Source organism: Anoplolepis gracilipes, chromosome 17 (genome assembly GCF_047496725.1).
Source record: "Anoplolepis gracilipes chromosome 17, ASM4749672v1, whole genome shotgun sequence".
NCBI classification, from domain to species: domain Eukaryota; kingdom Metazoa; phylum Arthropoda; class Insecta; order Hymenoptera; family Formicidae; genus Anoplolepis; species Anoplolepis gracilipes.
In genome coordinates, this window is record NC_132986.1 from 4,662,327 (window position 1) to 4,801,266 (window position 138,940).

Consider the following 138,940-nt stretch of genomic DNA (forward strand, 5'->3'; position numbering starts at 1 on the left):
CATCAGTGAGAGACTCAACTCTAGAGAAAATATTTGCCAGGAAGTAATATTCATCGTCCATATGTATAATATTTCAAACAACACAAATCGACAAATCTTTGAGAATGATGGTATTGTCCTGATCATTAATACCGATACAAAAATCAGGAGTTTTGTACATAGAAAATTGTAAAACATTAACAGGCAATTGAGAAAGTAAGGGGCCATTTTTGTGTCTACCAGAGAGTTTGACTGCAGCATTATCATTTTTTCTGGTCGCATTTCGTCGAAGGAATTCCATCCGTCGATTAGCAATTTGCTGTAAGTGCTGATAAGGTTTTCTACAACACCGACGAAAATATGTCATATTGTTTTCGTATGAAAAAGCAGAGAATGAATATAGTGGACCGAAATGTTTTACATCTTCGACAAGATGCAAAAGGCAATGCGTATTATATGTCATAAAGTTACTCCCATAAATATTTTCAGCGTGATTTACAAAAATGGATAATGCTGAATGAGCTACGGATAAATCCGAGGCTGACATTGAAGATCTACATAAAATGCGAATACTTAAGTTTAGAAACATAAAATGCGAAAAAACTAATGGATAGACAATACCCGCAAAAACTGCCGGACCACTGTAACATAAAATTTGCCGTTGCTCAGTGGCCTTAAATTTTTTAAATTTTATAATCAAAGTAGGTTTTCGTGAAAATTCGCGAGGACACCAATTCTTTACTTTTTCTAAACGCTCAGACAGCAATTTCTTCTCTCAAGAACTCAGTTTTATAAAACTAGAATATTTACCATCAATGAGACTAGACTCAATTTTTTCCATAACACCTAATAATACTGAATGCATATAACTCAAATGGTACTTGAGTTGGAATTTGCATTGGGAGACGAGAAAATGGATTATCACCTTCTTTATGATGTTCCCCATCGAGATATTGAGTATACTCTTCAACAGTTCTAAGTCTATGATTTACTCTGTGTAAAGCCATAACGCCCGGACGAATACATACACCTACTACCCAACATTTTAAACAAGGTACTCGTGTATTATGTGCTGTGTGATTCAACATTAATGCACGAGCAGGTGCATCCGCGATAAAACATCTAGCTCAATCGTTTTCCTCACACCATTGAATTCAATTCTATTGTCTACAGTTTGAAGAAATTTATTGATAAAATGTTGGAAAAAATGTAATGGATTAATAGGTTTGCTTGAACCTCTCCAAATACCTACAATTTCTGGCTTAGATTTAAGAATATTTGCTATTCTAATTTGAATTGGCCACATCTGAATTTTACCGAAATTATCTAATGTTGCTCCATCAGTGTTAAAATCAATTAGAAGATGATTTGGAATGTGTACTGCACAAGTTTCACGAAGAATGGAAAAAAGACCTGTTACAAGTCCTAGATGAAGATATTCGCCTCCAGATATTTGTTGAAGTTCACAACGCATTCGAGGAGTTTGAAGAAGTGATCTAACATCAACTTTCAAATTAGAAAAGCAAGCATGAGACCTGAGAACTTTTAAAAACTGCATTTCCTTGCACATGAGACATATTGGTGGATAAAAAGACTTCAGCAAGTTTGGATTGAAAATTTTGTAAAGTATCAAAATCTTCTTTCTCGTCACTTTCTATCCTATCGGTGTCTGATTGTGAGTCAACTGTATCTCTATCTCTATCATCATAAATTTCAGAAAACGTGTCATGAATAACGTTTTCATCAACCGGATTTGCATTGACATTATCTTGAACATTTAGTATAGAAGATACCTCAAAAATAACTTCATTGTCACTATCTAAACTATTTTCAGCTTGGAAATATTCATTATTACTGTCATCTTTATTTGTCGCACACATAGCGGCTGTAAAACGAGAACGCTGCCATTCAGATAAATCATAAAAAACTTTTCTACATCTTGTTACTTTACCACGATAAATTTTCTTTTCATTACTTTCTTTTCTTCTTTCGTTCATGGAAGTTGACGCCTTAGAACTGCACGACATACTGACTATTTTATTTATCTTACAGAAATAAAAAAATTGGGAAATTATTCCACAACCAAAAAAAAATTAAAAATTGTAATATATTTCCACCCAGAAATAATTATAGACAACAAGGAAATCTCACACAATAATAATGAATATAATAGAAGAAACAGGTGACAAAAGATTGTCAAAAGAAAAATAGAAAACAATAAAATAATTAGCAATTATGAGAATTAACAAGATCAAAAGTAAGAATTTATTTAAGCAAGAAAAATATATATTAATGAAAGCGATTTTTTGTTAAATTTTTTGTGTTAATATTTAATACTTTTTTGATAAATTAAATGTTTATAATAATAAACAGTAGAAATAAAACACGCAATTATAAAATATTTTAGTAAAAAAGATGAAAATAATAAAAAATAGGAAAATCTCACTGTTAAGAAAATTATTTTGGAATATTCAGTAAAGTAGAAAATGATAGTCAAATATTGTGAAAATAAAAAAGTACACAATATAAACAATGTTGAAAAAATGCAAAAAAATATATATTAATGCATGACAAATTGATCAATTTTGTTACGTAACACCATAACTGTGAAAAAAATTTTTTTAATGTCATTAGAATGCAGTATAACAAATAAAAAGTGCATTTGCTTATTTAACATTCCAAAAAAACATACAAAAATACAATTAAATGAATTTTTCTTCTTCTTACTTAATTATTCTTCAATACTTACCACAAAAATTTATTAAATCATTATAAGAAAATCCAATTAAATATAAACAAAATTCAACAAAAAAAATACTAATGTATAATATACAAATTTAGATGTGACATGTGCAACAAATTAATTACAAATTATTATTAATATTAATTATATTGTATAAAAGTTACTGTGAGGAGATTAATTTGATTAATTTGAAAGTAAAAAGTAAGTAATTTTTAATTTTATAATTTTGATAGTAAAAAAACAGAGTTATACAGTTAAAATTTTTACATTTTTTTTCTTCTTAAATAGGGTGATTCAGGGTATCAATCATGTAATTTTTTCTCCGTAAAAAGTGAAAAATTTCTTTGTCCTAATTAGTTAATTTTTTAAATTAGCCAATCAGGACAAAGACATTTTTCACTTTTCACGGAGAAGAAATAACATGATCGATTCCCTGAACGACCAAGGTGTGCTTGCACAGACGTATTCCTGAAGTTAACTCTGAGACGATTTTTCCTTTACGAATTTTTTGTCCGAAAAATATCTAAATGCTAGCCCAGATATAATGAGATATAATTGAAAATAGTTAGCTAATCATAAACCGGGTACAATGTACGAAGACAATAGACGGTAGTGTGTTCCGCTGTGCCTGTCGGTTGTATCCGGCTCGTAATTAGCAACTATTTTCAATAATATCTCAAAAACTAAGCTTTAAACAAAAATTCTGGATCGTTCGGAATCACTCGTACCCCGACAAATAACATTATATGTATATTATATTAAATTAAATATATTATACTTATTTTAGAAAAGTAATCACAATCGTTGAAGATAAATAAAAATATTATATAAGCAATTATTCACTCCGTCCGTCTTCATAAAAAGCACACTATAATAGCACTATAATCGCAACAATGGCTTATTTCTTCTTTCTTTTCTTCTTCGTTCTCCAATAGTGGTCGAATCCAATATGGCAACAATAATCTGACGGGATGATAATGATATGACCTCTATATATAGAGGTCACGTGATATACACTCACTGAGGACACGGTAAAGGCACAGTGAACCATATATGTAATACTACTATATTGCTAACGGAAGTCGAGAAACTGTAGCCAACATTACGGTGCGGACAATACTTCGTGTTTCGCTCTAGCAAGGAATATTGTGCGATGTGCGCATGTGCTGATATATATATATGTGCCTATTCATATTTCTCGAACAAGCCGCGTATAATAAGCCACGCCTCTATAGACGTCACGCATGCGCAGCACGGCAGAAATTCCTGCTATACTTGTCTCTTTTCAGCGTATCTTTTTTCTCTTTTCCTCTTATGGGTGTTAGCAATATAGTAGTATTACATATATGCAGTGAACGCACGCAGTGCTGCCTCCTCCACTACACGACGTGCCGTCTAGTACCGTCACCGTGCAGTCGCTGCATGCGCTTTCATTTGGTGAAAACACGGTGGCAGCACAGGGATCGCACATAGTGACAGCACTGCGTGCATTATCTGTGCATCGCACGTTTGGCTATCTGGGTATATATATATATATAATATATTTATCTTTTATATATATATATATATATATATATATATATATATATATATATACAGGGTGTAACTAAAAAAACATATATGACATATAATGATTCTCTGACCAATTTGGAGACGATTTTTCCTCAGCAAAAATGTCAAAAAAGGTCATTATTTTTTGCACATTTCCAATTTTTGTCATTACATATCTTTTTAACTAAGCCTCAAATTAAAATTTTATTTAGGTAAACTATACCTGAAATTAACTGAAGAATGTAAATATGTTAGTCTTTTAACTTTAAAATGTTTAATTTGCGAGAAACCCATTTTTTTAAATAACTTATAACTCTAAAATTATTGACTTCTCAACATTTTTGCTAAGAAAAAATCGTCTTCAAATTGTCCAAAAAATCCGTCATTATATGCCATATATGTTTTTTTAGTTACACCTTGTATATATATATATATATATATATATATATATATATATATATATATATATATTGTTACGGCCCTGCCATTGATACGCTAAAGTTGTCTTCATATGAAGTTGGATAAGAAAAGTCTCCATCGTCAAGAGATAATTAATCAATAACGATAGTTGTTGTGAGAGCTGTCAAACACAACGGACGTGCTTTTGAACGGCTTCGTGATTCTTTTGCTAATATACTCACAAATTATTTGTACATAACTTGTTGTTCATTAAAACATTCTTGTGTTCATTAAATAAGTGTCTTAATTACTTTGCGGCTCGCGAGTGTTGGTGTTGTTCTGTGCGTGTGATACGATTATTATTGAATCGGTGCCACGGACGTAACAATATATTATATATATACAGGGTGTCTCAAAATGACCGTATCACCTCTCGGGTGCAGGTAGAGCAGGTTAAATAGAAAAGTCCTGTACCATTTTGCGATTTTCGGAATAATTATTGAGAAATTAATTTACAAAGATCGGCAAATCTGGCGCGAGTATCAGCCCGCTGCAAGAAAGATGGCGAGAAAGACGACCCACCGCTAGGCCGGTCGCTAAATAATAATCGCTAATCTATGGTTCTTATCAACGCTTCTCGTCTATACCTCTGGTAACCGCGAGGCAATGGCGCCTATTTACGCCGCGCGCGCTTAGCGACCGTCCTTAGGATCGTCCTTCTCGCCATCTTTTTTGCAGCGACCTGATACTCGTGCCGAATTTGCCGATCTTTGTAAATTAATTTCTGAATAATTATTCCGAAAATCGCAAAATGGTACAGGACTTTTCTATTCCATTTAACCCACTCTACCTGCACTCGAGAGGTGATACGGTCATTCTGAGACATCCTGTATATATATGATACTCGCACCGGATTTGCCGATCTTTGTAAATTAATTTCTCAATAATTATTCTGAAAATCGCAAAATGGTACAGGACTTTTCTATTCCATTTAACCCGCTCTACCCGCTCACGAGCGTTGGCTCGTTAGTTATGAGACACCTTGTATAATATATATGTATATGTTAATATTAATAAATTAATGTTAATAAACAGATTGAAGAGGTCATTTGGAGACGAGTTTTTTTCAACGAAAACGTCAAGGCATCAATAATGGTTTACAAGCAAAACGAATTGACATACAATCTGCATCCATTTTATGAGAGTGACATATTTAAGACTTTGTTTATGACTCAAGAAGGAAAATAATAGTGCAGATTCTGTCTGAAGATAGAACAGGAAAAAAGAACTGGAAAAAAGCGGCGATATATCTTTGTATATGAATAGTGAATTAGAAGACTTACATATAATATGGTGCGAAAAGGATTACGGAGGCCTGTATAAAACTGTTGACAGTTGTTGCTGCTTTATTTTAACATATTTCACTGATATTAATATTTTGTTTTAGTTAACAGGCAAGACAAATTTACATACACAATCTGCATCCATTTTATGAGAGTGACATATTTCAGACAAACAATTTTGTTTACGACTCAATGAGGAAAATAATAGTGCAGACTGTCTAAATATTGAATTGGAAAAAAGCGACGTTATACTTTTGATTATACGTATGAATGCAAATTGTGTATGTCAATTTGTTTTGCCATAAACCACAAAATATTAATATCTGTAAAATATGTTAAAATAAAGCAACAACAAAAACTGTTAATAATTTTATACAGGCCTCCGTAATCCTTTTCGCACCATATTATATGTAAGTTTTCTAATTCACTATTCATATGCAAAAATATAATTCACTATACATATGCATATATATAATTAATTCAAGCTTCAGGCAGAATCTGCACTATTACTTTTCTCCTTGAGTCATAAACAAATTTGTCTGTACAGGATGTCCCAGAACAACCTTCCGTCCCTAAAATGACGTATTCCTGACACAATTCTAAAACAATTTTTCCTTTACCAAAATTTGATCTGAAGCGTAGTTTTTGTGTTATAAGCAAAAATAGTTAGCAAATCACGCGTCGAGTAAAGAAAGCAGGCAGGAGCGGCGCGGCGCACCGCAAGCGCGAGCGCAGCTGACCGTCCGACGGGTGATTACCGCCGCATGAGTCGCTAACTATTTTATCTTATAGCATAAAATTATGCTTTAAATAAAATTTTGGTAAAGAAGAAAATGTCTTATAATTACATCAGGAATAAGTGTTAAAATAACGTTACTTTAATGACCAAAAGTTGTTCCGGATCGCCGGCCGTCGAACGCTGCAATCAGCTGATTGCTACACGCAATGTGTCTCTCAGCTGAGCCGGAAAATCAATATATCGATCGGTCTGAAGTCGTCGACGACAATGTCGATGACAATCGAAGGAGCATCTCCGTCGCGGAGACGGTTATTTCTCTCTCGCTCTCTCTCACTTACTCTGTCCCTTTCTTTTACGCACACACTCAGACATACACGCATCGAGTGTAGCAATCAGCTGATTGCAGCGTCCGACGGCAATCCGGAACAACTTTTAGTCATTAAATTAACGTTATTTTAAGGAACACTTATTTCTGACATATTATAGGACATTTTCTTCTTTACCAAAATTTTATTTAAAGCATAATTTTATGTTATAAGATAAAATAGTTAGAGATTCATGCGGCGGTAATCACCCGTCGGACAGTCAGCTGCGCTCACGTCGCGTTTCGCCGCGCCGCTCCTGCCTTCTGTACTCGACGCGTGATTTGCTAACTATTTTTGCTTATAACTAAAAAATTACGCTTCAAATCAAATTTTGGTAAAGGAAAAATTGTCTTAAAATTGTGTCAGGAATACGACATTTTACGGACGGAAGGTTGTTCTGGGACACCCTGTATGTCACTCTCATAAAATGGATGCAGATTATATGTGAATTCGTTTTGCCTGTAAACCACAAAGCATATTACTGATTACATATTATCAGTGTGAAAAAGTCTAGGATACTATATAGTAATAGTATCCTAGACAACATGTATATCAAAATATAATGAATTCGAGATATGTGTACTTACCAATTTAACCTTGTCAAAAGTTGTCAAATAAACATTTCCATCAGGGATGCCAGATCAAGATTACTCCGCAACCAGCACACAGCGTGTGAGGAGATACACACACTAAGCTATGTGTACATGGACATGGCCCGTGTTCATGTGCATATAGTTTAGTGTGTGTATATCCTCCCACGCTGCCGCGTGCTGTCACTGCTGTCAGCGGTGCGACTGACATCCTTGAGCTCCATCTGTTGTAATTTCAGCGAAATAATCTATCGCTCTGTCTCTCTCTCTTGCCTCGATCTCACACACACATAATACACGAAAATTTCAACTACATTTATCTTTTTTATTAGACTTCCGAATTCATTTTTAAAAGCTCACTAATACTTTTTATGTTATCCCGAGCGTGTCAGCTACATCTGCATGAACAAGCTGCAGAACTTTTATATTAAATAAATATTCTTGTGACCTGACGCAAGAAAGTCATAACAAAATTGTAAATGTTTGATTTTTTATTCGAAATATAGCTCTCACGTATTGTTATTAAAAGTACTTCAATCGTAAAAAAGAATTTATCAATCATTTTAATTAACAAAGATATCGGTGAGTTTAAAAAATATTAGCGTTTTATCAGTAAGGTAGGACAGTACGGCATCCCCTTAAATACAATACTGTTTTTTCCACATCTTGCCATTGTAATAAATCGTTTAGGCTCATCCACGAAAATATGTCAAACTTGGAGAGTGGGATAGTCCATTGTTGTAAATATTCTAGTCCTGTCATGTAGTAATTCTCGATTTCGTTGTCAAATATTTTTATAGCATCTAAACATTTGGATTCATTTTTCAATTTATCAATTCTGTTTTAGTCTGTATGCCCATGAAATTTAACCGAGCTCGCTCTGATAGAGATTTTTCTAAATTTTTGATTAAATCTTTTACCTCTGTTATTGTTATATTAGATTTTTCTATCTTCTTTATGTATTTTTCGAATTAAAAAGACTGACTGTGCAGAAATAAAAAGTATATTTGAGATAAAGGATGCGTAAAGAAATCAACTAATGTCTTAGGCGGTTTTTTTCCTGTAAGGAAGAAGTTTTTCAACGGTTCCCATAATTTGAAAATGCGTTCAAGAGCTGGCAACAACGATAACCATTTAGTTCTTGAATGAGACTGCAAGTTAGCATATGTAACACCAACATCCTCACAAAATTCTTTTAAGCGTTCGTTATGGACTGTATACATATATGTGCATTGCATATTAATATTGCACTTTAATTGTTTTTATTCAATGAATTCACATAACCCTCTGTATTATATACGATTTAACGATTAAGATCCTTATGAAGCATTTAGGCAATTAATTAAAATTCAGAATGGCATATTCGACCCGTTCATATGGTACTGCTGAGGAACTCGAATTAGACAAAAACATCTTGAAGAACGCGAAAAGCAATTACGTGAGCAGCAACAAGCTATGCAACGCGAACGTAACGAAATGGAAAAACAATTACGCGAGCAGCATCAAGCTATGCAACGCGAATGTAACGAAATGGAAAAACAATTACGCGAGCAGCATCAAGCTATGCAACGCGAATGTAACGAAATGGAAAAACAATTACGGGAACGCGCCGGAAATTGTGGCGAAGCTATAGAGGCAGAATCTCTTATACAGCTACTTTCACAAATTCAAAACGAGCTTTCTCAATTACGAAATCTGCCAGATCAAATAAACCAATTAGAACAACGTGTAAATAATGCGTCGCGAGTAACCTCTCACCTTGAGGAAACCTCAGAATTACCAGATTTAGAGGACGTTTCGGCGTCCTTACCTACCTTAAAGTTAAAAGATGTTGTTGCTAACATCCCCGCGTATGATGGTTATAAAATATCAATATTTCAGTTCGCTCGTGCCTGCGAACGTGCACGTGATTTAATATCCTTAGTTCAAGAACCACAGCTGGTTCAATTCATCATTAACAAATTAGAGGGGGATGCATACCAAGTAGTTGAAGGAAGTATATATACTCGAGTCGTCGATCTTTTGGATAGACTAAAGGCTATTTTTGCACTGAATAAATCAACCGCGCAGTATAGAGGCGAACTCGCTAATATCTATAAATCGCCAAATGAAACAATTTTAAAATACGCTGGAAGAATTAAAAATCTGAAACTCGCTATATTAAACGGACATAAACGCCAGGGAAAGAATTTAAGTTATACTTTTACGGACGAAATAGACAAAGAGGTCTTAGAAGCATTTATTAACGGATTGCCATCTAGCATAATAACGCGCATGGAACACAGGCAAATATTAAATTTGGACGAAGCCATCGAGTGGGCTGTAAAAATTTCAAAGAATTTAGAAGCGGAAAAATTACGCGAACGACAATCTTTCCAAAAAGCCGCCCCTTTATTACGCTCGGACGTACGAAGTGTAGAGCCACCACCCCGAACCACCGAAATCAATCCTAAAAAATCCAAGTGCTCCACAACCATGGATTAAACCTTTGATTCCGGGCCAACCGGGTCCAAACTCCTCCAATGTATGTAGATATTGTAAATTCCCGGAACATGAAATATCTGCTTGTAAAAAACTAGCCTTTCAAAACGCCATGCAACATTAGGGAAACTCTAAAAGCCGCCCGGAGACGAGCGCGGCCCGAGATACGGCTCAAGCCATGGCGCATTTAATCTCTGCGGAGACAGAACCGATAATAGTCGAGGGATGAAGGAAATAACTGTAAATAATCAGGATCTAAGTTGCATTAAAACACACTTCTATAAGAGAATGAAATCCAATATTATTATTTGTCCAAGATGCTATAATAAATACTTTTTAGAGGCAACTAAAAAAAATTATAAAGAAGAAACTTCACATTACTGGACTGATGAAACTAGCTATAACCTGAGCTAATGTTGGGTTTGTTACAATTCTTTAGAAGCCAACGTCCTATATATCTCTGCGATTTCTGTCTTGACCAATATATAAACTCCCAATTCAAGGCTGAAAAGACAAATAACGATGAGGATTTCATTGACTTAATAATAGTAATACTGTCTTATATACACAACGGTACATTGAGAGCATACACGTATATGGATATTGAACACCACATATTAGTCTATCATTTAAATTTTGTCTTAAGTAACTATATGATATGAATACTGATTATTAATTATACTAATTAAAACATTTTACTCATAGACAATTGTCGCCATCATAACCATTTCAACCTTGCTCTACGGCGCAAAAACTATTATTGCGTACGACTGTGGAGGAACATACCTCAATGTAACCATAGTCTCATTACTTAGATCAGGCGAATGCGACTTAAACCTAGAGGCACCAATAACCTCAAGTACGTACATACAGCTACTACAACTGTCGAGCTACACACACACTGAAGTAACCCACTGCAAAGTAGAAATTATGCGAACTATATACCATTGCGGTATGCACTCTCATGGGAGCGTCCCGTTTGACCACGTCACGATTGACCACAGCTACTTATATCGACCGATGCCTGGGGTCATCAGCAACGATTAATCAATCAGAGAGCCTCATTTTAAACTGGCCAATTGGCCACGTGGTCAATAGACTCCCACCCACTCTCATATCTCGGTAGTACATAATGGATACGCAAATTATTTACAAGAAACATCACGCAACCGATGCATCCAAATGCACAAAGAAGGACTTCTGAAAGTAGGAGACTCAAATATAATAGACGGACTAAAGCCAAATAATACATCTATCGCTACTATCGTAGCGTTATCTTAGCAGGGAAAATCCAAGTAGATGGGATCTGCAAAGATGTCCAATACTCTGACTATTACGGCACATGGGATGACGTAATTGTACAAGCTACCGTAAAGATAACCTTGAAAACGTCCTATGTGCTAGTAAAATTAAGTACAGGAAGAATAATGTTAAAGTCGGGCACTGTTTGTAATCTAAATGAAGAATCCTGCGTAGACTCGGACAATAGGTATACTTTTTGGCGGAGTGTGCCGATGACAGCTTGCAGGTTTGAAGCCTATGATGTCTTATTTGAAGGAACTGCTATTAAACTACAAAGACTGTTAGAAACACAATACACCACAATATTCACTCTAGAAACACAAGATACTACTTTCGCCCTGACACAGACACGTAAAAACGAGTGAGTATAAAATGGCCACGTATCTGATTGGCCAATTCAAAATAGGACTCTCTGATTGACTAATCGTTGCTGGTGACCTTAAGCATCGGTCGATATGATTGGTGATGTCCATTCCGAACGTGGCCCTTTCGGACGCTCCCCGTAAAAACACCGTTTGCGGATACACTCTAATTGGGACAGAGCACCCTAAATTATTTATTTTCGAGACTCAGGAAGGAAACATCTTTAAGACAGCCTCGAAAACTGCTGTAACAAATCTAGATATGTTTACCTATGTAAACTCAAAATGTGTAACTGCTAGTTGCAAATTCAGATTTTTACTTTAACATAATTATGTGTTTTAATTATGCCAATTGATTCGTCTCGTTATTCTGTGCATAAAAGTATTAGAGTAAGATAATCAAAAAATGAATATTTTACGAGATATCTTGTATTTTATGTCAAAATACTGCAACTTTGAAGCCTTATAACTCAAAAAATACTTAATGAAAAATACTTTGTCATAAGTGTTTTGGAAAGCTCTCGAGATGAGCTACAAGAATATGTAAAAATATATAGGGTGTTCAATTTAAAAAACTTGAAGTAACCTTCACATGACCTTCAAATGACTTTTTAAGGTCAAACCAATGGTACCATCTTATGGCCCCCTCGAAACCAAACAACTTTTGTCTGAAACATTTTTCTCTCCCGGGCTTGGTTTTCAAGATATTCGACTGGATGGATTAAAATGGTCCACTCTATATATATATTATTACACATATATGTATATATAAATATACATATATATATTAGTCATAAGAATTTTAATATTAATAACAAATAATGTAAGGAATAAGCAAATTTTATTTCATATATAATTACGACTCATTATAATTATGACTTACACCGACCGGCAACCGACTCACTAATAACTTTGTTCATTAAACTCTAAGAAAAGAAAAATCTATCTGACTACCAAAATTGTACGCTGAATATTATATGAAGCTATAAGGCGCTCTTAAACCGAGCAGGAGCGCTCGTCTTATCAACCAACAGCCGAATCTTCTATAAACGAAATTGGAGAATCGTATACTGGACCACCAGAACAATCGGTATTACACGAGCGAGAGAGAGAGAGCAACAGCATTCCATGGGAGGGTCCCGATAGCACACAACCATACATATTGACCGATGCCTAGGGTAACCAGCACGGTTAGCCAATCAGAAGGTTCTAATGTTCATTGGCCAATTAGCATTGTGCGCTATCGGATCCCGTTCCATTCCATAGGCCAAAATCCCCACCTTGTTAGGCAAAGAAAGGGCTATCGAAACTATCGCAGCAGAAAAAGCGGTAGTCTTATTCTCGCCGTCATCTATTTAACACTGACTTATTACTAATTTCGCTGTATTCACTACATTACTCAAGTATCTTATACTCGTTAGTTTAGCGCGTGTCTCTTTTAGATGTATATTCGTGTATCTTTATAATAAATACACGGACATACTGTAATAAGGGAGAAGATTATTATTCCATCAAGATATCTATATCCTATATATTATATATACATACGACATACGCATATAATTTCTTCGACTATCTCAAATGACTTTGTGGGCTTTATCTCAGATCCACTCGACAACGAAAGACGGCCCTCAGGAGTAAAATTGAAGATATGAAATAAGTTTGTACTTTATTAAAAAGTTGGGTGAGTAATGAATTATTAGATTTATAGAAATTACCACGATAGATCACTAATTCCTGGATCCCAGTAAACCCAATGAACGCAGGACAAAAAACAGGAGAAAATATATATTTATATGTGTTACGCATCAGAGACTCTTAAAGAAGAAATTCTCATTGCTTTTATTATAGAACATCATATAATCATTATTAATATATGAATTTAAATATAATAATTAAACATAAGCATAAATAATAAAATATAAAGTATAGTAAGTACTAAGAATATCAAAAATAAGTTTTTTCAGATTTTACATTACCCAATCTTAGACTTGTCATGCATGTCGTATAGGCATAAGGTGGTTCACAGCGAGTGACACACTATAGCGATAAAGAAATTCTTTCGATCGACAGACAAAGCAAAAGCGATAAGACAATTCTTGCGATGAACAGACAAAGCAGGGCGAGCATTCATTCTCGCTGAGGCAACGGGCCAAGTAGCATTAATCGTAACTAGTAATTTTTATCATAGTAAATAATTTTTATTGTAGTGAATAATTCTGATAAAATAAATGATTTTTAAAAGAGATTCTTATTCTAATGTCCACAACATAAATTGGTGGCAGCGGTGCGGGATTCTAAACTGTGTCTCGTATTGAACTCACATCAGAAAAGTGAATTGTGAAGTGCAGTGCATTCTACAAAATCTTAACTGAATTCCGAAGCACCCTACACACAGTTCACAGTTTTTGGTGAGAGTTAGTCTGGGATCCGCGTAACCGTGAGGCTTAGACAAAACTGAGGTGAAGGACCAATCAGACAACCTGGATTCACAGTGGCATTGGAGAGAAACTCGAACCAACATAAGTCTAACAGAATCTTCATTAAATTCAATTCTGGTACAAGACTACGTGACAGCACCCAATAACATGTCGCGAACTCAATCACCCATACGTCAACCAAGCGCTCCTAATGAAATAACAACAGCAGTGAATGTTATGATGGATAAAATGATAAAATTAGGAAAGAAAATCGAACAATTTGAAGCGCGAATAGAAGGAAGACCAGCTTATCATACACCTCAAAATCTGTATCCAAGACTGCCAGAAGAAAATTTAACAGAAACAGCATCAATTGACCGAATTGAGAAATATGAAAAGTGCATCCCCATGATACCAGAGTTTGACGGACAAAATGCGAAACAATTTATTAACATGATCATGCGTGTTCGAACGATACTAGTTGAACATCAGCATCAATATTTACTGCTGGCTACACTATCGCAAAAATTAAAAGGCAAAGCAGCAACAGCCATTAGAGCGGACACTATTCCTTCGTTGGACAAACTAATTGAAAAGGTACGATTTCTATATGGTAAAACAATAGATGTCTCTGCTTTAGCTACAAAAAAAAACCTATGCAAACAGAAACTAAACGAAAGTGTGGATGAATTTATAGAACGATTTTCAAAAATTCATGATGAAGTGATAACTGCTATTAATAATGATCCCTCGATGATCGAAACAAGAGAAATACTAGCTACTGAAGAATCTGTGAGAATTTAAACGTAACGCCAGAAGGGATATATCAATATTCTTACTTGGACAAAGAACGACTGATTTACAGAGTACTTTCGAAGCAGCCAGAATGTTTGACAGGAATGATAATAAAGACTTCAAAAGGGATAAACGAGATGTAAAACCAAAAGTAAGGTTCTGCAATTACTGTAAACGGAACGGACACGTTGAGGAAGACTGCCGCACTAAGAAGTATCATCAAGAGAAGAAGGATTTTCACCGAGACCACAAAACAGCCAACCCACCTGGAACAACTACGGTGATTCAAGAGAAAGGGGAAGGATCAACCACGTTACCGAAGCCCCTCCTGGAAGAAAATTGGTCAGAACGAGACCTGTCGTACGACTAAAAATTAATCCATTCGACGAGGCAAAATTTCTGATAGATACAGGTAGTAAAATAACAATGATATCTGAAAGTAAACTTAAGAATAAAAATGTAACGCGAGATAAAGGAATAGAAATAGTAGGCATAAATCAAACCGTATGTAATAGCCTTTATTCAGTAAACAAAATTTCAAAATAAACTACATAAAATACAGGTAGTAGAAGACAATTTTATAAAAGATGTCGATGGCATTTTAGGAACAGATTTATTATACGCGCATAAATTTGAACTAACAAATAATTGCTTTAAGTTAGGCAATATATTAAAGAAAGTAAAATATGAATTAAGTAAAGATCAAAAATCTGTATTAGTTATATTTGATAATGATATTGGGGTTATCACTAGGCTTAACCAAGAAAACAATCCAATTCTTCCATATCATTTAACAAATAAAATATCCGAAATAATACCGTACAATGAATCACTTGTTTTTACATTAAACAAATGCGAGATTGATTTACAGAGATTAAAATTATTAAAGAATAATATTAGGCTTAATCACATAAATGAATTACATAAAGAAATTGAAGATATAATTTTATCGTATCACGGCATATTCACTCTTCCTAACGATCCACTTTCTTTATCCCCTATACTTGAGCATGAAATAAAAACAACCGATGAAATACCAATATAAACCAAACAGTACAGATATCCACCGATTCATCAAGAAGAGATTAAACGACAAATAAAAGAGATGCTTGCTAAAGGAATAATTCGTGATAGCAACTCACCTTATAACTCACCGCTTTGAATAGTTCCAAAAAAACAAGGAAAAAGAAAGTGGAGATTAGTAATAGATTATCGGAAACTAAATGATAAAACCATTCAAGATAATTACCTACTACCTAATATTGATGAAATAATTGATAAACTCGGGAACGCTCGTTATTTTAGCGCATTTGACTTAACATCCGGGTTTCACCAGATCGGTATGAAACAAGAGGACATTAAAAAGACTGCGTTTTCTACTCAGGATGGCCATTACGAATATACGCGTATGCCATTCGAGTTAAGAAACGCGCTCCCTACCTTTCAAAGAATGATGAATAAAGAACTAAAAGGTTTGATCGGAAATAACTTGTGACAAAGTCACCAGGGGCCAAACATCCGCCCCTGAAACAATCGGCGCCCCTAGACGTTGCGACGTTGGAGCGCTCGGTCTCCCCACTCAGCCGCCTCCCTACTCAATTCGCAACCGGCTGCCGGGTTTATAAGCCGGCTCGGCCGGAGAGCCGGCACCTAGTCCTGTCCTGATCCCGCCTCGAGAGAGTTCTCCGAGGATCCAGACACCAGCGACTACTCCTGAGCGACCACTCCGGCTCCTTCACCGCGATCCTCCAGACAACGGATGTACTCGTTGACTCGACCGGGCGTTTCCGGCCTCCGGCTCTTTTACTGCGATCCTCCGGACAACGGGTGTACTCGTTGACTCGACCGGGCGTTCCAGGCCTCCGGCTCTTTCACCACGATCCTCCGGACAACGGGGGTGCTCGTTGTCTCGACCGGGCGTTCCCGGCCTCCGGCTCGTTCACCACGATCCTCCGGGCAACGGGGGTGCTCGTTGTCTCGACCGGGCGTTCCCGGCCTCCGCAAAAACTAACCGTCCGTTTCCGGACGCCAGCAAACCAACCGCCCGTTTCCGGGCGTAAAACGTTGACATCCGTCCATCTCCGGACGCCAGCGAAACACTCGCCCGTCACCGGGCGAGCCCGAAGGCCGAGCCGCCGCCAAGGACTGTCCGCGGCAACAGGATCCGTCGAGCCCTCGCACGACACACGAGGCGCACCGAACCTCCGTCAGACAACCGGATCCACCGCTCCACCGCCCGACACTCGGACGCGTCGAAATCATCGCTCCTCCGGACGCACCCTACACGCCACAGGCCGAGTAGAGACCTCTTTGTATAAATACATATCGCCCTCCACTGTAAATACATTCCCCATCGTATTACAAGAATAAACGAATCTAACCGCAACATCGCAGGAGAGTCACTATCTTCCTCTCTCCCGTGCCCAGCCTTGTCCCGAACCCTGGTCGATGGAGCGACATCCGCGGCGACGGAAAAGGTGTAGCGTTACAAACTGTTTTGTCTACATCGACGATATAATAGTATACGGACATACAATTGAAGAACATAATAAAAACTTAAAAATACTATTTGAACGTTTAAGACAATGCGGCCTAAAACTTCAACCTGACAAATGCGAGTATTTAAAACCTGAATTAGCCTATCTCGGACACTTAATATCTGCTAAAGGTATAAAACCGAATTCAAAACGAGTCAATAAAACTTAAAAATACTATTTGAACGTTTAAGACAATGCGGCCTAAAACTTCAACCTGACAAATGCGAGTATTTAAAACCTGAATTAGCCTATCTCGGACACTTAATATCTGCTAAAGGTATAAAACCGAATTCAAAACGAGTCAATAAAATTAAAAATTATCCTAAACCAAAGAACGAAAAAGAAATTAAACAATTTTTAGGATTTTGCTCTTATTATAGAAAATTCATACCAAAATTTAGTGAAATCGCAAAACAAATAAATAAGCTATTAAAGAAAGATCAAACATTTAAATGGACAAACGAACAAGACGACGCTTTTTTAAAACTTAAACAAATGCTAATTGAAGATCCTGTATTACAATATCCTAACTGGAAAGAGCCATTTATACTCACTACGGACGCCAGCAATTCTACACTAGGAGCCGTGCTTTCCCAAGGAAAAATTGCTAATGATCGACCATTAGCATATGCATCCAGAACATTAAACAAGGCGGAAGCCCGGTATACGACAACAGAAAAGGAACTACTAGCAATTGTATGGGCGACACGACACTTTCACCAATATCTTTATGGACGAAAATTTACAATCGTGACAGATCATCGACCATTAATATGGCTAATGAATGTAAAAGATCCGAACTCTCGACTGATGCGATGGAGACTAAAACTTTTATAGTATGACTATGAAATTATCTACAAACCAGGAAAAATCAACACTAACGCTGATGCTCTTTCCACAATGAATGTAAACACTATTGAAGACTTTCACAGAGAATTAGATGAATACTTGAAATTTTATGGAAATGTTTCGGAAGACGATATACAAGACGAGTTTACTACCTATCTAATAGAACAAGTAAAATCAATACCTTCGAAAAACTCGAGAGATGAACCAACACGTCAAGCATTCCCAAAACAAAAAAAAATAAGGATAAAAAAATCAAGGAACAATTAAACATGGAACTAATAAAGGTTCTCCTACTATCATGTATTTATGGAGACCACCAGAACTGATAAAGAAAAATATAATATTTCTAGATCCGGGTGAGACAAGAAAGTACAAACAGAAAATAATAAATTCTTTGATAGGGGACGACAAAATTATAAATGTAATTACAGAAAAGAAACACGAAATCGAATTTGCTGATATAGCATTGGAAATGAAGCTAACAATATATGTTTCAAGACCAGAACTATCAAATAAAGAAAGAATAATTCAGGAAGCACATAGCTCAGAGCTTGGAGGACATTTTGGCATAGAAAAAACAGTATTAAAAATACAAAAAGACTACACTTGAAAAGGAATTTATCAAGACGTCAAAAAATTCATCGAAAACTGCGAATCCTGTCAAAGAAATAAAAACACAGAAAAACAACCATATAAACAGCAAAGAGTGGATGTCCCAACAAAACCTAGTGAAAAGGTGTCGCTCGACATTGTAAGACCTCTGCAGCAAACAGAACAAGGAAATTAATACATCCTTGTTATTCAAGATTATTTAACTCGATACATGATTTGCGAAGCATTAATCGACAAATCAACAGCTGCAATAATAAAAGCATTTTGGAGTTCATGGCTTTAGAATATTTGGAAAACCAAAAGAAATCCTAACAGACAATGCAAAGGAGGGTATAAAATTTACATAAGGTCACCCCTTTCAGAAGTCAATGACCTTGACATATGTTGTCAAGATCATCACCCTCAGTAACGCTTAAAAGATTTTCGCTCGTTGTTTACTAAAAAGTTACATACAAAAATTGTTAAAAATTGATGTTTTTTTCAATTATTTTATCAAATACTGGAAATTTTAAAAAATGTTTCAAATAAAAGTTGTAAGTCTCTTCAAAATACACGTTTTATATCCTATCCATTTTTATTATACGAGTGATAGTTTTCGAAAAAAACAACGATAAAGACTATAAACCTCATACAATATTAATTATAATATCATATATAATATAGTCCCTCTGTATCCACGCATACACTTTTCTACCCACACAACAAATGGGTTGGGTTAAGTTATTTTTTTTGGAAGTGGAGCCCCCCGCAGGGGAGCGGAACCCACTATGCCCGCGCATAGACTTTTTATGCGTGAAAAGTGTATGCGTGGATACAGTGAGTTCCGCCCCCTGCGGGGGGCTCCACTTCCAAAAAAAATAACCTAACCCAACCCATTTGTTGTGTGGGTAAAGTATATGTGTAGGAAAGTATATGTGACAACATATGTCAAGGTCATTGACTTCTGAAAGGGCTGACCTTATGTAAATATTTACCCAAAGGAGTTTATGAGTCAAGAGTTCAATGAATTTTGTAGAAGAATGAAGACAAAACAAACCCTTACCTCCACATATCACCCTCAATCAAATGGAAAAAACGAAAGAAGTCACACAATATTAAAAGAATATCTTAAGCATTACTCCACTCCTGAAAATCCTTGGGATCTACTACTACCAAAAGCAATGCTAGCATACAATACTACTCAAAACAGAATGACCAGTTAAACACCTTTTGAATTGCAAATGGGATACAAAGCTAACTCCATTTTAGAAGAAATAAATGAAGAAGAAGAAATACAACATTGACAGGAGAGAAGAAAGTTTGAACAAGAAAACAAATTAAAAGAAGAGAAAAATTAGAACACAACCAACCCTCTACTTCCTATGATAACCTAGAACCAATCCTTCCAAAAATGAAAGTCTTAACAAAAAATTACATAGTCACAGGTTTACAACCTCGTTGGAAAGGACTTTACGAGGTCATTAAAACTCTACCAAATAACTCAGTGATAGTAAATGAAAATGGAAAACAAGTGACTCATCATCGGACAAACGTAAAGGTATTTAAACATAAGATCTAATTATTACAGAAAGCAGCGATGATGAAGGAGAAAATTAAACTCATTATTATTATACTACTCATTTTGACGACCACGGCATACGTTAACGGACTTGAATAAGAAGGCGACAATAAATATCGTGTAACAAGACTTGATAATAATGAAAATATAGTCCTAGAAGGATTAGGTCAAGCTCGACTCTACCATGAAGAATGGAAACTCATAATAGGCTTTGATTTTTCACATATAGAAATCGACTTAAACGCGATCGATACAGTATAGAGATACGTACTAAATAATCTATGCATGAAAAACACTAGAAATAGAGAAAAATTTGTATGTTCTTCCTTTCAACGAATCTCAAAACGAATTAATACTTTTAATAAAGTTCGGGGAGAGCTAAGAAATACCTTCCATCTTACAGGATTAGACAGCAACTCCTCGCGAATCAAAAGAGGTCTATTCGATTTTATCGGAGAAGTTAGCAAAACCCTGTTTGGTACGCTAGATGCATCAGATGCGACGTACTATAATAACGAAAGAGACAAATTGTATAATGATCAAAAAGAAATATTACACTATATAAGAAACCAAACAAGTATTATATTAAACTCGATAGGTTCCAGTATAACCAAACTAAATAAATCCCAAGAACAGATAAATGATATAAACAATAAGTTTAATAAAGTACGCGATTTAAGTAGAAGTAATGAAATGAATATTCAAATAAACGAATTAATATTTGACATAGAATTAGATATAATGGAATTAAAAGATAAAATAAAGCGTATAGAAGAACTTGCTTACAATGCCAAACATGGCACTATTAAACCTTATATTTTAATACCTGAAAGATTGTTTGAAATACTCAGAACACACGAACATGTAAGGAATTTTCCGGTAAAACTAGAAGAAAAAAATTATTTAACATTAATTAATATTTGCGAAATAAATGCAATCCTAAATGGAAAAAGAATACTAATAGAAATGAAAATTCCATTGTTAGAAGAAGTAAAATTAAACGTAAAACGAGTAATAACTTTACCTGCTCATGGATGGCTATTTCAATCAATAATTGATACCAAGAATAGATTTATATTGTTAGACGAGATGCAAATGTACTTTATTCCCGTAACTAGAGTTAGAAAAAGGAAGAAAATTAAGAGACATAAAATTAATAAAAAGAAATAAACCAGTTTATTCAATAAGACAAGATAACGATTGTCTATTAAATATACTTATTAAGCGTTCAAGTGAAGAATGTGAAAGTTAAATATGCTATTATTAAAGAATCGTATTGGATATAATCTTACACGGAAAACAAATGGATAGACATTATTCCTAAAGAAGAACAAATTAACATATTATGTACAAATAATAAAAACAAGGCGACCGAAATTAAAAGAAAATGTAATGATTGATTTAGTGCCAGATTGTATTGGAATATCTAACTCAGCGACACTAAGACCTAATAATCTAATCAAAGAAAACATTACAGTTGACATATTTGACACAAAAATCAAACTGCCAAACATAACATTGACTGAGTCTGACATTCCAAAAGATCTATTAAGTGTAAAATTAAATAATAATAACTTACAAGGAATAGGAAAATCATTAGATGAAATAGAAAATATAGCGTATAAGATAATGCAACATCAAAGACAAAAACCATGGAAGGAAAAATTAATGCAATACCCAAACTATATAAGATATGTAGCAATAGGAGGACTTACTTTTGTATTTCTAGCAAAGATAGGATTCTTTAAACTATTAATTTAAACTATTAGAATGATGTGCGGAAATTGTTATAATAATTGCAGTTTCGGAGAAAATACTAATATAGGCGATAAAGCACAAAATATAACTTATGTATCAGCCATCCCAATCATGGACAAGAATCGTTTTAACAAAATAAGAAAACTATAAACGATTCTTAAAAACGCAGGGAGGTGTCGTGCATGTCGTATAGGCATAAGGTGGTTCACAGCGAGTGACACACTATAGCGATAAGGAAATTCTTTCGATCGACAGACAAAGCAAAAGCGATAAGACAATTCTTGCGATGAACGGACAAAGCAGGGCGAGCATTCATTCTCGCTGAGGCAACGGGCCAAATAGCATTAATCGTAACTAGTAATTTTTATCATAGTAAATAATTTTTATTGTAGTGAATAATTCTGATAAAATAAATGATTTTTAAAAGAGATTCTTATTCTAATGTCCACAACAGACTTATAGAGAATTTTACAGATTTCTGGTCTAAAGTTATCATCAGACGTAACAAATAGTATCTCGTCAGTGATACCGGCCATGGCGTCTCTCAGGTTTCTCTCTGATGGAACTATGTGACAAGCAATTGCGCTTGACGAAAAATTACGTAATGCCATCTTGTGACGTATTCTGAACAGACATATCTGAGGGCTGTCGATAATTTTGATAACCAAGAAAACATTGTTGTTGGAAAATTTTCTTTTGAATTTTTTGTATGTAACACAAAATATATATATAATATTATATATATATATATATATATATATATATATATATATATATATATATATATAGTTTTATTTTGTATTACAAATAAATTATTATGTAATTAATAATAGGAAGCACATATTATACGTATGTTCAAATGTATATAAGAATTATTGTATATATTGAAGCTCTCTTTTTAATTATTTTTTGAATGTGTAGTTCTTTTGTAAACTGTAATTAAATCTAAATATCATAATCTAAGATCAAAATGTATTGAAAAGAAATAAGACTTCATAGATTTACCTAAAAAATTAATTAAATTATCTGAATTTAATACATATTAAATTTACTTGAGACTATACTAAACATAATGAAACATAAATTAAAATAGTGATATTAGATTATCGTTTTAATTATATAATCAGAATAAAGCAGAACATGAAAAAATATCAATTATTCTATAAACATAATAACCAAGTAATTTCATGGTTATATGTATGAATAATGTTATCTATTGTTATTATGCTCATAACTAAATTATTTATATTGTACAATTGAAAGATAAGATGTAATTGGATTGTTTCATTTGCATTTGTCTTTTACGCTTTTGACACTTTTGTATTTGTGTCAGTGGGATTGTGTGAAGGTATTAGAGATATAATGCCAATATTTTTTACCCAGTTTTACACATTTACATTTTTGTTAATGCCATCAATTCAGGCAATTCAACAAATAATGCAATTAGATTTTTCTTGTACATTTCCATTGGCTTTTTCGATCTCCATCAGCAATGTGTGAAAAATATCTGCAACAGACTATATAAATCGCATTTAATAAGAAATTCACAGCTTACTTTAAAAAAATGGAGAATCCATTATTTTAAAATAAATTGTGAATTTCTTATTAAATAAAGATACCTCATTTTGTTTTGCACTGGTTTCTAGAAATGCTGCATTCCAGGAATTAGCTAAGCGTTTTCCTTGGTCTGTTGTGATCATACGGTCAACATACAAATCTGTTTTGTTGCCCACTAATACGATTGGAACACTGCAAATATCACAATTTTATAATCATAGTTTGAATGAGAGCAAAAATGTGACCATTTGAAAATCAATATCTTACTGAAGCTTTCCAGTGATGTCAAGTAGTTTGTCATAAATAATTTGTACAATTTCAAAACTCTTTGCACTGGTTATGCTGTATACCAGGACATAACCATGGATGTCCATGGAATACTGAGTAGGAAATATGCTATATTCATCTTGACCAGCTGTGTCTACTAATTTAAGTTCATAATCTTGACTATTTACTCGTGTACTTTTTGTAAATGCTACAATACATAAAAAAATATTAGTATAGTATTCAATCATTCAAAAAGATACAATTTAAACTTTTATAAATTACAAGTTGAAATATAAAATAAACAAATGAAATATTTCTTACTATTTTCTATTGTAGGATCGTACGAGTCCACAAATTGTCCCTCGACAAACTGTATACTAAGGGATGATTTACCTATTAAAAATTAAATATATGCCATTTAAACATTACATACATTTGGAAATAATTAATATAATATGTTGATAAATGTATAACATTATATAATAAAGCAACTGCTGGTGCTTATGTTTCATTATAGAAATTACATGTTGTAAATATCTATAAAAATATGTAATATCTATTATTCAGATTTTACCTACGGATCTATAGCCCATAATAGCTATTTTCCTCTGTTTGGGTGGCATGTTGTAGCATTTACAAACTGAAAAGCAGCAAGAATGTTTGGTAAAAGCTGGTGCATAATCCAGCTATAACCTGTAAATAAAAGGAAATTTTGCAACTACTAAGGTATCTTTATTATATATTTATATTAAAACATATCTATATCTATATTGCAATAATAAATCTATACCCTATTTTTTTTTACATCAGAGCAATACTGCAATAAAGAACATGGTTTTTTTTAAAGGAAACATTATTAGCTGGAAAAGCAGCAGAAGATATTGTACGAACGGCGTCGTTTATACGTCATATTTATATAATAAAAACTCGCATCGCAAACATCTTTTATTTAAATTTACAGGCAATCTGTCTTTGACCATGACATGTTTTATTGACGATGCAAACTTACTTCAGCGAAATAGTAAACAATTAATGAACGACATTGTTATCGACAATAAGCGTATGTAGTACTGTCCAAAGGTTTAACGATTGACGGTGAATTAACAATTACTGCGTGGCGATCTCGTGAAAAATACTACGACAGAAAAAGAAAAGAAAAAGAGAAAAGAAAAACTGAACTATATACGCATACACGATGGAAGTGTCTCTTACATCGGTGCGTAACGCCCCTGGATATAGTGACGTTTCCCAGAAATCACAACATGAATCGACAACACAAATTTGCAAGTCGCACTTTGTCAGAAGAAAAAAAACAAATAACGTTCCCAACTACGCACTGTTTAACGTACGTATGTACTACGGACGCACGCGTACGTGCAATGCACGAAGCGGGAGCACAAGAGAAAGAGAGAGAAGAGAGAAAGAGAGGGAGGGAAAGAAGACAGAGAAAAGGAGAGAGAAAGAGAAAGAGAGGGAGGAAGAGAAGACAGAGAAAAGGAGAGAGAAAGAGGAAGAGAGAAAAAGATGACGCCAATGACGTGTATACAGTCTATGTCATATATGCCTTCATGTCTAAAGTCACTACCAGATGATTCTCGTTTAGGAGAAAAGAGAATGCGCGAGAGAAATCAACGAGAAGTTAGGATTAAATTTAATTATAGTGTTATAACATTATTATAAATAGTATATACTCTCTTTTGATGGCTTTAATTAAGAAGTGAAACATTGCGAAAAGGCAAAACGTTTAATAGTACGTTGCATGTAATATGAAATTAGCAACACGTAGAGACAGTTTATTAGTATTTTTTTAATCTATATTCGTGACGTAAATCTATATACTATGGACGCGTTCGGGGAGACGCTATTAATGCTAACAGCATCGTTCTATCGTTCTTCAACTTTTAATGAGTAACAAAGACAGAACGATACTATTAGCGCTAATAGTATCTCCCCGAACGCACCCTATCTCTTCATATAGATGCAATCCGGAAATACGTAATCAAGGGGAAAAGTATGGCGAATTGTAGATAAACCAAATGATGTCGAGCAATTGATAGTTGTTATTGACAGTTGCTAGATCGATTAAGGGTCTACCGGACCGACGTGAAAATTCCAGCGTCACTGTCACCAACATTGAGAAATGAATTCTTATTCAATGTATTGGTGTATGTCTGTATACGTACAAACATCATTACATTTCAAGAGAGACAAAGACGACTTATTGTCTTTCATTGTCTCTCCTTAGCAAACGGTGCTACCAACATTGATTCGTTAGCTGTATTTTAGATACAGATAGCCATATTCTAATTTTTCGTTTTCAGCTTTGAAAAAGTTATATTTCTTTATGAATTTTTTTTAATATATTTTTTATAAAAATTAGAAGGTTCGTAAAGAGCCGGATTTTGCAATTTGATTCTTAAAAATTTATAATAAATTTAATTCAAATTCAAGGAGCAGCTACACTTGATCCGCGGGTAGCAGCATATTTTTGAAAATTTTATTTCGACTTTTTTTCCAAAAAATCGCTCTTTACGAACCTGCGGACAATGTTGCTGATTAAAAATATCACAATTTTATTGCGATTTTCTCTAAATTTTAGCTGTAATACGACAAAAACGAATCCGTAGTTCGCAGCCGGCCGATAGGAGTCTTCACAGTGCCTCCGATAGACCCTTAAATCAACTTTGTAAGTCTATGGCCGGTATTTATAGTCCGTTCTTATATGTATATAAGGCCGGGAACACACAAAAAAACTTAAGACGTAACAATTTCAACCATACGGAATTTTCAGCGCTGCTGACGTTTTAAAATGGCTGCTTAAGGTCTCGACCGTGATTGATCCATTCGCTTATGCTTTAAGTCTACGGCTTAAGTTTTTTTGTGTGTCCTGGCCTAAAGCCTCGTCTACAATAGCCGTAGAACGTAAGGTCACAAATAAATTGACCAATGACAGTCAAGCATTTTCGAAAATGCTTGACTGTCATTGGTCAATTTGCTTGCGATCTTGCGTTCTACGGCCATTGTAGATGACCCATAAGATCATCTTAAGACATGTTTTTAGTCGATTTAAGACTACGTTCAGCCAATCAGATGGCCGAATAGAATTTTAAGACCTTACTTAAGACGAGGTTGAATATAAGAACCATAGATATATTAAATATAGAACAGGCTTTATTTATCTACTGCACGTCAAGATAAGTGGGGTAAAGAGGGAAAATTTTCCTCCTTTGCGCATGTGCAATAACGCATTTCTCCCGGCGGCTCATTTTGACAGCGCGAAAATAACTCACTTTGAGGCCGGTATTCATAGTCCGATCTTATATTTAAGGTCGTCTTAAGATCTCATTCAACCAATAAAATGATGCTATGCGGCTACTTCATTGATTGAACGGAATCTTAAGACGTTCTTAAATATAAGATCGGACTATGAATACCGGTCTAAAAGTTAAATGTCAATTGTCATGTGTCATATATCTATCGTTCACTGAAAGAAATATACAAATGCGCATGCGCAAGGGAGGAAAATTTGTTATCTATTGACAGTTATCTTGACGCATGGGGATCTAAGGTAGAAATGGGACAAAGCCCGATCTATATTTAATATATCTATGATAAGAACGGACTATGAATACCGGCTTATATCATTCTTTTTAAGGGTCGACAGGAGGCACTGTGGAGACTCGGGAGTGTCCCGTTTGACCACAGCCACTTATATCGACCGATGCCTAGGGTCATCAGCAACGATTAACCAATCAGAGAGCCTCATTTTAAACTGGTCAATTGGCGACGTGATCAATAGACTCCCATCCGGAGACTCCTATCGGCCGGCTGCGAACTACTGTTTCGCAAAAACAGTATTACAGCCAAAATATAAAGAGAATCTTAATAAAATTGTGATATTCGTAATTAGTAGGATATTTCGCAGGTCGCTACAGAGCGATTTTTTAAGAAAAAGATCGAAATAAAATTTCTAAAAATGTGCTGCTGATCGCGAGAGTTACCGCGGTCAGGTGTAGCTGCGCCTTGAATTCGAAATCAATTTATTATAAATTTTTTAGAGTCAAAAATGCAAAATCTGGCTTTGTAGTGACCTGCGTTATTATATAAAGAATATATAAAAAAAGTTTCACGAAGAAATATAACTTCTTTATGAGCTAAATATTGTAAAAGCGGATATCGCTATTTGCACCTAAGGTACAGCTAACGAATCGATATTGGTAGCACCGCTTGCTAAGGAAAGACAATGAAAGACAATAACGTCGTCTTTGTCTCTCTTGAAATGCAATAATGTTTGTACGTATACAGACATACACCAATCATTGAATAAGAATTCATTTCTCAATGTTGGTGACAGTGACGCTGGATTTTTCTTGCCGGTTCTGTCGACCTTTAATTATTTTCATAATTACAATATTTTTCTCTTACAGATTCTTACAGTCTTTATTTCTTTTTTTATTCTTTTTTTTCTTTATCAAATTATGAGACTTTACTTGTTTTGTTATAAATAGAAACAAATAGCTTCAATAGAATTCTTAAAGAAAAGGAAGTATAATTTACGCCGCCATTATATTTGATTCCTAATGATAAGGATATTGATTTTAGAAAAACAAATCATTACTTTTAAAATTTGATATATTAAGTGATGTGTTAATAATTATTGTGTGACAATCGTATTTCACAATGCTTTTATTTTGCATAATTATAGCAATTAATATATTTAAAATTATTTCATAAAAGTCAAATAATATTTTTTCCATTTAATAAATTTCTTATTATTAGATAGCAGTAAAAAGAGAAGAGTTTAATAAATAAAAGAATAATATTTGTATGAAAAAAATTTATATATGTATATGTATATAAAATGCCAAAAGTCTCTCCTTTTATTATTACAATCTTTTGGCGTCAAATGTGAACATACTAATTAATCGTTCGGTAGAGTTCTCAGATAGCGTCCCGATTGCGTACATGTTAGAGACCCTCTAATCGCCATAAGGCAATCTGGGCAAAATTCTGCGAGAGAGAAAGATATATATTCACTATCCTTCTCTCTCTTACCTAACCTAACCATAACTTCTTTTAACGCGCTGACCACTGATGTTATGTTTGTGATATTAGTTTATGTTTTTTCATGAGATACACAAATATTATATATTTTAGGTTTTTATAATGCTTGTAATAACAGTTTGTTTTCTCATGAAAATAAAGCAATTTATTATTTCATGTTTTATGTGTTTATTTTTTTTATTTTTATTTTATTTTATTAATTTTTATGCAATTAATAAGAATTAAATTTAATTAAGGATTTTATTTAATTACTAAAAATTAAATATAAACAGTTTTTTATTATATATTATTTTGATGTTTAACATAAAAAGATTATAATATTTAGTTCTAAAACGTTTATTTTTTATTTATGTTACTGAAATATAATGTTTATGCTAATAGTAAGATTAATATGATTCAAATATGAGCGGAAATTGCCCAGATATAGAGAACCAATCAAAACTGGATATCATATGGCGAGACTCTTATTAGAGGGTCTGTACCCTTAAACTAGTCTCTACCCTTAACCTAGAGATGTAGAAGCCGAACTAGAAAAAAATAGTCTATGGTGTAGCAGTTGACCAATAAGATACTCTGATTTTAACAAGTCTTTATAATCCATGACAGTCTTGAATATTTTAGATCATGCAAGATCATGTCGAATCTGAGTTGATAAGAAGCCGATTCACACTTAGTTGGATTTTTGTTAATAATTCTCGTGTTTAAAACATACATATTTATATATGCGTATATATGGGCCGCGTTTCGTCCGAAAATCGTAATTTCATTTTTCTGGTATTATTTTATTATTTTGTCGCTCGTTCGTCTGCTCACTTAACGTGCTCCGATTTGCTCGTTACTTGACGATATGATGCCAAACACGGACGTTTATGACAGTTTGTATCTGTAAGTAGAATATTATCATGGTAAATCTACGTCTTGTTATTTGAAAATATAAAAAATATAAAATTTGTAAAATATCAAAAAATTTATATCTATTATCAGTTTTATTTTTTTTTTTGCATCTTTGATTGTTAATTTTGTTATTTTGTCAAGGTATGCGACTCCAGAGAAGTTTTTTGTGGAACCGGTCGGGACCAAAGTCCTGCTAGTGGTTGATAGAGTGAGTCAGCAAATCTATACGCAAGGTAATTTGCAACTAATTTCATATGTTTTCTTAAATTTATTTGGCAAGTTAATGATATATTTTTGCTTCTTTTCTCAGTTGGTACAGCTAGTCAAATTCCAACAACTGCCAGTCGTAGGAAGATATGGGGACTGGTAGGGACCATACGCCTTTTGGCGTGTCGTTATCTCATTGTCATTACGGATGCTCAAATGTGTGGTACTATAGCTGGACATAACATCTACAAAATATCATCGACAGAGGTGATACCTTATACGAGATCATCTTTACATTTGACTGAGAAACAGGTGCAAAATAATGCCATATACTTGGAGATGATGAAGTCTGTTTTGAATACACCATACTTTTACTTCAGTTATACCTATGACCTCAGTCATACTATGCAGAGGCTGCATAATACACCACCTGAATTCTTGCAAGTAAATATATTATTATATATTTTTATCAATGTGTTTACATAATGCTAAGCAGTTTTACAATAAAAGTATGTTGTTATTTAGATGCCCCTTCATGATAGGGCAGATCCCAGGTTTGTATGGAATGCCTACCTCCTGCAGGACTTAAGTGCAAGACCGGAACAGTACAAATTCTGTTTGCCCATCATTCATGGCTGTATCCTTTGACATATTATTCTTCATATCAGCTGCGACATTGTACTTTTCTATAATGACCTTAATAATTAATTTATACAGTTGTTTCGCTAAACACGGTGGTTGTAAACGGTATCGCATTCAATTGGGGCGTCGTTTCTAGACGTGGTGTGCATCGTGCTGGCACGAGATTATTTTCGCGCGGTATAGATACCACAGGGAACGTTTCCAATTATGTGGAGACGGAGCAACTGGTCGAAGTAAATGGCGATCGCAGTTCCTTTGTGCAAACGCGCGGATCCATTCCTCTGTTTTGGTATCAAGCACCAAACTTAAAGTACAAGCCAAAGCCACAAATCAGTCCACATGAAGATCATCAAAGTGCTTGTGCACGACACTTTGATGTTCAGATCTTTCACTATGGAAAACAAATCTTAGTGAATTTGGTAAGTTATCTTTTTTTTAAACTATAATATTTGAATATTGTAAAATTATATATATAAAATATAAATTTGAATAATATATCAAACAAGAATTAATTAAGAAATATCTAAAAACCATAATTTTTTTATTTGCTTATAAAACTTTTTTTTGTTTTCAATATTTTGAACAGATCAATCAACATGGACCAGAAGCACTGCTTGAAAATGCATATCGCAATTTAGTTCAAAGAATCAACAATTACAATATTCGATATGAGGCTTTTGACTTTCATGCAGAATGTAGAAGAATGAAATGGGACAAATTGAACACTTTAATGGATAGACTAGCCCATGATCAGGAACAGATGGGATATTTTCTTTTAATGAGAGATGGAGCATTGCTTTCAGCTCAGGACGGTGTTTTCCGTACAAATTGTATTGATTGCCTGGATCGAACGAATGTTGTACAAAGTATGCTGGCAAAACGAGTTCTCAATGAAGTATTAAGCAAGCTAGAAATACTTAGAAAAGTGGAAGATCATCCCGCGTTTGAAAATCTTTTTAAACAGGTACATATTAAATTACCTTTTTTAATAATAGAAACTTAATTTTTAAAACATTTAAGAGATTAAATAAAATATAATAATATTCATAACTAATATAATAATTATAACATTAATTAAAAAGTTTTAGTATAGAAGGTTAAATGACAGTATACATAGTACACACATATACATTTATGCAATAATAAAAAGAATATTGTTAATTAAAAAAAAAATTTATTAATGTTTTTAGGTTTGGGCCGATAATGCGGACGTGATAAGTATCCAATATTCCGGCACGGGAGCATTGAAGACAGATTTCACGCGAACTGGAAAACGTACTAAGTTGGGCGCGATGAAAGACGGTCTAAATTCGCTAACGAGATATTACAAGAACAATTTCGCCGATGGATATAGACAGGTCAGTTGAATTTTGAAAACTTTTTTACATCTCTTTTTCGGCGATATAACAATCTTTACGTTATAGGATTCGCTGGAGCTTTTTCTGGGTCGCTATATTATACAGGACGGCGAATGTACTTCCATTCAATGTCCTTTGGAAACCGAACGAAATTGGCGTTACGCTACATTCCCGCTCGTTCTCTTAGTCGCGTCCTCGATGTTAGTCGCTCATATAATATTACCATCGCGATATACAACGGAAATATTACTTTACATGTTATTCTGGGGTGCCATGGTGGCTGGTACTTTTGCCACTATTATCCACCATGGCAAGCAATATGTCGATAAGCCAAAATTACTTTAGAATTAATTAATAATTCTATGAAATTTTAAATTATATATATATATATATATATATTGTACAATGTTGATAATCGATGGAGATATGCGACTGTAGAATTCTATTAGTTTTGCACAATTATCAGTTGAGTAATTAATCGATATTTCAATTTTTCTATCGCGACACATAGATCTCATCGTGTGACGTAAAAACAAGGCCTACCTCTGTGAAGAATTAACATTTTCATCTTCGGCGATACTATTCGCGTTTCACTGTAAGATAATTGGAGGTGGCCGTATTTGTTGAATGCATTTTTATTAGAGGTACAAGGTATATGTTGGGTCATAGTATCTCTTATATAAATTGTCATTATGGTAATTCTTATACTTTCTACATGATAGGAAGTGGAGTATACAGTTCTCGATTCTCGTTCCTTAGGGTTCGCTTGACATCTTGACGAGCTCTTGTAAAGTAATATGTTGTAAAGAGTTAGGTCTTTGTTGTAAAGAATTTGGTCTCCGGCAATATTTACACGAGTAGGGCTAACCGCAGATTGTGCTCAGCACCTACCGTCCATAAATAATCTGCAGCTGGTTTCCGATTCGTGACATAAAAGGATTTAAGGAACCTTTTTCAATTTTTCTTTCTTTTGACAAATACATTAGAATTTTTTCGTGAAAATTTGCATCTGTTTGAAGTTACTCTTCTATAGTAAATATATTTTTCAATTCAGGAAAATAAATATTTCTTATATATATGTAATAAAAGCTTTTATCTTATAATTGTTTTTATTACAATGAATATATCCTCGAAAATTTTAGAGTCATTAAAAGAAATATAATTTTAAACAATCTTCTTTCCTAAGTGTTCCTTTTGTCATTGTAATAAAATGATTGATTCTTATGAGAAGCAACTAAAAATAATTGCATGACAATGCTGAAATTTTACTTTATTCAGTTTTTTAAATAAAAAATTTGAATAAGTTTTATTCGTTTTTTATGTAATGTTTAAAGAGAAAGGTTTCATTATATCGCTTTCACACAATGGAATCTTTTTTTATAAATCCGTTTTTCCTCTCTCCTACACATATATACACACATATACACATGGACGTGCGTGTGCGTGCAAACAGGAATAAAACCAATTTTCTATAGTTTTCAACAAAATAATTAAGATCATACGGGATAAATAAAGATTCCATAAGAACCCTTTTGTAATAAAGATAACTCTTTTATTTAATTACGCCTTTATCGAACAAAATATGAAACAGATGAGATATGTATTAAGAACTCGAAAGGTTCTTGAAAGAAATCTAGATAATTAAAATCGAAACTCGTATAAACGAACCAAATGCATCGCTAACGATTTGTTTGTACGAGCATTCGTGATTCGCAAAGTGCTTCATGAAATAGGATTAACGTTATAAATCAAGAGTCAAACGCGAGGACATACGAATTTCCGTAGGCAAGGAATCTTGAGCCAAAGTACATACTGGTTTTAGGACGTACATATATGTATATTGTATTTTATTGTACATCTGCACACGATTACGAATTATATCATCTATTTAAATGTAGACAAAAATGTCACGATGAGAGAGTATTTTTTAATATTTCAAAGACAGATCGCCGTGTTAAGAAAAAAAATCTTAAGTAGACGGCGGAGTTCATTCGTCGATAAATATTACTAATATATCTTTCTTGTGGATTTTTGGACTGTAACGTTAATTACAAATAGATGAATTATACAAACATATATCGTGTACAAAATGCTGTATCAATATATAATGTTGCTCTTATTTATTTTTATTTTATAATGAGTTTAAGTTTCTTTTTTTCTAAAAGAAGAATATTATTTAGAAAATCCACTAGAAATCCTATCCATCTAAAAATAGAATAGAAATGAGAAATCCTTCCATTTTCCTCTTGATATCAAGCAATGAGAGCGTTGTCATCCGCTTGTCTCATCGGACATGTAATCGAACGTGCATTCCGGTATCCCACTCAGCGCAATTGTTCGTAATCCATGTCGTGATACTCGCAATTCGACCAACCATGCGACCTGCAAAATGTACGCTCCGCCGTTTATCACCTCGCTATTCTTCTGTCTCGTTTTCTCTCTTTTCCATAAATCTGCGCTATAATTTCGGGTTTACAGTAATGCGCGTCCTCGCGTGTCCTTGCGCGAGCGCGAAAAGGAAGATGTAATCGTTTATTATCTCGGCGACGAGAATTCGCGGGATATTTTTGCGCGGGTGTAAAAACGGTGCCGCGGGGGTGGAAGAAGAGTTACGTGGGTCATTTACCATTTGTATTAAAGTAGATCGGTCGACATGAGAGCGCGAGCCTTTGTCTCGAAACGTCCTTTATGTGGCTTATATTTTAGACATGTAATATTCGACTATTGTGTGCGATAATTGTGTGGGATTACCATCGTGTATCCAAAGGTATAATTAAACGAAATAGCACGTACGTGATCTCTTATCACGTATTCCAGTGTTAAAATATTTTCTAATATAAGAAAGAGAGAGAATGTATGTTTGTATGTGTATGTATCTTGACAAAATTCTCTCTGTTTAATCATGTTTAAATTAAATTTGTCAGGTATTTCAGAGTCTATTGTCTTCTTTTTTTAGAAAAAATTATTATAATCATAAAAATTATTTTTAAAGATTTTTATTATTTAAATATAAATGATTATAATAATAAAAATTATTTATCTTTTATATGTAAATAATAAACATTTTTCTTTAACTGTATTAAAAATTCTAGAATTTTTTGGAAAAGGAGAGAGAAAAAGTCAGAGAATTTTAGCAATTATTTGAAATTCTGAGAAGTCTGAAATTTGGACAGAAATATACGGTAGAAATAGCCAGCATGTTGCGGTTTGTTCGATCGTAGATTTCGCAATGAAACTGCGGCTGTTCAAAACAGACGGTCAAGAAAACCCGCTTATTGAACGCTGAAAGCAAATTGTGCCGATTGTAATTTACTTTGTTCAGAACGAAATGTGCGCTTTTATATATGGAAGCTTTTATATTTAGACAAAATGACGTGATACTTCTTCACTGCATTTTCTATGTTTTCGGACAAGCACAAGGTCTTGTTAGTCTCAATTGTTTTACAATTTTATTTTTATTTCCTGAGATAATGCTTATAAGAAACGAAGGAAATCCAGATGTTAAGTGAATAAGATTATAGAGAGTTAATCGAATTGTTTTTATGAAGAACTTAGTCATTGATTAATTGCAGTTCAACTTATCTTCGTAGTATTTCCTGTTTTTCTCTCATACTTTTTTATGTCATACTATATCTTTTATACACTTGTTGAATTTTACGCCAATATTTGTATTTCATGAATTATCCAATTTAATTTTTAATTTAATTAATGTAATTCAATTATTAATCAGGGTATCTACTCCCTGGAAAAACATGAAAAACTAAGAAAAAATAAGAATAATCAAGGATTTCTTTTGTATCTGGAAAAATCAGGGAAGTCTCATGGAATTTTATTGAGATTCAAGGAATTTTTTCGAAATTTATTTTTTTTATAATTTTGCTTTTATCCTGTAAATAGTCAGCCGTGTGTGTGACTGGCATCTCACGTCGTAGAAACTCATTAATTGTTGAGAGTTTTGGCTTTATTTTTAATAAAATATTTCTCTAGAGTTCTTGATAAAATTAAACAAATAGTTCTGACTATTAAACAAAAAAAAATGACTCGAGACAAACTGAGATGTCAAGTTTACTACGTCTTGCTTTATTTGTTGACGATTTTTTTAGCATTTTTTATCAGATTTTAAGCGCTTGAAAATTCTACAATAGTTTTACAAAAAGTTCTATAGGTAAAAAATTATTAGAATATTATATTAAATAATTATATAAATTAGATCGCCCGAGACACTGGACGTAAATGAGAGCTTCATGTTATATTGGCGTTTTGATATCTAATTTGTTTGATAAATATTTTAACAATTTTTATGCATATTTATAATAGAACTTTGTTCAGAAAATATAAGTGATTGCAAAACGACACGAAAAAAAAATAACACAAAATCTCATTTAAAGTCGATAGAATTCGAAATATTCGAAATATGACCAACGTCTCATCTCACAATCAGTACTTGTACGTTTGGCATTTCAGCCAATCTAATTTCTTTAATAAATATATTGTAATAATTTTGATATATAAAATTCTCTTTCTCTCTTTCTCTGAAAATTAAAAGGAATTGCAGAATAAGACGAAGTCTCATTAATCGGTAGAATTATTGAAATATGACTAGCGTTTAATTTGTTTCATTAATATTCTAATAATTTTTACACATATATATAGAACTTTTTGTATAATTATTGTGAAACTCTTAAGCGCTTAAAGTCTAGCAAAAAATGCTTAAAAAATTGTCGGATAAAGTAAGACAACGTAAACTTAGTGTCTCAGTTTGTTCCGTATGAATATATATATATATATTTATATTATTGTCAGTTACATTTAACGAAATTATAGTTATTCTTTGTATATTGTATAGTTTGTATATTTTATTAAGATAAAAAAGCTATTGCTAATTTCTTAATTATTTATTAATATTTAATTAATTAATACTAATACTGAAAATTAATAGAAAATTTAACTCTAGGATTTATTCATGTAGTAGATGATAACTATTAAAGAGATGAAATTAACTACAACTCCGAATAAACGAGGTTAGTAAAAACTAAGAGTAAAAAGTCACCACAAAACTTAAGAGTAAAAGGTATAGGAAATCGGTTAGATTTGTCAACAAGTAAGTCAGTGCTAACGCTTTGTCGTTGCGAAATAAACCAATAACATATTGTTGTAAAGTCGAAATCTGGGACGATTGGATGCCTCCCCCCCTCAGTCGGATTCTTGTAAAACATTCCTCTAATTGGTTTGAAATAAGAATTAATTGATTATGGATGTAATATGGTATCGAACCAAAACAACAGTATACTCTTCTTCTGTAAAATTAGATATATTTGAAAAATTTATTTATAATTGTGAGACTTTTCTACATCTGTTATAAAGAATTCTAGATACGTTTTTTATTGTTTAAAAGATGCATTAAGAAAATTCTAATGATTAAGGGTATAAAAGATAAGAGACTGCAGATATATATATGTATGGAATGCCAGTCTCACGTTTTCGTTATACGTTAATGTCTAATAATTTTTTATTTCTATCTACTTGTTTTATCGATTTGAATGATATTTAACCAATTTAAATATATATACGATATTTCTAATTGCAAAGATCATAATAGTATAAATTTTAATCTTTGATCAAAAGAGAATAAAATATTAGCATTGATCGAGAGACATATTAGCAACGATATTATAAAGTTGTTGCAAATAACAGTGAACCTTATTCGCTATTATTATAATTTTTTAGTCTTTACTCATAAATGGCTGCAAATGCGCCGCATAATGAGGAAAAATATTGACACGTGAAATATTAATATAACAAAGAAAATGAATGGTACAAGTAAACTTTACAAAAACAAACTCAACATATATGATTCTTTAAAGTATAATATAATATTTATATATCTCTATATCTCTTAGAGAAATGTATATCATATTAAGTATATATCTATATTAAAAGAAAAATCAAATTATTTTCTTATTTTAATTGATCTTAATACTCATATTTACTTATGTACGTGACATTTATTTCAATTTTCTTTTATGTTTCAACAATAAATAATTAGATTTAGAATTAGATTTAGTATTCTTGCATTTTTCTGTATGCAAAATTTTAATTAGAATAAAAAATTCAAATTTTAATGTCTCAATAAATTTGATGCTTATTGTAATTGATTCTCCAGTTTTTTCAAATTATTATTAAAGAATGTTAACTTGACAGACCATCATTTTTTTAACAGTTCATTAATTTTTAAAATAATTAAAAGTCAAAGTTAACAATCTTTAATGTTAATACATAATGGAAGATAAATTGCATGAGGGTTATTTAAAAAAAATCTATAGATATTACATGTGCTAAGGAATTGATGTACTGTGGTCATAAAATTAGAAAATTAAGAATTCGTAAATAATGTTAATGGAATAATTGTATTTTGTCACTACTAATGCAACTAAAATATAATAAATCAATATGATTACAAATTCGCGGTCTACTTTACGCGGAACCGAAGTTTATTCAGTGAGAATAGTCAAATATCTTTTCCGATTTTCCATAAGCCTTTTTTTCTTCTTTTGTTAAATCTTTTCCTGCTTTTTTAATTCAGTCTTTTTCTACTTTGTCTTGCGCTTGCGATAAAAATAGGCAATTATTATGTACATACATAATACAGTATGAATCTATAAAATAGTCTCGGAACATTTGTATTGGATTATTAATAGTATTAATCACACATTATATATATATGAAATTACATCCGGTATAAGATTCAAATCGAATATAATCTCATGTATCAGATGCACATGTCGGAATGGTTTTATAAAAAACATAAGATAAACATATAATTAATGTACATAATTAATGCGGTATTGTTGTTTTCAGATAAGGTTTGTAATTGTCGAGTGTATATCGTCATAATTTTGCGATAACATGTGTACCAAGCTAGAGCACGATGCGCTTCATATTTCATCTAGTCGACATATATGTATATGCTTCCATGTTTGCTCGAAAAAATTCGCGTTTAGAGGCTTAAATTAAAAAGCGTGGAATTCTGCTCTGTGCATGCGTTATTACTTTCAGCGGCGAATTTTGGTAGATATTTCGAGCAGGATCGAAAAAAAACATGGCTTGTCTAAATTTCAAATTTTTTATATAAAATATATTAAAATAATAAATAATAAAATATATATACGCCAATTTTTTTCGAACAAGCATGGAAGCCTGGTATGTGTCTGTATATGATTCAGTGAAATATGATGCTTTGTGTTTTAGATCGATTGACATATTGTTGCAAAATTATGACGGCGATACACTCGACAATTATAAACTTTATCTAAAAAATGGCGAAGCAATAAATAATTAATTTGTCATCTAAATTCATCTGGGCTTAATTTTCGCGAAACGCGATTTTATACGCAATTTCATTCGCGATTTTCGCCGTGTGTCAATCTATGTGATCGCAGTTTCGCTGGTTTTTTATCCATTTATTTTGACCATTGACAGCAAATTGCAAAAATATACGAGGCGAACAACATCATTTTCACGAGCGAAACTTTTTGGTAGCTTTGAGTCTTTGACAAACGGCCGTCGGTAATTGGATTCGTTTTGTAAAGTTCCAACGAAACGTCGAGATGACCCTCCACACCCGCGTCCCGTTCATCCCCTTTTACCCCGGCCGTTCTCCAGTCGCTCGCTATTAATTGGAGATGGCGGTGGATGAGTCGACAGTCTGCGGGGTACAGACTCGAGGTCGGCCGAGGTGATTAATTTAATTCAATTACAAATCGGAGCAGATCCGGGGCATCGATTTTATTACCATTTTGCTAGTATATTCGTTCTTCCGTCCGCGGTATGTCGATTCTTCTCACCGAAAAAAAGGGGATGACGGCGGGATTGACTTTGAGAAATATTATCTGGATTTCGCGGTTATTAAGCGAATGTGTTACATCTAACGCATAATATCAATCTTGAGGCGTCATCAAGTTATTTTATACTTTTTTTAAATATAATTTATTTTACGAAAAAGTGTATATGAAAAAATGTATGTAATCTTTTTTTATTAATATCTCCAGGTCTGTTGATGCCTCATTTTTTTAAAAATTATTTTTTGTTTAAGTTTTGAATGCACGAAGAGTCAAAGTTCTTTATTAATTTTAAAAATACTTCTGACAAATTAAGCTAAAGAATTTATTCATAAAATTTATGCTTTACAACACGAAATCTCATTAAATCGGACATAATATTATAAGCGTTGAAAATAATTAATTTTAGAATTAGGATTTTTTTAGAATTTTCGAGGCACTATTTAAAACTCTTAACAGAAATGTCGAAATTAAAAAAATTGGTCTATCATCTAATATATGAAATACGAAAACAATTTTTTTAAGTTTTAGTTCAATTTCGTGATTTTGTTTTGTCAAATGAGTATCTTTTAAAGATTCGTGAATACCTAAATGTGTTAGCTTAATTTGCCAAAATTGCTTTTAAAATTAATAAGAAACTTTTCGGGATATATTCGAAATTTTAATAAAAAATTAATTTTTTAAAAAGTTAAATGTCAACTTTGCAAAGGTAGAATCTTCTATGTTTGGATTCGAGAGCTTAAAAAAGAATACACGCCAAATATTTTATCAAACATAATTTTTTCATTTTTCTTCTCTAAAATAATATTTGAAAAAATTATTGTAGGTTCTTTTTTTTTAAATTATATGCGAACTTGCAGAGAGTGGATTTGAAGAAAATATCTACCTTTCATCGCAATCTTTCAGAAAAATAACACGCGTGTCCCCCGCTTGAGCCGTGTGGCACGCGCGTTTGTTCACGCGCGCACCAGCACGTATGTGGCGTACGTACGTCGGTTAGGTACCTACTTACGGAAGCTTCTGTGATACATGGAGGTCGCACCTAAATTTCCCCGGGGAGTCGTACGTCTCTTGGCGGCCTTATCCTCCGTCTCTCTTTCTCTCTCGGCAACCCTCCGTATTTTCTCCCCGTCTAGCTCTTGCTCTTTCGACTTTCGCGTTCTCTCCTCTCTGACCTGCCTCTTCATCCCTGCCGTTTTCCAGCCAACCATCTCGCGTTCTCGCGAGCGTTCGCGCGTTCATTTGGCCGACGTGTTTCCGCATTCGGCGGTGATTCTGGCTCGTTCGCCGCACTCCTGAGCCGAGTCCACGTGGAATTATCAAGATTGCGGTCCGCGGAGACGGTGCTAATGGATTTCGAGATATTACTCCGGCTAAACTATACACACGAAATAACGTAATGTAAACACGTATGTGCAGGACTTTGTGTTTGTGTGGACGTATACCTCACATGTATTTGTGAATAGATGTACGTAGCCGTGACTCGTTAGAGAGTCAAGACTGCAGTTTCCGAGATTACCAATTATGTCCTTTTATAATTTGTGAGTTAATTGTTAATTATTTAGACTGATATATAGAAGTCGTACCACAAGAGAGTGCAAAAAATAGATTTAAAAAATTAGATTTAATACGTCAATATTTTTTATTAAGGAATAAAATAAATTTTTTGTAACCTTTTCTTCAATATATTTTTCTACTCGTCTGCCTGTGAATATCCGTTTTTACTTCTCTTCCTTTATTCTTTCGATCGATTCTTTTTCAATTCTGTGGTTACTATTCACTCTAAGATGTGACACATCTACATATGTTTCTTTGTTAAGAATACATTTTGTTTTCAAAATTTTGTGTATATATTTTTTCATAAAAAGAAGAAGAGGAAAAATCTAATTAGTAATATCTTTACATATTCACTAGTGTTGATATATAGTATATGTTCCGGTATTAAAACAAAATAAAATAAAATATTTCTTATATTATTAGCAACTAGCTGAAGGTTAAATCCTCCATAAATGAACATAACAGCGGAAGTGACATGTAACACCTTTCTCCCAAGATGATCACAGAAGTGGATTTAGAGCAGAGGGTAGTTTTACGCGCGTCATCCTTTCGCTACGCGCAAATAAACGTAGGTCATTGTGTGCGTGTATGTCTACGTGTATATGTGTGTATATAGATACCTGACTCGTAACATCGAATTCGGAATGACGGTATAAAAGCCCGGTGTAAAGGGCACGGTGGTCCGCCACAATTTCCTCGGGATTGACGCGCAGCCAGTTCTTCAGCTTATTAAGTTTTACGAAGAGGTCTGTTGAAGCTGAAAAAAGGGAGGAAATGTTAGACTCGCTTGTCTACATTTACCAAGATATAGGGCACAGCGTGATTTTGTTAGTCTAAGATAAAAACGCTCATCTCTCTTCTTGTCTCTTTAATTAATTCTCTTATTTCGAGAGTAAAATCGTAAAATAATATTAGGAAAATAAATTGATGCTTCATTAATCTCTATTCTTTTTTGTAACATCAATTATGTGTGAAATACATATTTTTATAGTTTTTGTTATTAAAGAAATAATCTTCATTTTCTCAATATGAAAAGATCCTTTACGATTTATGGTTTTTGATCCAATATCGAGAAAATTTATTTTTGATATGGTTTTATATATATATATATATATATATATATATCGATTGATTCACGTGGAGCTCCCCACACGACGAATAAAGACTTAAAGTTAACATACCCTCGAAACAACCTCGAACCTCGAACCCTCGAACAAACGTTGGGTTCGAATTATCCCCATAGAGAATCGGTACGGTTAAACGAAGCAATTTGTAGACCATCTTTCACGCGATTCCGCTGATTCATGAATTAAACAGCGCCTGCTATGGGTGCGTGTGCGAGAATATGCAAAGGGATTATTCGTATACGCGTATATCTGTGTGTGCGTGCGATATGCGTTACTGCTACTCTATGTTTTCTGACCACTATAAACGGCGAAAAATGATCGAGGTTAACATGGAGGAAAATAGAGTCGAGCCAATTACCGACGATCCGATGGTAGTTTCAGCATTGCACTTTTCTCCGTAGTTAGACCCTTCGTGGCCTCTAAAGAAGTCAGAAGGTAAGAGACAAAATATATTTGTGAAAATGTCACAAAAATTTTTTACCATTTTTTTTATCGAGAAGAGGTCTATGCATCATTTATGACGAGAATTTAATACATATTTTTGTGAGCGAAATATACGAATTCTGCTTTCTTTATTTTGTATCTATAGCAGAAATAAATATTTATAGACATTTTAAAAATAATATAATTTCCATTACCGAATATATCAATTATTATCAATTTAGTAATTAAATATAGCATCAATTTCTAATAACAATACATTTAAATAATACATCTAAATGTCGGTTTATATACATATATTTTCTTGTTGCAAAGTTATTGCATAGATGAGACTATACATTTCATTTATACAAAATAAGAACGATATGTGTTTCACGTTTTATACATTTTTATATACAATATTTTTATTATTAATTAAATCAAATTTTTTACGTCATGTGCTTTGTACACGATGATATATATTACGTTAATGGCGATGCGCAATTTATTTGTCATTTGTACTCGATGGATGCCATAAGGCAAGTATAACGGCGAAGAGCGATATTTTTTCAAAAATATAACAGCTCATACCGTGGAGAAATGCTGAAACAATTGATAAAAAAATATTTAGCAATCGAATCAAGCGCTCGACGAACGCGTGCTTATATAAACCGACAGCGTTATACCGACTCGAAATATTTGTTGTTCTTCAATAAAACGTTACCAACACTACTGCACCAACACTGCCTAGCTGGCTATTTTTTATCCATACCAGCAACGTGTTAGTAGTAACGCCGACGTTATTACGATAATATTATTTGCATGCGAGTGCGGCGAGAGTAAGCAAACGGGGTTTATAGAACGTCGAATGGAAACGAAAGCGAGCGCACGGCCCGCTGATTACAAAATGCAATTAATTAATGATTACTCACCGGAGAACTCGGTGCACGGTCGCTGGATATCACTGCCGGTGCAAAGTTTCCGGTGAGCTGACCGTGCTTATCTAACCGGAGTAGTGGACACAACCAGCGGGCGAATAGCCACCGCCGTATAACTTGGCCAGGACTTTGTCGCGAGACATGTCGACCATTTCGACCAACACTCGTCACATTGTACACTGTATGTACACCGGCTACCCACACTGCATCTCGTCAATTTACTCGAAGTCGCAGCAATGTACACCAGTACCAGCAAGGATAGCAATTCGACCGCAAAGATAGTATCTCGTTCGTTGGTGATACCTTCAAGGACGCTCCGTCCGCCAACTTGAGCATTGAGTTAACTCGAGGGATTATACGTGAAATTTTACAGCCAACACGTATTGAGATTTGATAAGATTAATTTATAGAATTTATAATTTAATTAATATGATATCGGTTACAAATGTGATTATAATATTATAATTTAATTTATTTAATCATTAATCATGTGAAAAGTGGGATTAGTCTCTTGTGTAAAGACTTGAGATATAAAAATTTAGAAACTTATCTAATATTAATATAATATTTCATACATTTTATAGTTGACGATTATTTTTTTTAGAAATTTTTGAGATATTGTTATTTATAGCATTTTACATTTAAATAAAAATTTTTCATGTCATAGGACGCGTAAAAATGATGTAAACAATATGCATGCGGTTAAAAATCTTTTCTGTAACAAACCTCTCGTGTCGGTTTGAAAGCGAAGGAGAGAAAGAGAGGGAGAGAGAGAGAGAAAGAAAAATACGCATTGCAGACAAAACAGATTTTTCGTAAAATCTTCGCATGCAAAATGACGCATGTGGGATGGGAGAGACAGCAAGGGGATTGTATAGTAATTACTTTAATGACGCTGCGGGGCGATGTCGCGTTTATTTTCTTCTCTCATCGTCGTTCTCTCACATGTAGAAGTAGAATGCGCTCAAGTTTGTTGCTTCAACATTCCTGCGGTATTCGACGATTGTTGCTCTCGCTTTAGCTATGTGTCGATCTTCCAGATACAATTAAGGTCACAATTGCGCGTGACGGCAATTCTCTCTTGGATTTCCTTTCTCTCTTTAGAAGATACCCGTTGCTGTAATCGTATTAATTCGTCAGGACAAAATAAAAGGAAGACAGAAAAAGAGAGAAAGAGAGAGAGAGAGAGAGAGAGAGAGAGAGAGAGAGAGAGAGAGAGAGAGAGAGAGAGAGAGGGAGGGAGGGAGGGAGAGAGGGAGACAGAGGCGAGGAGGGAAGAAGAGAAAGAAAAAAGAAAGAGAAGAATGCATAAATATCTCGACTCAATTATTATATGTATAAGCATTACGTGTATAGCATACGTAAAAGCACGTAATACGAGATTTCTATATGTTATATGCACTGTTTTAATATAATATATTAGTAAATGTTAAGAGAGAAAATAGAACTATAAACAACTTATATAACATCTTATATAACTCAAAGTCTTCATATTAATTATTGAATGACTTGCATAGTATACGACTTCTTCGAAGACTCACTACATCTAATAACTTAAACAATTTTTTTCAAGACTTTCAGATAAATTAAGTGATATGTTATCACAAACTAGGAAACACTATTACAATATGATTATTCGTAGTTTGTGATAGCATATCACTTAATTTATCTGAAAAAGTCTTCTAGAAAATTTTCTAAATTATTAGGTTAATTACTTTAAATATATATAATAATTACTTTAAAACAATGACAGTTTCTTACAAAAGATAATAAAAAAATATTTATTTACAATTTAAATCGAAAGCTGAATAAATATTTTTTGGTTTACTCATTAAAAAACAATTTTGTTTGTAAATATGTTAATACACATATTTTAATATATTTATAATATATATATATATATATATATATATATACATATATAATTTATATATATTTTAATATATTTATATATAATTTATATATAATATTTCATCTTTCTCTCTTCTTTCTACAGCGAACAAATATGTATTTAATGCTTATCAAGTAACGTTTTTAATTTTGAGAAAACACTGCATTTTAATGTAATTTTTATTGATAGTATAATTTGACTCAGTTAAAGTAAAGATTTATTACTCCCAATGAAAATTTGTTTACAACAAAATCTGCGCGATACTTCCTTAGATTGTTTATTGTGTGGACGCAGCGTGCATTAAAAATATAATTTCTAATTTTAATTTTCATACACAGTTACCATTGCTTATGCAACACGCCAGCCTCTTCAATAACGTCAGGGACGTAATAAGTAAATCAATCAAATTCTCTTGTAATATTTTACTAAAAAAATAAATATTAATTTTATCAATAAATAATAATCTAATAAAAAAAATAAAAGTTGCACAAATAAATAAATAAATTTTTTAAATAATATATAAATATAATAAGTAAAAAAAAAATTCTCGTTATTTATTAGACAGAATAAATAATTTTTAACTTTTTTATCGATTGATATTAATTTTGATAATTTTATTAATATTTCATCACTAAAGTTATTAGTTATTTCAACTTATTAATTCAGACAACATACAATCTTAAAAAAATATTCAAAGTTTTCATAATTTCAGCAGCAAGAAATTAACAATCCATTTTTTCCATTGAGTTGGCATCATTATTATTCAATCACAATGATTTAGCGAACATTTTATCACGATCTGTCATTGTCATATGGAATGTTATTTTGTAAAAGAGTTCGCGGGGAACTCGAATTTCTATCGCCGGCATATTAACACGTGACCATCATCGAATACACACTAAACTCAAGCAGTCAGTGGAAATATTCATCGGACGAACAGGCAGATAGATCGATTGCGTGTCAGTTGGTATAAGCTCGCGGTAAAGGTCGATCATTGCCTAATGTAATTATTGACTTATGTTTATCGCGTCTACTCACTGTGAATTAGATCTATTTCGTTATGTATATTCGTGATATGTGGCGGATATACTCGTTCACTGTTCTTTTTCTGATCGTGGTATTCTCAACCTACTGTTCAGCTGTCAATGAGACTCAATTTGTGAATACAACCAAATCAAAACTCAAGATATTGGGAGTCTTCGGACATCTCGGCAAAAGTCATTTCGACGTATTTGAGCCGCTTTTGAAGGAACTAGCTCGCCGAGGTCATGAAATTACTGTGATTTCGTATTTTCCCCGAACCGATAATGCCAAAGCGAAGGAACCGTTGCCTAATTATAAGGACATCAATCTGACAGATCCTAAAGTCGGCGTCTATTTGGACATCATAGATCTTAATCAACTCAAGCCATCATTCTTTCATGTAATAAACGATCTTCATTTGTTGAGAAGTATGGCTGATTTCGCGTGCAATACTGGTTTACGACATCCACTAATCACGGAACTCCTTCGATCGGACGAAAAATTTGACGTGATCCTCACGGAGAACTTCAACACCGATTGTTTTCTGGGTTTCGTTCATCATTTTAAAGTGCCTTACTTGTTCCTCTCGTCGCATCAAATTATGCCATGGACCAATAATGACATGAGTAATGAAGACAATCCCAGCTATATTCCAACTATATTTATGGGTCTAACCAGGCCGCTAGATTTTCTAGACAGACTAACGAATGCTTTGATAGTGCCCTTTCTCAAGGTGGTCTATGAATATTGGTTCCGATCCGCCGATCAAGTCATAGCCAACGAAGTATTCGGTTCTAATCTTCCCAAGTTACGAAAAATTGCTGAACAGTCGAGTGCGTTACTGGTGAACACTCATAGCAGTCTTCACGGTAGTAGACCTCAGCTGCCGAACGTAGTCGAGATTGGCGGACTTCACATTCCGCCCAGGATTAATCCGTTGTCGAAGGATATAGCTGAATTCCTCGATAACGCGCACGATGGAGTGCTCTTCTTTAGCCTCGGCTCCATGATTAAAATGACGACTATGCCGCAAGAAAAGCTGGATGCGATATTGAAAGTGCTTGACTCGATCCCGCGAAAAGTGATCTGGAAATGGGAGACTGACGAGCTACCACACAAAATGGACAACGTCATGACCAGGAAATGGTTGCCTCAGTTTGACGTGATGAGTAAGTGAGCGAACGTTTTATTTTCTCTTTCCCAGAAGATGGTTCGTATTCACAGTCGAGTCGCTGTTTGATATTGATTAAACCTTGACTTCTATGAATGTGATTATAATTATATTTATACATATTTTGTGTATGTGTATATGAGATCGACCATAAATTATTATAAGATTAAATTTTAGTCTAATCATGTTTTATAAAATTATTTTATCAAAAAGAATAAGAAAAATTTTTAGCTTATTTTTAGCATTTTAATATATTTAGCATGTTAATAAAACTTTATGAATATTTTTTTATTCATTTCGAAAGTTATAGTTATAGTAAAAATGTATGCTGTTTTTTTCTTATTTTTTATTGTATATGACGTCATTTGTTGACACTTTGCATTGATTGTTAGTAATTAAAATAAGTATTAAAATAATTATGAGTTAAAATGTTGTAAGATATATGAAATATATAATAATTTAGAATTAAAGACTAAATAAATTTAGAAATAAAAACTAAATAAGTAGTGTGTACGATGTTATTTATTGATTGCGACATTTTTCATTGGTTATTAATTAAATATAAGTAAGTATTATATTATAATTACTTATTTTAATTATTAATAACCAATACGAAATGTCGCAATCAACAAATAACATCATATATACATACTTATTTTGTTTTTAGTTCTAAATTAATTGATGTAGAACTTTAATTATTAAATTTAAAAAAAATATGAGTTGAAAATGACGAATATGAATGAAAAACATTGTAAAATGATACATGCAACATATACTAGTTTAGAATTGAAGACTAAATAAATTTAAAACTAAAAGCTAAATAAGTAGTGTTTAAAAATAAAGAGAGGATAAGAAGATTATGTTTGTTTTTATTTGCAACTTCGCTGGGCTATTATTAGGTCATGTTTATTTTCTGCTGTTGATATATAGTCATCCTACATACCTATGTATATAGCCATTAACCATTATTTAAAATGTAAGTTGTACGTTAAATGCTAGGTTTTATTATATTTATTTATTATTTTAGTTTATTATAGAATAGTAAATAACATGTGGCTTACAAAATTCGGAAACAGCAAACAATGAATACTGAATAACGCGAGAACGTACTGATAATTATGTCTAACTCTTTAAAAAAGATTATAGAATCAGTGAAAAGAACAAATTCAAAGCTAAATTATATACATATAATAAACTTGATTATACATGGTGTTTCAGAATTTCCAATCATTTTATTAACGAAGAATTTTTTCAAGATGTACATATTTGAGCCAATTTAACAGTTTACTTTAAGACAAAATATATTTATATTACTTCTTGTTAAATATGTTGCATATTTTTTTATATTTAAAATATTACTATTTTTATTTTACTAATTCGTCGATATTATGTGCTTTTAGATAATTTTTGCGTTTAGCTACGTTTAACGTACTTAGAAAGATATGTATGCGTGTAACTTTAATATTAGAATTGAGAACTAAATTAAAAACTAAATTCCCAACATCAAAATGTGCGCGTGGAACTGTAACTATGAAAGTTTGATCATCACGAGTTTATAATTTCGTTGAGTTATCCAATCTCCTTGGACATAAGAAACGGCAATTTCTTTTTAAAGTCTTAAAATGTTACATTACTTGGATATAAATAGCTACATACTTGACGATTATCAGATCACAGCTGCGAGATAAAATAAGAGTATCAATTTTATAGATTCACTCATCATCGTTACTATCAATATTTATCGTATAATTAACTATCGATAAGAAGAAACAACGATTGAATAAGATATTTCCAACTACAATGTAATTTCTTAGTTGCATTTTAAAAAATCTAGTTTTAATCTGAAAAGACATATCAAGTATTCATTGTCATCAATAATCACATTTTAATATTTTCTCTCTCCCTCCCCCTCTCTCTCCCCCTCCCCCATCTCCCCTACCCCTCTCTCACCCTTTCCCTCTCTTCCCTCCCCATCCCCTCCCTCTCCCTCTCTCGCCCTTTCCCTCTCCCTTTCCCTCTCCCTTTCTCTCTCCCTTTCCCTCTCCCTTTCCCTCCCCTTTCCCTCTCCCTCTTTCCCTCTCTCTCTCCCTCTCTCCCTTTCCTTCTCTCCCTCTCTTCCTCTCCCTCTTTCCCTCTCTTTCCCCCTCTCCCCCCTCTCCCCCTTCCCCCCTTTCTCTCTCTATCTGATGATATTATAATAGCATTATAATAATATTTTCTTTTAATAGTTATTTTTTAACAAATTTTAACCATGCACATGACGTTTACTATCATTATCATTTAATTATTATTATCAATAATTAAATTAAAATATATCTTAATTATATTCAGCCATAAGAAAAATTCATTAGAATTATATATATATATATATATATATATATATATATATATATATGTAACATATATAATATTAAATATTATATACATATACATATACGTATACATTTTTTTGCACATTAATTAACTAATGCAAAGGAATATGCATTAATTTTCTTTATTTGTGTGCTGTTTAAAATTAAATATCAGAATATGTAATATCAAATATTAACATTTGTAGATCGAAAAATAACATTTGTAGATAGAAAAATATATATATAAATACGAGATAATTTTTTCCTAGAAATTATATGCGATAATTTTGCGATAATATTTTGAATGACTTAAAAGTAATTGAAGTTTATACGCAGTTTTATAAAACATTAAGTCATTAACTACTGTAACCGATAACCTTTCTTGTGCTAACAAACGCAATATCAGTTGATAAATTCGCGTAACGTCGATTTTGGTTGCACATAAGTAACTGATGCAATATCAGTTGATAAATTCGCGTAACGTCGATTTTGTTTGCACATTAGTTAACTGATGCAAAGGAATATGTATATTTTTTTCTTATTTTTGTGCTGCTTAAAATTAAATATTAAATCATGTAAATCGAGTAATATAAAAACGAGAGAAATTTTTTCAACTAGTCAGTCGCAATTGTAATTTTTGCGATATTTTGAGTGACTGAAGTTTAATACGCAGTTATATATAAATGCATATGAGTTATTAACTACCATAATTGGTAATCTTTCTTGCGCTAACAAACGCAATATCAATCGCATGACAAATTCGCGTGGCGTTGATCGCGGTCGCGGATAATTCCGCTTCGCGACAGTCGTTTCCGCGAGTCGCGCTCTTTTATAGTACAGCAAGCCGTGCGCATGGATTTGCAATGGTAATGCCTTGCTAAAAATTTCACCGGGTCGTTTTAGATACCTTTTGACATATTTTATTGCCCTCGCACTACGCGCACACGCTCGATGATCGACGGCTGCACCTGCAACGCGCGATTTTATTTTTCCCCTTATTTTTTTGTCATTTTTTGCCTTTTTATCGCGTTGTTCGCGGTTAAACTGTACTGACGGCGGAACGGGATGGAAACATCCCGTTTGTCCGCTCCTTCCGGTCTCACTCTGTTTTCTGTTAATAATAATGCTCTCTTTTATCCTCGAGCCGGCTTTACGCGCTTTCATGAAACACGGTTTCGACAGTAAAGTTATTTTTTCAAAGGCCTTTGTAATCGATAATCCTCTTATTGCGTCTTTTTCATCTTTTTATCTCTGCTGTTCTGGTTACATTGATTAATAGTCAATAAACGATAAACATATTTGAAAAATATTTGCTTGTTAATAACAGATTGTATCAATTTTTTATAAATATTTACAACTGGTTTTACAATAATTTGACAATTCAATTTGCATGATATAAAATTTTCTCTATTATAATAATCATATCGAATATGTCATTTTCTCATGGATTATTGCGGCTTTTTATTTGGTTGCGTAATACAATCACCATCGTAATACTATACTGAATTGGATTGCCTTTACAATCTGTGAACGTATTTCTGTCGATGATACTATTACGGATATATACACTCACGTGTATTCTAATGTAACAATACGCGATTGTTGAAATCACAACTGTGCGTGTGTCAACAATATATAACTATCTGATAATAAGAAGAATATTTTTCGAAAGATTATCATCTTTTTTTATTACCATTATTATAACTTGAAAAGTGTAATGTTTCTTCTTTTTTAATATATATATATATATATATATATATGTATATATAAATGCATATATAAAATAAATAATATAATAAGCAAAGATTCTGAAAAAATAATACGAAGAGCTGGTGAAGTCTATCTAATATTAACCCTTTGAGTCACGAATTTTTCTAATTCTCAGTATTTTATAAAATTTGGTATATAAGAGTTTTGGAGTCGCTGATTACGAATCCGTTGTCAGGTTTTCAAAATTCAAAATGGCGGATCCAATATGGCAGACGAAATTTTACTTCCGCCATATTGGATCCTTATATTAAATTTTGGAAATTAAATTTTTTTTCCTTTAGATTCAGATTTTGCGATCTAAAAAAATCTTCAGAGAAAAAATTTAAAAAAGAATACGACTGTTACTTTTAATTTAGAACAGAAAATATTGTTTTTTTATATATTTTTTATCAAAAAAAGGAGGATTTAACAAAAACAACACGGTGGAAAATTCTAAAAAAATTCTGAAAAATACTTTAGAGTGTACTAAGATTATAAAAAAATTGCCGTATTTATTGTCATAACAGATTAGTAGAAAATGTATTTTTTCGTAAAAAAGTACTAATTTTGACTGTTTGTTTATATATGGTATTTTTGCATTTAACAATTAATGACTGTTCATATTTTTTTACACTTACTGATGTTCTAGAAACTCTGTAGAAACAAAAAATCTGGTATTTGTTGATAAAAAAGTAGTTAAAACAATAAAAAACTACGAAAAAAAAGGTGGGTCTCTGAGTGGCCCGCTGTGACTCAAAGAGTTAATATATGTATTATTATTTTAAGATAATATAAAAAATTATATAAAAAATTGAATAAAATAAATGATAGGTATTGATGATAGTGAATAAGAATGATAGTAATAAATGAAAGAAAAAGCAGCTGTTTAAAGTTTCACACAGTCATGAAATATTTTCAAATCATTAAGATCTGAGATCTAAAAAACAGAAAGTTAAAGAGACACGTGATCTTGTGTCAAGCTCTTTAAATGCAAGAATTATGCAAATTTATGAAAGTTAATGAAAGAGGACCATAATCTCTACTGCAGATTATCTTTGTGTATGTATGTGTGTTTTGGTATGTGTTATTCGATCCGCAAGCGTGCCGAATAAACATGTTTATCGGCCATGACCGCGAGAAATTGGAATACTTCCGGAAAGAGCTCGGATTCTCCGGCTAAGCGAGCGCGATGAAACTAATCGTGTCGAATCGCGGCGAAATCGACGCGCGCGAAACATTGAAAGCAGCTTTCGAATCCTCGAAATCGTACGGTAACTACGGTATGTGCTATTTGGCCCGGGCTACGCGGGGAGGAGGGGGGAGCGTCAAATAGTTTTGAACGTCCGAACCGGGAAAGCCGGCATCGGCATATTTGAGGAGCTTTTGGTGCTTCTGGAAATGATTTGCGCCAATCTCGAATAGTGATACGGTCGAATGTCGGGATAATTGGCAGCGAACTTGACGTTGGAAATTAACGAAGATATCGATATGATTATGTGCTTTTGCATAAAAGAAAATTAGTGCTTTTATAAATGAAAAATGAAATCCCTTCTAGAATTCTGTCGAGAAAGAAGAGAAAGAGAGAGAGAGAGAGAGAGAGAGAGAGAGAGAGAGAGAGAAAATTTGTATTACAATACATATATAATATTTTTTATGTTATAATAATAAAAATAATTTATGTAGATACTATAATTTATATAAACAATTTATAGAAGAAATAAAGATTAATTTATAGCATATAGTAATGTTTGTTTATAGAATAAACATTGGGAAAGTTTTATTTTAATTAATAAATATATACATGGATAATATTATTCATCTGAATATAGTTATTATCTGCACTTAGAGTACGCAAGTCAAATAATGGTATTATGTAAAAGAGTTATTATCTAAGAAGTTGTTACATAAAACATTTTTAGAGATATGATAATAATTTATCTTAATATATTATCAATATTTCTTATATTTCAAGTACAATTATATCTTGTTATATATTAAATGAATTATAAATTAAATTGAAATTATTTCTGTCTTGGATATAATCTGTGATTTGTCTACTTGGTTTACAGGTCATGATAACAATTACATAACGATAATGATATAGCGTCGTGATTTATTATAAAGTTATATCAATCTCTTATTGATTAATTACTCTATATATAATATATACTATATAAATATCAACATAGTGTTGGATTTTTTTATTAAACTTTATTTAATTAAATTTTATAAGTTAAGTTTTTAGCAAAAAATTATAACAGCTGAGAGAGAGAAGGGGGAAGGGGGGGGGAAAGACTACAAACGAAAAGTCTTTTCAATGTAAAGAGTTAATGAAAAAATTATTAATAGATAACAGAGTAACAAACTCCCAGGAAAAATATGGAAAATCTGGGACTCTTAAGAATTTCTTTTCTGAAAAAATCAGGGAAGTCTTTTGGAATTTTATTGCAATTCAGGGAATTTTTTCAAAAATTCTCTTTTTTGGTAATTGTTGCTCTGATATTGTAAACAGTCAGCCGTATGTATAAAACTCTCTCTCTCTCTGTGACATCTCACATGGAAACTCATTAACTGTTAAAAGTTCTATTTTTATTGTTAATAGTTTTAGAATGTTTGATAAGATTAAACAAATAGGTCTATTAAACAAAAAAATAGCTCGGAAATTAAAATGTGAAGATCTTATGTTAAACGCTGTGTCTCACTTTGTTCTCTGACGATTTTTTTAGCATTTCTTACCAAATTTTAACCACTTAATTCTACAATAGTTCTACGACAAGTTCAATGCGTAAAAATTATTAGAATATTAATTAAATCATCCAAGACGGACATAAAAGTACCGAAGTAAGACACTCGTATCTCTGTTGGTCTATAATAAAATAATTATACATTAATACCTTTAGAAATGAATTTATGCACATATCAATACATTTATATACAAAATATAAATAAATAGTTCTGTTAACATTTCAAGGAGTATTCAAATGTCAACGGATATCCGCGAGTATCAAGGAATGTATTTAACAATCGCGGATTTGAAAACGGTGATTTTGGAATGCGGGAAGCACGTGGACGAGTGTTAAGAGTATCGAATTGAAGGACGTTCGTTTCAATATACGTATATTAATCCGAATTATCCGAAAAGGTCCATTTTAATCCGAAAAGGTACACATCAAATTATTTTATATATATAACGCACTGTACACGATTTTATCATTCGTGCAGCGACATGTAAGAGGGAAGCTATCGGTTTGACATAGATTTCGTGTATTAATAAATATAATACGTATCGAAATCGAGAATGTTGTGGAAAATGTTACGCGAGTGCTTTTAAAGATTAAGAATTAAAAGATGAGTAGGTCTGAGATGATATCGGGCTTTGTGGAAACAATCAAATAATTTATTACGTGTTATTCACGGAATTAATTTTTTTGTTGCAATTATTGCATAACGTATTTCGTGCAATTCCATTTGAGTGTGAATGAAGCTAACTTACTTTGTGGAAATTCATTAATTGTTGAGTTTTGGCTTTATTTTTAATAATTTAAGAATTTTTGATAAATTAAACAAATAGTGTTGGTCATTAAAAGAATGACCCGAGAAAAATTGAGACAAACTGAGACGTGAAAGTACTGCAATGATCCTACAAAAAGTTCTATGCATCAAAATTATTACAATATTAATTAAACAAATTGGATCGCCCGAGACGCCGGACGTAAATGAGATTTCGTATTATACGGTGTCTGGATCTAATTTGTTTAATAAATATTCTAATAATTTTTATGTATAATGTATATCTCTCTCTCTCTCTCTTTCTATGAAAGTTAAAAACTGATTGCAGAATAATACGAAATTTCATTAATCGATAAAACTATCGAAATATGACTAGCATTTAATTTACCAATTAAATTTGTTTAATTAATATTGTAATAATTTTTTGACATATAACTGTTTGTAGAATTATTGTAAAATTCTCAAGAGCTTAAAATATGGCAAAAAATGTTTAAAAAATTGTCGGCAGATAAAGTGAAACGTAGTGGAAACTTGGCATCTCAGTTTGTCCTGAGCAATTTTTTTTATTTAATGATCAAAACTATTTGTTTGATTTGTGAAGAACTATTAAAAATAAAATCGAAACTCTCTCAACAATTAGTGAGTTTTCACGAAATGAGACGCAAACACACACTAGTCAGCCAATCAAACAAATTATGAGTTTAAAATGTATTATAAATAAATAAATATAAGTATATATATATATATATTTAATGTTTTAATATTGAATATATATGAAGTACATATTCTTTGTAATTTTTAATGATAAAAAAATGAAAATTTTATACTAATGAAAATGCTTATGAAAGTTATTCAGTTTTATATAGTATATTTACAAATCTAGTACTTGAAACTTAAGAAGCTCTATGTTTTTTTTCATATGAATGAAAAAGATTAGAAAATGAATGTAATAAAAAAATTTAGTTTAGAGAAAGTTGTATTAAAAAATCTTGAAAATATTCTCTTGGAATTTTGTACAAAAATATTTGGAAAATTAGAGAAAAAATTCAGGAAATTTTTTTACAAGATTTAAGTAGACTCCTTGGATAATTTTTCTTACTATGTGTGTGTCTACTCGTTTTTGATTCTTAAGTCTTGTTTATTCCAAAATGCGCTTCAATTAGTAAAGATTTATTTTTAATCAGTTTTCCTCGATGAAAAAGCTCACTTCTGGATAAGCATCATATAAATTTATATTGTATCCGATAACGCGTCTCGAATATTTTGGCAGTTTTAGTGCCTAGATCATTTTCTTGTGCGGGAAGAGACGGACTGTGTCCGCGGAGATGGCGAGAAAGAAGGTAAAAACCGACAAGAACGCGAAGTAGAAGGCGAGGAGACTGCCGCGAGAATTTTCGCGTAAGCACTTTTGCAGCTCGGCCTCTGTCGAGTGAAACGACTTTAATTAGGCAACTCGCTAACGACCCCACGGCAACATAAATCACCGTTAAAGCTCCCTCGGCTACGCCGGGAACCACCCTCATTCTCGTCGTCTTGATCTTCCTCTCTCTCTTTCTGTCTCGGTTTCTCTTACGTTTGCCACCATGTCATTTCTGCCCCTTCTGCTCGTTGCGACGGTCCATCATCTATATAGTGAGTGTAACGCTCCGTTACTTTATTCCGGGATGTGTCCACCAATGAATAATTTCTTCAGAAATATTATAAAATAATAATTCGGACCGTTTTTTTAAACTAGAAATCCCATTTGCCGTTATTGTTTTTATCAGATATTTACTATTTAAATATTACTAATTCAGATTCGGGAATTTATTATACAATATTTTGAATATGAAAAAATAATAGTTTAAAATTAAAAAAAGAATAGTTTCCTACGTAATATATAATACATGTAGATATTCTAAAAATATTTTCTTTATATTTGAGACATTCTGTATTTCTCTTCTTTGCAACTAAGATAATTAGCTTCTTTTTTGCACTTTGTTCTAAGATCTAGGTATGCTTTTTAAATCGATGGCAGTGCAACGCTGTCACGCACGCATGCATGTACAAGTTACTTGTGCAACGATTATACTGTATCCTAAGGCCATTGGTAACTTGTTCTTTAGATATTTTTTTAGAATTCCTTTCTTTAGAATTTTCATAATGAATACAAATAGCTACGCCTGCTATTTTCTGCTCAGCAATTATGTAATCACAAACTTTTCCTGCACCGGCTATTAGGTCGCAATTTACATAAGACAATGTTTTCTTCTTTCTTTTTTTCTCTTTCTCTTTCTCTCTCTCTCTCTCTCTCTCTCTCTCTCTCTCTCTCTCTCTCTCTCTCTCTCGGTTATTTGTTATTGTTAAACATTTACAATTGAGATTCTTTATTTAATTACGTATACATTTGTTGTAATTGAATTATCCTAATTATTATATCTACTTATTGCCATCAAGTTTATGAATAATTTTAAATGTAATAGTCAATATTGCTCGTACTCAAAGCACGCAGCTTAAATAGAAAAAAATTGAGTTTAGATAATTTACCAGAAAATTTGATAAGCACTTAAAGTAAGTCTTTTTTAACACAAAGCACAAATTTATGAGATTAAAAATGTGTCTTTCCTTCATACACATACTCCTCTTTATTTATACCTTTATATTATTCGTAAGCTGTGTATGGGTATGTAATAAAAATTACATTTTCGCAATATATTACTCGGGATAAAAAATGAGCTTATCTTTATTAAGTCCAGAATTACAACTGCAAAATTCATATGTGCCTTCAGATTACGACTAGATTATTTTTTTCTTTCTTGTTTTTTTCATCTTATTCTTTTTTCTTAACTATTCGTTTATCTCATTCTTATGTTTTTAATATGTTAATTAAAGTTGAAAGAATTCTCTTTATTTCTCTTATCTTTAGTACGAGAAGTCACGAATCGAGAGTAAACACAAACAAAATTTGCAATCAAGGTCTTCGCATACGCGACTTCTAATCTTATCGTATTCTCTCTTTTCGAACGCGTTCTACATTCACATCGCCAAAAAATTGCTTGCGTATCCTGGGGCGGACCCGAAATGAGTTTCAGGATCGCTCATCGCGTCTTCGATTTCGATGTGATGCGTATTTCCATGCACGTTCGAGCGTAAACAGTGATTTCGCGAACGGAGGAGATATCACTGTCTTCTTATCGGACTTCTGCACATATACTTTGCGAATATGTATTCGATACGGATTCTGCAAGGATGAGACTCCGGAGGAAAGATTGATAAGTGGAATATTTGGAATAAGAGAAACTTTTTCCAAATATTTCTTTTTTAAGAACTTCACATCGTTATATTCGCTCGCACATTTGTAACTAATAATTGTAACGTTCAATTTACATTGCGTTCGCTATTAATCGCACTCGGGCAGCTATATTTAATAACGTAATATTACTATACGGTTTGTTACGATATTAATAAAATCACGCGACGAAATAATCTCATACTTTTGAAATTGGTATCGTTGTGTAATACTGATTTTTACTATTAATAATACACGCACTAATAATTTTTTAAATAATATTTATTACATATATATCTATAGTATTTTTAATATAATTATATAAATATATATTTATATACGTAAAGAGATTCAAATTATGTAACATATATATATTTATATTATTATAATTATATGATAAAAATAATAATTCTTTATTAATATGCGTATTGCTTAATTTATTTGCGTGTATATATCATATGTTGATATACATATTACAATAATGTAATAATAATCTTTATCTTAATTCTCTTTTCTTGGCTATACTTAGAGACATTCCTGTATTTCGGTAGATAATCTTGCTAAAACTATGTCGTAAGTTGGTCAGACACTACGATCGATCGCTTTAATTTTATTATCTCACTTCGTGACTGCTGTACCTTGATCTCTTCTCTGTCCTACTTCTTTTGCTTTTGCTCACTCTTGCCTGCTCGAAGCTACTTCCGTATTTTTCGTGCTCTTTCCTCCCTTATTTTCGCGAATCCTTCGAGATCGCGTTACGTTCTCTCACAGTTTCTTTTTTCTTGCTATCTTTTATGCAATAGAGGTACATTATATCCCGAAGTTAGAAAATTCTTGAATGAGAAGAATTATCTTTAACTTATGTTTTAATTGGAATATCGATCGCATTAAGAAATATGTAAAGTACTTTTTTTTTCATAGATATACATAAATTTGTTATCTTAACAACTGCTTCAAAACAGAAAGTATAGGAGAAATAATTAAATAAAAATGCATTAATATCACGTTGTTAATGATATTTTTTTTTTTATCCTTAGCTATGATATTGAAAATCTTGTACAAAAGCTGTTTGATTCTTGTTAATATTATCTTTTCGAGCCGAGCATCGCATGACTACGGATAGCATCCATTCGCGTGCAACGCGGCGCACGGAGATGCACGATGGATTTTATATCGCGCGTGATTTACCACGCGAAGGGGATGGAGGAAATCTCGGAGCGCGAATCTTACACAGCGAGAATTCTCTCTCTCTCTCTCTCTCTCTCTCTCTCTCTCTCTCTCTCTCTCTCTCTCTCTCTCTCTCTCTCTTTCCCTCTCCTTTCCGATTTTTCGTTACCGGCATATTTCACGCGCGCGCGTCGCTGGCAAAAATTCAGGCCAGACCGATAGATATCCCTTGTCACGTATCGACGTGCGCCGGGAGAGATGATACGGATGCATCGAGAGCGATGCGAAACCTCGAGATGAGGCGCATCTTTCTCCTCGACGTGGTGCGTGAAAATATATTCGTGCGCGATGTACGGATGTGTAATGTAAATCCTCACAAATACCGCGTACGTCCCTTCCCAAGCCCCGTGTTGTGGCAGGCGTTGGCGGTAATGGAATTTGACATTAGGATCGACGCAGCCGCTACGGAAAGAGGAAATATAGGCAGCTATGTGGGAGAGAAAGAGAGAGAGAGAGAGAGAGAGAGAGAGAGAGAGAGAGAGAGAGAGAGAGAGAGAGAGAGAGAGAGAAAGAGAGCGAACGGAACTTTTATCGCGAATACGGTGGTCGTCGAAAATTCCAACCGCGAGTGTTCGACATTGTGAATGCGAGATAACATCACACATGTGTGTATTTACACGCAGAAAGAGAGAAAGAGAAAAAGAAAAAGAGAGAGAGAGAAAATAAAAAGAAAAGAAAATATAAAAGAGATATGATATCTCTTTCGTGTGTACGAAATTACTCTAGAAAAATGCCTAAATTGTTAAGAAAATATTAATTTGTCAATTAATTATTTAATAATAGTATACATTTGCATTTGCAGATTTTAATATTTTGTTTTCTTTTCAGAAAGAAATTTTGATGGGAGGTTTAATAAAAGATTATTGCAAAAATCTCAGGATATTAGTGAACACTAATTAAGTTTTCTGAGCTTAGCGGAAAGCGTTAGCTCTTTGTCCATTAATTATGCATAGTTATATTAGCATTTATTGTAAATGTAACTTTAATGGACACAAAATACAATGGTGTATGTACAAGGATTATATTAGCAAATATTTAGATTTAGATGGCATGTAGATTATAAAAATATTTATTCTATTTTTAATTACCATATTACTTTTGCATATTTCCAATCTCTTTTTTTATATTCTTGAAGTATAATCTTTTTTGACATACACATTGATTATGTACATACAATATATGGTTTAATTTATGTATCAGATTGCAGAAAACAGTAATTGCAAATTTCCCTCCTGAGTATTTGATATTATCTGCGAAATATAGTGATCGTGAAGGAATATTCTTCTTTGTCTCAACATCTCTAATGCTCCAATCGCGAATTAGTATCGATACAATACGCGATTATAAATGAATTAAACTCATAATTTGCGTCACAATCAATTACGAATTATCGAGTCGCACCCATTTGTCAGTTAATTGCATTGTTAATTATAGATTTTTTGGTATAAGTGCACGCACGCGACAGTGAATGCATGCGTAATTAATCAATTAAGAGCTGTCGCGCGAGCGGAAGATTACGTGCTCTTGGCAATTCCATTTAGGGTCAGAGTCATTTGTAACGGTCCGTTACGTGCGTTACGCGTGGCTCTCTGTAACCCTGACATTTTTAGTGCAAATTGCGATTTGAATATTTTGTATTCGGCTTTGTAAATTGAACCGTTGTTTACAATGTCATTGAAAAAGCTATTACATAGTCTACTGCAATATCAATAGTATCGCTATTAAGTTAAAACAACATTTTAATTGATTCAAAAGCAATAAACAAGATTAATTATTTTTATTTTCTTTTATTTACTTCAACTTTGACATTTTTTTAAATATCTTTTATCAGGCCTCGCTTTTTCTCTCCTCAGAGATTTTTTCTGATTTGTTTAGACTCTTTCATTAGAGTATATCTTAACTTATTAATTATAATTAATAATTAATATTTATTAATACTAATATATAATTATTGTCTTATTGTATTTTTAGATCATCCAAATATCAAGTGTTATTTGGGTCATGGTGGACTTCTTGGACTCTCGGAGGCTGTCTACGTAGGATTGCCGATGATCTTGGTACCGATGTTCGGTGATCAGTTTCACAATGCGGCTGCAGCGAAGACTAGAGGTGCCGCGATAACAATCTCATTCAATGATTTGAACGAACAATCATTGAGACATGCTGTGGACGCTTGTTTTAATGATACCAGGTACGTTGCTTTCAATTTTAGAATGAGAAATTTGTTGTTTTTTGTAGCTTTTTTATAATTCGATAAATATATTAGATATATATGTATATTAGAGAAAAAGAAGCTAACTATATTTTTTTCTAAATCTTATTGCCAGCATGTATATGTATATTTTATTTTACATTGACGAGTTATATAAATCCGCGACAGTCTTAATCCATTTCACGACAAGTTTTTTTATTATGGATAAACGCAAAAAAAAGTTATTGCAATGAACAATTTAAATTCGCGATTATTATTATTCGGAATATATCCGAAATTAATTTTTTCGCTAGACACGTTACATATCCGATAAATGCAAACTTTCTAAAAATTTGCCGATATATTTCCGACGGAAGGTTACTTATTACAGCAAGTTTCCATGCCACTGATATCGATTACGTTAAAATTTCTCACGCGCGAGATGTCGTGGCGGAACGGAAAGCATGGAAAAGGATCGCGGTGAAAAAAAAAAAAAAGAAGAATCGTATAATCTGTGCGGATATTCGCTCCGTTGAATATCTCACGAGCCGTCCGGATATACCGGATATCCGGCAAGTGCATCGTCGTTGCTGCAGCGCGGAGCCGAGGCGCCTCGTTAATCCGTAGCGCGGCTCACTGGCGTCCCAACCCCCATTTCTATTCTCTATTCTCGTCTACTTTTCTCTCTCCTATCTTCTGGATTTTCAATTCCCTTCATTGGCATCCCTTTCTTTTTATTTGACACTGTATACCGCTGTCTCGTTCGTTCTTCAAGAAGATAGACAGCATTGGGAGAGGCTAAAAAGAAAGAAAAGGATCAGTGTGCGGAGGGCATGGTGTATCCAGTACTCTTGGCGTAGCCCTTTGGTAGGAAATTTTTTTTCTTCTCTTTCGGCACACCGTCACTCCCCTGCTCGTTACAAATTCGAGGCACGAATCGCGGAAAGAGCGAACGTGTTCCCCGGATGCTTCTCCGGTACTCTTCACCCTCCCCCTTAATTTTTTTCTTCTTCGTCGATCGACGAACAAGCGAGTGAGTGAACGAACACAGCCGCTTCGCGCGCACGCGCACGCGCGCGCTCGCGCGTATCCGGCGTGGGAAATCGCATGGGAAATTTCGCGAGCATTAAATGTTTCACGGGGGCACCGAATCAACGGCGCGCCGTCGATGACGACGACGGGACGAGACCGAAATGAAATTTTACATTATTCAACGCTGCCTCCCCGTACTCATCCTCTTTCTCTCGCGCCCATCTCACTCTCTCTCTCTCTCTCTCTCTCTCTCTCTCTCTCTCTCTCTCTCTCTCTCTCTCTCTCTCTCCTCTCGCCAAGTACGGTCAACTTGTTAACCGCACGCGTCCTCGTTACTGAGTCAGCCGCGAACTATAACCATTCTCCGCGGTATACTCAGGGGTGTCGAATGTGCGAAAGATCGGAGGGTAACGTGTCCCGTGTCTCATGGGATAAAACGGAGGAATTATATCTTTTTTATTCGACATAAGCAACTTTTTTACAAATTTATGACGATGGTATAATAGTGTTCCTATTTTATAGAAAGCCCAGAAGAGATATTGTTTGATAACTGGATTACAATTCTGAAAGGATAAATAGTAAATGCTTATAAGTTAAACGCATTAAACACAAAGAAATTAGATAGTTTCATTTTCTTTTTTTTTTTTTTTTTGATATCTTAATTATTTAGTAAAATTTAATTTCTGAGATTATATACAACTAGAAAGTTTCCGCGCGTTTTGATCTTAATTATTAAAAAATGATAAAATTAATTATTAAAAAAGGAAATTAGCATTTTCATTAAATGCTAATTTCCTTTAACTTAAATATATATTTTAATAAATGACATTTCGCGCTATTTTATTTTATTTTCATATCTTATTCAACGTTTCTCAAATTTAAAAACGTAATATCCCATGAGAGCGATATTCTGCTAAATATGTCGCAACTTAAAATCAGATGTGGAAAGAACATACAATTTTAAAAATTTAGCACTCGTAGTTATACTTTGAAATTTCTATCCATCTGTCTTCGTGATTCTAAAAACGCTGGTTTGTTATCACAACTTGTGTGTATGCGGTTTCTATTTCTCTTAACATGAGAATTGCATTTTGCGAAATGCGTCAAAGAACGGCATTATATAATAATTATGCACGCATACGCGGTGTTTAAAGCAATTTTAATTCCAGCAGCAACAAAGACTAGATTTGCAAAGCAACATATTTTTTTTTTTCAAAATTATTATATTTTGCTATTTTGCTACATCATTAGAAAAAATATTAAATATGTTGTTTAGAAGATGAACTAATATCCTCACACAACTTGACATTTCTATTTTAATTAAAACTACATTTGTCAGTTACTCATAAGAATCCATTGCTAATTGTTAGGGCGTGTTGAGGAGAAAGAGAAAAACTGAGCCCTAACGGAAACTTAATCCTAACAAAAACTTAACCCTATTTGTATCGTGGTTATTGAGATGAGGGTCAAAAAAGTTACTCACAATCCCATGCTATATTCTCCTTTTGTCTTATTTAGGATTCTTTGTTGCATGATTAAGTGTTTCACGATACGTCTGAATAAATTTATTCTACATTGCGTAATAAATATAAATGTCTATTCATCTATTAATGTAAATTCATCTATCAATTGTAGACATTAATGTAGACAGCGAAGTATAATTATATAGGAAATCACAAAACTAATAATCGTAACTTGATACCACAGAATTATTATTTACGATATCCCATAGTTTGTCCGTGGCAATCGTTTTTTACAATACTCTTGTGAATTCTCATTGTGAGATCGTTATGAAATACGGTACGTTTAATTTAGCGAAACGAGGTAGCGCCGATGTATATCATCGTGCAAAAATTCGCGAACCACTAATTACCCTGGAATGGCCAACAATTGTGAGTTTATAAGGAAATTACATTCTTTCATCCTCTTTTAGGTAACGCGTTTATACAGAAATTAATTGCAAGATACTATTTACATTAACAATTATCAAGCAAAATATAATTATCAACGTTATATATTATTGTAATTATAAAAAAATAATTAAAAAGATATTATATTATATTAAGATCGCATATCTCCTTGTGTCCTCATAATTTGTAGATGGTACTGTGCGAGACTAATTAAAGGTGTGGCAATGAATTTATCATACCCACGCGCAATTTAAAATGTGATAACAAATTTGCCATTGCGATGCTAAAACGTGCCTAATATCGTGACGGCAATCGATTTTTTTCGTGCAAATTTTTTTCGCGCGATACAAGCTACGGTGATGCGTGAATAATCTGGTCGAGCGAGATAAAGCTGGTTTAATAAATCAAAGCGGATATGAAATTGTTGCGCCCGGCTGCTCGTTTTCGCGTCGTACGACACTCCTTAACGTCAGTGTAATCACGATGTCACCGGATTTACGAGCCCGCGCGCCTTGGACCTTTAACTAAGGATTCGCTAAAGTTGGGGTGTATATATATATATATATATATATATATATATATATATACCCCAACTTTAGCGAATATATATATATATATATACACACGAGTTCACTTTCATTATAATACCGTCCGCAGACAAGAGTTTATCCACTTGACCTCTAGAAGATGATCCTCTAATATAACCCTTTTTTTTTCTTTTATATTTCTGTCTTTTAAGATTATGAATATATGAAAATTATAATAAAATTATAAAATTTGTATTTTCTTTGTATAGAGAGATATAATGGAAAAAAGGGAAAAAGATATAATTAACTAAATAAAGATAAATATATAAAGAATGTTAGTTATAATTCTTTAAATTGTATTAATTTATTTATCACGGAAGATCTCATTTAATCATACTCAATCATACTTAAGCTGATTGCTTTGAATGAATTATTGGAAACTTTTCTAAATTTTTTGCAAATAAATTATTCCTCTGATCTGACTGTGAGTTAATTATTGATATTATGTTAAAGAGATAATTTAATTTTTTCATACTTATCACGACTAAAATATGGATTTCCATTTTCGTAATGTTCGCGTGGAAAGACAGTTTCTAATTAATACAGCGATTCTAACCAGACATGCGTTTCAATGTTTCACATGTCGACAATGCGAAAATGATTATTGAAATGGATCAGATTTGCGTCATGCCATTCAACACGCTATAGTGAATCCGCATTGTTTTAGAAAATACGGTACAATTATTTGAATGCGATATAATATGAGCGAAGAGAATACTGAATTATCGAACGGTTTGAAAGCGTCGCTAACATCATTTCGCCAATGATGTCGGTGTCATACGGATCCATAACGTGGTAATCACCGTACATTTATGAGTATGGGGCGCATATTATAGTAAAATTGCGATACATGATCGGATACAGCTTTTCTACAAACCACCCTTTTTGTCCTCTTTGTCGCCATTAAAAAAAATGTGTTGCACGGTTTATTTCAATAAATCCTGCATAACGTAATAATACACACGTATACCTTTAACAGATCCATCAATTAAGTATGACAGAAATAGGTTCTTTTTTTCTTTTTAAATATAAAATCACATTATTTTGTTTTCTTTCTCTTGTGTTTTACTAATTTAGATTAATAAATAAATTTCTATAAATAAGTGCCTGATCTCTCTCATATATACGTAAGGAGAAATAAGTTATAAAATACAAAGATGCAATGACGTTGTTACTTTGAAATTATAATATGTGAAATATATTATTAAATAAATACACACGAGTGATATGGTTGATAATATAGGATATTTTGTGAAAAGGTGAGCGTGGTTTTAATATTACAATTTTGCGTTACAATGACATTCTTTTTGCATGCAGCTAAAATAATAGAAAATTGTATGTGCATGATATAGCCTCGATAATGAAAGGAATTAATTAACAGTAGAACGTTCAGTAAAAAGTAAATGTTTGATGGGAGAGCGCAATTCGTGGATTGAAATATTTACATTTTCCACCAACTTACAAAATAGTCTGCCAAACCGATGTAATAATGAACGGAGTAAATCGATAGAGTACGATTTTCCTCGATTTGTTTAAACATGTGGGTTATTTGTGGAGGAGGTCAATTAATTGAAGTTGCGAGAGATTGTTACGCACGTAATTATTCGATCCCTTAGCTGATATGGAGTTTCGGATTTACCACAAAATATTTGATAGGCAGATTTTTTTTAAAAATTTAAATTGATGTATTTTTTCATCACAAAAATTTAATTGAACTCTATTTCTTTCTTTTTTTCGATATTTCTTTCTTTCATCATCTGTAATAACTTTTTTTTATAACAATGAGAATGTTTTCTCTATACATTTTTTTATTAAATTTTTCTTTATGCCGACACAATATATTATAATTGAAAAATATTTTAAATTTCTTGTAAAATCTACGAACAAGATAAAATATGGAAAGGGAGTCTGCAAGACACTGTACGTTCAAAGTGAAACGTTTGTCGTAATTCAAAGAAGTTGCTCTCGATTTTAGATAAACGAATCACGAGTGTATTATCAGTAGCACAGAAGTTGGAAAGTATAGCGCAGACTCGTCTCAGGGAAATAAATTAACGATACCGAGTGTGTCCAATTATTTTGCCTTGGCCATCCGCCCGGCCGGAAGAAGGGGTTGTTACGCGACGCTGCATTTCCTCGTTTTCCGCGAAGCGATTCTCCTCTTTTTTTTCCCTCCCCACCCTTTTCCGCCAGCTTCTTGGTCTACCTTTGTCGACCATTACATCTCTTACGAGCGAGCAGGTGCGCCGAAGTACTCGTAGGACCCGCACAGTTCTCATTTCTGCCTTCAACAGAAAGAGTTCTCTTTCCTCTCTCTTTCTCCCCTTCTTTTCACTCTCTATTTCTCTCTCTCTCTCCCCCCCCCTCTCTCTCTCTCCCCCCCTCTCTCTCTCTCTCTCTCTCTCTTTCTCTTGCTTCAGCAAAGAATAAGAGTCCCTAGCACATTTTGCCTCTCGAATAAATCCGGAAGAGAGCCATGGGTGAGCAAAGGCGGAAATGTCGGAGGAATAGCGGCAGGGAGAAGAAAGAGGGGATTGGGAGATGCTAGGTCGTTGGAAGTGGAACTCGTCGAGCGAAAGGGTTACTTGCTCACGAGAAGGAGTAAGAACGAAAACAACAGGGCAATAAAATAGACGAGGTGAAACTCGTAGCGAGGACAGAGAGCGAGAAAGATGACTGCAAAACGAAAGGAGTTGTGTGGGAGAAAGAGGAAGGAGGAAGGATTGGGGACGAGGGGTGTCGGGCTAACTCGACGACGGAGCCGTACTATGTTATCCCTCAGCCGTAACCAAAGAAGAAGCATATATATATATATATATATATATATATATATATATATATATATATATATATAGAGAGAGAGAGAGAGAGAGAGAGAAAGAGAGAGAGAGAAAGAGAGAGAGAGAGAGAGAGAGAGAGAGAGAGAGAGAGAGAGAGAGAGAGAGACACTCTGAGGATAGGCAAGAGGGTGGACACGAAAGAAGGGAAAGGGCAAAAGCGGGGAGAGGCTGAAGGTGCCTTACCTCCTTACAAACTGCCGAAACTTTGACTACCGCCGCCCTTACGTGCCAGCTTGCGCTCCTAAGTACATACTATTCCCATGGCTTGCGGTGTGCGTATGTGTGTATGTGTGTTTCTGTATGTGCGTGCGCATTAAGTTAGGTCGAGCGAGATGTATATGCGCGAACGTATGTGTATGTACGCGCGCGCGCACGCGCCACCCGGTACAGTGCGCTTAAGTAACGCCTGCGAGTTATCGCGCGAGCTCTACCTTCGTGAATGGGAGTAGTTTGGAGTCGAATTTGATTATGGGTCCAAAGTACTTTCGTACTTCGTGATAGGAGGAAGTAGTGAGGCAAAGAGAAAGAGAAAGAGGGAGATAGCGATGTTAAGGGACTAGTCTCGTATCTCGCGATACACATATTCAACCCCTCATACGTTATGGTTGCGCGAGGTTGGTCTAGTTGGGTTGCCATCGTGTCGAAACTCGTTCTTTCCAATGGCAAATCATAAGTTAACCGGAAAACTTAGGAAAGAAAGTCTGTTACGGTTTTACGTTTCCCATCTTTCCTCTCCATAAAATTGAATAAAATAGCTGTGCTGATTATGTTCGGAATGTTGATCCTATTTTAGCGGAGTTAGACCAAATTTGAAATTCAAATAAGAATCGACGGTAAAGTTCCGGAAAATCGGTCTGTGATTGTTTGGAATTTTGTTAGATCTGAGATATATATGTGTGTGTGAAGAAAAGTCTAACAATAAGAAAAATTTTTGCCGACCTGGCTTCGACCATTCATTAATTTGGTATATAAGCTTTTCTTTCATAGAGCATTTCAGCGCAATTTTCGAAGAATTCTCAGCGAGTTTAACACTAGTTTGTCTTACTATACTTCAATCTTCTCTTTGGTTTTTAATTTAAGTTTATTTTTAAAACATAAAGACTTGTAATCATCTTTGCAAAAATATTGAAAATTTAATGAATTTATATATTATAATTTTGCAATATCCTCAATATTTTAAAATACTTTGATGATATCTGCAATGTGCTATAATATGAAAAATCATTTTCAAATTCTTGTTTGTAAAATATAATCAAAGAATTTTTGGCAAGAAAATAACGACCTTGTCTTTTTCATAATTTTGATAATATAAAATAAAAGTATTTCGCAACTTAACTTAATATTGCTTTTCTTCAACATTATTTAAGCATATCATTTTTTTACAAGCAAAATTATGATTTCGCAAATCTTCTTTAAGAATACAAAATTACATGTTGTGGTAAAAATATATCACTCTATCGCTGTACTATTACAGACTGTAAGCCCAAGTTGGCTTATAAGCGCAATCACGCAGTGATCTTCGAGGATTGAATGGCCACTTCGCGTCTCCCGCATTTGCAGAGGAGTGAGACGCAAAGGGCAAAGGAGAAGTCGGAGTTACATGGCGCTAGCACGGGTCACGGCTCTTTCGAGAAGTCGTAAACCGTACTCGAGAGCGTATTACTGTAATACGGTCTTAAGATCGTGCTGATTATATTTATCACTTGTGGAAATGCGCGGATACGTTACTTCCAAGAGTAACGTTGTATTCCGATAACTACCTTTTGATCAGGATTCTTGCAGACGCTGCACGGAAAACATTTTTAAGGAATAGTGATAATATCTGCAATTGATATATAATTAGTCTTTTTGATAAATATAAGTGTATGATATTCGACATAATTAATTTGTTTAATTACATTTTGTCATTACATTAATGCTTTTGGATATTGTGAATATTTTTAGATAAAATAAAATGTCTCGTTTGTTTATTGAATTATTTTTAAATGTCTGTACGTGAAATATTTTAAATTTTAATAAATTTAAAATTTTTTTGGCATTTTTCAATATAACTAATTTAGAACTAGAAATGTTTTTTTTTGTTTTGCGAGAAAAAAATAGACAAATGGAGATATGGAAAAGCGGGAAATACTCACTATTGTTCGAGGCATATAAATCATCTGCACGCGATACAAATCACCTGTTTACGCGCGTGACGCAATTGTTTCCGAACACGAGAATGCCCGCGCTAAAATCCAGCTTATCCAGTTATTTTCTTGAAAAGAATATTGAACCAGAATATTGACAGCTATCTAATAACAAAATATTAAGCATTCAATTTTAAGAAATCGCAGTAAAAAATGTCAATATTATTAAAGAAAATACTATTTTATCACATCGATATTATAAAATTAATATTTATCATATGATTTCTTATGAATTAAATTACAATCCCGTCACACTAATATTACATTAACGCTTTAATATTATGAATGTCACTTGTTGATGTCATACTAAAATATAAATACCACAAACGTCACAATAAAATATAAATATTATTACGCCACGATATTATTCAAGCGATGTTCATAAGAATTGATTCGAGATTGAATTGAAATGTGCGTTTCGCACCGATACCATATCCAGTACTTTGATAGTAAACGTTCGAAAGAAAACGTGCCTACGTGTCGGGCCGTAGAGGCAACGCTCGTAAATCAACACCGAGCGGCAATTAAGGTGGTGCGCGGCACGGAAACGAGAAAAAAAAAACGAGGGAGAGAGCGGCGCTTTCGAATCGCTCGGCAATTTTACATTACTCATGCATGTAACGTTGTTGCGTTCGACAATTGGGGTGGCTCACGCGACGTTAAAACGACTGCGTGAATGTCAGCAGTGTTAGCGGAGAGAAGGGGGGGGGGAGAGAGAGAGAGAGAGAGAGAGAGAGAGAGAGAAAAAGAAAGAAGGAGAAAAAAGAGAGGATACCGGAGCCGTCTCGCTTCGCTCATTATTTTACTCGCAACGACTGGGGCTGATAATTTTTCGCTCACGTGTTTGCATCGCCATCGTGATCCTCCCTTGGCGTATTATAATCCTCTTTTTTTTTTTTTTTTTTTTTTTTTTTTATATAACATTCTGTAATAAAGTCGAGACAATGTGTTCCCAGACAAATGCCAGAGAAATGTCGCGTGTTCATAAGCGACGATTAGCGTTACAAGAACGCGGCTTACACATATCAATATTATATATATAATCTTTCAATCATAATATATTCAGTAATAATATATACATTATTATCATTAAAATATATATATATATATATATATATTATTATAGATTATATGAGATTATATGTAGAGTCAATCGGTTTTAATCGCCAACTGACTCACTGATCAATGTCTGATCATTACAATGGTTGCTTCATTGTATAAATTTCCCTTTAACATATATATCCTCAATAATCTGGCTATATTGTAAACTCATTAAAGAATCTATCATTAAAATTATGCGATTTAATATACGCTGTTATCATATTTATATTTACAATATATGTAATAAAAGCTATCTATATATATATATATATTTGATTTTGGCATGCAGTCATCTATTTTGCTAAAGCTTAACGTATTTAATCGTTTTTTATCGTTTAATCGTCGCGAATATTCTTCATTTTAATCTGACTATAAAAAGATACATCCAAACAAATTTTTCAGAAGCATCGTAGTTATAAAGATGAATTTGAACGGGACCGATTAAACGATGATTGCAGACACGTTCGCCGATAATTTCGCATTACTAATGCCATCAACGGACCGCTCATTCGTTTTCCTCCATTATTTCACGTGATATGTTTATTTTTGTCTGTCCCTGCCTGCCGATTTGTATTCATGTCTGTTTCGCGAATTTGTTGGAATATCGAATACCCACTTGATCGCATGTGTGTCCGTAATTATATCGGTCGGCTAGTTGCGACAACGAAGAGGAAACATTGGCAGTGCGCGAGGCTGCATTGTTTAAATAATTTTATAATACTAGTACACATACGTTATTCCCGATGTACAACAATAGACATACAACCCCAGTGCGATTGTGGAATATCCTGAACGGTAGACACCTGCGTCTCGTGTACCTTGTTATTTAATCCTAAATGCATTTCGCGTTATCGTTGCAAGTTAAATGTTGTTTAATCGTCTGGTGCTTTAGTGAAACTAAAGAAATTAATTTAAATTTATGTTAAAGACTGAAGATAGAAATTAGATTATATTGATTAAAAATGTAAAAACAAATAGAATAAATATTATAAGGGAATAAGAAGTGTCTGCGTATTTATTTCTTTATTATAAAGTTGCGAAAATACATATTTATACATCGTTTAAATGAAAAAAATATCTTTATGTAACATTTTTCAAACATTTTATTTACTGTATTTTTATTTAGATCAATTTATTAGGTAATTCTATCGTGCAAAAAATTACAACATGATTTATAGCTAACACATGTTAAAAATTTATATTGAAGACATTTTTGTTCGTTTTGGACACGATTGCGAACTGTGTATGTATATCGCGATAATTAATTCTTTTCTTCGTGTAATAAACCACAACAATAATGTTAAATATATATATATATAAATATATATATATATATATATATATATATATATATATATATAGAGAGAGAGAGAGAGAGGGGAGAAAGAAGGACAGTGCTGTTTCATATGTAAAATCAGTGAATATTTCGCAGCAAGAACTGCATGTCATGCATGGAACATCAAGGATCTCCTCCAGTGACGCTTGGTGTACGTGGAATCAGTAATTTTTTCTGTTTCTCTTTTTGGAATACCATAGAAATTTTACGTTCGACGAATAATATCCTATATCGAACCACCACGGTGCGCCCAATATCGCCGGAATACCCGTTTAGAGAATCCCGACAAATTTGTGACACGCATCAAAATTCGTCGTTTCATTTCGCTGTCCACTGATCTCACTAAAATTTTTTCTTTTACCCGTGCAATCTGACCTTATTTCGCTATAAACAATGACGTATTTGCGTAGTGTTGTAAGACATGATACGTGTACATATATAGTATATTATATATAGTGCTTGTTTTTTATCAATATGTCAAAATAAGTTCGGTTTTTTTTTTTTTTACGATTGATCACTCTTCTAATTTTGAGATATAAAAGAGATTAATGGAGCATGCGGTAAAAAAAGTTAACCGTATAAAGTTTAATTATATATGATTGATGTAATATAAATGCTCTCTTTTGCAACAATTCAATTTCCTTTATTTATTATTCAAATTTTTTTATTAAAAAATGATCCATATTGCAAGCATAAATAAAAGATAATATTAGTTTATTTATAAATGACTGGAATAAAACATTATAGAATATAAATAAAATTATAACTGAACATTCCATGTTCAATATTGATTATACATATGTCGAAAAGTAAAACAGAATAGTTTTAAAAAAGTAGAAATAGAGCAGTTTTATTATATTCTTTATTCTACTATTAATCAAATAATTTTTATATACAAGTCACGTAAAATTTTTTTAAATCTTTTGATTTGGAAAATTTGAGAGTAAGACCAATAATATTCTATTCAGCTTTTCGACATATAATCAACATAGCTACATGTTTATCGTCAATAATTTGCGCCGAATTTGCAGACGAAACGCGTCGCAAACTTTGCGGCATGCGACAGGTAGATAGAGAGAGAGAGAGAGAGAGAGAGAGAGAGAGAGAGAGAGAGAGAGAGAACGCGTCCTCGCAAATAGTAGCACACCCGCGGTTGTTTAGCGGACATTGTGCGGCGTAATTGCTTGATCGAAATGATTTCGCGCGGTCCTGACGAAATTCCATATGCTGCTACGGCCGTAATTCGGTAACCCCGTTATTACCGTGCCGAACGCGGGTTCCGAACAAGCTGCACATCGCCGAACATCCCTCTCTCTCTCCGTCTCTCTGTCTCTCTCTCTCTCTCTCTCTCGGGATTGTACTGGTGATTTTACGTCGAACGAGCATGTTACATCCAGCAGCGTTTTAACTGATTTACGAACCCTCAAAACATGTTGTGTTAAAATATGAATCTTCAACGTCCATTAATCAACATAAACATAAACGCTCATTTTATTAAATTAATATGCCTCTTTACAAAATATAACCTTTGACATTAATATTATGTATTATTATTAAAGTGTGCCATTTTTAATTAAGCACTCTGGTTTAAAAGATCTATTTAAATATGGATGCGATATAAAGAAATTGCTTGCAAAATTCATTGAATTGTTAAAGTAGATAAAGACAGATACATGTGCAAATCGCGCATATTCTTTTTAAGAAAATTAATCAATGGAATCTTTTATAATGAATTATGGGTTCTGAAGCGTACTTTCATATGCGTGGGCAATAAAATTAGTGGTTACATCGGACATGTTCGATATAACGCGCAATTCGATTTGCTCTCAAATACGTTCACTGCATTCGCGTGGGCGACTCTCAAAGGCATTCATTTTCCTTTTGTACTTTCAGGGCTTGCTTTCTTCCTTTATTTCGCTAAAAAGATCATGCGAGTTTTATCTTCGGAAGAATATTCATCTTCTTTTTTTCTTTGTTTTTTTGTCTTCGCCGAAAGATTGTGCGGATTTCATCTTCTAAAAGACATATTCATTTCCGCTCTGTATAGAGACTTGCGTTCTTTATCCTTTGCTTTTTGCCACATTTTTGATAAAAGATTGCGCAGATTTAATCCGCGAATCACTAGTAAAGGCGGATGTTAACTCTTTTCAGAATTTTTAAGCTAAAAAAAATCACGCGTCTCTAACTCGATTTAAGATAAAGATCTAATAAATGTTTTAAGATATACTTGTAAGCTTCTATATTTATAATACAAAATAATAAAGAAATATCATTATATATGTATAATATTTATATAAAACGGGATTAAGAAGCCTAAATTTCGTTGGTTTTCATATACATTCGCTTCAGGATTATTACATGTATGTACGCCATACGAAGAGAACTGTGAACTGCGAGAGATTAGCGTCGTTTTACTTGCGGATTTATCCATTCGATTACGTGCGAGAGCGAAACCACGCTATCTGCCTCGGCATCGAAATGGCGTACGTCCGCGTGATTACCGAGCTACGAGCAGATTAATACGAATAGAAATAGGAAGATGCAACCTGCGCAATAGCTAATGCATAATATGTGGAAAACATTATAAACCAAATTTTGCAATTTTATGCCTTATGAGATTATCATTATAATATATAAATACAATTATATTTGAGGAATAGTTTGAATTATTTGGGATTTTATTTATTATAGATGTGGATTATTAATATCGGTTCAGATTATTAAATATTGATGTTCTACATATAATTATAGTAAATATTAAAATTTTATTCCTCATTTCCCAACATATCGCGGAAACCTTATAATCAAAATTTAATTATATCAAATACAAAACAAAATATAAAAAAGATATATATTACGAAGAGTACTAAAAATTATATAGATATTTATGATTACCTACATTATTATCTACATTAATTTACATCATTAATTATAGAGGTAGCATTATTTATTTATATCTATGATATTGCATTAATGAGGCTACTCTGAAAATATTGGTTTAATATAAGATGTAATGATTAAAATTATAAAACGCATTCATTTTTAAGATATATTTTTTTAGAATAAAATTTATGCGATTTTCTAAAATTATATTAATTTAAACAATCATATATTTACATTACAGAAAATTTTTCTCCTTTTTCTTTTTCTTTATAATAATTTGAAAATTTATCCGTACGTCAGTTGATGAAATTCTGCCTTCTAACAGTGAAAATAGTTGATGTTAGGTGTTAATGCAATAAAATTTATTGAAGGTTGCCTATCAGCCATGATAATAGGATGGTAGCTCGGGTACTTCGGGTTTGCTAAGCCCGTACTCACGATGTGAGCCCCTGAGGATCGCGTTGCAGAGACGTAGAGCGAATCTGCAAGGTGATATAAGATACATATTTTAGGATTTTGTGATTTTCCATCTCCCATATAACATCATGCGTTCGAGGACAGTCACGCGTCGTGCCGAAACGATTCCGCGACGAAATTTCCTCCGGCCCACTCTTGGCCGCATTACCCGGGCGACTTATCGAGTTACAAAGACGTATATCGTCGGGAACCGATTGGATTTTCCCGGCTACCGTCTAGCACCCGACGAAGAAGAAGCCTCCAGGGAAAGAGATCGGTTATACATATACATATATATATACATATATACATATATATATATATATATATATATATATATATATATATATATATATATATGTGTGTGTGCATGCGAGTGTGTACCGGGTGTCCTGATCTTCTCTTAAACCTATCGAATAAAAATGTAATTTCAAATAAAAATGCAATGAGAAATGTATTCTGAATTATTAGAAATAATATATTTTTCAAATTTTACATCTATAAAAATATTATTTATTTTAATTTTATGCTTTATATTTGAAAGAAGATATTTTTCAGTTTTGTTAAGTAGATTAATAATCTGTTAATATTTATTAATTTAAAAAAATATATCTTTAATAAACAGTCTTTTTTCCTACAAGATTTTTATTTCCATTTTACTTACAACCGCTTTCACGTCAAGTCTTTGTAAAAATGTCTTACATACTTCTCTCGACATGTTTAAAGATAGATACTTGAACGAAACGAATAGCTTCCGGGACACCCAGTGTGCACCCGACTGACGTATACGTAGATCTTAAACCCCTGCAAGTCTCGGTATGTGATAATTTAGGATAGTATCAGTGCGATGTTCGATCTTTATGCATCGGAACGATTGCCAAGTGTCCCTCCCAACCTTCCAAATGGAAATACTTATTTGGAGAAGAGACCCCCGTACACACCGACTGTCTCCGGTGAATGAATCGCCGATAAAGATTGCCGCGCCATTGGCAGCGCCTGTGAACACGGTGGTCGCCAAGCCACGGGTGTTCGAGAAGAAACGCGCAATGGCGCGTTTTCTGGGAGCCAGAGAATTGATCGAGATTGTGGTTACTTTAGATGATAGATTTTAAAAGAATTAAAAAAAATTATACCTGTTTCATCGCACTTCAAGTTGACATTTTCTTAGCAAATTGGGAAAGAGACAGAGAATTTATTGATAAATATATTGAGTATTGAATCCTTATTATCCTTTTGAGGATTAAAATAATAATTACACATATATTCTCTTGACGAATTTAGTGGAATTCGACAGAATTATTGTAGCTCAATCCATTTAATTCGATAATTATACGCACCGCGAGCATCTCGATTAATTAGCGTTCAATCATAATTATCAGCGGCTGCATGTCGAATCGCCAACGAACCGTCAGCGATACGATTTCGTTCGGTCGCCGATGATCGTGCATTGTTATACTATTTATCAAAATCGCGATAACGCGCCAGCTGGATCAGATCCGGTCAAATGATCGAGCAATTATCGCCTGACCGCCGTTAATCAGGAGCTTTCGGCTCTCGGTTAATTCAACTGCGCATACATACCAATTGGAAGGTCGACAAAATAAACAATAGTGCAAGTATAAACAATAAACTAAATTTATCAGTAAAGAAAGTATAATATCCCTTTCTAAGATATAATTAGGAAATATTACTCTCCAGTGCGATAAAACAGAAATTAAACGTTATAAGAAAAAAAAAAATTCGCTGACATACCACGTACATCAAAGAGATATTATTATCGCAGTAATGTTGATGATAAAATTATTGTGTGATAATATCGACTAGTGCAACGGGACAGCTTTGCACTGCGACGCAGTCTGCGAAAAGAGTCTTTTAACCTGGCTTTTAATCCGATGGGAAAGACATTCGGTTGGTGTCAAAAGGTTGGTTACTCCAAGGGGAAACCAGTTAATCTTTTTCTCAGCCCGTAGGGACGGACGCCAGTACGTGACTTGCGACGAGACGGGTAAACTTTTATTAAAAATCTAATTGGATCGGAACTCGGGCCTGGGGAGCTACTCCGTTATCGTAGTGTGCATGCGTGTGAAGAAGAAAGTGTGCGTGCATCGTCGCTTTGGTTGCTCTTAGCTTTGCTTGCCTATATTATGTAAACTAATCTAAAAAGTATAGCTAGATTTTAAATAAAATCCGAATATTCCGATATGATGAGAATTTTTAAAAAAGGTAAAATAAATTTTTATCTACAAAAATAAAAGTAATTCTCGCGTACAACTTCTATCGTGGTAATGAGTTAATTTTAAAAAGTTTAAGAAAATAAAAATTAGTCTTCCTTTCCCTTGTTTTGATAACAAATTAATAATATAAAGCAGATAAATTTCTCTCTCTCTCTCTCTCTCTCTCTCTCTCTCTCTCTCTCTCTCTCTCTCTCTTTGTGCAAGCAAAAATAATACTTAAAATATGAATATAAGAGAAATTAATATTTGATAAAAATTGCATATACTATAAATTTATCATTTACTTATTTTTCCATTATTATCTTATTGTTAGTCTTTCGATAAACGAAAAGGTATGCCCTTATCTCAAAGACAGATTCTCATGCGCGCGAGTATTTGATACGAAAAAATCTACATAAGATCTCGCGGAGTATTCGCTCCAAACATGTCACTGGACAGAGAGAATCTATTTGTTCTCGTCTGAAAGACAAGGAGGACATAGCAATGTATATAAATAGATTTGTTACAGCTTTTTTAACCATATCAGCCGATTCTTCATACTCTTTAATAGTAGCTTGTTTTTGTTATTCTCTGCAATTCATTTCGATCTCCATTGTTGAACCTGTAAAATATTCGATACAATATCTGTTGTAATGTTCCTCCGCAAGATCAAAATCTAAACTGTCTCGCCAGTATTTTCGTTACTATTTCTGTCATTAAACAATTATTTTTTCATACATTATAAAATTATCTATCTGGTAAAGACATGTTATACTAATGTATATATCTTATAAACTTTTTTTGTGCTAAATTGTAATACATTGTGATAAATTATAGTATAGACAAGTCTCATAAATATCGAATATATAAACAAATACATTTTTTGGATACTATATAATGTTTTGTTTAATTCGCTCGGCATGTTACTGTTGCATAACATGGTTCAATCGATATAAATTGGCAGGTAACTGTCGCGCAAAATTTAAGTGAATTGGCGTAAAACAAACGCGAAAGAATATCGTAAATATTTGTCGTTAACAACATGACAACACATCCGTTTTTAATCGTTTCGTAACACGAGGCTAATGAAAGGGTGGTTCAATATTGTATAAAAACATTTTTCCTCCTTCAATACGTTTAAACGATTGATTAATCATGCATGCATTTTCCGTTTCGGAAAAAAAGTCCATTTGATTTCTGTGTACATAATTGTTAATATATCAAAGTTCGCATTTCGAAATAACGTGTAACAATAAAATTCAAAATATATGTATCTTGAATCATTAGAAAACAGGACAAATTGATCAAAATTAATAATTTGAACAATACAAAATTACAAAAATCTTAGAATTGACATTTAATCATCTCATATAGCAATTAATTAAGAAAATATTAAAACATTTTTTCAAATTCTTCACATAAAAAATATATTAAATACATTATTAGTTTCAATTTAAAGCCTGTAGAATTTATTAAAGCCTATTACATATAATTTATTAAAACCTATACGATAAACGTATAATAACTTTATTTGAACAATAATATTTAATTCTTAATAGTTTTGATGCAACAACTTTTATAGAAAATATTTGTCCAACGCATAAATGCACGCGCAATGTGAGCGTACCTATGTCAAACGAAGATCTCGCGCTGTTAGCACGATATTTTAATCGCGGATTTGAACGTTGTTTGCATCAGTTGCAAAAACATAACATATTCGCGTAGGTCTTTTCTATTTTTGGTCCTTCAATTAGTTGGACGCGCTGCCGCCGGCTATGCACGCGCGAATTTTCGCGAGTGTTTTGCGAAAGCGGCCTGTTACAGCGATTCGTGAGTAATATCGATACACGAGCGAATGGTCGAAAACGAACGAAAATACAACCGGTTAACCCTCTCGTTGAAAAACGATTTGTGTTATTTTTATGCACGGCAGAAAAGAAATTGCAGAATTATTTTCTGCGAAAAGTTTCTGTGAATATTTCCATACACTCAAACTTTTATTTTCGTTTAAAATTTTGTAGTTAGCCACATATTCAGCTGCAGAAATAAAACAATTACTTTATTTTTAAGTGGTTATAATTGACAAAGTAATTTTTTGAATTTGAGTAAAAATTAATTTCAAACTCGTCAAATTTGTTACCAAAGTTAAAATGAAAAACTTTTCGAGAAATATATACTTTGAATATGTGTTGCTTGTAACAAAAGAATTAATATATTGTTTACATTGCGTGTTTATTTAATTTCTTTTTTTCTCACTCGATAAATTTAATGTTTACGTTTGTTTTTTATAAAGCACGAATTAAATTTTATTATATAAATCGTTTTAAAATTACTTTCCATTTTCGCTTCATGAGATAATTTTTACTTCCACTATATTGCTGTTTAAACTTTAAACCGCATTAATATTATACAAAATTAAGAAGTTAGGATAGATAACATAATTTCGAAATTATTTGCCTATTTTGTTTTAATTTTCTATCGGAAAATTTATTTTTACAATTAAACGCGCGATCTTTTGCATAAAAAACATTAAAAATTTAAAAAAAATTATAGAACGAGATATGCAGTATCGCGTTCTCTTGCTTCCTAGGGTGGTGATACCGCGCTGAATCAATCTCATCGGATCACTCGGCAACGTATTTCCGGCGGAAATCAAAGATCGATCATCCGGCCGGTCGGTTTTTGCTATTTTCGCCGCCAGCTGTTCATGGTTTGCGCGCTCGCGCGCATGTCTGATTGCGAGAATGAACGATGTCGTTTCCCGGCCACGTGATGGTATTGTAATAATGTCGTGTACACGCTGAAAAGTAATTTCGTAATACGATCCGTCGGACGAGGCCGCGAGCCGCGAGCCGCGAGGCGATATAACGTGTACACGGGGAAATTGTTATCGGCCGGAAGTACAACTGACGTTTGGCACCGTTACGACTGTTATTTAATGCGCTGCACGGAATTCCGCGTCAACTGCTCGCGCGGCCTGCGAGTGATAAATATAATTAACGCACGCTATTCGGGAGGCCCACTCGTATAACCGCCATGCGAGAGAGAGCTTGCCGCGTTACAATTATACATAATTCGCCAGATTCGGTCGTTAACCCTGTAATGCACAATGTAACATAGAGAGATTGTACAAGTACCGTAGAAATATTAGAAATATTAGAAATTGAAATGAGGAAAAAATATATTTATCAATTGAAAGTGATTAAGTATTTCAGAATTTCACAAATAAAATTTTGAAAATATACAACGTATAAACAGCAACACAGTATAGAAAAGATATTTTTTTATTCAGCTTCGTGGAAATTCTGGCTTAAATCAACAGAATTTTACGAGAGCGAAGAGTGTAAGCGAGTTCATTATTGTTGTAAATACATTTGATGTATCGTGCTTCGTTGCTTGTTAAAAAATTCTCTCCCGCTCGCCTATAACTTATATTTAATATTCATCAGAGGTTAAATCTTTGCGAAAGGGATGCGACGTGAACAAGGTCGATCGCGTTAGTAAGCGTAATGCATTGCTGACTAAAACAGTAATTTGTAACACGCCGGCGGCTATTTTGTACGCAAAGTATGAGAATGTGTCAGACTTATGAGACTTCGTAACGTTTTGACTAGTTTCTATTACGTCAATTCGAAGTTATAGGGAAAACTATTTTCAGCGCAATAGAAAACTTCGCCTACTTTCCCTGCGTTGTAACAGCGAGTTATACGTCCGATGCAAGGGGATGAATTTGTCACGCGGTATACGGCTCACATCGATAAAAGTTAACACGCTTTTGCTTGATAAAATATGACATCCATATTCATCGTCATTGAATGTACAGTTTGAAAGCACCACGAATTGCATACAGTTCTTGCAATCGAATAAAATTATATTATTATCAATGTTGTAAAATAAATTAAAAGAGCCTCGTCATATTTTTATTATTTATGTATGTACTTATTAAATTTACTTGCTAAATTCAGTTACCAAAAACTGACATGCGCAATAAACACTTTTCAGCGCTGTCTCATCTTTTCAAAATTTATGAACTCACCGAGTCAAACGAACAGTTTAATCTCCAAAAAATTTCAATCAATTTTGGATGCCTTCCTAACAAAGTGCAAAACGATTTGCACACATTTAAGATTACACGTGAGCCTATAATCTCGCGTCTATAAGAATGGCGAGCGAGGGAATAGCGGAATAAGGGCTTCTTCCTGATAACGTTACAAGTCGAAAAGTAAGTTCGCGTCGCAGCAGCAGACGATGAGAAAGATCCGAGCGAGATATCGTAGGAATTATGATCCCCCGGAGATACGAGTCGGCCTCTAGAAACCGCTGGTATGACGGTGTAACTTCGCGACATCTGCTTCAGGACTTTTCTGACTAAATAATTCGTTCGGTTTCCGATAACGGGCCTGCTACGGTTCGGACAGGCCGCGGTATATCTATCGCGAAAAATTGCTTCTCGGCAATTACCAACGACATATATCGGCCGCCCCGGTTTGCGCATTCCTATATTCTCCGCATTATATCCGTGAGATGTACAGGGTGTCCCTGATACGCTGCATTTTTTTCATAATTATAGTTTAGATTTTCGCTCAACAAAAAGCAACTTTCCCAGCTTCCATGCTTGTGAATAAGAGCTTGCGAAATAATATTTTGTATTAAAGTTATTTTTGACATATAATGTGCTCATTAAATATATATATATATATATATATATATATATATATATATATTAATGTAAATGAGATCCTTCTTTAATAAATTATCGTGTAAAGTTATGCGAAGACAATTTTAATTAAAATCCTTCAGTTTACGACTTATTAACGTCTTAATTTGTAACGAGATAATATAATTAGTTATAATTACAGGAAGGTACGTACTAGACACTGTGTATATGATCCTCGTGAATCATATCCTCTCTTTCCTTCTAATCGGGCCAAAGATAACGCTGCCGTTTTCCGCCGTCTATCGTCTATTACGGCGTGTCCCGATTGTAATAGCTCCTCGGGATACTCAGATCGCCGTAATTTGATTCCCGTTTTAAGATAAGGGTAGATCGTATTAACTGCGCGATGGCGTAAGCTGCTCCCATCCCTTCTCTAGCGCGATTTACTTTTCGTTGTAAGTATGCGGTTGGACAGAGGGTGATGGGATAGCGCGATTTGACCGCATCACCGACGTTATTAACATTCTGATCACTCGCACAATGTCGTTCGACGCTAATTATACTTATCTACATTTCCTTTCCTATCTATACTGTAATTAGGATTATTATTTGTGAATGAAGAGGCAATTTTTGACTAAAGTTATTATAGTTAATTCCTGATTGTAAATCAAACTATATACATATTGTGTATACATACATTATAATAGATATAAAATTAAAAAATGGTATATTAATTTTACAAAAGCAATCTGTAAACCTTAGATTCAGATTGAGGTCGTTAATTAAAATTTATTTCATTTTATTCTACATTTTATTGAGATTTTTATATTTTATTTAATCTTCAAAAATTTTCTATATTTTTTCTTTTTTATTTTTCTATATATAAATTTATAAATATATATATTCTTCTTGTTAAAATCATAAAATTAAAAAACAGAATTTATTTAAAAATTGCAAAACTTGTAAAATATACATTATATAAAAATTGTTGAATTGTGAAAGCTCCTGCAGGTAATCAACTTTGTCGGACTGACTTCCAGATGCGCGAGCCACGCAGTTACACGTATGTGCATCTGCTGTGTCGCGTAACGCGAAGCCGTGGTTAACGTATTCAATATTGATGCGGCGCTCGGTGGCTGGCCAGTGTCCGACATACTTGCGGATAATTTGTAAATGCAAAAAGAAGTACGATGTATGGTCATGGCAAAAATATTCTCGCGGGGTGCAGCCAGAAGGTGGACGCGTTTTATGCGATGTTAAATTTCACGCAACTATCCGTACTAACGTACTTTCAGCTTCCAATTTCCAACTATGTTTGTTTCCGGAAAAAAATTGTATTTTTTCGTTCATTAATTATAATACATCGCGAAAAAGAAAATTTACTCGTGTTCTCCTGTGACTTTTAGCCAATTAATATAGTTTCGGTTAGATCTCGCCTCGTTGCGTGATAAATTAATACATACGTTTTATTCTTTCTTTTTCTATCTATTTGTGACATTCTTGAAGTGAACGATAAGCACGGTTTTGAAGAGACGCGAGATCCAAAATTGATGGTTAATTCAAAACCACCGCGGGGACTGCAACTGAATTTGGCCGAGGCAAATAACGGGGCGTGGTGCGGGCAACAGGGGGAATCAGGGATGCGTCGATGGTATGCAGCAGCAGTGCACGAGGTAGGGGATACGATGCGCGCCGGGGATGGACCAGGTTGATTCGCGGGCTGCAGCTGTAAACACGAATAATGGAGAGTACCGATCGGTAAATTGTGTGCTGGGCTTCGTCGACCGGTGGTGGTTGCGCGAGCAACTCGACCGTTCTACCCCTATGCCCGCGTCCGCTCCTGTCCTTTTATATTTCGTTGTGTCCTCGCCAACTTTTTTTTGCATTCTCTCGCCGCCCGCAATCGCGACGCATCGCGTGCGATGCATCTCGCGGCGATTACGCACGCGTGTTTGCTTTTGCTCGCCGACTGGTCGGCCGACACGATACGCGCTTCGCAATGTAACAAAACGCGCCTACGGGGAATCCCGTCAATCCCGAAACCGTCAATCTCAATTTTAACAACCAATCTGGTCACTCATCGATCAATCTGGTGTTTTCATCCGCGATGTCTAAATGTTGGAAAAAAATGGATTTCTGAAAATTTCTATAAAAATTCATCACATATATACTTCCCTCAAGTTTTTTCTATACATAGAGCCCCTTCTTAATTATATATCTATCGAAAGAGTAAAATAAAGAAATAAATAAAGTGTGATAAAAATAATTTTTCTCTATCTTGGAAAAATGGAAAATATGCACGATATTAAGTATACTTCAGCGACGTATGTATTTTCTTCTGCTTTCAGTTATCGTGAGAACGCTCAAAGGCTTTCGAAAGCTTACCGTGATCGACCTGCCACGCCGTTGAAGACAGCAGTATGGTGGACGGAATACGTCGCTCGAGGCAATGGCAATCCTTACTTTCGTAGTGAGGGCGCAGATCTACCTTGGTACCAGTATCATCTCATCGACGTGGTGCTCGTTTTGATTATCGTCTCTACAGCGCTCATCTACATCTTCTTCCGGTTGATCAAGCTGCTGCTGTCGTTGCTTAGCGCCATCAAAGGAAAATCCGGAAGCCAAGCTAAGGAGAAGAGCAAGTTGAAGAAGAAAGACTGATGACAGACGCATAAAAAAAAACGATTTCGAGGTGAGAGACACAAAACAAACACAGTTTTTATATATATATATAAAAGTTGTTGACGATGAATTAGGAGCAAATTTTGAACAGAGTAAAGAAAGTGTAATAAACGGAGACAAATAAATTTGTCATTGCAAAAAACTCATCTATCAGAAAATCAGAACGATTGCAGAATAAAAAGATTCTACAATCGTTCACATTATTAAATATTTATATATTTTATATAACATTTGATTCAAATATTTCTAGGTGATTAGGTGACAGCACAAATCGACTTGTTGTCGATTGGTTTTAGCTTCATTATTCGATCAGTAATTTCTTTCCGACCCTAAAACTGGCATGTAACAAAGTCATTTAATTTCTAGATAGTTCTACAATATTTTATGGTATCCAAGTATAACCGTTAACTGAAACTCTGTCCGAACAGATGGTGTAAAACTTATAGTTTGCGAGTTCTTCTTTTTTACTTTCTCCTGTTTTACGACAGACAGCGAAACTATCCTTCATTTTCTGCCGACTTACGTGGCATTAAGCATTTGTTCTTTCATCCCGGCTGCAATCAGAGTTAAAGTTTATTACTTTTATCGTTATGTGCAATATGTCTAGACTTAATTCTCATAATTATTAAAATAAAATATATAAAGTTTAGTTAATTTAGTTTATAAACTTAGAGATATTATTAGGTCATGTGATCGTTTTAATAAATATCTTACAATATATACTGCGTCCTTACTATTAAATTAGATTTTGTTTAAACGTATATCTTAATTAAAATTATTCAAATTATAAGAGGACTTTTAAAATATTTGTAAGTTGCTACATAGAGGAAGAGAAATAGAAAACAAAAAAAAAAGAAAAAAAAGCGAAAGGAATGTATAACACAAAGTGTAGAAAACAGCCAGAAGCAAAGAGAAGGGATAGAGAAAGAGAAAAGTATACTGAAAGATAGCAAAGAGTAAAAAAAAAAAACAAGAGGTTGAGGGCAAAGGAAGGGTAAGGGGGATGAAAATGCCGCGAGAGCACGGACAGAGAGACGTACGAGAGTGAGGCAGCTTTGCGGGCATTAAGGGGTATTTCCCAGGTGGCCGTGTCTCCCACTGCGTCAACCAGCTTCCGCCCTCCCTCCGGGTTGCAGCGCAACGGCAACGGCAAGCAAGAACCACGTCGAGTTTACGACGATGGCGGTGGCGTCGTCGTTTGCAGCGATACCGCCTCGTGCTACTCTACCTGCAGGTAGAGCGACACCCGAGACACCGGTTGCAGCAACATACTTCTCGCCGATACTGGGAGGCCGAAAAGAGTTCGAGATTTCTTCTTTTCTGAATAAAATCGTTATCCATATTGACAAATTTTAAAATTATACACAATTAATGAGTTTACAAGGGCTCATTATACTAATGAATGTATTATTCCGTCAAGGAAACAATTTGGAGAATTTTAATTAAAATTTGGGGTTACCGAGGTATTTAATATTGGAAAATTAAAAAATTTTTAATAGAGAAAAGCATTCAATTTTGTGCACCTGTTAAAGGAGGATAAAATTTATATTAATTAAAGAATCTCGCAAACAAAACATCTCGCAAATTTACAATCACCCTATATAAACATGCGAGGAACGACAATAGCAGTCGCTTTTCCGGGGGAACGGCTTCGACGGCGACGCGACAAAGACGGATCGCGTGAGCATCGTGCTGGATTAAACGCGATTCACCTCAGTATACAGAGCGCAGATCTCGTCTCCGCTCTATCGCCTCCATTTCTCCGCCTCCGCGGAGGCGGTTCTCTCTTTATCCATGAGAGCGGAGGCATCTTTGTAAAGATACGCGAGACGGTAAACCTCGGCTTTCGGTGCTGCTTCGGTTCTCGTGCGACGATAATCGCGCGATTATCTGTAATCTGACTATTTGAATATTTCTATATGCAGCTGTCTATATTTGAATAAATTTTGCACATACCTTTCTAAAAATCCGTCACATTTATAGGTCAATTTTTATATCAATCTCTGATTTTAAATAAAATTATAATCTTAGTTTATAAAATATATAGTTTATTTAACGATTCACATGATCCATGTGCAACATAGATTATATCAATTTTAATTAATTATATAATAAAAAGTGAATAATATCGCCAGCAATGAAATATTTCAGAAGATACTATATTGGTTAAGCGACCAAACTGACACAGTTAAGCTTATATTCATTTATTCGATGTTAAAACAAGCTTCTCTTGACGTCAGAAAACCGACGTGTGCTTGTGATGTGTAATAGACAACTATGTAATAATTATTACTTATCGTCTGAAGACTTGGTAAGGACTTAAACCAAAGGTCGAAATGTCGTCATGAGAAGCTTGTTTTAACATCGAATAAGTGAATATAAGCTTAACTGTGCCAGTTTGGTCGCTTAACCAGTATACCTTCTGAATTAATTAATTATGTTGATTATGTTGATATTGGTTTGAATGCATTAAAAATATATCAGATTTGTAAGGTATCATAGATAGACTTGCACAAATTGTACGGAAGTTGTTATCTATTCTTTAGAATAATGAAACAATGAATCCAATAAATTCATTCTGTATCCGCTATATTATTCCAAGCATATGTAATTATTTTTCTCTCTCCATTTTTATATTTTCCACAGTCCTTGATTTTCTTCACCAGCGGGTGAAATTTCGTGTAGTCTTTTTATTTAATCCAGAGAAGTGCATTCTAGTTTTTAAATTTGTATAAATTCCATCATTATTCTCTATTCTAAACTAGATTGTAAACTTTAATTATTGAAATGAGATATTAAAAAGAAACATGATAAATTGGATACCAAATTAAAATTTACACAACTTCCCTTTTTGATTATAATTATTTTAAAAAAAGATATTTAAAATGATAATTTTAAAAAATATGAAAATGTACGTAATATATTAAAAAATGCATTTTAATCCTAAGAAAGCATCTGAAAACAGGAATTACATTACAAGGGTGTAATGTAATGTGTGAAATATGAACATAGGAATGTATCTTTGAGTGTTAGAGTTAATCGGGCGTTATAAGCGTTGCATTCGTTATTCTAGCCGCGATGAGAGTTCGAGATATAATTGACGTTTGACTAGCGAATCGTGACGCGATAAAAATAATGAGTGTCATGACTTGACGACTGCGACGACGAACGCGTCGTGACATTTTCATTTCACCTGGTTCGAGCTGTTGCACGTGACGTTCAAAAACCCCTTAAAACGCACGTGACACTTTAATCGAATCACACAGCGGTGCGCCGCAGAAAGCCAGCGGCATGCGCTACGTGCAGCGATTGCTGCAACGACTGCACCGTTGCAACGTGGCGACCGAATAATCTTTTTGAACGTATGAAAGAACAATTTGCGCCAAATTTGTTCTTTGTCGGTTGCCTTTGGTTATGTTCTAGCGACGATTGTATACTTTGCATGTCAGGAAGGAAAAGTAGATATAAAAGGTAGAAAAGTGTAGATATAAAATTAGATTTTTTATTTTCCAAACATCAGTGTATTGCAATAGTTTTATTCTTATTTGTTAATAAAAAATATATTATTTTATATTTAAAATTTCTAATGATCTTTTTAAGAATTTTTTGACAAAAATTTAATGATCATTGAAAATTGTAAGTTTGTGAAAATTGTAAGTGTGAATAAAATATATAAAATAAATTTTGAATAAATAACATATTCAGAATGATATAACAGAAAATATAATATAAAAGAGAATATTTTTATATTTTTAACGTGATTGCCATGTAAATGATAATTACCTAATAAACATTCATTTTTCTGACGCAAAAGTCTATCTAATAAAAGTCTTAAAAAGAACATAAGATAATCAGGTTTTTCTCATTCAGCTTTATGCTTTGATGCGCCCATTACGTTTACGATGCTTAAAACGTTTGTAAAAGATTCTCGACGCTTCAATGAAATTGAATAACACGATGAATACCGTCTTGCAGAATCTTTCATACGATTGCAGTACATGAACTGACTGGCATACAGCGGAATAATTTCTGGACGGAAAGTAGGTCGACGCAACGTTAACTTTTTTTTCACTTTACTTGTTTCAACTGAGGAAATTTTAATAAAATCAACGATCATAAGAATTTTGTTGTTTGAATATGTATCAAAGTTAATATTATTTTAAGTAATAAAGAATGATTTATTTTATTTCAAATATTAAATTATTTAAATCATACGAAAATGTAATTTAAAAAATCAAGAAAATTGAAAATAAAAGTCAGAAAATAAAAATGTAATAAAAATATAATAAATTATAAAACTACAGTAAAATAAAATATACTCAAGTAAAATAATAAATAACAAAAAATAAATAATTATATTAAATAGATAAATGAATAAATAATTTCATAGAAAAAGGAAATAATTTCATATTTTTTTCTTATTTTTCGCCTAACAAAATAATGCAGCTCCACTCTAAATGTGCAACACGGAGTGCACCGTACCGTGTTAATTTTCTTGTATTCAAGTTAATGAATTTTTGCGAGCGTCTTTTTATATTTGTCAGAAGCTTTTTCACGCTCTCTCGCCGGTAAAAGCACCTTCTTAAAAATGCACGTGCGCAGTAGCGTGTCTGCTGAGCTTTATTGGAGGTGTATGCTGAGAAAATTTTATGAATAATTGTATATCTTGCTTAAGCGAAAAAGTTATGCTATCGTATAATCGGGGCGGTAAAAAATTTCGCCGTGCTTTACGCTTCTCTCACCATTACTATATATATATATATATATATATATTGTATACATTCATCGCGCTTTAATTTATCCTGATAAAATTATAGATAACTTAACTCCGTGTTTTTCGACCACACTCGGTATTACAATAACACTCCGCGTATACCGGTGCACGAAACCTTTCGTGACTCGGATAAGAATAGACTAGATAAAAAACGGTCGTAACTGTTCGCTTTATTCGTCGCTAGATTTTAATTTTAGAGTCAGCGCGAGATTTATCACGCTGATGAAATATTTTGATACCTGCAATATAGGTATACAATGTTGCAAAGTCTATAGTTTAATATAAAACACTATAACTCATAATTTACACCAATTTTTATAGAATAGATCGTTAAAGATTTTATTTACAAAACTTCTCGTTTATATTGAATCACTATCGCGTAATATTTTTCAGGAAAAAAAGTATTCAACTATACATATATTCAAATACTCGAATTAAAGGGATTTTTGAAACTGATGCTAATAGAAAATTGTAACAGACAGCGTATGTCAAATCCGGAATTTTTCATTAAATTACTTCACATGTTCAATTTGGCGTTTATGCACATTTTTTCGGAATTGTTCTTTGACAAAGGAATCGAAATGCTTCGCTTGAGATAGCATCTATATCTAAAAAATCATCGCTTTTTGAAGTTGCGGGAAGCCATCGGTATATGGAGAGCGCGACGAATCGTATTGATTTACGCATGGTTACAGGATGCTGCAACAGGCTAACCGTTTTTGAACGACGGATAAAGTGGCCTCGCGTTCGCGTCGTGTCATTTCTCGCTCGCTTTAACTTGGTTGATTGAATCATGAGCGTGGTTCGGCCCTTTTGCTCGCATTCCCTGCAGGTCCAGCTACGAGTCGATGGACGAGATTAAGTTTGGTCATCTGATGAACTTTGATCGTCCAGTATTCTATCTTTTTTATTCAATTCTGGAAACTTTACGGCATTTTTGTAGGTTTATATCTATTTTTAGACGTGCTCTTTTATTATATTGTAGATACAGCGATAATTTTTAGATATGGATGTTATCTTTTATTATATTATAGATACAAGTATCACAAAATTACTATTTTAATTTTTATGAATTGCGGAATATTTAATTTATTGGCTTTTGAATACATATTAATTAAATTTTAATAAATGATGCATGTATATATGTATGCATGTGTACGTATGAGAGATAGAAAGAAAGAAAAAGAGAGAGAGAGAGAAAGAGAAAGAGGCAGGTTATAATTATTATTATTAAACTGTGATAAAATACTTTTTAAAATTCACGAAATAACTGATATAACACTATAATAATATTAAAATAATAAAATAGTTAAAAATATACATGATAATATACATATACCTATCGCGTACTGTGCATGCCAATTAATTTAATTAAACTCCAAGCGTGCAAATAATTATAGCAAAACAGTGACGAATAATACAAATGAGGAAGAAACTATTATTACTAACAGCCGACTTAAAGTTTTGCTTGCATCGACTAACATGCTTACAGTAAGAAACTGACGCAAGATTTTTGCTCCTATTCCACTATATTAATTGTGTCGCGCGCGTTTATTTTGCGTTTCTCATATCGCGAGAACTCGGAGTGACACTACCATTGCAGAATTTCCGTCGTTGTAAAATTATTTACAGGCTCCATAATTCGTTGCTCTTTACAATTATAAAGTTCAGTTTCGAGATAACTTATTTAAAACTTATTTTTAGACGTATATAGCGGCGTGTGCAAGGTAGAGGCAAATTTGTTCGTAGAAATTTCTCCTTGCGTTTTTGCAAGCGTGAAGCTTTAAAAGAAAATGTAAAAAAACTGAATAAATAGTTACATTTTGTAAGTCGTAAAAAATTTCATTAAACTGCCGTTATCACGTACAATAATTGTGATGAGTGATATCGCGTATTTATACACGATAAATTAAATCTCTATTTTTAAATTCTTCCTATTTTTTGTTTGTATCAAGTGATACTGATGTATATTTATCGACGTGTCTTATCTCAAAAAGTAGATATACGAGAGATATCATGTTTAACGTTCTATTTGTGTAACCGATATATGTATTAAGTATCGATAAGGCTATCGCTTGATATCCCGGGATTGCTATCGAGAAGTGAAATCTCCGACTCGGCTCGCTTAAGGTTCAATTTTCTTAATGATTGGAAGACGTCAGGGACGAGCTGTACATACATGTACACACGCACATGGACACACACATATATATATACACACACACACATATATATATGTATACATACACAAACACACCGACCATCACTATGCGTCCCCTTGTCTATGAAAATGTAAATCCCCGATCCCGAGGGGGCAACAGGTGCTCGATATACCAGTCGCGCGATCCAGGCTTTGTGTTCCTTCGTAGCTACGGTTTCCTAGTGTTGTCTCTTCGCATCGCCTTATGCGCTTTATAACATGTATTAACGTTTTTGTCGCATTATTCATTTTATTTAGCCCCTTGTTTTCGGAACTTTGCTTTTTGTGCTCGCGTGCGACATTGTTCCGTAAAAATAATGAACGTAATTAATAAAGTTCTTGCAATTAATTTTATGAAACTAAAATATATATGCAATATTATAATAAAATAAATAAATGTACAAAATAATTTTTGTAAATTTATTTATATTGATCGATTTGCCTTCTAGTATAGTGACGTTTCTTTATCATACTAGATTATAATTATATTAATAACATTAAGGAATATTGAACAGTTAAAAATTTTAAAAAGATTCCTAGAATGTTTATGCTACAAATACACACATGTATACAATTTAGATGTATATTTTTTCATTAAAAAGCGTAATAGATATTAATTAATAAATTATAAGTATTATTTATAATTCTAAATACCTCTTTGTAAATTATAGCACTAGGTATGATCACTCACTGTAATGAGGAAACAAAAATAGAAGATTTACTTAACTGTTAGAGCTGACCAACATTGGTAGAGCTTTATTGTAGGTAACTTAATGCATAAAAAGTAGCGGGAGAAGCGTTACTTTTTGTTTGTTTTCATAAGCGGCTCGTCGGCGCGATAGTGTATTTATGTAAAACTTTGAAAAGATTTCAAAGAAGTTTTTGTTACGTACCTTTACGTTCTATACCTCTTGTATGTACACCAACTTTACGAATAAATTATCGATGAAATGCGGAACAATTATAGTCGATGAAGGTAATCGATAAAATGACGAGGAAAATCCTACCTGTCATAGTAATATAAAAAAATGTATATAAATAAAGGTGAGAAAAAAATTAAAATTTGAGCGACGATTAAAAGTACAAACTTTAGAAGACGTATTTAATGGAAGGTTTAATCTTACAAGATTTAAACGCAGAAATTTAAAATATTAATAAAATAATTGTATTATATATAATTATTCTTATAATTCATCAGCTTTCAAATTGAATTGTGTTTGAATCTTAAAAATAATTAAGATTATACACAATTTCGTATATATTCCAAACTTTAGCGAATCCGGCTTGCATGTATAGTTAACGACTTAACGCGAATCACTCTGCTTTAATCCGGGTAATTTCATACGCCAACTCTCTGTAAACCAACTCTGGCGTCGTGATCGGGATCGTTTGCGACTTTTGACTTTGAATCGCGTCGATCTCATCGGGGAACATTTGTAGAGCGAGCGAAGCGATTGCGGTCACCCAAAAGTCAGACCGCACGTCGATCCCTAACTATTCGCGGATCCTGGAAAAGGACTTTCTCTTTACATCCCTTCTCGTTCCTCCCTCTCTCACTCTCTTTGCCGTTTCTCTTCCAACAGTTAAGACTATTTATTCGAAGCTATCGTACTTCGAAACCAGGCCAAGAGAAGTGAAGCAGCCATCGAGGGAGGACAACAGCGTGGCGGGAGATGACCGAAGTAAGAGACCAAGTTAAAGATTGGGAAGGATGGGGGATGGGAGATTGTGGACCACCACGAGGAGAGCCGCAACCCTCTTCGTGTTGGCGGGTTGTTAACGTCGAATGGCGAAGTTACAGATTGCCGCGGAAAAGAGTACGTCGTTTTGCCTCCTTCTTTGTCCGCTCCATCTGGCCGCTCGTTCGGATCGAACGGTCATCCAAAAACATACGATATACGTTGGGGTGTTCATTTTTCTTTACGACCATCGAACGTTCATTTTTATACATAGTTTTCGAGAAAAGTTCGCGAATAAATCTTTTGCAATTTCGCACAATGATACGCATTTGTATGATATTATAATTTTGTCATCAGTCTGTGTATCATTTGGTAATTTGAAAATAAGTATTGTATAAAATGTATTTTTCCAAGTATAGTCCAAAAATTGGATTAGTTATCCGTCCCTTTCATACATATATATATTTTTTTTAATTTCACAAATATGGTTAAATAACTAACATTTTAGAGTATTGCTCATTTATAATTAGAAAATAAATTGACTTAAATTCTTTTTTGATGAATTATTCAAGTTTCAAAGATATGTTTGATATTAATACTGTGATATAAATGACTTTATATCGACTTGATAGAGCTTACTCAATCTTTATTCGGACACATACATGTGTAAGCGCAAAAGCAACGATAGAGTTTTATACAGCGTATCGGTCCTAAATTAAATCACGCCGATCTCGCGCGAGTATCAAGTAAAAAGCGCTTACGCCGCAACCGCTGTCCGTGTCGGCGATATTAAAAATAATGGCGTGTGTGAAGGCGCAGCCTGGTATCGAGCACGCCGGCGGCGGGACGTTGCTGACACGTGCGGGATTTAACGACGTTTCGCAAAATTCCGTGGCCCATTGATCCCGCGTTACTGGCTTGTCGCACGTCCCATCTACGTGGCGCCGAAAGTATCGCCGTTTTATCAGCCAGTCAGTAAATTTCTTCCTCGTCCCTACGACGGGGTTTATTATACCACAGTGGACGTATCGCGATAACTCAAATCTCGGGCTCTCTCCAGGACTTTCTCCCTTGCGATGGCGATGGTGCGCCTCGTCGAGAGTAAAATATTCTCGTCCTTGGCTCGAGTAGATCGCGATTGTTCGCACTCGATCATGCGGCATTCTTGGATTGTCTGAACAATGATTTCGCTCGATTGAACAAATTCGAAGTTATAATATATTCAGAAGAGCGCTCTCTTTATTCTTTAAGCATCTTACGGAATATTTTCAATCTACTTTTACTTAGTCTTGTGGAATCGGCAATTTCGCTATTTTCATCGAAATTGTGATTTATTTCCAATTTTTACAAAATTGTTTTTTTTTTTTTTTTTTTTTTTTTTGTCTAAAGAGTTTTTTTTTTAATCCTTCTTGATAGTTCCTCCCGTTTCATGATAGTTGATCGTGTTGTGTAGAACCGCCTAGAGCCAAGTGTTTCAGTTTTCACCCCATTCCAATATTTCGATTTTATTCTAAACAATTTGGAAAGATTCAATTAACGGCGAGATTGATACTCGAGGACGTGTGTATCGGTTTTGCAATACTCGTCGCTATTGATCGATGCGTCCGGTACAAAGTGCTCGCGCACTCGGGATAATGTAAATTTACGTTTCCGGCACTATCTCGAAATCCACCACGTTACGCGATGCGTTTAGATCCTCTTCTTGCATCGAGAAAGCGACACGTGTCCTCTGTCCTTTCCCATCGCCAGTGGTTACGGGAAACGAAGGCAATTGGGACCGGATCTGAAAAATCCGAAGGAATTTTGTGATCCCGTCCAGTGGAATTTATAGATGGTTTTAACTACCACTCCAACTTCCATCCGGTCTTTGTCATCTGGTTGAATTTCCGTCGCGAAGGGAGATTTTTGTAAAATTGCCAGCGTATTTCAAAATAAATATAAAGACATATACATGTACATACAATCAGTCTTATATTCATATAAATTTCTTAATCTTAATTTTAATCTTATTTTCTTTCCTGTATAGGTATACATTTTATTTCTATTAATATATATATACATATATTTTTGTAATTTTTATATATTGATAAAAGAGGATTTTTATAAATTCACTGTAAATTTATCTTTTTATGATTGAATCATAAAAACAATCGTGAAGCTATTGACTTATCCTCTGTAATACCGATATTTGTGATTCAAATATTTTTCCACTCGATATGTAACGCGTTCACTTCGCATAGCTTAGCACCGCCAACACGATTTTGTTTTATCGCTCGCTTCTTGGACGTCCGTCGAACCACGATAATCGCCGTTCCTCAGAATGTACGCCTCGATCGAGGAGGACTTTCAGGTCACTATCGAATTACTTATAGGGTGTTTTTTCAGTCGATCCTTTCATCTGGAAAAGGGTCGCGGGAATTAAGAGCGTTTATCTTCGTCTAAAAGATTGAGCCACTCGAGAGGAACTTTCGCAAGCCAATCGACGCTTACATGCCTCGCAAATCTCCAGCGAATTCTTTTTCTTTTCTCTCAGAATCGCGTAAGAACAAATTATCCCGTTGTTTTCAATCGTCAAGTTTCTGCTACTTTGCTGAAATTCTATGGAAAATTAATTTTGACTTGTCAAAACTATTTGCTGCTTGAATTGGTTAGGTAAAACCAATCCGACAAGATTATAAATAAGACAAACTTTTCTAGTTACAACATTAATATAGAATATTATTTGTAGTAGAAAAAATGTTGATTAAAATTGCATTATATGCAAGAAAGAAGTAAATAATATATGTAAAAATAAGAATATTGAAGTGTATTATCTATATTAGGAAAAGTTAATTAAAATTGCGCATTACGTACGGAAACAGAAATAAATGATATACATATGTGATGAAAATATCTATTTTTGACAATATATTTGTAATTAGTTTTTTTATAAATAAAAGCTTTTTTATCAAACAACATATTCTATATTTATAAAGATTCGACAAAGTTATATTTTATTAAATAAAGTATAATTCATCGACAAATTCTTTAAATATACATATCATTTTAAGTAATTAGTGATTATCTCAAACTCCCCGTTTTTACTTATACACATATACATGTAATTATATGTAATAGCAATAATATATATATATATATATATGTAATTATCGACCCAAATGCATTAGCCATGGATAAAATGATTAACTAAATTCTCTTTTTATTCATGTAATATTTGACAAAAGGAAAAAAGATAGAGAGAGAGAGAGAGAGAGAGAGAGAGAGAGAGAGAGAGAGAGAGAGAGAGAGAGAGAGAGAGAGAGAGAAAGAGAGGGAAAATGAGCCGCGACTAACTTTAGTAAATCAAGGTAGTCAGAGAGCTATGAATTATGATCTGCAATCTAAATTAATTTTGCCAGTCACGCATTAATTCTCGAGAACTCCCGCGCTTTTTCAACTCTCCGCGCTCGCCTCCGTGCCACGTTTGAAGTCTCCGCCACAAATCAAAAATTTCGTCTATCGTCGCGAAAAGTCTTCTTGATGAAGCCGCTACTAGCTCATGCTGGTCCAAAAGTTAATGTCAAAAGAGCCAGCGTGTCGATTACGAAGTCCGTCGTATCTCCTCATTTCAACGCCGGTTAAAAACACGACATTGGCGTACAGTCGTGCGGTGAAAAAGCAACGGAGAAAAACATCTGGTTGGCTCATCATACGGGATGCAAAGGTAGAAAAGATCGCATATATGGTAGTAACTCTTTCTGAAACGTTCGAGATGAAACATTTGAATGCGCGTGTCGTGAAAGAGGAAGGAAAAGATGGAGCCATGTGAAAGAGAAAAATTGAATAAGACAGAGGACAGATAAGACGGTTCCAGGAGCCACGAATACCAGAAGAATTAGAGAGCGAAAAGCATCGAGGAGGGCGAGAAGGGAGCGAGAACGGGGCGAGAGTGCAATAAACGTGTCCTTGACTCGGAGATAATCTCTTGCATCCTTAGCTTTTCGACCAGTCTTCCGGATCCGTTTCGTTCTCAGTTTCTCTCCTTTCCGTTCCGCCGCCCTTGTCTGACCCTTGCGGCGACTTTATCTCCTTGTTTTCAACCTTTCTTATCCTCCTTTAGAAGCGACATGGTGGCTTTCTTCCCTCTCTCCGACTTCTGGCACTCTTGCCATCTCTGTGTCTCGCGCGCGCACACAGCTCACCGTTCCTTCCCTTCTTCTCTCGATTTCTGGCGCTCTTTCCCCTGCGCCTACACTTCGCCCCAAACTTGAATCCAATTTTCCACATCACATCCCGCAAAAGTTACTCCACAGCGGGGCAGGAAGCAGTGCGACGCACAGCTCCTGCACGAAGGAACGGCGAAACATTTTTATCTTCTCTTTGCTTCTATCCTCCTCTCTCTCTCTCTCTCTTTCTCCCTCCCTTCTACCTCCTCCCTCATGCCATGCCCGAAGTAAAACAATTTCGGAACATATTGCCCCTCGCTTTTCCCGCTCCGCTCTCCAAGCACGCCCGACTGCTATGTCGTCCCGCTTATTCGACCCTCGTGGAAGACGTAATAACGCGTATACTACTACCGTTGCCGTTTTCCCGCAGTTTCCCTTGTTTTCGTCCTTCGTCGTCCTTGCATCGTTGTTGCACGCTTTTCGACACGCAAGAAATCTCTTGGGGAAAAAGACCGCCAAGCAAGCTGGCGAATTAAAGTTAGCCGTGAAATTAGTGGCTGTTTAATTCATTAATTTCGAGATAGATAGATAAATTTAGTAAGTTAAAAATTAAAAGGAAAGTTTCCAACAAATATTTTTTAAAACTTTACATAAAGATTGAGATTGTTAGTACTGTGCGTAATGTTTTAGAATATGTGTAAGAGAAAAAAAAAAATAAGAAATATGTCTCGAAAAGGTGTATTTTCTGAATTATTTCCGTTAAGTTAATGCACTGCTAATTCAATTAATGCGTGATGCACATTTACAGAGGGATAATTAATTTGAACTGTTGTGGCGTCCAGGGTGCCGTCGGCAAAAGCTAGAGAATTTCGTCTGCCATTTAGCTTCCGCGGTTAGGCACAAACCGTCTAAATACGTTGAGTACAATGGAAACTTCGTGACGTGCCCAGGAGCCATCGTATCTCAAATATTACACAGCTAGCAGGATAATAACAAACGGGGAAGAGGGCAACACACTAGTCTCTAGATGCATTATAAATTTCTAATGAATGCGACTGCACACTTGCGAGTACAGTGTGTAAAATTGCAACGTGCAGCGACTTGATAAACCGGTCGGAGATACATTCTAAATAATACAGAAATCCAATGTGGTTATCCGCTATCACAAACTGTGGATTTTTGCTCGTATTTTTCCGCCGCCAATTCCCGAATATAATGGACGGTTACACCGACAAATTTATTTATAGAAAATCTTTATCGAATATCCTGTAATGCATATAGCGCGCTTGGCACGGTCGGGTATATTCGATGCTGTCACATTACGCGTTTCCGAGCTAATGGATTGTATTTCTTGCTACTGTATTGTCGTTCGCACAACGCTCGCCGCTGGGTGAAAGTTCAGAGCGTTGTCGATTTAAAATAATCGCCGCGCGACCGGAATTCGTTTCGCGTTAAATCCAGCAAAATCGGAGCATTTAATGCACGCTGTTACGTCAGGTTTTACAGTTATTGGAAGGCATCGACGATAGAAAAAGGACGGAGAATTTATTATATTTCATCGTTTCCGCTCTTAAAACGTATTATTTGTGAAATGTTATTTTAAAATTTCTGCCATTGTGAAGGTATTGTAAAAGGCAAGAGAAAAATTACATATTTACCAACAAAAATAGATAAAACGGAAGAATTGATATATATATATATATATATATATATATATATATATTAATCTTAACTAAACTGTTTGCTCAATAATCATCAATAAATTTTAATATGACATATGATTTAATAGTGTAATGAATCCCGTAAATCCGTGCAATCTCATAAACTCATGGATTCGAACAAATTATCAAATGCAATGCTCTCACAAATTAATATATCGACTATCCATCCACTAATAATTATTGGTCATAACCAATCGGTAGTTGTAATGTTATTTGTTCACGTTGTCACCGTGATTGACAGTTAAATAATTCTTCCTTCGAGTAATCCATCGTAGATTGCGTGTAAATTGATCTCGGAGAATCACCTGAAACGCCGCTTTTCAACGCGGGGCTTGTGCGCGAACATGACCGTGTAGCGTCGCGAATGATTAACACCGGCTCGTTAAAATGACAGCAGCTCGCCGGGGTTGTTTTCCCGGGGGATGGTCAATCCTCTCGGTCACCTCGGTGCGCAGAGTGTAGTTTGCAAAATGGCTGTCGCCGTGGAATATAAATTAATTTGTTAAAGTCTTTACGCGAGGACCTGGGACAAACCACCGGAGGCGCTAACGCACAAATAATCTCGTTGGCGCCCTCGGGGGCGACACAGAGTTCGCTTGGGTAGGGTATTAAAACTTACGTCGGTGTTTTTATTTACGTTAGAATTTACATGGAAATTGTTCGCCCCGTCCTTGCGGACCGCAGCGTTGGCGGGGACGGACGAGAGCGGCAGCGTCGGACAATTAAAACGAGACGCGAGTTGATGAATGTGAATCGCAATATTCTTGACATATTCGGCATCAAGCAAAACGAATATCCACATTTGCAAAGTATAATATCGTAAAAAAATGTAAATTTTAATGTATATTTTACACATTTTATTCTTACCGTGAATTAAATGCGTTGATAATTAAAAGTATGAATGTGCAACAAATTGTGTTTTTTTTAGTGTTATCAAAGTGAAAAAATTTGAAAATATTTATTAAAAGCATATTTTAGCATAAAGTATTTCGTTGCATTATATGGTAAACAAAACGTTGATATAACGTGTGATGTGAACGCATCAAGTTTTTATCGATATATTGTTTTTTAGCTCCGAGCTTAAATAAGCGAGATAAATTTATACGAAATCTCCTAACACAAGCGCATTACCTGCATGTCTGGGCCAAGCTATTCGGAGGATCGGGCAGGATAGAAGCGGATTGCAACTCTAAAAGGAAAGGCGCCGTAAACCATATACAGAGAGAGAAGCGATAATTAGTTCGTTAGAGGTGCTTTGATGCACCGCTCTGACTAACCAATCTAAACGCGCAAGACCCTTGACTTGTTTCGCGTTGTCTGTAAACGTCTGTGTGTTGACCGAATCTAATTTGCTGCTGTCGCTTCAAAGGCAAAAATGTACAAGTAACACCGAAAGAGTATTCGCGAACTTGTGTACTCTTCTGTATATCTTTTTGGACGTGTAATATTATTGTAATAGAAATTTATGCGTTTTATATGATTGCATCGATTGTTTCCAGGAATAAGTTTAAGTATAAGTTGAGTTTTACGAGTGATTGATATTTAATGATAATTTATCTAAATTCTCTCATAATAAATTTTTTTTCAATTTTATTCAGGTTAATTTAATTTTACTTCTATTTAATTAATTTTAAGCCTTTTTTTAAAATTAGAATTAGAACGCGCAATCAGAAAGTAAAAATAGTTATTTTCAATTCAATTTCGAATTAAACGCGCTTGTATAACACGTATCTAAAATTATCGATATTCTATCAAGGAACATTGATTATTCTATTGCAAAAATTTGTCAACAATAAATCTGACATAATAGCGATGCACTTTTATAAAATGTTCTCTCGTTATTCTAGGATGTGACTCGAGCATCGCCATACGAGTCATTTTTAACACCAATCTTCGTTGATCGCCTGAATTTCTGGGGTAACGTTGGCCGTCTACACCCTTTTATCGTGTGTATATCATCCGACAACCGCGTCAGTTATGAATGACGCTCTATTAAGTTTCTTCGTGGTACAAGGTTACGGCGAAGAGTAACGTGAGAAAAAGGAGCACTATGGTAAACGTTATCGATGGTTAACGCGTTGCACTAAAAACATACACAGTGGCGAAAATTCTAGTGGAAATGCAAATTCTTATATTGTATATATAGATTCTAGGGATGTGTAATTTTATTAAAAAAAACATCTAAAAAAGTATAAAAATGTTTTGAAATTAGAATTATAATAAATAATAAATAATAAAAACGATCAATTTTATTTATATTATTAATCTATGAATTTATATAGATATATAAAGTTTTGAGTGAAATTGAGTGAATCAATAAATTATTATTTATTAATCATTTGAAGCATATTAATTATGTACTAATATTCCTTTGTGGATTGCAAATAAAACCTCATATTTCGACATGACATTATTTACTCGAAATTAATTCTAGGATCCATTGACAATGTATTTGCATTTTCTATATGCATAGTCTATATTTGGCAAGTTATTACGCGACTTTAATGAAGAATGCAGATCGATAATTACGTGCCTTGCGCAATGTTGTTTTCGTTATACTAACAAAATATTAATAGGAGCTGAACTCTCTCATCGCACGGAGTCTTTAATAAATAATTTATTAACTAGGATTAGCCGTCGTAATTTTTTTTCGTTTACCGTCCTTTTCAGTCTGCACGATCGCATTCCCGATAGCCAGGGCATGCGATGTAGCCAAGTGGAACGAGGGGCGAGATCCTGTATATCGCGTATATTGAAACATGCGCGCATAACACACACTTAATTTGCATTTATTATAATGCTGACCGGTGGTGCACGCGTCACTATGCCGTAAATTGTTAGTTTAATCGGGCTATCAACGATATATCGAGTTAAATTATTTCCTTAGCCCCGCGCTAATGGCTGATTAACAAGTGGAAGCGTGACAGTAATACATATTTCCAGTGATTATCCCAAGAGGTAGAAAAAAATATCTTCTGTAATTTAGAATAAAAATATTTTTTGACGCACATCTTTTACGTTAAAAAAAAAGAGCAGAACTGCCTTGAAGTTATCACCGGAAAATAAAAGATATATACGTGTATCTCGTTTACGATTCAGAGCGCAAAATTCATTAACGCATCGATAATTCGCCTTATAATGATACTTGATCCAACAGATAATGTCTGATCGTTATACAGCTTGTTAGATTTAAATTATTCAACCGTACCATGACGAGGCATTCGCCTCGTAATGGAAAGTATTCGCGCGATGCTTCGCAAACGGGGGTGAAAGAACTCGTTATTTTCCCTTATACGTAACCATCGGGAACCGTCATGCGCGAGTTCGTAAGTGGCTCGATGTCCGGAAAGCTTCTCCGGGAGGGTTATGCCACTGGCTGGTACATGGGCACGTTCGCGCAATAACGGTAATCGCCTCAATAAGTATCTACCCTTTCCATCGAGCACACTCTTCGAGGTGGATTATTACCTTTTATTCCCGGCCGAAAAGTCACGATAACCGCGTAGATACAATGCATTAACGCCGCTAAATCGCCAATTACCAGACTATCGTGCTTACGTGCGAGTAGTTAAAGACATGTCTGCTCACGCTTCAAGTGAGAATTTCAATAGCTGCCGGAAACGCGATGGTCATTTCCGCTTTACGATCAATAGAGTTTTGTTTACAATGATCTTGTAACATATTGAATTTATTAGTGCAAATTGTCAATAAATATATTAAAATATTATGCATTGTGTCGTATTAAGTTGATTCCAGCAATATATAATTTCAATTTTTAATTTTATAGCGAATGAAAATTTATAGAATAAAAAAAAATGCGCAAGAGAAATGTTAAACGCATTTAATCGTAAGATATTAAGAATTAATTTCTGATCGCAAAGTGGATTTAAAATTAAACGATTCACATTTCTGAATAAAAGCGTATTAATTAATCTACATAAAGTGATATAAGGAATAATATTAGCCAGGCTACGGAATAGATAATAATTAAACCCGTTCGATTGGCCCGTATTTTGAGCTCACATTTATCGTTAAATAGGCCTCTAAATGTGCCTTAGATGACGCGCTAAATGTGGCCGTATTCTGTGCACATATTTATAGGCGCATTTAGAGGCGGACCGTCAACTTTAACCTAAAAGCGCAACTTTATGGTGGAAATCCTATAGATTTCTACTCTAAAAATTGCATGAAGGAATATTTGTGAACTTTTAGAAATGAGTTTAGAAGCCTGGTATGAACATTTCGCTGTACAACATCTTCTTCAACGAAATGTTTTTTATCTAGACTTTTAAACTCATACCTAAAAGTTCATGCAATTTATATCTTTAACCAAACTCATTTTGTTGAAAATAAAATAAGATAAAATAATCCAGATATCACTATAATAAAATAATATAGAAATAAATAAAGAAAGACAATATGGAAACTGTCGGAAAAGGCGGCGACGGCGGCGGTGGTGGCGGTAGCAAAATATAAAATTATTAAATAAAATAAAATAGAAGAAAATAAAATAAAATTCTATGTGCTTTAGTAAGGCAGAGTATATTATGGTATATGAAAATAAGATAGATTCAATGATGACGTTAAAAATTTAGAAATAAGATAGTCTCGAAAACGAAAAGAATAAAATCAAATAAAATAAAGTAACACAGATATAACTATAATAAAATAACATAGAAATAAATATTGAAAGACAATATGGAAACAAATTAATTAGATTAAAACAAAATAGTTTATTTTATTTATTTTTTCTCCTGCTCCATCAAAGAGGATAGAAAGATAGAAAGACCGCAATATTCGCGAATGTAATTTATCGTTCTGTGAACATTCAACGTAAAATTCACGAAATACGTCTAATTAAAAATAATAATCAAATTATTTTGTTTTGCAGATTTTTTTCTGCACGTTATTGATAAAATTAATACCAAACTTTATATTTTACTTTAGAATATTCTATTGTTTTTGCAATATCAAAAGCGCGGTCGACAACGTTCACGAATAAAAAGCTAATATTTAATTGTTGGTAATTAATCGTAACACCGAATATCGATACTCTTATTAAAGATATAATTGCATATGATACATTTAAGTTGCGTTATATGTATATCTATTATATATCTTGTTCTTGTTCAACAAACTGGTTGATATTGATGCAATTGTTTGTGAAAACTTAAATGCTTTACAGTCGGACCTCTTATTCTACGACCCTGTTATGCTATGAAACTTCTTATCCTACGACAAAAAATCCTCTCATGCTACGACCGCGAAAGGGAAATTATACCCTCACTCTCAAATTTTTGTCGTAGGATCAGAGGTTTAAAGGGAAGATTCCGGACCGAAAATGTCATAGGATAAGAGGTCCGACTGTATTATCTCTTTTGCTACAAATTCGCTCGCTTACGACTCGAACAACGACTGTGTACGCGTGCCTCTCGCTACATGCTCTCACCACAGACTTCTATATATAACTAGACTGCTAACTCCGGCAAAATACATTACCCCGAAAAGTATGTACAAAACTTATGTGTATGCGTCATCATTAGTAGGATGACAGTCACGCTGATTGGTTGAATTTAAAGCAATGTCACTCACAAACGAGTTTTCTATAGCAGCCATATTACATATCTATCCCCTCCTTTTCTCTATCCTACTAATGTTGTACATATTTTTCGGGGTCACTTTTTAGGTCTAATATATAAGAAAGTTAGCGGTCTAGTTATAGTATAGAAGTCTGTGGCTCTCACGCGCTAGCGCTGCTAATGATTTAAGCGCCACGCATCTTAACGCCCTTGTGACTAAATTAACGCGCCTTGTTTGAATTAAATTTTAACAAACTAAGATTTAAACTAAATAATTCCTCAACATATCTATTGTGAAAATCTATTGTATAATATATCTATTCTAAAAAGCTATTATACATATCTTTCTTTAAAATAAGTGTCAAAGGATCTTTTTATCGTTAATTGAAGAGAGAACTTCTCTAAAGAGTAAAGTAGTTTTAGATATTCTTAACATGTAAGAATATATATTGAATGGAATATTTTCTTATTTACCATTATATTATTTGATATTTGGGATTATTAATTCTAATGATAAAACAAAAAATAAGTTTACAAATGGAGATTTGCTACTTATTAATACATAGTTTTACTTAATTTATAAATAAAATATTTCAAAAAATATTACGTAAAAAAGAAAATATTCTTATTTATTAAGAATATCTATTAAGAGGGCTTATAAAGAATACATTTAGAGTACAATTTTTTCGGTGTATACATGATTATATTCGTCTTTTGCAATTTTTGACGACTGAATGATGGTACGCGTTTACAAAACGATTGTTGTATCGTACGATCCTAAATGAATATAAATTGTCTTATTTACAGATGATAATTAACTGGCAGGAAGAAGTTATTCTTCTTCCTCGATCTCTGGTTCGTAGAAATCGAATCAGAATGAATAGCCAGGAGCAACGAAAGGTAGGTCCAACTGGCTTAAAAATAGGTGGTCAATACTGGCCACAATCCATAAAATAAATATGTGTGATCATGAATCTCGGAATCTCGCGTTATCGCAAATTCCCAATTAGGATTCCTCAAATCCTTCTTCAGCACGGGTTTTTGCTAGCGTAGCGAGCAAGTCGAATAGCTAGGCCTGAAAAATCTATTAAAAAAAGTAAAAATAAAATTAAATTAAATTAAAATTAAATAAAATTTAAAGTTATAAAAGTAAATTTATTTTTAATGAAAAAATAAAAATGTAATATTTAATATTAAACGTAATATTTTTCAGAATAGAAAATAAATTAAATATAAATTACGTATAGAAAATTTAGAAAACAATTATAAAAAAAAGATTATTAGGCAAAAATTAAAAATTTAATTTAAAAATTTAATTATAACAAATGTAAAAATGTAAAAAATGTAACTTATTTGCATAAGATATATTTAACTTGCGTTATTTTATATGTATACCAGTATATCTATTATAATCTACTGTAATAATTATTGCATAATATATCTATTATCAAAATCGATTAAATATCTATTGCATATCTATTATATATTTTATATATATGTTGTAAAAATCTATTCTTTTTTTTCTTTTATGATAAAAATCTATTGTATACTATTGTACTATATATTTATTGTAAAAATCTATTACAAATTACACGAAATTGACAAAACACGTACAATAATACAAAATTCGTCGAATTAACATATTTGATAAGTATTCAATTTCATCGTTTTCATTGTAAAATTATTAGATTACTTTTTATACGAAATAAAAAATATTAATAAATTTTTATTTAAAAATTTCGCAATCGCAAATATTGTCAAAATTTTTTCACATAATGTAAAGATTATTTCCCAAACTTTGATCGCATGATCAATATTTTCCAATATATGATATCATTCTGATTAGCGTCCGACACTGCCAGTTAATTAAATGCGAATAAAAATGAAGTTTAAATAAGAAAAGCGTTGAACTATTCGTAATCTTGGATAAGAGCAAATTTTAGGATGGATGTGTATATATATATATATATATATATATATATATATATATACTACTAGAAAGAGTTGAATTAAAAAAGTGCCATTTATGATTGCATAAAAAGTTTCGTACTATCGCTAAGAAACCTGAGGCGGGTTTCTTTAATGCATTTTCAGATACGAATCTTTTGAAAAGAAAGAAGAATCTTACGCTCGCGGCAAGTCAGAGATAAGCCACGGAAAATCGAGTAAACCTTTGATATAAAATGTTCACGATCCTAAAGAGACTTTGTGAAACAGTTTTCAGAGATATAAAAATTAGAAAGCGTCTTGTCGCATTAAGAAAACGCTTTTGATAACGAATGTATTTCATTCTAACGATCAATTTCAAATTATAACAATTATTTTTAAGTAAACAAAATTTACAATGAGTTTCATATTATTATACACAACTTTTATTATTTTCACATTATTACATGATTAAACTCATTATAAAATTCGAAAATTATCAAAAATTGTCAACTACAATTATATTGAATATTTTTCAAAAAAACTGACTAAAACATTTTATAAAAAATACATTTTTTAATGAAAATATTATTAAATTACAAATTAATTTTTATAGTAGTTGTGTTTATTTAATTTCATAACAACATTTGTCTGAATATTTTTCCAAAAACGCGGTAATAAACGTCATATAAAAATTCCTCTTTGTAAAATTCCTTGTTGCGGTTACCTCGCTGCAACAAACCACGTTCTTTGCTCCCTGATCTTTTGTTTCACTTTTTATTTTAGCCACAACCGAGAGAAGGATTCATCTTCCACGATATCTAAATTATGCCGGCAAAATATTTGCGTTTGCAAATATTTGTTCTCGAAGGAAAATATCAACTAAATCCAGAATGCTAAAATTGAGAATGTATCAGATTCTTTATATTATGTTTATTTTAAATAATATTATTTATCAACTTATAAAAAATTCTTTAACTTAATGTAAAATTAAAAAAAATATATATATTATATATTATATTAATCAGATCTGAAACTTTAAATATAAAGTGTCAATTTTTATAAAAATCGATTTTTTATATTTCTGTTAACAAAGTCTCTTTTTTAAAAAGATTTATCAAACATTACACATTTTTTGTCGACCAGCCTGCGGACATTTATATTTCCTCAACATCTCTCGTCACATTATTTAATTAAAAGCTCATCGTCAATCCTCATGCTATACCGAAACAAAATACCTTGCGTTATTCACCTCCTTCGCGCTGGTGTTCTAGTCTAAACAACCCATCTTAGCGTACGATTACGCTAAATTGGCAAGAAAGAGAGAGAGAGAGAGAGAGCGCGAGAGAGAGCGAGAGAGAGAGAGAGAGAGAGAGAGAGAGAAGAGCGGGAGCGCGAGAAAGAGATAGAAAGGGAGAAAGGGATCGTCTTGTAGGGGATGTGCATACCGTATCGGGCATAACGCCACCGTCGTCGTTCCCTCTGCACCGTTCTCGTATGCGAGAAGCGAGCGAGATTACCTCGCGCGACGCGAGCGAGCAAATATTGGCTCTTATTCGAGTCGGTTATACGGTGCTTACGTACCCACGGGTTTTCTCCCCACACGTTTCCACCTACCCTACCTTATCCGCGACTACCGCTCCTCCTCTGCCATCGCTATTTCAGTCCCCGACCTCCATCCCTCACGCGGATATCTACACCGCGCCTGTCTGCTCCTTGTATTTTTGGCTTCGCGGGAAATTCGACGTTTCCGTCGGTCCAGGTCGATTCTTGCGAGACGATGCGATTTATTGCACCGACCTTTCGATCGTTCGTAAATCACGTTTTATCAAAGATCCGCGCTTTCGCTTACAAGATATTTGTAAGAAATAATATTTGCAGCATTGAGAGAGAGAGAGAGAGAGAGAGAGAGAGAGAGAGAGAGAGAGAGAGAGAGAGAGAGAGAAATATAAATGGCTTTTATAGAGGCGTACTCCTCTTGAGAAAAGGACGTTTCATAAACTTGGCAAAATTCAATGCATTTTTCACGTGGTATGGTTTACCGGATATCGGGAAGCTGAATACTTTGAGAAATCATCGAGAAATGGCAGGAGAATCTAGCAAATGGAACGCGTAATATAATTTGAGGTGAAAACTATTATTGCTATCTCTAGCTATAATATTTATTGTTTTCTTTTTTCAAATAACTCGACTTTGAAAATTATTACGTTTAGTGTTGATATGCGCATCGAGAGATTTAATCAACGATTGTTTAATCATTGAGCCATAAAGTACGCCAACTGGCAAAATAATAACGTAATCATTACGGATATTAACTAGACGCTTTCAGATTGCCTAACATTATGATGGATTATTGATGGAGATATAATTTATTGATTGCCAAAAGCGCTCATGTAATTAGCATACAGCGGGCGATTATCTTTGAATTACACAAAATGCGCATCAGTCGGCTATAACGTGATCGAGCACACAAATATGATAAGATCGATTAATTCAATGAAATTTGCCAATGTCAATCGACGTTACACGTTATGACAGCCTTTACCACAATCAATAGATTTATTATATTTATTAGACATATGCATTGTAAAAATACGTGATGTTATCTCATTACGAGAAAACGTTAAGAAAGAAATATTATTTTTATGAATATTACCGAACTGTTTTTAATTACAAGATACCGCGAGCAATAACGAATGCAACGTTAATTTTAATTCAATATGAAAACTAACGAACGATGCGCGAGAATCGATATCTCTGTTTACCGATGAAAAACTAACAGACGTGCAACGATTCAATAATATTGGAATCTAAATAAATAACTGTCGCAAATGTCATGTATTTGCATGTCGGTACAACAAAACATAAATATTTTTCATAAAAGATTTTCTTTTGATCCGATTAAATAAACAATGCTCGAAATTGACCTGCAATTTTTTCGTCTTTATGTAAAAATATCTTAGTTATTCTATAGTTCAGAATAAACTTTCTACGTAATTTTATTTGGCGACGACAGGAAAGAGCAAACATTAATTTTAACCTTTTAGGTCCAGAAATAATATTCTAATTTATAAGAAATAACATTCTACATTTTATGTGTATAAAAGTTTATCGTTTAATAATATTATTTAATAATATATCGAGGACGCGATATTCGTCGTGGTTCTTTTGGCTCAATCTAATTGTAAAATGTTATCTTTGATATTCAGTTAGTTCTTTCGCGTTCACTTCTTAATTCCGGAATTCGATGATTTATCAACGTCATTTATTAATCTCACGCTTCCGCACGCGATTCACGTCACCGTCGACCTCTTATTCGCAGTTTTTGCAAACAGCACTCTGACGGAAGTGCCGGCGGAATTTTCCGGCAAGTATAATATGCGTTTATGACGCGAGGGGGAAAACCGCAAGGCGCGCATCGCGAATCATCGTCTACCTATTGTTTTATTATAGACGACAGGATAAGGTCGGTTCCGGGAGTAGTAAGGGCGGTACGGTAATCTTTCTCTCGCAGCATGAAATATGCATCTACAATTGCGAGCTTCACGGTACGCCGGGGATTATATTCTCAGCAGTCATACTTGTTGTTCTATTATACATGGGAAGAGAAAGGTATTTCCCTTAAGAAGACTCTTCCTCCCGTCTTCCGTGACCTCCATCTTTCTATTTCTCTTCTCTCGATATACGCGGCAGAAGAGCTGGAAGTTTAAACTACTCTTCTGTCGTAATGTTTCTTCCTTATGTGTGACGGAGATATTTTTACAGGTGTACAAATGTTCATCTTCGCGAAATCATAGAATTACGCATTAAGTATATTATGATTCGATATAAATAGATTTCAATCTATTGAGAATCTTGTGATTACAATTATCAAAATGCTTTTTTGCACTTACAATTCAAATTATTTTATATAATCTTTTAATTATTCTACATATTTAATTAACATTGTAATATTAGATTTAATGTTAATAGTACTTTTTTTTCTACTTTTATACTTTATTTATTTTATATATATATCGTAATCAAGAAAGTTATATAAGAAGAAGATCTATAAAAGAAACTCTAGTTGAAGGCTCGCTGTCATTTTACCGTGTCATTGCGTCATAGGCGTTTTCGCAATCGTAAATCGAGTTTGTCTTTCGTGGCGTGAGATACGTGGGATATTGACTATGCTGTCACTGTGCACGGGGCAATCTATGAGAATGGGATTTTTCGAAATTATGCGGCGAGATCCTCCGGCTGGGCGGAAACTCTAAGAACGACATCGATCATCCTCTGACGCGAGCATACAGCCACATCTGCGCACACACTCTGACATACTTATTTTACATCATATCTTTCATATGTAGAACATACATTATTTTTAGTCCTATTTTCTCGAAATTTTTCCATTTTGTTCTGCAAATTTTTAAGATTATAAGTTAGAAGAGAGACTCGCGCGTACTCTATCATATACAGTTACACATGTATATCTCTGTCTCATTATCTTTTAGAAAAAGTCGAAAGTTTTTATCCGTAATTAAAATCAAGACCAAACCGTTCTAAGACTTTTCTGACATTTTTTACGACGTGAAAAAAATTGAGAAATTGCAAGCAACACGAGTATGTTCGTCTTTCATATATGTTTTATCAAATAATAATGAGACGGGGGTTGTCTGCCGAGATGTTATTTCAAATATGCGCATCGCCCCTTTCACCGTGACGACGATAACAACGACGATGACAAGAAAAACGCGGATGAAGACTTGGAGAAATTTCTCTTGGTCCGATATTGGTTTTCATGATACACGTAATATCTTTCTTTCTCTCTCTCTCTCTCTCTCTCTCTCTCTCTCTCTCTCTCTCTCTCTCTCAACAATATGTAGAACAGCCTCGAGTAACGTCGCGGGAGAAGATGGTAGGAAACAGCGCGTTCCTCGGATTTCGTGTTTCCCTCTGAAACGGATTGCGTCTCGCTTACATACTCGCAATCAGTTGTTGGATTCCTCGTCCCTGCTTGTCGTCATTCTTCGTGTGTTCATCCTTTCAACGTTTTCACATCTTTAATATTTTCGTTTTAAGTATCCTCACCCCACCCTCGATTCGACTATCTCATGTTCGATTTGGAAGGGCGGAACGATTCTTTGGCAACGATCCTAGCTGCTTCTCGACCAGCCACCTCGTTATTCTCGTATAATTGACGCGAGCCGCCCCTGACGACGATGCGGTTGTTCGACCGGCTGTTTTCCGCCGTGCGGTAAACGGCGAATACGAGTACGTGGACGAACCGGCATCGGCAGCGAGTATCCATGCAGTTTCTCCGAGATTTATCGTGTCGACTCTCGCCTCCTTCTGTTTCTTTCCCACGTCGCCGTCGTTGTCGTCCTCGTACGTGTTTGTGTCCACCGCTATCCAGATTTCGAATCCGAGTACAATCACGCTTCGTAATGTTCTGGGTTGGACGGAAACGGAAAGGACGAGACAGAACGTGATAGCATGTGAGATGCATTATGCATATTCGTCGCGCAAAACGGCACACGTTTGATGAATAAGCTAACAGCGCCGAAGCACTTATACAGGATTTGTAATGACGAGAGTAAAATGCATATGTAAAAAATATTGGAAACTCTGGAGAGTCTCCACGTAGAGACGCATGGAGTTTCGTGTTTTTAATGCTTAAATACGTTGTCAATTTTTTTCTCTCAATGATTATTTATGAATTCATGAAAACTATAATACATTTGTTATATTCTTTTTTTAATATTAAATTGCAAGTGTAAAAACAAATTGTACGTGGAATAAATTATTTATCAAAGGCTTATGTTATGTAGTTAAATACAAATTAAGACTGTTTAGGTCATAATGCATATTCAGCAAACTTTTAATGGGCGACATGTAGGTACTGTTTAGCGCGATGAATATGCATAATGCATCCCACGCGATATTACGTTTTGTTTCCGTTTCTTCAAAATGTTACCAATAAAATTAATAGCAGTCGTTAAGTAAAAAGAGATATGGTAGGAAAAAAAATATGTCGATGCAACATAATACTTGAAACTTCTGATCAGTCGACACGGTTCGTATTCGCAAATCGCATTGTTTTCAAGCGCCGGCTAAACGCTATAGCTGTATTTTACGAACTGTCGAATCGCGCGACGACAACTTCAAGATTTATTGCCTCTTTGCCATCTACCAACCCGACCACTTCCCTGTCGTCGTTCTGTGTGTTTGCCTTTTTATCTCGTTTCTAGTCTTCTCGCTCTCCTAAGCTATCTCCTCTACTCGGTATGTCTCCTCCTTCTTTTGCTCGGTGTATCAACCTCTGTCGCTCCCTGTTTTTCCGCGATTCAGCCTTCGAGATCCTGTTACCATGATTAAAAGAATCCGTCGACTCTCCTGGATCTCCAGAAAGCTCACCCGAGCTTCTCGAAAAAGCTCGCTTCTTCCCTCTACCTCTTTCTCTTTATTTTTCTCTCTTTCTTTCGAGTTCTCGTCGTCTCGTCTGACACTTAAACGTATCGAATTTTCCACCGGGATGTAACGACGAAATATTATTACATCGTGAGCGGAATATTGCAAGCAATACCATGACTATCACGGTTCAAAATAATTTCGTGCTGCTCGCCAGGCGCGGATAATAGGATCTCAAGCTAATCATTTTTGGATCATTCTCGCTGCGAAATCTTCGCCGGCAGAAATAAGAATTCTTACATTTCATTCATATTAAAAAAGATTGAAAAGCATTGAGTTTAAGGAAACAAAGGATCTTTGAATTGTATGCAATATACAAATTTAAACATTGGATTGATCGACTTGAAATTGGAATTATAGAATGCGATTCTACATAAAATCACATTTTGCAACGTTTCTTCAAAGCCTGTACCTTAAGTTTTATTAGATTTCATATAGATCCGTTCAGTTGCGGCTCCGTCACATCTTTTTCATATTGATAAAACGAGCAACAAAATACCTATCGAGATTTGTTCCCTGCTCCTTTATTGATTTTCTTGCTTTGTCTGTTGATTCTGAAGCGAGAATCTCTTCGCGTTCTTTCCGTCTCAAGTCCGCGCGTTTTCGTTTTTACTTCGATCGGCTTTGAAGATCCTATTTCCAGGTGTAAAAACATTCTGCAGCTTGCTCGATAAGACTTCTTGCATCGTCCTGTCTGTATGTGCCATCCCTTAGCCCATGCTCTCTCACGACAGCATTGGCTTCTCCATTCGCCAGTATGTTCGTGTTCGATAGTCAAATATTGGTAAAAATATCTGCGACAGGCACGCTATTCGCTTACGACGTCGTATAGCGGGACGAAAATCGAGATATGACAGACGAAAAGGCAAGGAAAAGAGTCAGGCTGTATCCCGTCAGGCTGTACAGAACGTATCCAGACTATCGATGTACTTTCAATCTCAGATTTTGTCATTATTTGTCATAAATATCTATATTATAATATTTCTTCATATTTTACAATACGTTAAATAGTTATAATAATAAAGTTTTTAAAAATTGACTTGTTGTGTTATGATTTAACAGACATTTAATAATTTTCCGTCATCCTGTATATCCTTATTATTCTTTTATCTCAGATTTGGCGATCTGTTTTGCTTTCATAGTCTTCGGATGAAGAAATCTTGTTTTCTGCTGCTCTCCTTTATACTCTTTTGGCTTTGGGGTTCCAATTCGATTTCTTTGATTAGTTTCTAGAGATTCGTTTTTCGGGATGAAAGAGTTGTATCTTCGTTCAATCCGACTCTGTAACATTGCAAACTTTGGCAAGAGAATCTTTCACGAAAAAGAAATTTGGAAAATGATGCGTTGTAGAAAGGCGGATAACGAAAAGTTAGCTCTAGCGTGAAATTTTGTCTATTTTACATGTAAAAGTTTGTAATACCAAAATCACTGCAGTGAAAGAAATGTTATATTTTTATTCTTTTTAATATTGAGAAATATGTGGAACACACATACACGTAAAAGTAAAACAAATAATCCGAAATACTCGTTGAGTGCTTTTTGTTTTCTTTGTTAAAAATTTCGCGGAATTAAAAGAATCCGTAACTCGAATGATCTCAAAGTGCTCGGGAATTACAAGCTCGTCAAGCGTACTTGTCGCTTTTTAGCTTGCGCACTCTGTGCCATTAATGTTTGCAACAAGGAAGTCTCTTTAAGTACTAACCAACGCGGTTTCAGCTTCAGAACCTTTTATATCCGAGCGTTTTATCCTCGAAAAAATCACCGGTTATTGAAAATTTGTGTTGCACTCTGTGCAATTTAATCGTAAAACACTTTATCGTTTTATATATAATATATCAAAGGTAAGTTTAATTATTAAACTTACATCTTTAATGAAAATATAATTTCTGATATTTAAAGTGGATTTTAATATAATAAAATCTCTTGTATGAAAATTTATCACAAAATGCAATTTAGAACGTTTATTGCAATTAATAATTTTTACAATTAATATATTTCTTAATATAGAAATTTATTAACGTCGCAATTTCCGCGTCAGTCTTTCTTTTTTTTTCTAAGACGTTACTCTCTATTGAATTTTGCAATTTCTTCTTTAATATTAATATAATTTTTTCATAATTCTTCTTATGCGCCTTCCTTCTCTCATCGATTTTCGGTCCATTTTTTATTTTCACTTGTGCGGAAATAAAAAAAGTCGTAATTTCGACACAAGAATTCATGGATCTCTTCATGGAAATGTATGTGAAAGAAAAGGATACAGCGGGCTTGCCTCACGTAATTGGCACTTTGAACGTGCAAGACTGGCATGAGCAGTAATAAAATAGCTAAGACTGGAAAGGACGAGGAAACCTGTAAGGTGAGAAATGCCGGTGAAAGATTTATGATGTCAAGATCTGCGAATCGAATTGGGTGAATAAGTGAGCTTTAGTGAGTCGAAGGAATAAATAACCGATTTAAATTGCTTGGGTTGAATAGCGGAATAATTCAAGGACCGTAGACATTATTCTATAATGCAGCCACAAAACGCCTACATTTAACGCAAATGCGGCACTCGCAACATAATTGCAATGTAATAATAACAACGCGAGACATGCGACACGAAATGCGTTACATTATTCGTTGAGAGAAATATTGTTGAGATAGAAAATGTTTGGATTGGATTAATTGCTTAACCGAGCACTGAACAGCAATTAGGAATCGTTAGTAAGTTGTTGTTGTTGTTACTCTGGCTTTGCGAAGAAAGTTTATTTCTTCGAAAGGCAAGGTACGATTGTCCAAGAGCGAAGAATTATTAACCTTCTTATTCTGTCTTTTTTCCGCACGAGCGAAGAAATAATGTTTTGTACGAAGGCCGCGATTCCAACTGCATGAGAAAGAATGGATCTTTGAACTGTTCTGTGAAGTTAAAACTTACTACTTTTTAAACGCAACAAATAATTTATACTGGAAGTGATTTAAAAGTATGCTAATTTTTCCTTATTTTTTGGATGGTTATTATTATAGTTATTAAACAAAATATAGAATTATAAAATATAGAATTAAAAAATAATGTTACGCACAGTTATATATTTAAACGATAACTTCTTTAAAAATCTTATTATAAAGCATATTGTTACATTTTTTTTTTGAAATATTACATCACACAAATCATGTTTTTAGACTCTCTCTCTCTCTCTCTCTCTCTCTCTCTCTCTCTCTCTCTCTCTCTCTCTCCCCCCCTCTCTCTCTCTCTCTCTCTCTCTCTCTGTTTTATTATAAGTATAATATACATTTTCATATCATATTATCTTATAAACAAAATATAAATAATAATATTATAAATTACATTATATATAATATATTTTATATTATACATATACTATGTAATAGAAATATCTCTCTCATTCGCGGCAAATATCTTTGATAAACATGTTATTTATAAAAAAAATAAAATTTAAAAACTTTTTCAATAACTACGCAATATCAATTTTTTATTTCACAAATTAGTAATACAAAAAGATTACAAGATATGATACAAAATATAATACAACTTTCTTTAATACAAAATATAATTGTATTATAAAAATACATAATATCTTTATTATATAAATTACATGAAAATATCCGAAATGCATATAATATAAAATTTTCTAGAAGCTTTCGGATTAAATATGACAGATAAGCAATGATTAATTATGCAAAATTTACTATTAATATTAAAGTATAAGTAGAACTTTTTAAAATGCAAAAAAAACAACAAAAAATCATTAATAAATTCATATCAATTATGTCTCTTTTAATTATAATTATATAAAATAAATATTTAAACTATTGGTGCATTTTATTAGAGGAGATAAGCAAAGCTTCGACATAAGTCAGACTCAAATAAGAAGATAACTCGCGATAAGTTCAAAACTAAAATACCCTTAAAACAAAACTTTAAAAAAGTGAATATTCATATCAAATATATTAATTTAAAAAATTTTACGTTATTGTATATGCATTTTTTTAGTTTTGTATAATTAACGTAATTTAAAAATATTGATATATTATAAATATAATATATAAATATATATTATTACAATATTACAATATAAATTACAATTGATCTACCACTATCAAATAATTCAATATTCAGTGCTTATGAATAATTCGCAAGGACGTTTGACAACATTAATAAAAGTACAACACTTTTATTGCTTGATTTGATTAATGACGATATTTCATCAATTCAAATAAATAAGAAATTTTAAAAATTCATACAAGAAAGATTTTATTTATGTTTTATGTTTTAATATAATTTATTCAATTTTATTCAATATTACTGGAATTATTAGATACTGAGAAATAACATTTACATCTAAATTTCGTTATGTAAAATTTTTCTAATAACATAATTTACATAATATAATTGACAATATAATGTATACACAATAATACAACTGTATAATTTATACAATAATAAAACGTAATACGTTTATTATTAACGTAAAACGTTCATAATAAAATAAAATTATTGAACACTCACATTATATGTATATGCAATGTGAATATTTAAAAAAAGAATGATGTCGAACATTATATCAATCTTGAGTGCATAGTTCTTTTAAAAATAATATATATTTTTGCGATTTTAAATCACAACTTTAAGTTTTAATATCCCATAAAGAGCTTATTATTATTATAGTTTATTTTATATATATTGTAGTAATAATCCTACTATATAAAATACAATAGCAATTCTAACATCCCTAGTGATCCTAACAACCCTAGTGGTCCTAACAGCACTAGCCGCCCTGCTTGCTTTAAGTCAGCGGAAATCCGCGATTACTCAAGGTTTAGGGAATCTACTCTAATCAGGATTTTATTCATGAACGCACCGATGACGTTTTTCTGTTCTCATTCTACTTTTCGCATCTTCTTTATTTTTTACATTTTATTTTTTATGTTATCATTTTTGTTTTACGCTTATCCGTTTAGTTTACACGTTGTTTTTGTGTAATTATGTGCATTACATATAGAAATGCGTATGTATTTTTCCGTTTATCATTTTTGCCTTTTAATCAATTGGTCACTTATTGTTAGAGTAACCATTTTTCGGGCCAGTTGGACCTATTACCCTGACCGCATTCAATCTCTGGCTACTTTTAGCCGAAGCTAAACCTTCGACCTCTATCAAAGGTCAATGAAGGAGAAAAATTCTTTCCAGTTAATTATTTTCATCGGTGAATGAGCGTAATTTCACGTTTGTTTATGGTCGTACATGGACGTACGACCATTTTTCGTTGCACGTTTTCTTAGTATAATTTTACTTTAACTAATAATATAATGCCAAGTAATTAATAAAAAAATATTTGACTATAATTTTTATAATATGTAGTATTATTAAAAAAAAGTAAACTTTATACTTTTATAATAAAATATTAATTAAACGTCACTTATATATTTTTCGTTATACTTTTATCTTATAGTACATATTAGTACTGATTTTTTTTTAACATTATATATAATTTAATTGATCGGTAACTTAGATTTATATCAGTTAAAGCAAAGTTTCCTAATTTGTTGTACTACATAAGCAGATAGACTTCAAAAAATTAAAATCAATGTGCGTTATAAAAATAAATTATTTAATTATTAAATACGATTAATAAAATTATGATATTAACGTGTCTTTAGTAAATAAAATAAATAAATGATCAATAATTGATTAGAATGAAAAATTAACAAAGAATTGAAATTTTTTCTATACTTTTTAAATTTATGTTTTAATTTTCATTTGTAATATGCTTTAATGCATATTGTAAAAGAAACTATTTAAAGTTATATGATTTAATTTGTTGTAGCCCACCCATTTTAAGGTAACGGATCCAGCTACAATCTACAATCTATAATGTACAATCTATAATCTACATTTACAATCTCTAGAAATCCGTACTTCAAAATTATATAAAAGTTTGTCACTCACCGACACTGGATACGCCACAGCGGAGTTGTTGACAATGTAGCTACGTTGTCTGTAACATACAAATATAAAATCTACATTATAGCAGCGCTTAAAATAAATAATTCAAGAAATTATTATTGTACGCACTGAATTTTATATTTGATGCATATGATAGTAAGCAAATATATAAATATAGAATAATTCTATAAATTCTAAAAAAATTATTTTTTTTAATAGAAGACTTTTATAGGATTTATATAAAAATTTTTCTTTTTGATTCTCTCTTATTTACATAATTCAAATAAATAAATCGAATTAATGTACGTAATTAATAATAATTAATATACAAATAACACTCATCTTAGAGTTGCTCCACCGGTGCAAGATGCTTTTCCTAGGCCTCTTTCTCTCCTCAGATTGTCAAGGTCCATTGTTTTACACACACACTGGTTTGTTTAAACCGTACAAAAGTAAAAACGCGCGATAGTTTAGACGGCACTCCCGCACTTTTACGCGCGGTACTTTGAACGGCACTCCCGAATTTCGGAACTATCGAAAATCCCATTTTATCACGCACGAGAATTATATTAGAAGTCGACAAGTCGGGCACAACCAAACTCCGAGCAAGAGTTAAGTCCGAAGCGGAAGAAGACGAAATCGATCGAAGGAATCGATCGCGAATGGGATTCGCTCGATTCTCGTCTATACCATGTCCGAATCATACAGACAGTCCACATGATACGTCATAGGACTGGTAGATGGATCAAGAAAAAACACCCATTTCATAAATGGTCAACAATTTGAACATTTATTCAAATGGATCGGACCTCTTTACTGAACTCTTAAATCATGACTTAACTCCTCCAGTCGACATCCTCAATGCGATACATATACTGCTGGTAGACGGTGCGAGAAAAGGGACCCATCAACGATTTATTCCAACAATCGACCGACCTCTAATCGATTGGGACCGAGACCCGCTGTCGAAGCAGACCGAGCTCTCAACAACCGATTATCGAGCGTTAGCTCAATATTAACCGCGCGTTCATGTATCTCTCTATACGTGAATCTACGTCTACCTACGCGGCCGGCATTCACCGCGATACTGACAATGAGGCGTGTAAACGTTGTTGTCCAGTAAGAAATGATGATTGAAAAAACGCCAAATAAACGCCGACAACGACATCGATTCGACATCTTCTTCAATCAATCACTTTTCACTGGAAAGCAATGTTGAGAGAATCTCATTTAGTCGGCATCAAATACGATCCCTGACAACAATAATCGTGATCGAAATCAGGATATTATATTGAATCTAACGCGGAAACACGACCAAATATAAACAATAGCGCGCTAAATGTTACCGAAATCGAATGCTATGTTATTATTTTATTTACGTATTTCAAAATCGAGATTTAAACGATTTAGACGTATTTCAACGCGCTGAGATTTTTCATGTAGTATAATGCATATTTATTATCATGGCGAAGAATATTTACGACTCGCGACTTTTTGAGGCGACCAAGCGCGAGTCTGTGACGCACGCACTGGACCGGGAGTATGTGCGTACATACACGCTATCGTTACATCTGTCGGAATAGGGAGTTTGCATGATTTTGAAAAACAATTGCATTTTATAATTTATATAGTTTTAAATGTAATTATTTTTTTCGTAATTTTTTAATGCAAATTAAGCGAGAAAATCAATAATAAAAATTACATTATTTGAAATTGTCGAATACGATCCGGAAACGACCGAGTCCTTCCGAACGCGATGTGACGTCACAGTGCAATATCTGCATTCGGGGAGCGCTAAATAGCGTGAAATAGCGTCTCCTCAAACCTAACCAATATATACAGTGACAACACACTATTTTTATTTATTAAAATATTCAGTTATTGTGAAAATGGGCAAAGGTAACACGTACTAAACCTGTTTTGTACCTCTATGTAAAAGTACAACAATTAAGACACCAAATAAATTGTTTTTCTTTGTACCTCGAGATCAAGAATGACCGAATATCGCAATACAGAATACAGAAAACAAACGTTTGAAACTATTGCACTGTGACGTCACGCACTCCAACCAATCAAAATCGTTTTCTCACAATTTAAATTTTATTAAATTCTAATTTAATTTTTTAATACCTTTCTATTGATTAAAATTTAAAATTTTCTTATAAATAAATTTATAATAATATATATTTAAATTACATATATAAAAATGTATTTTTTTTTTTAATGCAAACTTCCTATTGAAATGAATGAACACACAGCTATTCATACGCTAATATCTAATATCCCTTCTACGTCTTATTCAAAGAGAAGGGAGAGTGCTCTCTCTCTCTCTCTCTCTCTCTCTCTCTCTCTCTCTCTCTCTCACTCTCTCTCTCTCTCTCTCTTTCTCTGTCTCTCTTCGCGTAAAAACAATAACAAATACGCACTATACTACGTGATAAAAGTTGACTCGTCAAAATATGTACATCAAATAATTTTAAAATATTTAAATTTCTTTAACTTTAAAATGATATTATGCAATACATTTACCGCGTTTTAAAATACGTAAAACGCGATTACGATCCTCGATAACAATCATGGAATTAGAATATAAATCCAACGCGCAAACGTGACAACGCGATGACATAACGAAGCTATTCCACGACACATAAATGTGTGTCCAACACATTATTCGCGCGTGCCACATACGAGCCATTGTGGCAATGCGTGGGTACTTAGCTTCCCCTTCACCGTGCCTTAAGGCTTTCACAATAAATCTTCAGGATACTTTGAAAATCTTAAGACATCGTCCAGGTACTGAGCCTTCCCACCACGTCAAGGTGTACCCATGGGAATTATATTATATAATTTTATAATATATATATATATATATATATATATAATATACAATTTGGAATTTACTTTATAATTGAGAGAGAGATATGTTATCTGCATCGCATTTCTCTTTTCTCTTGATTAAAATCGATGCAATGTAAATGTTTTTAACAAAAACCGATTAATTCATTTTTGTAATTAAAAAATAAATTTTAAGATACATTGTAAAGTTATATAATGTAAATGTTAAATATTTGAAATGTTTAATGCATTAAAAATTAATTATTAGTTACTCGATCGACATTTACTCGCGATGCGAGATTATATTTGCATATAAGAAATGTAAATAAGAATCATTAAAGAAATAATAATCACTTAATGTTAGATATTACAACAGTAATCTATAATTTTCATATTTTACTGCTAATATAATATAAATTTACTTTGACATTAAAATTATAAATAATTAGTACTCAAACGCCAGATATGTTGTAGAATACATTAAAGATTTACATTTCACTTTTTTTAACAATCTGATTGATTGACATTACATAGGCAAATTGTGAAAAGATCGAAACTAATTGAAACGGTACACGAGATATTAAGAATATCAAAAGAGAATTTTGTAATTAACAAGAAGATGTTACTAATAATTGTACATTGTATTGTGTATGTGATTGTATTGTATATGATTAAAAAAAATTAAATGCTATTAGAAGTCCAACTACGTATGTTTATATTTCATATTAAGCATACATAATGAATAAAACAATAGAAAATGTGAGGGATATTTTGTTAACGTTAGACTATGAACATATTCACGATTCGTGAATTGTATACAGGTATTACAATGGAATCGAATTTGACGAATATCTTTCACATTTATCCTATTCATTCAAATTATTATTATTATAAATAAATCGCGAATACACACATAATCTGACGCTACCATTTATATATATATATATATATATATATATCTTTGCATGTATGTACATATGTTGCAATATTAATATTAATATTAAATTATAATAGATATAGAGTTTATATATGATTATTTACATTAATTACCCTTATATTGCATGATTACTTTAATTATTTCTTTTATGAGTCAATGGACGATCCTTTGGCGAGAACAAAACAGAATTTTGTGAAGCGATTACAAAAAAGAGAAAAGAAGAAAAGTTACACTAGGCAAATGTACGCCACGTTGGAGGAAACTCGCACATGCGAAGTGTCGTGTGTTTAAACGCACCTCAAATTTGCAGAGAGCCCCAGACTCAAAATTTTCAGAGCGTTTTTTATATTGTCGGTTCAAAATAGAAAAAAAACAGCGACTATCGCAAGAGCAAGTAACGCGGATAATGTTTGCTCGTGCTTGGTCCATCCAACGTCTCGCAATGTTGATTTTCATCGTAAAGCAAACAACCGGAAGGTTTTTTTTCCACTTTCTTCTCTCTTTTGCCACTCCTTCTTTTTTTCATTTCTTTTATTTACCTATTCGCTAAACTTTATAAATTTGTATGCAGAGATCTTGTCGTATGCTTCTTCTGTCTATCTCTTTTTTTTCGAAAACGCGGAATTAACACAAAAACGCTCGAAAAAGTCTATGAGAAATCATTGCTAAAAATAAATAAATAAATAAATCTATATTTACAAACTGGATAACGCCATTGTAAATAATAACAATAAAAAAAGGAAGAAATAATAGCATCATTATTTTATTATGCAAGTGCATAAATTTTGAAGAAAATACTTGGATAATTGAGCATACTAACAGTTTGGAACGAATTATTTGGAACAAATTGAAATGTAATTAGATAAGAAAAAACCAATTAAAAACAAATGAAATGTTTTTATTTGCTTCTCTATACTAGTTGCTTGAAGAGCCACAATTATAAATTATTACAATTTATGAAATCGATATTCATACTTATTATATATGTATGTTTAAATTACATTTTTTCAAAATTTAGAAAATAATTAATATACTCTATTTTATCAAATTTTATTCTGCTTTTTACTATTTTTTCCATTTTTTTCTTCTAAAAATTTCGCTCTACTATATTTAATAAAAGTTCAGAGATATCTTATCTATAAACGAGTGTCACACGTCCGTGGCAGAAGAATAGACGGCTAGCAGCAGCCAGAATTCATTTATTGCCGAGCGTAAGGCACTTAATCACGCGACCCCCGTTTCGTCGGTTTCATTATCCTGCGCGCCTTATCGTTTCATAAAGATATTAACCTGCGAGAACTCGGATGGCGCGAACGGAGCTTTACGAGGATTCCCGCGGTGCCTTATTGAAATCAGTCCGCGTTGAATTTTGCACGACGTGGAATATGACGAATCAGTGGCGTAATCAACGGCACATAAAGACTTCACATCGCGAGGGAGTCAGTATCACATTATCTCCTGAGATTAAAATGAGGAAAGAGGAGAAGAAGAAGAGAAAAAACAAGAGAAGAGGGAAAGATGGAGAGAGAAAAAGATAGATAAAGAAAAAATATAATATAAAATGAAATTAAAAAAAAAAAGAAATAAATAAATAAAGAGAATGATATTGCGCGTAATTTTATATTACGTTACGTTTTCTTCATACATGTATGCATTGTTGTATATTATTGTCAAAGTGAGTGAAGAAAAGTTTTATCGATTTCTTCGTAATCAACATAAACGCTGATAAAGAGTCTCAATCTTAGTTACGCCACTGCAATGAATAGACGAAGGAGACGACGGGACGACGAGGTGAATTAATCGCGAGAACGGCAATATTTGAAGCTCAGATTCGAAGCGAAAATCGCGTCTTTCGGAAGCGTCGACTGTGCGCAATCCTCTGAACTTTCCGCTGCGATTCGATTGAATCCGTCTAATTCGCGCTCACGATGTGATTCGGACTATAACAACCGGAGGCTCATGAATATTCTTAATTGATCGAAGATTGAAATCCTACAGTCGTTACAAAACCGCCAATCAGCATAAAAACTCGTGAATAATAATTTCGGCTTAGGCTGAGTTAAATAATCGTTGGCTTTCCGCACAACAATTAATATGCATAGCATTCGCGCGCAAATATTTTTTTTTCTTTCGTATGAAACATTGTATGTATTGAAATAATAATTTTGTAAAATGATTTAATTCGCACAATATTATGTGTTACGCATGCATATATTAAAATTAATTATTATTTTGATAATTTTTGTAATTGATTTGTATTTATAAATTACATTGAATTTATTTCGTAATTTAAAGAAAACCTGAAAAAAGTTTGTAAAAAAATCCAATTTAATTTAAATGCATAGTGATGCGTATTTACTTTGAATCGCTTAGAACTGAAAACTTGATGATGTTTCCAACGTTTCAGTTAAAAAAAATATTGACTTTAAGTTACTGGAAGAAGAAAAAAAAGAGGAAGAGAAGAAAGAGAAAAGGATAGAATCTATTATCGAAATGAAGGTACATCGGAAGTCGATTCGGTCAAAATGGTAGAAACGTTAAGAATGTATCCAGATGAACTTTACTCGTGTCAATGAGAGAAAGTGCGAGAAAAAGTATATCTTGAACTCGAGAATTAAGCTATGGAAAGCCGGGGTCAACTGTGCGCATCGATCGCTTTGTTCGCCGGCAGCGATTATTCTCAACCGTCCATTCATAATTGCGAGTGGTCCCCGCGGGGGCATTGATAAATTTTCCCGGGACGTGTCGCATAATCGTTAAACCAAAGGCAAAGTTTCGCGCGGCTCGGCTCGGCTCGGTTCGCGTGCTACGCGCGCGCCGGGGTCGAACTTTCTCATGCGAGATCAACGACCCGTGGCACATTGTTTCATCCGAAACGCCACTATTCCCGGGCTCTCTCAGGAAGCGCGCAATCCTAGCGCTTTCCCGACCAAGCCACGGTAATCGTGTGCATTCGTGAAGAGCCCTCGTCGACAAGCGCGGAGCGGTACGGTAGCGGCGACGGTGACTGGGACGGGATGAGAAACAGTGAGAAGAGAGTCAGGATCGACGGGGTGCGGCAACGGGGTGCATGTACGCTTTCACCAATATTTGTGTGTGTGTGTGTGTGTGTGTGTGTGTGTGTGTGTGTGTGTGTGTGTGTGTGTGTATCGCGTGGGAGAGATAGAGAGAAAGAGAGACGGATAGAGATAAGCAGAGAAACACAGAGTGGAAGAGAAAGAGAGTAGGAAAGGGAGCCGCTTTAATCGACGCTCCAGGTAATCGTCGCTGAAAGTAATTTACTTCCACGCGTGCCACCGACAAAGCTGGCTGCTCTCGAAGCTCGGTACACATTTTAAAATCTAATTGAAAATCTAATTAAAGCGGTAGGAGCCGCGTCGGAAGGTGGACGCGTGATGTACGGAACGAGAGTGAATGAGCGAACTTTCGATCAAATCCGAGCCTAGAGGAGCCTAGAGCCCGGTTCCAAGAGTCAAGCGCATTTCATTATTACTAATGAAACAGGGTTAAAATGCACGTAAATATAATGATACATCATCTTGGGCAGAAAAATAATAGATTGAAAGATTGCTTTATTGTCTAATTGCAGGGACGTCCCCCTCCCCATGATAAAAAATGATAAAAAATGATCGCGATAGATTTATAATCACACATGGCTTTATAATAACATACATTGTGTATGTATTAATTTCTTTTCTTTTATGTCAATTTAAAAAAATAACGCCAATTATAACTTATATTCAAAAATATTACAATCAGGCAATTAAAATATATTAGCATTTTGTTTATATAACTTTATATTTTTTTGTTCTAAAATAACTTTATTATTAAATTCCTTTCATATAACAAAATATTTATAATATTTACATAGGTATATACGTACTTTTAAAAGAAGTCAAAGTGTCTGTTTTATTGCAAAGAAGCAATATTATCTAGATATAAACGTATTCTGTTGGGAATGTTACAAAGAACAGTGTGAGAAGAGAATAAAAATTATTATTATGATTGTGTACAGAATAATGGCAGAAATAATCAGGACCATTATACTCATTTATTTGTATGTTTCTGTCAATTTTAATGCAATATTGCGAGAGTTCCTGGAAAATTTAATTTATACACCTCCAGGAAATGCATTGAAACTTGCCGACAGTTTATTGCAACGTCATACAGAGATATTATAGCAAATAATGATAAAAATGCAATAAAATACAATAAAAATATAAATATTTTCTCGATGTAAATGTAATAGTGTATACTTACAGACATACAATTTAAAACGAAAAATTAGTGTGTGCTAAAAACAAAAATTATTATTACTTTGCTTCGGAATTGGGCATTTATCGATTTTAATATATTTGATTAAATAATTTAATTAAAATAATGCAATTACAATGTAATTATAATTACAATGTATATAATCACAATTACTTATAATTATAATTACATTGTAATACCATCGTAATTATAATTATAAGTAATTATGATTATATTTTAGTCTATGGAAAAATTAAAAAAAAAACATTTAATTCTTAATTTTAATTTAAATGTAAGTTTATAGTATTAATCGCTGCTTCGAGGTATTAATCATATTTATATGCATCTTTAGACAAAACGTTCTGTTAATTGCTCTTATCCTAATTCCAATTATAGCTAATTAATTAACAATTAATTATTACGTAATTGTAAGTTGTACACAATTACTTTTATAATTATCTCATTTAATCGTTTGCAATAATTAACAATTATAAAATGTAATTATTAATTGAAGAAATTAATTTTACAAGTAAGATTAATATTTCAACAAAAGAAATTAACTTTACAAGTAAGATTAATATTTCAACACTAAAATAAAGAAATTATAAACTGCTTACTTCCGATTGTTGTCCGTCATCTGATACTAGTCCAAACTTTCTTCTTCTCTTTTATTTATTTTTTATGGCTTGTTCATAACATTCAGACGACACGCACTCGCGAAAATAAAGTTAATTATAATTGCGTGTATTCTAATTAACCAAATATGATCACGTCGCGTGAAACTTTTCATGGCACTCCCGATATTGATGCAAACTTTATCATTATAATAAAAAAAACAATGCAAATGTATAAAATTTTGATCTCTCCAAAAATTGCATAACCAAACTCATTGTGATATCGAGTTACATATGATATTAATGACATTAAACTGGCACTACATTGATATTGTATTGACATCGCACTGACACAAAGTCAAAATATCACAATAGAACAGTTTATAATTCCCATTTTTTTATCTTCATTTACTATATTAAATAAAAATATTATGCAAAATGTACGCTTTCATAAACAATCACGATACTCTTACTTGTCATTTATCACGAGAATTAATTAATTGCACGTGTTGATAATTGTTAATTATAATTTATAGATAATAATCACATTTGATATTTTTTCAATATTTATCACGATTGCATTTTGACATTAAATAATAAAAAATATCTTTGCCTATTCGGTCGAATTGCTGCGTAAATGATATGACCATGGTATATGTGTCGACAATAGCGTGCTATGTCAAGGTTGAATGATGATAGTATAATGCTTACTTTGATAAATAATAAAAGATTAATTGCATAGACTGATAATCTTTTTAATTACTTGTAAATAATGATCACGTTTAATATCTCTCTAATACTTGTCGCAATCATGTCTCAAAGTCGAATGATATATAGATAAAACGATACGTCTGCCTGCTCGAGTCTCACCGCGTGAAGGACAACACCTTTGTAAATAATAGCGTGCTGTTATATGTCAAGGCCGAATACAATGTATAACATTTAATACGTAGTCGAAATATTTCATACATTACAAAATTAATTTATGCAGAATATTCTATTCTTTGAATTTTAAATTAATTAGAAACATTAATTTACATACCATATTCCTCACTCTGTACTGATGGATTACTTTTTCTGTTATTTTTCCACTAGCGTTAATTTCTCGAAAATAAATGGTCATAAGATAATATATTTAAGCAAATGATTTTCAAATTATTCTAGTTTTTATTTAGAAGAATCAAAAAGGCATATAATTTTTTCAGATTTTTTAAAATATTTTTACGTATATTTTTAATAAATGCATACAAAATACACTGTTAGAGGATGCCAAAAATAACAATACGGAGTAAGATACATATAGAAGAGCCTTTCATTACTCGAATCTCTAAATTGAAAATGAGGGGCAAAGAGTACTCAAATTACGGATTTAAAGCACGAAGTTAAATATATTTGATTTAAAATATTTGAGAAATATTTATGACCCGTAAATAACGTATAATAATTAACTATTAATTCTTATCCTTTATTATTTCGTTTTCTATTTCTAATTAATATATTGTGAGAGAAATATTCTCATATATTAATACTCTCATAAATAATTTTGTCAATTATAAAAATTACTTAATTACGCGGACCAGTAATTGCGGATTGTATATAAAAAGTGATCATGTTGATATTTTCTAATACTTGTCGCGATCATATTTCGAGAGAAACATTATGTATAAGGTTATCTTGTTGTCACATATCATCAAATTATTGAATTGGATGATAAAATTTTGATCATACGCTTATAAAATTATTAATTCTTCACTAATGTCATAATATAAGTAAGATAAATTCTGTATATGTGTACCTACATATATTTTTCTAAACTGTGTATATTTATATGTACCTATCTATATTGTTTTAAACTCTTAACTTATATTATGCTAATGTTTTATAATTTGAAGCATGATATAATCCTGTTGTGCAAAACGGCATATTAAAATACACGACGTATTTTTAAAAAATTCATACCTCTTACTGGGCGATCATATAAACGTGAAAAAAATAATTAATGTTACTAATGAATGAAACTTTTTAAAAATAAAAAAAAATACAGTCAAAGCTATGAGAAAATTATTAAAATTATAATAGAATACCTCCGTTTTGGAAATCGATTTTTCGTATGTCATATAAAGGTATTTCAGTTCCACACACACAAAAGGGATAAAAAAATCATTTAGGTTTTCGCATTTCCAACTTTTTATATATAATAAGAGTTCGCGTTGACCTTGACAACATATGTCGAGGTCAACGCGATCGGAACTAGCTCCGTTATTTTAAATATTTACCTGGGAAAATTATAAAAATTATAATAGAATAAATCTTCGATTTTTACCGTATGTTATATAAAAATATTTTTAAGTCCTGAGACATAGTCGGCTCATTGATCTGGTAACACTCCATTAAATATAAAAAAAGTTTTTAATATTTTAAAACCAATACTGCAAAAAATATCACGATTTTTCGTAATATTTGCGAAGATTTGACATTATACCTCTGAGCGCTTATAATATGTCTAAATGTAAGAATATTTTATTTTTTCATATGTTTTATATAATGCCTATAAATAACAAAGTGCGCAAATCAAGCGAACAAGAGTTTAAGCACTAATGAGAATCTTTTCGCGAAATTAATAAAGAAAATTTCGTACGCGTTTCGTCAAGGCGGAAACTCACGCATATAACAAACATTTGAATTGATTTATTCCTGTGGTCCATTTTCGTTGAACGGTAAATTTCGCTCGCTAACGACAAAAGTTACGCACTCCTAAAGTAGAGCGATAATTTCATAAATCTATCGCTCTAACTGTACAGTTAGATTCGCAGTGTGTCAGAGTTGCTCATGCTAGAGTTGTCTGGAGAAGTAATTTACGTGCCAAGGTTCTCTGGGTCTCTTCTGTTTTACGATGTAGAGAAAGCGTATCAGAGAGCGTTGTATTCGCTCTTCGCACTTAATTGAAAGTTAATTTTAGTTTATGAATTCTATGTATATCTAATTCTATCTATGTTTTATTGTGAATGCAGAAAAAATATTATAAAGGCACAGTTAAAAATTAATTTTGGAAATTTTATTTTATTAATAAATGTATTAAAATATTGTTTTATTAATATTAAAATTTTATTTTATTAATAAATGTATATAGAAATAATATTCACGATAAAAATTTGATATGAACTAATATTAATTATAAATATTAATTTGAATCTTTTCCTATATTTCTTTATATATTTTTCATGTATTATTGTGTAATAATATGCAATCATTTCGAGCAACATTTTTATTTACGTAATCATAAAAGAGCGTTATAATATAATAATTATATTTGTTAATTATATAAAATTGAAATCGTACCAAAATTTGACAATCTACATCAGAACAATATATTTGACCTCAAAGACAATTGGTTTATAAATTTATCCTCTACACACTTTCCTGAAGAGATACAAGGCTTTCTACAATTAGGCGATAATTTCAGCGTACCTTCCACCTCTAGATCTAAGATAGCTACCGATTTTATCAAAAATTTCGAAAACAGTCTAAAAAAAGTTTCTGCCGAAAAAAGGACATTGTTGAGAAGTCGAACACAAACCATCATTAAATCACTTTCCACATCATCCTTTCCACAAAATGAAACCACTAAAAAACTAATCAACTTACAATCAACTACTAACAACTTCTTAAAAGAAAACTCGAATCTTATCCTTACCAGAGCGGATAAAGGTAATGTTGCTTTGGATAAAGACAAATACACCCAAATAATGGAAAATTTATTGTCAGATAAAGAGACTTATATTTTATTAAATAAAAACTCTACTAATAAATTAATCTCAAGCCTCAATGACATACTGAAACGGTGGAAAAAACAAGAATACATCTCGACCATTGAATATCGTAAAATGTCCTTCAGTGAAGGTAATTTACCGCGAGCATATGGGTTACCAAAAATTCATAAGATTAACATCCCTTACAGGTTGATTGTATCATCTATCAATAGCCCATTATACAACTTAGCCAGTTGGTTACATAAAATCATGTACAACAGCTTCCCGAAACCGAATAGTCACATTGCAAATAGTTTCGATCTAGTCAACAAATTATCTAATTTACATATTGATAATGATTATGAGTTGTTTTCGCTAGATGTAATCTCACTGTTCACCAACATCCCGATCAATTTAGCAGTAGAAAGCATATCAAAGAGATGGCAATATATCACAAATAATAGCAACATCCCAGAATCAGGATTTTTAACAGCAATAAACCTAGTCTTAAACTCTACATACTTTGTCTTCAATAACAAATTTTATCAACAAACTTTTGGCACACCAATGGGCTCCCCACTCTCTCCGATCATCGCCGACATAGTCCTACAAGACATAGAGAAGAAAGCATTGACGTTATTGAATTTTACCCCTTCTATTTACTTCAGATACGTGGACGACATATTAATATCGGTACCTCCAAAATTTATTGACGAGACATTGACAATTTTTAATTCTTTCCATAACAGAGTACAGTTCACTGTGGAAAAAAATGACCACAACAAGATTAACTTTTTAGACCTAACACTCATTTTAATTAATAACCATCTAATATTTGACTGATACCATAAGAACACATTCTCGGGTAGATATCTCAATTTCTATTCCCAACATCCTAACAACCAAAAAAGAGACACTGTAATAGGCTTAATTGATAGAGTATTCTTATTATTACATCCCATGTTCCATGAAAAGAATATCCAATTTATAATAAAGATTTTACTGGACAACTCCTATCCAACCGATTTTATATTCAAAACAATTAACAACCGTATAAAGTTTTTAATTAACAATAGACCATCCGACAGAAAATTACAAACACCCAATAATAACTCATATTTCACAATTCCATATTTGCATGCAGTAACTGATAAAATAAAGAATGCTCTAAAAGATGTTGACATCAGATTGGCCTACTACAGTATAAACAAAAACAACAAATTTATTAAGACACACAAAGATCCTATCCCTAGTCCCATGAAAACAAACGTGGTATACAAAATTAATTGTCTAAATTGCGACGCTTCTTATGTTGGTCAAACGGGCAGAAAGCTGAATACTAGGATAAAAGAACATAAGACCAACATAATGAAGCCCAATAACAACAAATCAGTGATCACTGACCACCGCCTAACATACAATCATGACTTTGACTGGGACAATGCACAAATACTAGACAATGAGCCCTATTACACAAAAAGACTGATATCTGAAATGTTATACATTAAACGACAAATAAATAGCATAAATCTACAAACAGATATAGAATGTTTGCCAGCTATTTACGATGATATAATAAACAAACTGCCTAAGATCTAATGTCACCTATTTAACTCTTTCCATCTTAAATGTATTTTTTGCTCTTGAGCTCATTACCATCTGTACCATCGGCATAACCACACGTTAAACATCAGTTGTCGCGATATATATACCATAGATTCAACAACACACAAACGGAATGCATATCCTGTAAGCTTTTTCTGAGTCACCACCATTATACACAAACTAACGATAAATTACTTTATTACAAACAGGTATTTATTATACTCATTTTACTAATACAGACTTAACCCTTCAATCTAACTGCATACCTCCCTCGGTTTGGAAACCTCGGAGAATTGCCTCGCGGGATTATTATGCAAGCCGTACAATAAAAGAGCCGAACAAGTTGGATCGTTTTATATATATGTAATTTATACAACTAACATGCGATAAATATGTACAGCGGTTCTAAGGCATTGATCCATTTAATCATGCGAATACGATCACGATTTTTAGTTCACACATGTCTTACGCCTTTATTATGCGATGTTTTCTCATTAATTTCGTTTTTATCTATTTATAATTCATTTATTTAATTTATATATTATGCTGAAGAGGATTCAAAACATGAATCGAAACGTTAAAAAAAACTTAATCTTACAAATCTTTATTATAATTTCCGTCATTCTATAGAATGTTGCTAATGTACTTAATGTCAATACAATTGCGACACATCACCTATATAAAAAACTTATAATTTTATATTCACATCTCTTCGCTCCTATTGCCTCTTTCTTACTTACTTATTTGGTAATTATGTTTAAGAGCTGCGAATACACTTTACAGATTTTCGTTTACAACTATCTGTCTGTTGGAAATATTTCTTTATTTGGCTCCATTTAGCTTGTTTCAACCACACAAAATTGCTTCTGACGTAACGTTTCGTTTCCACAATGTTTTATTTCAAGGATAGCTTTATCAAGTGACGAATGATATATCGTGGTCGTTGATATCGTTGAATTATGCATGGATGCAACAACTGCATAATGTGGCTGTTAATTGTCGTATCGTATGATATATCGAGGTCACACCAAGGAAACGTATAATGTGTTTTTCGCAGTTATTCAGTCACACAAATTGCAGCAAAATTACAATGTTTTGCAATGTCTATTTGCAATGTCTTATTGCGTATTTAACATTTTTTCTCGATAGTAAATACATAATTCCTTCAAAATATGTCCATGAGAATATTTCGTTTTGCGCACTTATATTACATATTGTTACCGCGCACGCGTTTCAGATAACATTATCTGATAGAATATATCTCTGAAAAATTCTTGCTATTTATATAAATTTGTCATATCAGCCTTTTTTGGATACATTTCTCTTTTCAAAATATATTATATAACGAAATATTATACAATTTTTCTAGCTATAATATACCATACACTGCTTCTCACTGCAAGTATTATCAAAATTTGCATTATTCAAATGATATTCAATGATATTTTATATGAAACGTTAATGTTATCTACGGCAGATGTTTGCAGCGTAACGTACAATTCAATCTTGTTTCACGAGGCAACACGAAGTTTCTGCCGTTCGCGCGGAAAGCACGGGCTCTTCATCCAACATATAAGAATCGTATTACCCTCGATACGCGTACCCATAGCTCCAGTGCCTGTTGCGCTGAAGCTTCGAGCGCGGCTATTTGTCTTCGGTCCCACCTGCATCGTATTCCGTTCTCCACTCCCGCGTTCGTTCCGTGCCGCAGCGAACTTTACGAGCGTGTGTTACACGGCCGCGAGCATGCTACACACACTACAGAGTGTGTCACTGTGTGTGCTTCATAACGAAATACGATGTCGTTGTTTTTTTTTTCTTTTTTTCTTTTTTTTTTTTTTTTTTTTTTTTGCGACCGCAGAAGAGAAGCCGGTCTTCTCGTCTACCCTCGTCCACCTACGGTATACGGTCACTCGTTAAAAGTTTACGTCCGTCAGGAGGCGAACGGAGTTCGCCAAAGTACATCGACACGACGAACGCGCAGACCGACACGTTGCACACGTACTGTGACAAGTGCAGCTTCGACTTTCAAGAACCGCGGCTTCCGCCTTTCCGAACGAGAGCTCCTGGAGAGCTCGCCGTCGAGTGCTGCGGACGCATATGTGTATGTGTGTGTGTGTGTGTGTGTGTGTGTGTGTGTGTGTGTGTGTTTGTGTGTGTGTGTGTGTGTGTGTGTGTGTGTGTGTGTGTGTGTGTGTGTGTGTGTGCGTGTGTGTGTGTGTACGCGAAGCCGAATCCCACTGTCATAATCGATGACAGTGGCTAAAGGCGCTTCGAGCACACGACGAAGTCATTATCGACTTCCGGTTACTCGCTGTTCTTCCGGTCTTTATCGTTCATCATCGATGTTTTTCCTCCACTGTCAAACGGCGATTGATCCTATTTCCCTTTATTGTATCCCGATAATGAAGCCGCAATAACTTTTACGAAAGTTTTTTGTTAAAAAATCATTTCGATCCTAGCGTTCATTTGCCGTTTAATTCGCGTTAAATTAATGCTTCTCGTTTTCGCGGGGAGCATTAATTTAAGTGCTGAAAGGTCTCGTGTTTCGCATTGTATGAGCATCAGGAAAGTACTCAGAGATGCAGTATAATTTCAGTCATTAACTTGGTAAATTGGTTGCTGCTAATATTTATACGTATAGCTATACACAAGTAAATTATATTATTGGAGGGCAGTAAAATAGAAATCGATAATCTAGAAGAAAATAAAATGAGAAATTATTTTCTTCTTATTATTTAATATTATTTTTTAAAAGCAAAATATTTATATTGTAATTATTTGTAATTTCTCTTTGACTTAAAAATATTTAAAATTAGATGTCATTTAATAAATTCATCAAACTTGCCTCATAATAATGTTATACGTCTTATATGTTACATAATTATATAACTATTGTATCATATAAGTATATTGTATATATATATTTTATAGTAGATATATTTTAGTCAGTTCTCCCTTACAATCAATGTCGAAATGCAGTTTAAGGATGCTTTAGCGCGAAAGTAATCAAAAGAAGTGTAAATCTTGAATGGATTAAGAATCGAGGACTTTCTATAAGTGGCTCAAGCGACTAGAGTTCATCAACGGATTTTGCACCTCGCTTTGAGGAACGTTTCACTGCTAAGAAGATGACGGGGAGAAGGCGTGACGAGGATATTCCACGAAAGACAATGAAATTTAATTCGATAATCTATCTTTCGCGCGCGTGACTCGAATAATGGTTAGATGTGAAAAATCGCGACCAATTGAAAGGGTCTCTGAAAAAAATATTCTAAAAAAAGAAGGAGAGAAAGAGAAAGCAAGAGAAAGCGAGAGTTAAAATAATATCAGATACGATATTTTCTTAAAATTTTTGAAAAATTAACGTTTTAATTTCGTCAAAAAGTACCATTAAAATTTAAAATTAAGAGAATAATAAGATCTTTGAAATATTTTACAGCATATAGAGATAAAATTAAAAAAGAGTGACTTTTAAAGTGAAAAGTAATTCAGGATTCTCTTCAGTATAACTGCTTCCGAAACAATAAATATATATGTTAAAATCGAGATTTTATTATAAATATTTTCTTCTTAAAATTAAATAAATTTTTAAATCGATATAATAGTTTGATATTAAAAAATCCGCTTGCAGAGAAAGAATCGCGTCGAGTGGAGTTATGAAAGTAAAAACAAAAACAAAAAAGTAAAGATAAACCTGAGGCTTTATAAGCGTAACATAAAAATGAGTGACGGGGGTAAAATAACGAGATTCGCGTACGTCAAAGGATTCGTTGCACGCGACGGAGGCTGTCTCTTACGATTTACACATTATTGTGATAACGGAAGGAGTCCTTTTGTGCGAGAACGAGAAGACGGGTGTCAGATTCGCGTCTGAGAAACATCGTTCATCTCGCTCAGCGAAGCTGGAGAGCCGACTCCGACACAAAGTGCATATATGGACGACGAAGTGCGACGCATCGTCGTTGTTGTCGTCCTCATCGACAGACGGAAGAACTTTTTTCAAATATCG

General features: G+C 33.4%; 3 protein-coding genes and 1 long non-coding RNA gene across 12 annotated transcripts; 2 read left to right on the top strand and 2 right to left on the bottom strand.

Annotated features, from left to right (window-relative positions):
• Positions 1-23,570: 23,570 nt before the first annotated feature.
• On the bottom strand, positions 23,571-26,317 carry Rheb (Ras homolog enriched in brain). 4 transcript variants are annotated; one of them, XM_072909398.1, is made up of 7 exons: positions 25,420-25,621; positions 25,217-25,342; positions 24,782-24,900; positions 24,529-24,600; positions 24,208-24,415; positions 24,003-24,132; positions 23,573-23,900 (listed from the first exon to the last, which is right to left on the bottom strand). In XM_072909398.1, exons 3-7 carry the CDS (start codon positions 24,828-24,830, stop codon positions 23,811-23,813), a joined length of 549 nt encoding a protein of 182 aa, XP_072765499.1. In that variant the 5' UTR covers positions 24,831-24,900; positions 25,217-25,342; positions 25,420-25,621; the 3' UTR covers positions 23,573-23,810. The 4 variants fall into 4 exon arrangements, with proteins under 4 accessions (XP_072765500.1, XP_072765502.1, XP_072765499.1 ...); XM_072909399.1 differs by lacking the exons at positions 25,217-25,342; positions 25,420-25,621 and adding an exon at positions 26,169-26,317 and having other exon boundaries at positions 23,571-23,900; XM_072909401.1 differs by lacking the exons at positions 25,217-25,342; positions 25,420-25,621 and adding an exon at positions 24,998-25,137 and having other exon boundaries at positions 23,571-23,900.
• Positions 26,318-29,845: 3,528 nt separating this feature from the next.
• Sac1 (phosphatidylinositol-3-phosphatase SAC1) lies at positions 29,846-34,491 on the top strand. The gene is made up of 8 exons (XM_072909089.1): positions 29,846-30,156; positions 30,307-30,398; positions 30,476-30,816; positions 30,898-31,009; positions 31,090-31,433; positions 31,601-31,978; positions 32,205-32,372; positions 32,439-34,491. The coding sequence occupies exons 1-8, from the start codon at positions 30,119-30,121 to the stop codon at positions 32,715-32,717; spliced, it is 1,752 nt and encodes a 583-aa protein (XP_072765190.1). The 5' UTR covers positions 29,846-30,118; the 3' UTR covers positions 32,718-34,491.
• Positions 34,492-40,516: 6,025 nt separating this feature from the next.
• Positions 40,517-45,409, bottom strand: LOC140675066 (uncharacterized). 3 transcript variants are annotated; one of them, XR_012048312.1, is made up of 4 exons: positions 45,138-45,409; positions 44,247-44,579; positions 42,388-42,524; positions 40,517-41,588 (listed from the first exon to the last, which is right to left on the bottom strand). It is a non-coding gene; the product is annotated as an uncharacterized lncRNA (long non-coding RNA). The 3 variants fall into 3 exon arrangements; XR_012048311.1 differs by having other exon boundaries at positions 44,247-44,596; XR_012048310.1 differs by lacking the exon at positions 45,138-45,409 and having other exon boundaries at positions 44,247-44,730.
• A 1,638-nt stretch (positions 45,410-47,047) lies between these two features.
• On the top strand, positions 47,048-103,168 carry LOC140675064 (UDP-glycosyltransferase UGT5). 4 transcript variants are annotated; one of them, XM_072909094.1, is made up of 4 exons: positions 47,048-48,335; positions 62,414-62,633; positions 86,183-86,526; positions 102,883-103,168. In XM_072909094.1, the coding sequence occupies exons 1-3, from the start codon at positions 47,204-47,206 to the stop codon at positions 86,493-86,495; spliced, it is 1,665 nt and encodes a 554-aa protein (XP_072765195.1). In that variant the 5' UTR covers positions 47,048-47,203; the 3' UTR covers positions 86,496-86,526; positions 102,883-103,168. The 4 variants fall into 4 exon arrangements, with proteins under 4 accessions (XP_072765195.1, XP_072765194.1, XP_072765193.1 ...); XM_072909093.1 differs by lacking the exon at positions 102,883-103,168 and adding an exon at positions 90,492-90,643; XM_072909092.1 differs by lacking the exon at positions 102,883-103,168 and adding an exon at positions 86,767-88,784.
• The last annotated feature ends 35,772 nt before the right edge of the window (positions 103,169-138,940 follow it).

What these genes read in the sequence shown, in the direction of transcription:
- LOC140675064 (XM_072909094.1), top strand. Translation starts at nt 47,204, where the DNA reads ATGTATATTCGTGATATGTGGCGGATATACTCGTTCACTGTTCTTTTT. An exon ending in GCCTCAGTTTGACGTGATGA is followed by an intron (nt 48,336 to 62,413) that starts GTAAGTGAGCGA and finishes TTGTATTTTTAG; the next exon opens with ATCATCCAAATATCAAGTGT. An exon ending in GCTTGTTTTAATGATACCAG is followed by an intron (nt 62,634 to 86,182) that starts GTACGTTGCTTT and finishes TTCTGCTTTCAG; the next exon opens with TTATCGTGAGAACGCTCAAA.
- Rheb (XM_072909399.1), bottom strand. Translation starts at nt 24,830, where the DNA reads ATGCCACCCAAACAGAGGAAAATAGCTATTATGGGCTATAGATCCGTA. An exon ending in GACATCACTGGAAAGCTTCA is followed by an intron (nt 24,133 to 24,207) that starts GTAAGATATTGA and finishes TGATATTTGCAG; the next exon opens with TGTTCCAATCGTATTAGTGG. An exon ending in CCAGTGCAAAACAAAATGAG is followed by an intron (nt 23,901 to 24,002) that starts GTATCTTTATTT and finishes CGATTTATATAG; the next exon opens with TCTGTTGCAGATATTTTTCA.
- Sac1 (XM_072909089.1), top strand. Translation starts at nt 30,119, where the DNA reads ATGATGCCAAACACGGACGTTTATGACAGTTTGTATCT. An exon ending in AACAAATCTTAGTGAATTTG is followed by an intron (nt 31,434 to 31,600) that starts GTAAGTTATCTT and finishes TATTTTGAACAG; the next exon opens with ATCAATCAACATGGACCAGA. An exon ending in TCGCCGATGGATATAGACAG is followed by an intron (nt 32,373 to 32,438) that starts GTCAGTTGAATT and finishes TTTACGTTATAG; the next exon opens with GATTCGCTGGAGCTTTTTCT.